Source organism: Aquarana catesbeiana, linkage group LG06 (genome assembly GCF_042186555.1).
Source record: "Aquarana catesbeiana isolate 2022-GZ linkage group LG06, ASM4218655v1, whole genome shotgun sequence".
Classification (NCBI taxonomy): domain Eukaryota; kingdom Metazoa; phylum Chordata; class Amphibia; order Anura; family Ranidae; genus Aquarana; species Aquarana catesbeiana.
The window spans coordinates 34,598,142-34,742,320 of NC_133329.1; the positions used below are offsets into that span (position 1 = coordinate 34,598,142).

General features: G+C 43.7%; 3 protein-coding genes across 3 annotated transcripts; 2 read left to right on the plus strand and 1 right to left on the minus strand.

Moving 5' to 3' along the window:
* Positions 1–18,778: 18,778 nt before the first annotated feature.
* On the minus strand, positions 18,779–35,615 carry LOC141147546 (up-regulator of cell proliferation-like). Its single transcript, XM_073634776.1, has 2 exons — positions 35,562–35,615; positions 18,779–23,488 (listed from the first exon to the last, which is right to left on the minus strand). The coding sequence occupies exons 1-2, from the start codon at positions 35,575–35,577 to the stop codon at positions 18,804–18,806; spliced, it is 4,701 nt and encodes a 1,566-aa protein (XP_073490877.1). The 5' UTR covers positions 35,578–35,615; the 3' UTR covers positions 18,779–18,803.
* A 17,392-nt stretch (positions 35,616–53,007) lies between these two features.
* LOC141148294 (NTPase KAP family P-loop domain-containing protein 1-like) lies at positions 53,008–67,268 on the plus strand. Its single transcript, XM_073635587.1, has 6 exons — positions 53,008–53,494; positions 53,930–53,953; positions 57,767–57,822; positions 57,921–58,052; positions 62,412–64,195; positions 64,461–67,268. The coding sequence occupies exons 3-6, from the start codon at positions 57,810–57,812 to the stop codon at positions 64,764–64,766; spliced, it is 2,235 nt and encodes a 744-aa protein (XP_073491688.1). The 5' UTR covers positions 53,008–53,494; positions 53,930–53,953; positions 57,767–57,809; the 3' UTR covers positions 64,767–67,268.
* A 13,696-nt stretch (positions 67,269–80,964) lies between these two features.
* Positions 80,965–115,053, plus strand: LOC141148295 (up-regulator of cell proliferation-like). Its single transcript, XM_073635588.1, has 3 exons — positions 80,965–81,277; positions 97,493–97,766; positions 107,343–115,053. Exons 2-3 carry the CDS (start codon positions 97,715–97,717, stop codon positions 111,566–111,568), a joined length of 4,278 nt encoding a protein of 1,425 aa, XP_073491689.1. The 5' UTR covers positions 80,965–81,277; positions 97,493–97,714; the 3' UTR covers positions 111,569–115,053.
* The last annotated feature ends 29,126 nt before the right edge of the window (positions 115,054–144,179 follow it).

Sequence of the window (144,179 nt, forward strand, 5' to 3'; positions counted from 1 at the left end):
AGCCTCCTCCAGGATGATGGTGAATCCGGCCTCCTCCAGGCTGTCCATGGGCCCGGTCTCCTCCTGCCTGCCACTTTCCCCACATTCCTCCTGGATGGACTCATCCTGTGTATAAAAAAAGGACAATAGTTTGAGTATATTTTTTTGGGTTCATCAATGACACACAGTTTGCTTCTCATGAATAGCAAATTCAATGTGAATACATCTCTTTAATAAAAGAGTCTAATCAGACACCCTAATTATTTCAAGCAGGTGCCAAACATATTTAGCCACTACTGTCAATTGATATGTATACACAATTTTGAGTGCAAAATTATTTTAGACAATTATAACATCCAATTAACATCATTAATATTAGTACAGTAAATATTTGTTAAAATAATTTACCTGACTCCAGATGGTCATATCCGGTTCATCCAGGATGGAAGACCCAGCTTGCTCCTCATCAGCCTCTGCTGGGGTGGAGGGAAGGGTGGAGGGAAGGGTGGAGGGAAGGGTTGAAAGTGATGGCCTGGCTTCATTCTGGTCATCCAGAAAACGGAGTTGATTGTAGTACCACAGCCTGGGTACATAAACATCATCTGCTGATGCTCCTGATCTCCTTGATTCCTGGATCTTCTTATGCTCCCTCTTATACATGTTCCTCAAGACCCCAATTTTCTTGAGCAATGTCTCCATTGTTGCTTCCGGGATGGTCGCCTGGACAAAGGACAGAAGTCTCTCCAGCGTTGACTTCCTCACATGCTTTGCATAATACTGAGGGTGTTTCACCTCCCACAAATTCCTCATCTCTCGATATTTCGAAATAAAAGCTGTAAGGAACTCTGGATCCTTAAATAGGGGATTCATTATATCTGGAAAAGATAAAGTCACAAGACAAAAAACACTTATTATAGGTTTCTGCTAACCCCTCATCATCTTCTCCCTATGTAGGCCTCATCAATCTATCAAGCCATATAGGCCGCTTGCTACAAAGTCATGACCATAAAACCCCAAAAAAATATATTTAAAATTACCTTCGTTTTGTAACGTCCTGGTCCACTATCACCTACGCACAGAACGTACGTACGACACGTGCGCAAGGGCCCTCTTTATACACTACGCATGTGTGAAACTCCGCCTGCGTCGCCCGCCCCTGACGTTCGAAATTAACTCATGTTCTCCGCCCCCTAATTCGACGCACAGAACGTACGTACGACACGTGCGCAAGGGCCCTCTTTATACACTACGCATGTGTGAAACTCCGCCTGCGTCGCCCGCCCCTGACGTTCGAAATTAACTCATGTTCTCCGCCCATTTTTTGTTACGGCGCGTAGTGGGGTAAGTAATGGCGGAGACACCCGATATGATGACGACCTCAGGTAGTGGAGACAGCCCGGAGGCCGGAACGTCTAGATCTGTGAGGCCTAGATTTAAGGCCTCTAATATGAGTTTTAAAGAGATGGTGGAGATGGTGGCCATTCTTCACAAAGACGACTATGATGGGAAGTATGGGCCGTACGCACGGCCAAATTTGCGCAAGGCCAAAATAATGGCGAAGGTCGTGGACACTTTGCAGGCATCTTTTGGGGTCCAGCGCTCCAGAGATCAACTTAGAAAAAGATGGTCTGACCTGAAACTCAGGGAGCCGGATCAATACAGACGTATCCGGAAAGTTCTTAAAAAAAGTAAGTACTTGTCGTGTTTTTCTCTTGTGTTTATTACCTTGTATACTGCTCCATGTGCTTTTCCTTCCTATACGATTTTTTTGTTCATCGTTTTGATAGAGAGATAGAGAGATAGAGATATATATATATATATATATATATATATATATATATATATATATATATATATATATATAGAGAGAGAGAGAGAGAGAGAGAGAGAGAGAGAGAGAGAGAGAGAGAGAGAGAGAGAGAGAGAGAGAGAAAAATATATAGAGAGAGAGAAATATAGAGATAGGTAGATAGATAGATAGATATAGAAATGTAAAACATTCTTTTGGAATATTTTAAGTTATCTTTTTTTTTTTTCTTTACATTTAGTTAGATATTTAGAGATTTTGTTCCAGATATAGAGAGAGAGAGAGAGAGAGAGATATAAAGATTATTAACTATATTTTGAGATATTGATATCTAGATATCTATCTATACGATATGTCTTTATAATTTTAAATATTGAGGTAAAATAGGAACTCTACACAAACCACTTCACTACAAATGTTGGAAAATTACTATGTACTAAAATATCTGTGTGCTAAGTAGATTAATAATTTTTTGTTTCACATAGGGGAAAAATCACTCAGCCAACAAGAAGACAGTCCACCCCAAGCCAAACATGATTGGGAAATCAGCCCAAGTCCCACTGAGGATGTGGAGGAAGGAGAGGTGGGCGACATGGGCACCCCACCAGGTGAGTGTCTGACACACCAGCTTACGGTAATCTATGCATGGCTGCCTTTTGTTTAATGTAATTTGTCTACTCTATTTTAGGGGATCTGGTTGTGCTTGATTCAAGCAACAGCACCACCCCCGAGGATGTGGAGGAATTATGCTACATGGGCACCCCACCAGGTCAGTGTCTGAGACAACAGCTTTATTATGGTAAGGTAAACTATGTATGTGTGCATATTTCTAAATACATTTTTTGGTTTCATTCCACTTTAGGTACAAGAAGTGACTATTTCACCTCAGAAAGTGCCCAACGGCTAATTGGTCAAATAATGGCCTGGAATAAGGACATCGATGAAATGCGTCATTGGCTGGATCGTATGCAGCAGGAAATGAAGGACATGATTGATGTTTTGGGTCGAATCTAAATGCCCTTTTTGAAACCCCAAAACATCAACCATGTCCTTCATTTCCTGTTTTGCTGACCCCATTCTGGGCCTTCTCTTTATTTTTTTGGCTGAACAGAAATGGCTGTTTAACCTAATTTAAAAAAGGAGGGCTGTTTCTCGTAAATACCTAAAAAATCCACAAAAAAATAAAACTTGATTTTCTCAAAAACCAAAAAAAAAAAAAAAAAAAAACTTGATTTTAAAAAAAACAAAAAAATTAAAAAACTTGATTTTAAAAAACCCAAAAAAAAAAAAAAATTGATTTTAAAAAACCAAAAAAAATACTAAACTTGATTTTAAAAAAACAAAAAAAATAAAAAACTTGATTTTAAAAATCCCAAAAAAAAAAAAAAAAAATTGATTTTAAAAAAACCAAAAAAAATAAAAAACTTGATTTTTAAAAACAAAAAAAACAAAAAAAAAAAAAAAAAAGCCTGTTTGCGAAAATCAAAAAGCCAAAAATATTTTTTTGTGGATTAGGGAGAAATATTTAAATATAATTATATTTTGCAAAATTATTAAGAGATCATTATATTTTTGTCTATGAACATTTTATACTAAATGCAGAACTGAATGCATAACAACCATTAATAAAAACATCTCCTTATAGGAATTAAATAAATGTGTGGTTTGTTATTTCAATGCTCAGTATCAGTTTGGTTATAATTGTAAAAAAGTTGTTTACAGTGGCAATGGAGCTTATTTAGACATTTAAAATGAAAATACAGTTGGCACTACAACTGCTCGACCATAACCTAGGAGACAGCCCAAAAGAAAGGCAAGCAATAAATATAATTCAAGATTTCATCAATATTTTTTTTATTGTAAAAAATTAAAGATCCTGGCCCATTGCAATGGCCCCCCTACCCATAAAATAATTAACATATTGCTGTCTAACTTGACGGGCACTTTGGGGGGCCAAGCCAGTACGGACAGTATCCAGGCCCGTAAGGTTGGCATCTATTTGTCCGGCCTCAGGCCCAACTGTGCCTATATAATTCGGAGAATGTTTGTTTAAAAAGTTGTGCAGAATGCAGCACGATAAAATTATAAAATTAAGTTTGTATTCCGCCAAATTAATGGCTGTTTGAAACAGGCGGAACCGGCTGGCCAGAATTCCAAACGCATTCTCAACCACTCTTCGAGCTCTGGCCAGCCGGAAATTAAAAACCCTCCTCTCCGGGGTGAGGGTTCTTTGGGGGAATGGCCTCATGAGGTGCTTGCTGAGAGCGAAGGCTTCATCGGCAATGAAGACAAAGGGGAGTCCTTCCACATTATCCGCATCAGGTGGCAATCCCAGGCCACCACTCTGGAGACGCTGGCAGAACTCCGTCTGGGCAAATACTCCTCCATCCGACATCCGGCCATTCTTCCCCACGTCCACATATAAAAATTCATACTGTGCCGACACCACCGCCATTAAAACAATACTGTGGAACCCTTTATAATTGAAATAGTATGACCCCGAATGGGGTGGTGGCACGATGTGGACATGTTTCCCATCTATAGCCCCTCCACAATTGGGAAAGTCCCAACGGCTGGCAAAATGGGATGCCACAGTCTGCCATTCCTGTGGCGTTGAAGGAAACTGGGGAATCAAACAAGAAAACCAAAATCAATTAATTTGTAAGCTAACATTGCAAGAAAATTAGACAATTAAAAACATTAGTCCCCAGCATCAGTATAACATTAAATAATTTAATTCTTCTGGAATAACTAATATGGAAAGGCACACTTATCAGATTGCTCACCCCCTCTGATGGAACATTGATTACATTTTAGGACACGCAGGAATTTAGGGACTAAAAAGGCTACAAGACTGCAGTTGTCGCACTCTGCAGGTGCAGTTGCTAACCAGCTTACAGTAAATGAGGTAATGTAAAAAGGCATTCATGTTGCAAGGAGTACACAATCACATGCAAGGGCAATTAATGAAAACACTTTGAGGCTTGCATATGATTTGATGATGGAAATCAGCAGAGCTTCTGCTCATTTACTAAAGCACTGGAACAAATGCACTTGTAGAGTGCACATGCATTTAGCAAAGTGCAACATATATTTGCTTTAGACAAATCAACACCACAGAACATTCAAGCAAATTTTTACGAGGGTGGGGGGGGGGGGGTTGTGAAATCTAGCTAATTGCTAATTATAAGCACACTAAATACACTCAAACAAAATACATTCAAAATGAGTAGACTAGGTGGATATGTTCACATCACTGCATGCTGGGGAGGTTATTGAAGGAAAATATACATGCATGACAAAAAATAACAGGAAACAAATCCAGCATGTGTGAGGATAAAAAGGGGACATTCACACTATATTGCAATGATGGTAAGTAGTGTTTGAAGCAAGAAATACATTACATTATCAAAGATTACATAAAAGAACATGTGATGCTAATAAAAGAAAAATATCTTACCTTAATATAGTCCTTCTGCAGGACCTGGATGATGGCAGAACAGGTCTCTGGGATAATGATACCCAGAGCCTGGGGGGGAGATGCCTGTCGAGAACTTAAGGTCCTGCAGGCTTCTCCCTGTCGCCAAGTACCGCAACGTGGCAACTAGCCTCTGCTCCGGAGTGATGGCTTGCCTCATGCAGGTATCCTGCCTGCTGATATAGGGGGTCAGCAAAGCCAACAAACGGTCAAAAACGGGGTCCGTCATCCGGAGAAAGTTCCTGAAATCCTCAGGATTATTCTCACGGATCTCACGGAGCAAAGGCATGTGACAGAACTGGTCACGCTGAAGCAACCAATTCTTGGTCCATGAACTCCTCCTCGCCCTGTTCATGGACTGGTCTTGGGCTGAAGAATAAACTACAGCACCAAACACATACAATGCACGAGCTCTACGACGAGTACGTACAGGTAACATGGTTTCAAAACGGTCGGCTGGTCAGAACGCACTTAACAGAACGCACTGAAGAACAGCAAGGCCTGTGAAGAACGACCTGAAAATCAGGAACGAGCGGCCAATAAAACAAAGATTTCTCAATGCCAACTGACCAAACGCACTGAAAAGCAGATACAAACCTCACAAGCACAGACTGAACAACAGTTAAAACAAACTGAAAAATACGAGTCTCACAAGCGCGAATCGTCTCTCACCAAACTTCTACTAACACGAGATAAACACGAGATTAGCAGAAGGAGCCCAAAGGGTGTCGTACGGGCTATTGAACTTCCGTTTTATAGTCTCGTCGGACTTGGTGTACGTCACCGCGTACTAGGCTGTCGTACTTTTGTGTGGTCGTGTGTAGGCAAGTCCGTTCGTAAGAAAGTCTGCCGCAAGTCCGCCGAAGGTACGCCGGAAGTATGTCGGACAGGCTGCCCAACTAGGTAAAACAAAATCTAGTGTAATTAAAAGGTGTATAATAACAATAAATAGGAGCAGCACGTTGTAATGAAGGTGAATGTAAAACAATTAATTTAATTAAATCATTGAAACCGCGCTCTCTGTAAAAGTGCAAGTGCAAAAAAGTTCTAATATTGCTAATATTACATAAACCACAAAAACACAACAATTTATAAATGATATATCATGTGTTAACTTCTTAGTTTTGGAGCTAATATTGCATGAACCACAAACACAACAATTTATGAATAATATATCATGTGTAAGCTTCTCAACTTTAGAGTCCAAGTGTGGAATCAACAAACACAAAAAAAAGCAAAACAATCAAAAAATCAAGAATCCCACTGTTAAATGAAATAAAGTGTTCAAATAGACAATATCTGGATAGAATCTTCCTATATTTGGCAATCAAAGAGGTATGTCTTCCACCACCATGACCAGCCACACATCCTACTCACCAGAATCTAATGACCACCATTACAGGTAGTCAAAAACACTTTAATGGAAGGTGCCAATGGAGAATCTCACAACCGCGGCTCAATCCAAATGCAGTGTGGTTAGGGTTTCTGTGGACCTATGCATGTACTTGATGGACTTATTGTGGAGACCTCGATGGGGGATTGGTCATAACAGACCATCAATGCCATAGGTTAAAAGAGATAAAAAGGCTCCCATGGTGAAATATATCAAACATTTATTCAAAAAAACAATATAAATCCAAGTAAAAAACTTCATAGCAGCTAAGCAAACACAACCATGTGTAAGGAGACGCCGTTGGCATTCCAGCTGTGTTGCAAACTGCGGAAGTGACGTACCACGCTCAAGTCACCCTACCGGTTTCATCAGTATGCTCTGACATCATCAGGGGTCATGTGAACGGATACATTGCCCAAATATATACAGGTACACCATTTAAGGATATCCAATCTGGTTCAATCCTTACTAAATAAAAATGTAAATATGACTAGCTAGATTGATGAAGGACATCATAAATTACTATATTTTATTTATATTAATTAAATTTAAATTTAAATGTTGAAATAAAATTAAAATTAGATTAAATTAAAATTGGATACTACCATCTTGCGGCCAAAAAGCCAAATTGAAATGACAAAGGGGAAAAAATAACAGGGAAAAAATATTAAGTTGTGGAGCCATCTTGTGGTAAGAAAGTAGATAGGATTTGGATCAATAGTTCACCTTTTGTAAACATATCCAAATACTGACATCTTGTGGCCAGCAATGCCAAACAGTCTCAATAATTTTTTACTTGTCTAATTATTGAGAATGTTTGGCATTGTAAAAGGTTAATCCACTCTAGTTGCATCCTTTCTACTTCTACTTTTTTGCCACAAGATGCTTATCTCCTCCTTTGTTGCCCCGTATTGTTGCTTTTTCGTATTTTTGTATTGTTGGCCACAAGATGGCAGTATTTGGATATGTTTACAAAAGGTGAAATATTGATCCAAATTCTATCTACTCTCTTACCACAAGATGGCTCTACAACTTAATATGTTTTCTCTTTGTCATTTCAATTTGGCTTTTTGGCCACAAGATGGTAGTATCCAGTTTTAATTTAATCTAATTTTAATTCAACATTTTCTACATAATTTAAATTCAATTAATATAAATAAAATAGTCATTTATGATGTCCTTCATCAATTTAGCTAGTCATATTTACACTTTATTTTTTATTTAGTAAGGGTTGAACCAGATTGGATATCCTTAATTGGCATAACTGTATATATTTGGAGGCAACGTATCCGTTCACATAACCCCTGATGACGTCAGAGCATACTGACGAAACCAGTAGGGCAGCTTGAGCGTGGTACGTTACTTCTGCCGTTTGCAACGCAGCTGGAACGCAAATGGCGTCTCCTTACACATGGTTATGTTTGCTTAGCTGCTATGAAGTTTTTTACTTGGTTTTATTTCATTTTTTGAATAAATTGTTGATATACTTCACCATGGGAGCTTTTTTTCCTCTTTCAACCTATGGCATTGATGGTCTGTTATGACCAATTCCACATCGAGGTCTCCACAATACGTCCATCGAGTACATGCATAGGTCCACAGAAACCCTGACCACACAGCATTTGGATTGAGCCACGGTTGTGAGATTCTCCATTGGCACCTTCCATTAAAGCATTTTTGACTAACTGTAATGGGGGTCATTGGATTCTGGTGAGTAGGATGTGTGGCTGGTGATGGTGGAAGACATACCTCTTTGATGATTGCCGAATATAGGAAGATTCTATCCAGATATGTTCTCTATTTGGACACTTTATTTCACTTAACAGTGGGAATCTTGATTTTTTGATTGTTTTGCTTTATGGTTTTTTGTGTTTGTTGATTCCACACTTGGACTCTAAAGTTAGGAAGCTTAAACATGATATATTATTCATAAATTGTTGTGTTTGTGGTTCATGCAATATTAGCACTTTGTTAGCTCCAAAGCTAAGAAGTTTACACATGATATATCATTTATAAAATTGTTGTGTTTGTGGTTTATGTAATATTAGAACTTTTTTGCACTTGCACTTTTACAGAGAGTGCGGTTTCAATTAATTTGTTTAATTAATTATTTCACATCCTCTGTTCTAACATTAAAATTCATTGAAGAAGCCTGACGGTCGCCCATCCGTTTCTGAGGGAGAGGCGAATGAATAACAGGATCCACTCCACTCACCAAATGTTTTGTATTGTGTGAAAACAATACAAGGACTTTTGTAAATAGGAGGAGAAGACAGGAAGGGGTGTTGGTCACTGGGATGCCTTCAATGTATTTCAGTGTTAAAGCAATTACTAGCACATTATGATAGACTTTCCTGAGAATGAAGCCCTCCAGCGCGGCAATGACACAGCTGAGACGGCTGACATCTTCCCCCAGTCTTCCTTCCAGGTTTGCAGCCTCTGGCTACATGAGTGGCCAGGGGCGCAATGACGTCACTTCCCCACATGCACGCAGGAGCCGCCATTTCTGGCACAGACTCTGAAGATCCGACACTGTAAGCCAGACCTTCAGAGCGTATGCGCCAGTGATGTAATCGGCTGCATGCAATCTGAATAACTCCTAAACAGGGCAAGTTTAGGAGATATTCACTGTACCTACAGGTAAGCCTTATTATATGCAGTAGTACAGAGTTTACTACCACTTTAAACTTCTATGCAATTAACCCATTCAGTGCTGTGAAGACTATCTAGGGTTATGTGTGGGGAATACACTTCAATAAAGGTAAGTTGTGTGACTGAATCTGTATCACAGGAAAAATATTTTTAAAGTAAACTTCAACTTTAACCACTTCTCGCCCGGCCTATAGCAGAATGACGGCTGGGCGGTGGTTGCAGTATCTTGACTGGGTGTCATATGATGTCCATCAGGATAATCCCTAGCGGGAGCCCGGCTATCAGGGACTGCGTGTGTCCCTCGTAGTAATTGGCTGTTTACCATGTGATCGGCTGTGTCAAAATCACAGCTGATCACATGTGACAGGAGACTCGGAAGCACGCAGCGCGGGGATCGGGGAAGGCGCATGTCCCTTGGACACAGCGCTTCCCCGATCAGGGTAAACAGCCAATAAAATTGACCGTTTACCACGTGACCAGCTTTGTCCAATCACAGCTGGTCACAAGTATAAACAAAGAGAGCAGTTACTATCTGATCCCTGCTCTCTCCTCACACACCGATCGTGTGAGGAGAGAGCAGGGATCAGTAAGTGAGATCAGTTTATTGACTGTACTATACTACTGTGCACAACACGCCCCCCCAGTAAAGGAGGACCTGTCACAACTTCATCTGGATCTGTCAGTCACACTGCCCATCTGTTAAACAGCCCATCGCCATCGGTACTGCCATCAGGCCCGCCATCGGTACCGCCACACAGGCCCGCTACCAGTACCGCCATCAGGCCCGCCACCTGTACCGCCATCGTTACCGGCATCAGTACTGCCACCCGTACCGCCACACAGGCCCGCCACTAATACCGCCATCAGTACCACCACGGCTCTTACATAGGCCAGCCAATAAGCACTGCCATAATGTCTCAAAGGGTTTACACACCTGAGGAGGCAAAAGCCATTCTCACCATGTTGGATGATGAGAGCAGCGGGGAGCTCCCATCATCCGATTCTGGTTCGGAATACAAGCCAGTGGTGGATAGTGAATCAGAGTCTGAGTCAGTGGAGGAAACCGTCCCTCCCAAAAGAATAAGGAGATCAGGACCAAGATCGGAAGACCTGCCCATCACCAGCAGCGCCAGACCCCAGGAAGAGGAGCCCAGTACAAGTACTGGAATTACACGCCCAACCCGAAGAATCCAGCCCATCCTACCTTCCCGATGCCTTGGCAAACCTCTTATGGTTGCCTGCCAACTCAGGATCTGCTATATTCCCCCCCTTTCACCGCACAGCCAGGTGTGCAGCCCAACACCATGAATTTTTCCCAAATAGATTATTTTTCCCACAAGATTTGCTGTAGAATATCGTGGACCAAACCAATTTTTATGCATCCCAATTTATTGCTGACAACACCAATTCATCCTACGCCCACATGTTCCAGTGGCGACGTCTAACACTGCATGAATTGAAATAGTTTTTGGGCCTTACGTTCAATATGGGGCTTATAAAAAAAGAACAAAATCCATGCATTTTGGTCCACCAACCCCATCCACCAAATGCCGATATATTCTGGTGTCATGTCCAAGACACGATACGACATGATTATGTGTTTTCTACACTACAATGATAATTCGCAGTGCCCTCCCCGAGATTATCTCAACCACGACAAATTGTACAAGATACGCCCCCTAATCAATTCCTTTTCCCAGCGATTTACAGAAGTTTTTATCCCAGACCAAAAAAATTTTGTGGAGGAGTCCCTTCTACATTTTACTGGCCGACTGCACTTCAAGCAGTATATACCAAGTAAGAGAGCCAGGTATGGGTTGAAATTAAATAAATTGTGTAATTGAGCCACTGGATATGTCTTCACATTCCGTATTTATGAAGGAAAAGACTCCCAGCTCCAGCCCGTGATTGCCCCACATATATTGGAACCAGTGGGAAAATTGTCTGGGAGCTGGCATACCCCCTGTTTGAAAAAGGATACCACATATGTGTCAACAACTATTATACCAGCCTGCCCCTTTTTCGTCACCTTTACAGCAAACAAACCCTGGCCTGCGGTACCTTAAAAAAAATAAACGGAAGGAAGTCCCACAAAATCTGTTAACAAAAATAATTGCAAAACAGAGAATCTGCATTCATGAGAAATGAGGAGGTGTTGGCCATGAAGTGGAGGGACAAGAAAGATGTCCACATCCTCTTTACCATCCACACTGACACCTTGGTGGAGATTTGGAGAAGACACGGCCCTGTTGTAAAGCCTGAATGTGTCCACCACTACAATATGTACATGGGGGGGGGTTAAACGATCCCTATTTGTCAACCAGAAAGTCCCGCTATTGGTATAAGAAAGTTGCATTTCACCTGTTTTGGCCCTGTTTAATTTGTTTGTCTGCTACCAAAAAGCAATTCAAAACCAACAAATCACCTACCTCGCGTATATTGAAGAAATCATCACTGCCCTGATTTACCAACAAGAATGAAGAGAAAAAGCAGTCTGAGAGCGGTTTCTTTGTTAGGACACACCTCCATCCCCAATTGACATATAATAAAACAAAGATTTGCCCATGTCACTTTAAATGAGGTGATCATAATGGTCAAAACCAGTAATGGGAGTAAAAGAAATTATTTGTGTAAATATTAAAACATAGACAGAAATAATAGCCCATTGAAACAGCATAGTGCAAATTGTAAACAGCCATACACATGGTAATATGAAATGGTAGTAATGCAAAAAATGCATAGACATCTGTATACTCAACGCATTTCATGAGCTCGGCTTGCTTCTTCAGGAATTGATGTCTGCTTGTGCACAATGTCTAGTAGGTAAATATAAATGAGATAAGGCATACAGAATGGCCCGACTAAACAGAGGGGCGTTTTGATTGCCATACACAAGTCGGTCCCCTTCAGTTGCGGTAGAGAGATTGCAGACCCAGATGGTAGGCACCTTTTACTGCAAGGCACTATTCAGGACACGGAGGTCACTATCCTGACTTATTATGCTCCAAATAACAATCAGGACTTTTCCTCTCCCATATCTGCTCCTCGTTGCAGTCTCACCAGAGAGGCACTCTCCTCTAAGCGGGAGACTCTAATGTTGCGTTAAACCCTGCTTTAGCTAAGTACCCCTCGGAACACAAAGCTCCATCGCCTGATGCAACAAAAATGTATGCATTCTCTACGAAGTCATGATCTGGTAGATATCTGGAGGGAGCTACATCCCATTGGCAGGGACTATACCCATTATTCCCATCCCCATCATTCCCATTCCAGAATTGACCATATGTTTGTTCTGAGGAAACATCTCCCCCTGGTTGTGTCTGCTTCCATTTTAGCAGCCCCTTGGACAGACCTTGACCCTGTTTTGGTCATATGCCACTCGCTACTCAGCAAACCGCAATATTCCCCTTGGACTATGAATGACTCGCTCTTATCTTTTAAGGAAGTCCTCACCGATATTACTCAAGCCTCAGTGGAATATTTCAGGCTTAACGCTGGGTCAGTTTCCTCAGAGGTGACTCTCTGGGAAGCATACAAAGCGGTACTCAGGGGGCATATAATTCAACTGATATCAAAACGCAAACAAGAACGAGTAGCAATGCGGCACTCCTTAGAAGCGTGCCTAGACTCCCTATCCACTATTTTTAAACAGTCTCCTACTCTGGCTAATCGTAAATTGTTAGATGGGGCGCGTATAGAACTCGATCTATGCCTCACTGAAGAGGCAGAACGTACATTACGCTGGGCCCGCCAGAAATGGTATGCCAAAGCAAACAGACCCAACTCAATGCTGGCCAACAGGCTGCGCACCTTTACCCCAAAACACAATCCTATCACTCTTCACACTAAACATAATGTCCTCAGAGGTAACCCATTGAAAGTGTTGGAAGAATTTAGGCACCGCCTCACCAACCTCTACAAGGCCCCTACTCAGCCTTCTACCCAAGACCTGACATCCTTCCTGACAGGACTGACATTGCCTTAACTGACCGATACACACACTTCATTTTTGGTCCGAGACATTCAGTTAACGGAAGTATTACAGGGCATAAAAGAACTGAAAGTAGGCAAACGTCCAGGCCTGGATGGCTTTACGGCCCTTTATTATAGGAAGTTAGCAGACGTCTTAGCCACCCATTTAACGACTATGTTCAATGCAGTTAAAGATGGCCATGCACTCACCCCTAACCTCTTAACCGCCAATATTGTTATGATTCCAAAACCCGACCGTGACCATTCGTCTTGGGCCAATTTCAGGCACATCTCACTTATTAATGTAGACATTAAAATATTGACCAAGATCTTGGCCAATCGCTTAAACTCCTTCTTACCACGCCTGGTCAAAAAGGACCAGGTGGGGTTCGTTCTGGGGCGACAAGCAGGAGACACTATTAGACGTAAAATACAACTTCAGCACATAGTTGCTATAGACCTGCTATGGGCTATGTTACTGTCTCTTGACATGAACAAGGCCTTCGACACTATGTCCTGGCCTTACCTGATGACGGTACACCGCCACTATGGCTTTGGATCGTCATTCTTGCAATGGGTAATGGCACTATAGGACTCCCCCCAGGCTAAGGTCAAATACTATGGTTTCAAATCAGACCCCTTTTCAATCAGGAGTGGAACCCGGCAAGGCTGCCCACTCTCCCCGCTCCTATTTATTTTGGCCATGGAACCGTTGGCAGAGGCGATCCGATCTCACTCAGACATAACTAGTGTTGAAATAGCAGGCACACCCCATAAGATATCACTGTTCGCAGACGATATTCTTTTAACCCTGACAAACCCCAGAATCACCCTACCTAACCTGTTCTCTCTGCTAGACTCCTTTGCATCCCTCTCTGGCTTGTCCGTTAACACCACCAAATCAAAAGCCATGTCAATCAATCTTCGACTCTCGGACTTGATAACCTTACAAAACACCTTCCCGTTCCAATGGCTGACCTCATTACACTACCTGGGGATCCGGCTCACCCCAACCTACGCGGGACTCTATAAGGCGAACTTTCCTCCTATACTTAAGAAGCTGACGGACATGTTGTCCTCCTGGGCTCATCTCCCATTATCCTGGTTTGGTAGGATTGTGGCAATGACAAACCTGCCGAAACTACTTTACTTCTTTAGAGTCCTACCGGTCCCGATTCCGCCGCATATCCTATGAATACTTCAGCGTAAAATCCTGAAATTTGTGTGGGGTTCTACCCGTCCCAGGATCAATAAGCAAATATATGCCCGCAGAATCAATGGAGGACTCTCAGTCCCTAACCTACAAACCTACTATATAGCTGCCAACTTTGCCCCGTTATCCTAACTCCATGCACAACACCAAATGCCGCTATGGGCCACCGTAGACCTAGTAGACTTGCACCCAACACCCATCTCCTCGTTGCCCTGGCTCCCCCCCCACACATCGCCCTCTTGTGATGGGGCAGTGTCTTTCCCATTCCCTTCGCATATGGGATTCGGTCAAGTATTTGGCCGGCCTGGTTTCTCCTCATCTACCCTTACTTCAACTTTTTCAGTGCCCATTGTTCCCACCAGGCTGTGAAATACCCCAGCAGTTCTCCTGGTGAAAGACAAATGGTTTCACAGACATCCACTCTTTTTTTACCCACACTAGGATAATATCATTTGAGGCTCTACGCTCCTCTCATGATATCCCGTTACGCGAACACTACAGCTACCTACAGATACTCCATTTTCTCCAGGGGCTTATAAAATTTCGACCGACCCCTTATACTTTGACCCCTTTTGAGAACTTCTGCAGAGCAAGACCCCAAACCTTGGGTTTAATATCAAATATCACTGATCTATTCCTCTATTATTACCTCTAAAAAACCACCGACACGGCCCTATCACCTTCAATGGGAAAGGGAACTAGGAAAACAGCTAGATCCGGCGGACTGGCAGGTCATGACTTTAACAATATCCAAATGCTCCAAGAACATTCTCTTTTTAGAAAATGCCTATAAGGTACTTTACAGGTGGTACTACACACCGGCTAGACTGGCCCGTTTCATTCCAGCCTACTCCCCTGTGTTTCTGAGGGTGCTCCCAGGAGGGCACAATGACGCACATCTGGTGGACCTGTCCGAGGGTACGCAGGTTATGGATCAGAGTTTACTCCCTCCTCCGAAACATACTCCATGCTGACCTCAAAAAAGATCCATACGAAGCACTTCTCTGCAACCCAATAGCAGAGCTGCTTTGCCCGGAGCGCCAGCTGGCTCTGCATCTCTTTACTGCAACAAAACTAACTATAGCTAGGGCATGGAAGACACAGACACCAAGTTTTGAGGCGGTTAAGAATCGCATGGACGATCTAATGGTTAATGAAAAGCTGACTGCTTTCCTTTCGGACACTCATGATAAGTTCCTGAAGGTATGGAGACCATGGGTTAAATATACTAAACCCACTAGATTTGATATCACCCTTCTTGAGATTTAATGCACTCTTGCTCCCCACCACGAGGACCCACCCCCCCCTTTTTTTTTTTTTTTCCTTTTTCTTCTCCTCTTCTCTTCTTTCCCCTATTCTTTACTCCTCCTTTCTTGGCTAATCTCAACCCCTAGTTCTTCTTTAACCTCCCTCTCAATGCTTTTATTTCTCAGTTGCACTTAAAAATCCATCTGGCCACCGGGCATAGCCTCGGTTGAGATGGTTACATGGATAGATATTCAGGACTATTTACATTTAGGCCCCTGTTGAGACAAACTTTTCAAGTATTTGTTAAAAATCGGACGCAGTCCTACGAACATTCCTGAAACCTTAGTATGTCCAACCACTTTCATGTTTCCAATGTACAACTTTTTTCAGCCTCTGTTATATTTGTATTGTTTTGTTTTTCTTTGATTTACTAGCACACTTATTTTACTTATAAAATGCTAAATTTTATGTTATGTTTATTCTTGATGCATTCTCTACACTGTTAGACTGTGAAATTGCTATGACTATCAATAAAACCTTTTGTAAAAGAGATAAGACATACAGTATTGGTTGTGGTCAGAAAAAAAGACAGGGGGCCTACCATACTTACATTGGGAGATTGAATCCGAGGGCTAATCCCCACATAGTAGCAGCGAAGGGCATTCCAACCGGGAGCTGAAGGAGTGTGACCCAGCACACCCAGACAGAGACCAGGCAGAGGGCAAACATGGAGAGAAAGTGAGTGGAAAGAGAGTGTCCCTGGGAGGTCCCCCATTGGCCATATGCTGCATAACAACTGTAACAAAAATATGTATGAGTATACTGAGTCCATTAAACACTACTTAAAGGTTAACTAGGAGTCAAATTGTATGAAAGTATCCATGTGCTGTACCAAGTCTGCCACAGTATGGACAGGGATGCGCAGGGGAAAGAAAAGTAGGAGAGGAAGTAGTGTAGAACAGAGTATGAGAGAATGATCAAAAGATAAGTAATAATTAAAAGGGTCATCATAGAGAAAACGATATATGGCTAAGTGATGCAGGGAATGTAGGTGTCTGACCCACAGAACATGTCTGCGTCAGTGGAAAGTGTAGGAATCTTGCCATCAGTGACCAATGTAATAAGTGAAGTAGTGCTTACCGAAGTGGTATGACCTCACGAAGGAGAACGCCATGTCAACCATCCAGCCTAAATCCCCGGGCGGGTGCAATAGGCTCCGCCCCTAACGCCATGCATCAGGTGGCCATAATGCGAGCGCGCAGTGCGCTCATCCACGTGTGGGAACACGCATGCGCTAACTCCCTCAGCCAGCTGGATGGAATACTACTTCCCAAACGTGGAGACGCCATGAACGGAAGTGCCACGATGGGTGTAGAAGGATGGTGCCAATGTACGGTTCTGGAACAGTTCCCCCCTCCGCAAAAAAAAAAAAAAAAAAGACAAAATCACCAAAAATTTTTTTTTTTTTTTGCTTCAGGGAAATTAAAGTTCTCAATTTCCCTCATTAAGCTGCATAGGTGACTTTTTTTTCCAGACAGCCTGGTTTCTTCATTTAAAGGTTGATTTCACCCAAGAGATTGCTTTCACACAGAGTTCACACAATTTTCCCATCTGAAGAGGAGTAATCATGGATAAAATTATTTAGAATAGACATTGTTTTTTTCTGTGTGTATTTGATTGGGATACAAAAACTGTCCCCTCAAAAAAAATGACCAAAATCATCCTTAATTCTACCTTTTTTTTTTCTAACCTGCAAGGTAATGTCATAATGCGCTAGTATGCATCGCTGCAGGTGCTCACATCTTCACCCGGTCTTCCTACAGGGTTCGCTGACTCCGGCTGTGTGACTGGCCAGAGCCGCCACTCCCTTGCATGCATGCGGGAGCCGCCATTTACGGCACAGGACTCTGTGGGTGGCCGTCCCTTCAGAGCGCATTCATCTGTGATGTCACCAGCTGCATGTACAGTAAATATCTCCTAAAAGGTGCATGTTTAGGAGAGATTTACAGTACCTATAGGTAAGCCTTACTATAGGCTTACCTATAGGTAAAAGTCAAAGAGATGGGAGTTTACACCCATTTTAAGGTGATTGTAGCTGCATTAGTGCATTTACAGCAAAAACGATTGAGTACCACCCTACTTCAAGGTCCAGTATGTTAGTGCAAGAAAAAAAAAAAAAAAAAAAAAAATCAAGGACAGTACTCAATTGTTCTTGTCAAACATCCTCAACTTGTTGATCTTTACACAAAGCTAAAACTCTGAGTGGCCCAGAGGTAGAGCATTGTCACCAGCAATTATTGGGCATTTGACTACTGATTTAAAATCATTACAGAAAATCTAACCCCCCAAACCAGATGATATCACACTCAGGGGTATATTTATGAATGTTTTTACCCAAGATTCACTTTTTTTCTTTGTTGAATCCCATTAGCAAAATATGCAAATTTTAGGTAAAAGTTGTTTGAATCTTAGATGAAAACCCATTTAGAAAAATAGAACCCTATCTTTTAATTGTAGACAATATTAAAACACATCAAACTTTTGTACATATGCATTATTCTTTTTATTCCAACCAAAAAGTAAAATTCTAAATCAAAAGGCCACTTCAGTTACAGGGATTACATTGCTAGTTGTCCAATAGACCAAAAGTCCAATACAAGCGAAAAACATTAGGCCCTACATAAATCCACAGTGCCTGGTACAGTAGTAGATAGATGCAATTCTTCCTATAATATTTAGGTAAAGTGCAGCAAGAAGACAATACCATTGATATTATTGTAAATTGTTAGAGATGCATGTAACCTTCATCTTCATAAATACTTCTTGCACATCAGCCCAAAGCCAAAGTGGTTGGTATACTGTTAAAGTAGCAGACCTTAATTGGTGCAAAACCCGCCAACTGCACAAGTTTCAAAATATCTATCCACTGATATTGTTGTGTATTTATTAGCTTAATTCATGATGGACTTTGTATAAATACTATGAATCATCATTGCTCTCAGAACAAAAAGAATTTGTAATGATCTCTTTACTATGGATATGCATGCTATGGATAGGGTGGTCAATTCACATTAAAGGCTTTTTTCAAGCTGTGAAGTGCTTGCTCTCTGGTGATTTCCATCCAAATATCTGGCAGCTCAGCTGGTAATGCTACATACTCTTTGGAAAACTGTCCATTAAACTTTACAAAGATGTACTTCCAGTAATCTGAGCACACAATGCTGGAGTCAGGCTGAATGGCCCATTCTGGATAATATGTACGATACTCTTTATAGGGGTGCCATTTCATTTCAGTATCTGCATTTCTAAAACTTGAGCTAGATACAACAAGAGTAGAACAGATATCAACGACCAGCTTCTCATCTTCCTCAAAACGGTATTGTCCCAATCCTTGTGGTCTGTGAATGGAAGCTGCATGATTCGTATGATCACCCCCTCCAGCCTCACAGGGGACACCACAGAAAGGACACTGCTTGCCACATCCAACCACCTTCCTGAACAATTCATTCTGAGGCTTCACTATCACCCTGGAAAGTATAGAATGTATATCCAAAGATCTTAGTCTTGATTGGATTTGTTGTTGTGTTCCTGTGAGGAAGTGATCGATTTCTGCTGAGAACTGCAAAACATTTCCCAGGTTGTGAAATGTGATAACTTGCATCTCTTTCTGTGAAATCACCAATTCTGTTTTTAACACTTCACAGAACTGTTTCAAAAAACTTGACACTGAGTTTTCCTTCAGGCATCTTTCGTTTTTAAGAGCATTTTTTATTTTCTTCTCAATGGATGAGAGAATATGCCCCTGCAAGGTTTCTAAGGTTGGTCCCCTGCCATATTTGTTTGTAATGTAAGTTAAAATCCATTGCTTTGTAAAGCCCTCATAGGAACTGATGTATTCAACATACCTTTGGAATGACATGTCTTCTAGAAGCTCCTCTAAAATTGTACACTGGAAAAAACTTCGGCTGCTAAATGTGATATTTTCATAATCGCTTAAAATCGCGTCCACTATTTTTTGTCCAAGTTGTTTAAAAATATAATCCATTATTGCTGGTTTCAAGCACAGCTCACAAAACTGTCTAGCTCTGCTTCGGCATTCATCTTTCTTGTGGAAAATACTGAGAAATGTAGACCAGTATTGAGGCTTTAGCTTTTCTAGACATAGTTTAGGATCATTTTCATGGAGAAACTTGTCATGTAAATTCTGAAAGGCTTGAGAGGCTTTTCCAAAAATGAAAAGTTTGATATCCAGCTCAAACTGTGCCGTGAAGTTAAGTTTTTTCACATCTTTGCGATTTAGTATTTTATTGATCTTGTGTAGAAGTTCCTTAGCATATATTTCATTGTAATCATCACTGGAAGACATCTTCTCTTTTATATACTCATCACCTGTCTGAATTATTGAAGCAGCAAGATCTCTAACCTTTTTATTGCGTTCTTGCCTAAATATTAATTTGCTTAAAAAAGATTTAAAGGTGTGTTCAAAATATCTTTCATCCTCTGTAAAAAACGTTAAACCTGGTCTTGCATATTGATGTAAAACATTGATCTTAATTAATGCTTCATTTATATGAGGTCCTTTACTGCTCATGTCATTTTTGAGAAGGTGGAGAAGAGAATGATCCACATCACATCTCCTAAGTTCTTCCAACTGCAAATCTGATAACGTCTTCATCCACATCAACTCAAATTCTTGTTGAATCTCTTGTTCACTTACTTCACAATTATTCGGTCTGTATCTTTGCAGAAGATGTGTTATTCTATCTTCAATCAATGCTTGGGATTTCCTCTGAATGTTCTGGATTTGTATTTTCCCTTTCTGGATAGAAACAGCCTCATAACACTTGCTAAGAGCATTTCTTTCAAGTTCTTTTCTCAGACTCTTTATACCCAATTTGAATTCCTCTCTGTGTCGTTCTATGAGATTAGCATTTTCTGAGTTTTCAAAATATTTTTCTAGTGATGCAGTCATTTTATTTTCTTCCTCCAAAAGAATATTCTGCAGCTCATGTGAATTGCCTTCAGATATTTTTCCAGATTGATTTCTAATGTCATTTTCTGTGCTGATCACCCAGTTGTAAATTGATTTACAGAAATCCCATTCCCATAAGGAATACTGTACAGACAATTTATTGTAGGCTTTGGCCACCAGGCTGTTTCTAAAATTGAAGATGAATTTCTCGTGTTTCACAGATCGCCATAAACTTTCTATCCAAGTAATAAAGTCAGAGATGCTGGATGGCCTGTTAATAGATTTCTCACGTTCCATAAATTCAAATAAATACATTTTTAACTCAAGTACATTTGAGCTGTAACCAAGATTTACTGGAGCCATTGGTGGGTCTCCCTGCCAAAGGCCAGGAATGTACCAGTTGTCTTTATTTAGATCGTACTTCATCACATCAGTGAAAGCTGAAATCTCATTTTTTTTCTCCATTTTGGCAGCTACCTTTGTCATTTCATTCAGCTGTTCCAGAAGTTTCCTCCTGTCTCTCATGTTCTTATCAGGAGCCGATATATCACTCACATTCTGGTGTACAAACTGGCAGTTGGGCTTCTTCCCAATTTCTTTCATTCTAAGAAAAGCATGGACTACGATCTGTAAAATATCCTTCATTTCTGTTGCATTTTCCATGGCCATATTGATTATGGTGATATCACTCAGCCCAACTACTAGCGTGGCCAGTTCATTGTCATGTTCATAACTGTCCTCCAGGGAGGCCAACTCTGGAGCTTTTAGCCCCTCAGTGTCAATCACCAGGATGAAGTGACAGCCCAGCTTTTCTTGAAAGTCCTCTTTCACATTTAGGAGAGTCATGAAGGCTCCTCGTGTGCATCGTCCACTGGCCACCGGGAACTGCAGACCAAACATGGTGTTGAGGAGGGTGGATTTCCCCGTACTCTGCACTCCCAGCACAGTTATCACTCTAATTTTGCATTTTCTTTCTGTTTTGATGTCCAATTCAGTTAGAACATCTGTTATCCATTGCAGAGGTATGTTGGAAGCATCTCCATCAATAAGCTCCAATGGAAACCCATCTAACAGAAGTTCAGCTGCTATTCCTGGAAGTTTAGAGAACTTTTTTTGATGTCTCTCAATTTGTTTTAGTTTTGTCATAGAACTTTCAGCTTCATAGAACTGACCCAGTTCACGTAGAAAGTGTTCTATCCCTAAAGAGCTATCTGAAAGTTTCTGATCTAAGTCCTGAAGTTCTTTTCTATGTGCAGTGTTGGTACATTTCTCCTTATAGGTGCTTTGAAGTTCAGTCAGATTGTCTCTTGCAATTGCATCAAGCTTAAATTTCATCCATTTTAGAAAATGCTGTCTTTCTTTTCGAGACAAATCAGTAAGAGCATTTGTAAACATCTGTATACCTTTTGGAGTTTGATGTTTATATTGTTCTGAGTGCAGGTTATTGCATTTCTTTAGGAGAGCAGACTGATATTTTTCTGCATTCTCCTCTCCTTGATTTTTCATTCTGCAAAGTTCTTTTCCTATTTTAGACAACTGTTTCCAGAGATCTCCTTGTAATTTCAAGGTTTGCTTTTTATACAGTGCTACATCTTGGATTTTTATTTTATTGGCAAGATCTCTTGCTTTCTGGCATTCATTTGTGTATTCATCCACCACAAAATTATGCTTTCCAAAGTATTTTGGAACATCTCCTAGTATTACATTTTTGTAGCATTTTTGAAAAACATTTTGAAGTTTTGGTTGGATTTTTTTAATGAAAGTTGCATCATTCTCCGATTTGCTTTTCAAGATAACATGTTCCTTATCACTTCTTAATACTGGTAATAGACGCAAAAGAATACTTTTTGTTTTTTCCTCTATAGCTTTGCCTGGTGTAACAACAAAGTGAAACATGGTGTCACTTTGACTACATTTTGATAACAGTTGGAGTTCTCGCTCATTGATTGTCTCCATAAATATAAACACAGCTGATGAAATTTCACTCAAAAATTCGAACTGGTCCCAGTTGGTCTCCAGGTCTCCACGTAGGTTGGTCACTGCAAAGGGTACTGGGAAAACATCAGATTTACTGGAGGGGAAATACCAGGACATTTCCACAAGTCCATCAGATATTTTCCTCTCAAAGTTTCCTCCTTCCATATCATCATGGATGAAGAAGTTGTGATGCTGCTGGATAGGATTGAGAACTTGATTCAGGGTTTTAGATTTGGATAGCTTGGTTTTCCCCAATCTTACAAAGGAAATGAGTGGCATAGAAATATTTACCACATTTTCCTCTGTAAACCCTTTACTGTCAACTAGTGACTGAGGTCTCCACTTCTTCACAATGTCCCTCATTGACCACAGCATGAAGGTACATTGCGACCCATAACCAGCAGGGAGCAGTAGAGGGACAGCGAACTGGCACATGGCCATTTTGCTCACAATCTCCTGTTGCAGAATATGGTCTGAACAATGGAGGAGAACACAGAGGACATCAAGGGGATGGACTGAACTTGCATTTTGTGGATCATCAAATATAAATTCAAATGGATCTTTTTCCACTGCAGTATACAGGTCAATCTGATCTGTGTCAAATAGAGTGTTCCTTGCAGTACCATCCAGAGCCATGATCTTCCTCAGAGTACACCAGGGTACATCTTCTATCTTCTGGGGTTTATTGTCTTTATGGTTCTTGGCAGAGATTTCTAGAATATCCCCCAAAGTCAGCTTATTGGAAATATACTTCTCCATCTTCAACAGTACAAGAAGATTAGTAAAATCCTCCATCCCTGTAAATAGAAATAAGCAACAAAAACATCAATAAGTCATATTTTAAGAAAATTTGAGTTACCTTAACTGTTTATGGTTAGGACTAGGGATACGGTTCAGATTCTCCCCCCCCCCCCCATAGATTCACATAAAATCCATGGTCCAGGTGAATTTTGACCAAACCTGCAATGGCTTTTTTTTGTAAACCATAATGTTCTTTAAACTGTGGTCAGTAAGCTTAGAAGGGGGGATTTTGGTAAACCAGCCCCCTCATTCTAAAGGGAGGACTCACAAGAATCATAGAATCATTGTATTGAAGTTTCTGTAGGATAGGGAGAGAGTATGGTAATATCATTTTCCATAAATAAACCATGGTCAGTAGACTTGGAACAGCCAATAATTGGGGGGAATTTGATAAGAAAACCCTCTAACTAGGAAGACCCCGTTCACACTCCCTGGGCTCCCCAGTCGGGGGGTGACCCTGGGTCGGGGCTCGGGTGCATTCAGGAGGAGTGTTGAGATCCTGGAAGGAGAGGCACATGAGAGAGAAAGTAAAGGACAGTGGGAGAGAACACTTCTAAGAGTCTCCAGGGAGGACTACTGGTCGCAGCCGGGAGGGCTGGTGAGTGAGCACAGTCAGGAGGACTGGGGAGGCATGCCTGAGAGAACTGGGAGATTGCAGTTTGAGATGGGTGCAGAACCAGAAGAGAGGACTGTGGAGAAGGGCAGTGGAAGGAGATCATTGCAGCCAGGCTGGCTGGCAGGGCCTGAAGAGAGCTATCTGGGAGATGTAGCTGAATAGAGGACAACTAGCACCTGAACTATTTCTACACCACAGGGGCCCGAGGTCCCTGCCCGCAAAAGGTAGTTCGCTGAGGCCCGGCTGAAGCAGTGTCAGGCCTACCTATGCAGTGCTAGCTAGTCTTGAGGAGTGACAGTCTGCAGCAAGGGAAGTGCTGGAGGAGGAGGAACGGTGAGCAGCAAGTGTTTGTGCTGGAGAGAAGGTTGAGATGTATATACTGGAGTGTATATAGAGGTCCCAAGCAAGTTTGCACTGAATATTGCTGGGCATCCCAAAATTCCCAAATTCCCATCCAAGTTTAATTCCCTAAATAAAAAACAAAAACAAAAAAACAAAGCTATGGACTCGTCTATGTCTAGGAATGTTTAAGAGTTGGAGTTCTGGCTGGGCAGGGTGGCAGGTGAACCACTATTTTTAGAAAATTGGACAAAAACAAAAATGCATATGGAGCGATCATCTGATAATCTGATCATTATTACACAGATTTCACAAGCTGATTACAACAGTTCATGTGAAAATATCACAAAATAAGCCCAAAATAAATTCTTGTAAGATAACTGAACAAACTTTTTTCATGTAATTAGTATGGTATTTGCACAGAAAAAAAAAAAAAAAATCAAATGACCAAGAGTGCACATGCTCGGAAATGAAAGGATACAAATTACAATACATTATTTCTGAAGTTGTATTCTGTCTAATAAGAATTTTTGTACCTTTAGTAACCAATTTGCTTTCCATCTGAGACTAGCATGGACAAAAAAAAAATTCCGATATACTCATTGTGTGTATGGGCCTTTTATTCTAGGAGCAGAGGATTAAAGATTTTTTTTTTACCAAAAATATGTAGCAGAGTACATATTGACCTAAATTGAGGAAGAAATTCGATATTTTACATTTTTTTTATTGGATTTGTTTTATAGCAGAAAGTAAAAAATATTGTTTTTTTCAAAAATGTCGTTAAGGTCATCTGTTCTTGAAGCTACCTTTTGTTTGCAGCACCCAACTGCAAAAAAAAAAAAACTAAGCGTGAAGAAAAGTGTGCACCTAAGTCACCTCACATGGCACTTTAATTCACCACCACTCCCTTCCCATAAATAAAATGAAGTAAAAAAAAAGTTAAGCCTATAATCCACAAATAAAATTCTCATGACAATTTTATCCTGCTGTTTCCTCTACAGCAATGATTTTCAACCCTGTCCTCAAGTACCCCCAACAGGCCATGTTTGCAGGTTTTCCTTTATCTTGCACAGGTGCTTTAAATCAGAGTCAATGGCTTGGTATTTTGGACAGCTATTTTATCAAAGAGAAATTCCCAAAACATGACCTGTTGGGGGTAATTGAGGATAGGGTTGAAAACCACTGCTCTACAGCACATATGTCAAACACAAGGCCCGTGGGCCGAATCCGGCCCTCCAGGCCTCGTCATTTGACCATTGCACCCAGTTGTAAAGCTGGAACGTGGCAGAACTCCATTCCACTACCTCTGGCATTCACCCTCTGCTCCCCTCTGTCACTTGTAAACTCAGAAGCCTTCTATGTTTACAAGGGATAGCTTTGCTCAGCAGCTCCTGGATGTAACTGATCCATCCCTGCAAGCGCTAACAGCGGGGGCAGACCTCCAGAGAGAAAGAACCATCTCTCTGCAAGGTGTGACACCTACACAAGGAGGTACTAGAGCTGGGCCAGGTGGGAGAGAGAGATGCAAGGAAGATTTGGTGGGGGGGAGGGGGAATTGGGATTCTGTACATAGCGCACACCTGAGCTCTGCACTCTGTATGTAACGCACCCTTAAACCCTGGACCCTGTACACAGCGCAACCCTGGACCCTGTACACAGCGCAACCCTGGACTCTGCACCCTGTATATAGCTCACCCCTGATCACTCGGTTCTCACAGCTCCCTGAGCAGAGAGCTGTAGATTGTCAGTCCCCAGTAGGGATGAGCCGAACACCCCCCGGTTCGGTTCGCACCAGAACCCGCGAACGGACCGAAAGTTCGCACGAACGTTAGAACCCCATTGACGTCTATGGGACTCGAACGTTCGAAATCAAAAGTGCTCATTTTAAAGGCTAATTTGCATGGTATTGTCCTAAAAAGGGTTTGGGGACCCGGGTCCTACCTCAGGGGACATGTATCAATGCAAAAAAAAACTTTTAAAAACGGCCGTTTTTTCGGGAGCAGTGATTTTAATGATGCTTAAAGTAAAAAAAAAAAAAGTGAAATATTCCTTTAAATATCGTACCTGGGGGGTGTCTATAGTATGCCTGTAAAGTGACGCGTGTTTCCCATGTTTAGAACAGTCCCTGCACCAAATGTCATTTTTAAAGGAAAAAATCTCATTTAAAACTGCTTGCGGGTTTAATGTCATGTCGGGTCATGGCAATATGGATGAAAATCAGTGAGACAAACGGCATGGGTACCCCCCCAGTCCATTACCAGGCCCTTTGGGTCTTGTATGGATATTAAGGGGAACCCCGCACCCAAATTAAAATAAGGAAAGGTGTGGGGCCACCAGGCCCTATATACTCTGAACAGCAGTATACAGGCGGTGCAAACAAGACAGGGACTGTAGGTTTGTTGTTAAGTAGAATCTGTTTGTAATTTTGAACATTTTTAACGTGTTTAGCTCCAGCCAAAAAATCTTTTCTAAGCTTTTTGGAAAACATAGGGAAGGGTTATCACCCCTGTGACATTTGTTTTGCTGTCTTTCCTCCTCTTCAGAAGATTTCACCTCACTTTTTTGTCCCAATGAAAAATGTTTTTTGAAAATTTGGGTTTTTTTGTGGAACAAGGATTGGAAAGCATCAGTGGAAAGGAGAAATTGTTTTCCCATATTAACTCTTACAGGAGAGAATTTCCCTTCCTAGGGGTAGATTTCATCTCACTTCCTGTTGTCTCCTTCCGTTTGCAAGTAGGAGTCGTTTGTAAGTTAGATGTTTGAAAGTAGGGTCCTGCCCTATATACTCAGCAGAAATTTGGGCCTTAGGTGTTGCTGTGGCCACAACACTGTAAGCCCTCACAGGGCCCTGCTGTGAAATATTAGATCAAGAATTGTAATTACATGCCCCTGTTGAACAGGAGCTGAAAAATTAGGCCTTAGGCACTGGTGCTGGTGCCACAACACTGCAACCCCTCACAGACACTCTAGTTGGAACGCAGGAACGAGCCCTGCTGCAAATTATTGCTTCAAAAATTGTAATTACACGCCCCTGTTAGACAGGAGCAGAAAAATTGGGCCTTAGGCACTGGTGCTGGTGCCACAACACTGCAACCCCTCACAGACACTCTAGTTGGAACGCAGGAACGAGCCCTGCTGCAAAGTATTGCATCAAAAATTGTAATTACACGCCCCTGTTAGACAGGGGCAGAAAAATTGGGCCTTAGGCACTGGTGCTGGTGCCACAACACTGCAACCCCTCACAGACACTCTAGTTGGAACGCAGGAACGAGCCCTGCTGCAAAGTATTGCTTCAAAAATTGTAATTACACGCCCCTGTTAGACAGGGGCAGAAAAATTGGGCCTTAGGCACTGGTGCTGGTGCCACAACACTGCAACCCCTCACAGACACTCTAGTTGGAACGCAGGAACGAGCCCTGCTGCAAAGTATTGCATCAAAAATTGTAATTACACGCCCCTGTTAGACAGGGGCAGAAAAATTGGGCCCTAGGCACTGGTGCTGGTGCCACAACACTGCAACCCCTCACAGACACTCTAGTTGGAATGCAGGAACGAGCCCTGCTGCAAATTATTGCTTCAAAAATTGTAATTACACGCCCCTGTTAAACAGGGGCTGAAAAATTGTGCCTTAGGCACTGGTGGTGGCGCCCAGAACCAAAAATGTTCTTACAAGCTATCAGCGTGATGATTGAGCAGGAAGAGGATAATTACTCAGGGATAGTCACTCAGCATCAGCATAGGCAGTCTTTGAAGGGATCTGAGATTTCAAAAAAAATTATTCGGTTACATCAGCATCAGGTGCTTGGTAGCTGGTGGTGATCCAAGACTCATTCATTTTTATGAAGGTCAGCCGATCGACCGAGTCGGTGGACAGACGCACCCTGTGATCGGTTACCACGCCTCCAGCAGCACTGAATGTGCGTTCCGAAAGAATGCTGGATGCAGGACAGGCCAGTAGCTCAATTGCATACTGTGCAAGCTCTGGCCAGTGATCCATCCTCAAGACCCAGTAACCCAGAGGATTTTCGGTGGGAAAGGTGTCCAAGTCTGATCTTGCCCCTAGGTATTCCTGCACCATGTAAAACAGACGCTGGCGATGGTTGCTGGAACCGATCATACCTTGGGGCTGCGGACCAAAAAATTGTCTGAACGCATCGGTCAGACGGCCACCTTCTCCACCGCTCCTTCTTTGACTGACCGAAGCCTCAGCAACACGTTGTCCAGAAACAGGAGTTTGTAACCTCCCAGTCTCTGGGAACGCGTTGCACAGACCTTTCTGCAAGGCCTCCCGAAGATGTTTCATCCTCTGCTCCCTCTGCGATGGCAAGATAAGGTCCGCAACCTTACCCTTGTAACGTGGATCAAGGAGGGTTGCCAGCCAGTATTGGTCCTTCTCCTTGATACCACGAATACGAGGATCCTTACGCAGGCTTTGCAGGATCAGGGAGGCCATGCAGCGTAGGTTTGCTGAGGCATTTGGTCCGGAGTCCTCTGGGTCACTAAGAACGACATGGTCCGCAGCCACCTCCTCCCAGCCACGTACAAGTCCATGTGTTTCTTGGGACTGATCCCTTAAAGACTGCTGTTGATGCTGAGTGCCAGGCTCCACCTCCATACTGACACAATCTTCCTCCTCCTCCTCTTCCTCCTCGTCCTCTTCCTGTGTGATCGGCGGGCACGCAGGAACACTGTCTGGATAAAGGGGGCCTTGAAAGCTAAGGAAGTCCTTCTCTTCCTGCCTCTGTTCTGCCTCAAGTGCCCTGTCCATTATTCCACGCAGCGTGTGCTCCAACAGGTGGACAAGGGGGACAGTGTCACTGATGCATGCACTGTCACTGCTCACCATCCTCGTGGCCTCCTCGAATGGTGACAGGACAGTGCATGCATCCCTGATCATGGCCCACTGGCGTGGGGAAAAAAAACCAAGCTCCCCTGACCCTGTCCTGGTGCCATAGTCGCACAGGTACTCATTGATGGCCCTCTGCTGCGTGTGCAGCCGCTGCAGCATGGCCAACGTTGAGTTCCACCTGGTGGGCATGTCACAGATTAGGCGGTTCTTGGGCAGGTTAAACTCCTTTTGGAGGTCCGTCAGCCGAGCACTGGCATTATATGACCGGCGGAAATGCACACAGACTTTCCTGGCCTGCCTCAGGACATCCTGTAAGCCCGGGTACCTGCCCAAGAACCGCTGCACCACCAAGTTAAGGACGTGAGCCAAACAGGGCACATGGGTCATTTGTCCCTGTCGGAGGGCAGAGAGGAGGTTGGTGCCATTGTCGCAAACCACCATTCCTGCCTTAAGTTGGCGTGGCGTCAACCACCTCTGAACCTGCCCCTGCAGAGCCGACAGAACCTCTGCCCCAGTGTGGCTCCTGTCCCCCAAGCACACCAGCTCAAGCACCGCATGGCATCTTTTGGCCTGCGTACTTGCGTAGCCCCTTGAACGCCTACGGAGCAACGCTGGTTCCGAGGAAGAGGCCATGGAGGAAGAAGAAGAGGAGGGGGTGGAGGAGAGAGATGTGTCACAATCAGCATTTTGGAGGCGTGGTGGCGGAACAACCTCCAACACTACTGCACCTTGTCCTGCATCCTTCCCAGCTGCCAGCAGAGTCACCCAATGCGCCGTGAAACTTAGGTAACGTCCCTGTCCATGCCTGCTGGACCATGAGTCAGCGGTAATATGCACCTTACCGCTGACCGCCCTGTCCAGCGAGGCATGGACATTGCCTTCCACATGCCGGTAGAGAGCCGGAATCGCCTTCCGTGAGAAAAAGTGGCGTTTGGGTACCTGCCACTGAGGAACCGCACATTCCACAAACTCACGGAAGGGGGCAGAGTCTACCAACTGAAAAGGCAGCAGTTGAAGTGCTAGCAATTTTGCCAAGCTAGCATTCAACCGCTGGGCATGTGGATGGCTGGGAGCAAACTTCTTTCGGCGGTGCAGCAGCTGGGGCAGGGAAATTTGCCTGGTACAATCTGACGTCGGTGTACCAAAAGCAGATTGCCCACAAGTACTTGGCTGTGACACACCTAATTCTACACCTTCATTCCTCTCACTGCAGGTCTCAGAGAGGACTGAAGGTCTAGTGGGGTTGGAAATCTCAGCTGATGAGGAGCAAGGAGAGATCCTCTTTGTTCTTTGGTGTGGGTCTTTTAGATACGCTTGCCAACGAACTGCATGGCAGGTCAACATATGTCTGGTCAAGCATGTGGTACCCAAGCGGGAGATGTTTTGGCCACGCGAGATACGCTTGAGACATATGTTGCAAATAGCAGCGGTGCGATCTGATGCACTCGTCTCAAAAAAGGCCCACACCAAAGAACTTTTTGAATAACGCGCAGAGACTGCAGCGCCCTGCACATGTGGAGCTTTGGGGTGTGATGCAGTCAATGTGCTGCCCTTAGGCTGGCCCCTGGAGGGCATCCTGCCTCGTTGGTGATGTGCTGCCGCCTCCTCCTCCTCCTCCTCCTCCTCCTCTCTCCTATCAGGCACCCACGTTGAGTCAGTGACCTCATCATCCCCTCCCTCCTCATCACTGGAGCAAACCTGGCAGTATGCTGCAGCAGGGGGAGCATGACTGCCAGATTGCTGTCCTTCTTGGGCACCCCCTCTGTCCGCGCTCATGTTACTGCCTTCATCGAGCTCAGTATCGTCATCAGAGCCTTCCAAACGCTGGGCATCCTCCTGGAGCATGTACCCAACACTGTGGTCAAACAGTTCGAGGGAATCCTCATGAGGACATGGTGGAGCTAGGGAAGGAGTCACTGATGACATTGAGCTGAGGGAAGAGGCCGCTGCTTTGCCAGACAAAGCACCCTGGGCATGGGTGAGAGAGGATGAGGAGGATGAGGACGGCTTGGTCATCCACTCGACCAAGTCTTCCGCATGTTGCGGCTCAACACGGCCAGCTGCCGAAAAAAAGGCCAAGCGTGTCCCATGGCCACGTGCTGATGAGGATGCACCGTCTCCACGACCAGCACTAGACACAGAGCCTGCTTGCCCTCTCTTATTGGCTTGTGACTGTCTGCCTCTCCTTCTTGGCCTTCCAGACATACTAATGGCCTGTAGCTGCACTAAGCTGGGATAGAACACCTGTAATTTTCTTCAAGTAGCTTTATATACTGTAACCAGACAAGCCTGCCTGTCAGTAGGAAGATAACAGGAACGGATCTAGCTGAACACTGTGAGCAGGACGCACTGTACTAAATGTAAATAGTCTAGCTGCCTGACCGTGGTACTAATAGGATCAAATAGAACACCTGTAATTTTCTTCAGGTAGCTTTATATACTGTAACCAGACAAGCCTGCCTGTCAGTAGGAAGATAACAGGAACGGATCTAGCTGTACACTGTGAGCAGGACGCACTGTACTAAATGTAAATAGTCTAGCTGCCTGACCGTGGTACTAATAGGATCAAATAGAACACCTGTAATTTTCTTCAGGTAGCTTTATATACTGTAACCAGACAAGCCTGCCTGTCAGTAGGAAGATAACAGGAACGGATCTAGCTGAACACTGTGAGCAGGACGCACTGTACTAAATGTAAATAGTCTAGCTGCCTGACCGTGGTACTAATAGGATCAAATAGAACACCTGTAATTTTCTTCAGGTAGCTTTATATACTGTAACCAGACAAGCCTGCCTGTCAGTAGGAAGATAACAGGAACGGATCTAGCTGTACACTGTGAGCAGGACGCACTGTACTAAATGTAAATAGTCTAGCTGCCTGACCGTGGTACTAATAGGATCAAATAGAACACCTGTAATTTTCTTCAGGTAGCTTTATATACTGTAACCAGACAAGCCTGCCTGTCAGTAGGAAGATAACAGGAACGGATCTAGCTGAACACTGTGAGCAGGACGCACTGTACTAAATGTAAATAGTCTAGCTGCCTGACCGTGGTACTAATAGGATCAAATAGAACACCTGTAATTTTCTTCAGGTAGCTTTATATACTGTAACCAGACAAGCCTGCCTGTCAGTAGGAATTTAACAGGAACGGATCTAGCTGAACACTGTGAGCAGGACGCACTGCACTAAATGTAAATAGTCTAGAAGATAACAGGAACGGATCTAGCTGAACACTGTGAGCAGGACGCACTGCACTAAATGTAAATAGCAGGAACGGATCTAGCTGAACACTGTGAGCAGGACGCACTGCACTAAATGTAAATAGTCTAGAAGATAACAGGAACGGATCTAGCTGAACACTGTGAGCAGGACGCACTGCACTAAATGTAAATAGCAGGAACGGATCTAGCTGAACACTGTGAGCAGGACGCACTGCACTAAATGTAAATAGTCTAGAAGATAACAGGAACGGATCTAGCTGAACACTGTGAGCAGGACGCACTGCACTAAATGTAAATAGTCTAGAAGATAACAGGAACGGATCTAGCTGAACACTGTGAGCAGGACGCACTGCACTAAATGTAAATAGCAGGAACGGATCTAGCTGAACACTGTGAGCAGGACGCACTGCACTAAATGTAAATAGTCTAGAAGATAACAGGAACGGATCTAGCTGAACACTGTGAGCAGGACGCACTGCACTAAATGTAAATAGCAGGAACGGCTCTAGCTGAACACTGTGAGCAGGACGCACTGCACTAAATGTAAATAGCAGGAACGGATCTAGCTGAACACTGTGAGCAGGACGCACTGCACTAAATGTAAATAGCAGGAACGGATCTAGCTGAACACTGTGAGCAGGACGTACTGCACTAAATGTAAATAGCAGGAACGGATCTAGCTGAACACTGTGAGCAGGACGCACTGCACTAAATGTAAATAGCAGGAACGGATCTAGCTGAACACTGTGAGCAGGACGCACTGCACTAAATGTAAATAGCAGGAACGGATCTAGCTGAACACTGTGAGCAGGACGCACTGCACTAAATGTAAATAGCAGGAACGGATCTAGCTGAACACTGTGAGCAGGACGCACTGCACTAAATGTAAATAGCAGGAACGGATCTAGCTGAACACTGTGAGCAGGACGCACTGCACTAAATGTAAATTGCAGGAACGGATCTAGCTGAACACTGTGAGCAGGACGCACTGCACTAAATGTAAATAGTCTAGAAGATAACAGGAACGGATCTAGCTGAACACTGTGAGCAGGACGCACTGCACTAAATGTAAATAGCAGGAACGGATCTAGCTGAACACTGTGAGCAGGACGCACTGCATTAAATGTAAATAGTCTAGATAGAAGATAACAGGAACGGATCTAGCTAAACTGAATACAGTGTATATATATATATGCAACACCTGGGATGCATATATATACACAATACACTGTAAGTGCAGCTAACTGACTGACTGTTCTGCCTAATCTATCTAACTCAAATCAAATGACACTGTCTCTCTCTCTCTCTATCTCTCAGCACACCGGAACACACACTACACAGGGCCGCCGTGCAGGCGGCCTTATATAGTGTGGGGTGTGTACTAAATCCCCTGAGCCATAATTGGCCAAAGCCACCCTGGCTTTGGCCAATTACAGCTCTCTCTACTGACGGCGCTGTGATTGGCCAAGCATGCGGGTCATAGTGCATGCTTGGCCAATCATCAGCCAGCAATGCACTGCGATGCCGCAGTGAATTATGGGCCGTGACACGCCACACGAATTTAGCGCGAACGGCCCATAACGTTCGCAATTCGGCGAACGATCGAACAGCCGATGTTCGAGTCGAACATGGGTTCGACTCGAACACGAAGCTCATCCCTAGTCCCCAGCTCTCTGCTCTTCTCCATCCTCGCTCACAGGAGCGCTAGGATCAGTTTAGGCACCCAGACTCCCATTGTCGGGATGACGCTGTGCCTGGACTAAAATTGGTGACGTCAGCAGAGAGCTGACTTCAGCCTGCTCTCTTTTGAAAATGGGTCACATGAGTGCAAAATGAATTGCACTCCTGTGATCCATTGGAGAAGTACAGCCAAACAAGCTTTGGCTATACTTCTCCTTTAAAGCTCCTTCTCTTCTCTGTGTGCCCCCATAGAAAGCTGCTTTATATATGGGCACTCATGTGGGCTCGCTCCCGAGCCACCCTGTCTGCATCTATTGACACAGACAGGATCTCAGTCCTGCCCCCCGCATCCCTTGTCACAGGATTTGATTGACAGCAGTGGGAGCCAATGGCTCCTATTGCTATCAATCTGCCCAGAGAGGAGGGACAGAGCTTGGAGTGCCGCTGCTCTCATGCACATCGCTGGATCGGACATGAGCTCAAGTATGGGGGGGGGGGGGTTCAGGGAGGATAATGTTTCACAGAAAGTGTTTACCTAAATGTATAGAATGCATTAAGGTAAAAAAAAAAAAAAAAAAAAAAAAAAAACTTTTAGGCTTTAGAACCACTTTAAGTTTAGGTTTGCAACATTTCAAACCGGGTTCCCCAAACCCTTGGTGAAACAAACTTGGGCAGATTTGTCCATCACTATTGTACAGTATTTTGAAAAATATTTTTGCATTGTTAAATGTGTCCCCCCCCCCATAACAGAGCTTTGCTCCATACGCTATTTTTTTTAAAATCAAACCCACCCAGGATTTGTGTTGTGATTTTCTATTCCATTTGTGTATAATGCCCTGTACATACAAGCAGATTTTCCATCAGAAAAATCTTGGATGGTTTTTCCGACAGAATTCCGCTCAAGCTTGGCTTGCATAAAAACAGTCACACAAAAGTTCGCTGAACTTTCGACCGTCAAGAACGCGGCGTGACGTACAACACTACGACGAGCCGAGAAAATGAAGTTCAATGCTTCCGAGCATGTGTAGGAATTTTGCGCGTCGGAATTGCTACAGACGATTGGAATTTCCAATCGTAACTTTTTCCGACCGAAAAATTGAGAACCCGCTCTCAATCTTTTGCTGGTTGGAATTCGGCCAGCAAAAGTCTGATGGAGCGTACACACGGTCGCATTTTCTGACCAAAAGCTCTCATCAGTCTTTTGCTGGCCGAATTTCGGATCATGTGTACGCGGCATTAGATCTATAAAAGGCATTATTCTAGTAAAGAAAAAAAAAAAAAAAAAAGTACAAACAAAAATTAATTAGGTATTGTGTATGGAAAAAAAAAAACAAAACAAAAAAATAAAAAAAACACATACCTGTTCTTCCAGCCATCCTGAATGATGTGAAGCCGAGCTCCGATGGTCTATTTGCGGTTACTGAAAAAGTTTATTTTAGTTTAGTTACTTTATTGGACTAAAAAAAAAATAAAAATAAAAAAAAAGAAGTATATCTACATATTAGAATTATATATAACACACTATATTACCAAAAGTATTGGGACGCCTGTCTTTACATGAACGTTAGTGGCAACCCAGTCTTAGTCTGTAGGGTTCAATATTGATTTGGCCCACCTTTTGCAACTATAACAGCTTCACCTCTTCTGGGAAGGCTGTCCACAAGGTTTAGGAGTGTGTCTTTGGGAATGTTTGACCATTCTTCCAGAAGCGCATTTTTGAGGTCAGGCACTGATGTTGGATAAGAAAGCCTGGGTCGCAGTCTCCGCTGCGTTCATCCCAAAGGTGTTCTATCGGGTTGAGGTCAGGACTCTGTGCAGGTCAGTCAAGTTCCTCCACCCCAAACTCGCCCATCCATGTCTTCATGGACCTTGTTTTGTGCACTGGTGTAAAGTCATGTTGGAACAGGAAGGGGCCATCCCCAAACTGTTCCCACAAAGTTGGGAGCATGAAATTGTCCAAATTGTCTTGGTATGCTTTCACTAAGGAGTCAAGCCCAACCGCTGAAAAACAACCAACATCATAATCCCCCCTCCAACAAATGATTTGGACCAGTGCACAAAGCAAGGTCCATAAAGACATGGATGAGCGAGTTTGGGGTGAAGGAACTTGACCAGCCTGCACAGAGTCCTTACCGCAACCCAATAGAACACCTTTGGGATGAATTAGAGCACAGACTGCAAGCCAGGCTTCTCGTCCAATATCAGTGCCCGACCTCAAAAATGTGCTTCTGATAGAATAGTCAAACATTCCCATAGACACACTCGTAAACCTTGTGGACAGCCTTCCCAGAAGAGTTGAAGTTGTTATAGTTGCAAAGGGTGGGCCAACTCAATATTGAACCCTACGGACTAAGACTGGGATGTCATTAAAGTTCATGTGTGTGTAGAGGCAGGCGTCCTAATACTTTTGGTAATATAGTGAAGATTAAGTTTCAAATAGTGATCTTTAAAGTGGATCTTCAGGAATTACACAAACCCCCCCTCAGCCCCTTCTCACAGACAATCTAGACAGTGGTTGAATGTTGATGTCATTAAGTATTATGAAGGACCAATAGCCCTGCACTGTAAGTGAGGACAGAGAAGACTCCCCCACAGCCCAGGGAGAAGAGAGTACAGGAGAAAGGAATATGCAGTAGTAGAAGCTCCCTCCAGAGTTGCTAATGGTATGTGCTACACATCCGTTTTATTTGGGTCATTGCTGCATCCACTGACAGCGATAATAGGGGCCCTTATTGCATCCACCTCCATACAAAGATATCCCAGTACTCACATAAACTTGTCAATGTCCACCAAAAAAACCCTCATAAGATCAGAGGGAAGCACATTCAAGTGCAAAAGCTATCCACCCCTCTTGTACGGGGACTTCAGGGATCTTTATGGAGAAATAACAAGTCAATCCCTTCATTTTTGATGCTACAACCTCCTGCACTCTGTGTTTCTATCACATATATTTCCTCTAGCCCCCCCCCCCCCCACCCAATTTCAGCTAACTGCCTTGATATGTTGCCCCTTTGCACAAGGTTTATTAAGATCTTTGTGTGATCCATTAGGCCCTTTGGTCAAAGGTTTACCTTCCAGTCCCTTTTGGGGATCCCCCATGGGGTTAGGTACCATTTGCAGCTTCGGGTTGTACATAGTTGAGTCCAGACACACTACTGATGCCGCGTACACATGATCGGAGTTTTGGTCGGAAAAAGCTCTGATGGTTTTCCCGATGGAATTCCGATGGGATTTCGCTCAAGCATACACACGGTCACGCCAAATTCCGACCGAAAATGCAGAGCTACGTGATAATAACCTTGATTATGCAAGGATAATATAAATGATATCAAAGATGGTAGAAAGAAGGAAAAATATATCAAACAAAACAAAAACTTGTGTATCAAGCAAGTTCGTGTCCAAAAAACTTTTTTCTCAATTGTCTTCAAGTCCACATACATTGAAGTGTATATACACAATGATGTCCCATAAAGTGAGTCTTGTGATGAAAATCCTGGTTACAAAGAGGGTGACTTCACACCTTCACACACGTGCCCCCCACCCCCTGTGTGACTGCGCTCACCTCAAGCTGTGTGACCGCACAATTTAAGTTTGGTCCACATAAGCTGTTGAACACTCCTGGGCTCGAAGACTCCTTTGACACTGAGCCACCCCAGGCGTCGGCGGTAAAGCAGCGGTATTTTTAGCGTTGCTTAACCGTCATTTTAGTGGCGCTATTCAGCCACTAGCGGGGGTTTGGCAGGTGGTTTCAACCCTTTTTTCGCCCACTAGTGGGGCGCTTTTAACCGAAAAGGAGCGGTAAAGCGCAGCTAAAAATAGCGGTGCTTTACCGCCGATGCCTGTCTCCTGCTGGCAGTGGAAAGTGCCCTAAGAGAAAGGCTGGATAGTGCATTACCATTTTGATTATAAATTTATTTAGAAAAAAGAACATCAGGGTAACATTTAGACCCCTCTCACACTGAGGCGTTTTCATGCCTGAAAAAAAAAAAAAAAAAGCTATGAGTAAGCACTCGTTGTGAGTGCGAAACGCGTCAGCTGTTCCCTGTACACTTCTGCTGTAGTGTTTTGTGTTCTTCTATGATCCAGCTTTTTATCAATAAAAGCACTTATCATCAGACCAGTGTGCGGCTTCCAGTTTTCCTCGGTTTCTCTGGAAAAAAAAAAAAGCCTGAAAAGCTCACGAAAAACTAATTTTCATTAAAATCGATGAATGCTTTCACACTGGGGCAGTGCGCTGGCAGGGTGCTGAAAAAAAACGCTCCTCTCCATTGAAATGAATGGAAAACTCTTCAAAAGCGCCTGAAAAGCTCTTCAAAAGCTCTCAGTGTTTTACTGGTACTTTACAAGCGCCTCAGTATGAAAGGGGCCAAAGGGGTCTTACTTTAAGGCCCCTTTCACACTGAGGGGCTTATAAACTGCCAGTAAGGCCCCTTTCACACTGGGGCGGTGGGGGCGTCGGCGATAAAGCGGCGCTATATTTAGCGGCCCTTTACTGTCATTACAGCGGCGCTATTTGTCCGCTAGCGGCCAAAAACGGGTTAAAACCGCCCACAAAGCACCGCTGCAGCAGCACTATGCCGGCGGTGTAGCCGCGCTGCCCCATTGATTTCAATGGGCAGGAGCGGTATACACATCGCTCCAAAGATGCTGCTAGCAGGACTTTTTTTTAGCGTCCTGCCAGCGCACCGCTCCAGTGTGAAAGTGCTCGGGGGTTTCACACTGAAGAAACAGGAGCGGCTGTTTCAGGGCGCTTTGCAGGTGCTATTTTTAGCTCTCTAGTGCCTACAAATCTCCCCAGTGTGAAAGGGGCCTAAAACACACAGCTTTTCAGGCGCTTTTGAAGAGTTTTTCAGGTGCTTATGAAAAGCTTTCCGTTCATTTCAATGAAGAGGGGCGTTTTTTCACTTCACTGCCCCAGTGTGAAAGCATTCATTGATTTTAATGGAAATAGGTTTTCGTGAGCTTTTCAGGCGCTTTTTTTAGCGTGAAAGCACCTGAATAGCGCCTCAGTGTGAAAGGGGTCTAATGCCGCGTACACACAATCGGACTTTACGGCATAGTTGGTCCGGCGTACCGGACGTCGTCGGACAATTCGATTGTGTGTGGGCTCCAGCGGACTTTGTTTTATCAAAAGTTTGACGGACTTAGATTTGAAACATGTTTCAAATCTATCCGATGGACTCGAGTCCGGTCGAAAAGTCCGCTCGTCTGTATGCTAGTCTGATGGACAAAAACCGACGCTAGGGCAGCTATTGGCTACTGGCTATAAACTTCCTTGTTTTAGTCCGGTGTACGTCATCACGTACAAATCCGTCGGACTTTGGTTGATCGTGTGTAGGCAAGTCCGTTCATTCAGAAAGACTGTCGTAAAGTCCATCGTAAGGTCCGTCGTAAGGTCCGTCGTAAAGTCCGTCGTAAAGTCCGTCGTAAAGTCCGTCGTAAAGTCCGTCGGGCATAGTATGCCGTAAAGTCCGGTCATGTGTACGCGGCATAAAGCTACTTTCACACTGAAGTGTTGCGGGCGCTGGCGGTAAAGCAGCGCTATATTTAGCGCCGCTTCTCGGGGGTTAAAACCACCCTGCTAGCGCCCGATAAAGGGTTAAAACCCCCTGCAGAGCGCCGCTGCAGCGGCGCTTTGCAGGCGGGTTTGAAGCGCTGCCCCATTGTTTTCAATGGGAAGGGGTGCTTTAGGAACGGTAAGTACACTGCTCCTACAGCACTCCAAAGATGCGGCTGGCAGGACTTTTTTGACCATCCTGCAGGCGCACCACTCCAGTGTGAAAACTTTCCGGGATTTCACATTGGAGTGCATTTGAGCGGCTCTTTCAGGGCGCTGTGCAGGCGCTATTTTTAGCACTTTAGCGCCTCAGTGTGAAAGGGGCCTTACATTGAGGATATCTTCTCTGGATTTTCCCGTGGGATCCTGCTGAGCCTCTTCTTGCTTAGAGCCCAGAATTGGTTCAACAGCTTATCAATGCGGTCACACTATTTGAGGTGAGCGCAGTCATGGGGGGGGGTCATGTGTGTGAAGTCACTCTGTTTTAACCAGGATTTTCATCACAAGAGTCACTTTATGGGACATCATTGTAAATATATATATATATATATATATATATATATATATATATATATATATATATATATGTATGTATATACACACACACACACACACACACACACTTTTCAATTTATGTGGACTTGAAGACAAATTGAGTAAAAAGTTTTTTTGGACACTTGATACTAATAAAAAGATTTTTTTTTCACTGTGAGCTTGATACACAAGTTTTGTTATATATTTTTTTTCTTCTTTCTAGAATCTTTGATGATATGGTTTATGATATTATCCTTGCATAATGAGGGTCATTATCACATAGCGCTGCATTTTCTTTATTTTTTTTTATATATATTTTCCTCACAAACTTTTTTCTATAATTAATATATTATATATATATATATATATATATATATATATATATATATATATATATATATATATATATATATATATATATATATATATATATATATATATATATTTTTTTTTTTTTTTCCTCACATTTTTTATATATATATATTTTCCTCACAAAATATGGGATTGCGATTAATGCTTAGCAGCTGTGAATTGGCACTAAAGCTGGCCATACACCATACAATTTTCTTATTCAATTTTTTTTTTTAGATTTACCTTCAACTATGTAGTACAAGGGCCTGCCTGATTGCATACAAATTAAAAGTGTTTAGGTTTGACCTCCTATTATATGGTTTTGGTAAATCTAAAAGGAAAGTTGTACAAGAAAATTGTATAATGTATGGCCAGCCTTATTCACTTTTTATACAAATTGTTTTTTTAACACACCTGAAGCTAGTTGTAGCCTTGGGTTATCTTAGGGGAAGCTAGCAAGGTTTTTATATACTTATATTGACTAACTAATTTTAGGCCCGCTACAAGCTCTCTGCAACGTTATTCTCAGTCTCTTTAAGGTGTCCATTCTAATCACTTTCAGATGTTGGCAACTATGTTTTTCTTTATTTCATAAATTGAAACCCTTCCCAGGATACAAAAAAAATAAAAATAATAATGTATCTACAACCCTGTGATTAGGACATTTAGGAATGGATAGGTTACATGTTGATTATTACAGCCAAGTAGAGGAATGCGTGCGATGCAAACTGTAATGCTGTCTCTACATTGAACTGTTCAGAATATAGATCTGGATCTGCTAATGCTATAGAACAGCTGACATGCCTGACATTCCCAGTAACCTCCCTTCCTCTCCTAGCATACTTACTATGGAATAACAGATTAGAATATGCTTCTGCACCCCCCCATGCATGCGGGAAAGGGGGCTGGTGTGGATCAAATGTAGAGAGTAAAGCCCCATACACACTATCAGATTTTCTGCAGATTTTTGTCTTCAGATTTACCAAAAACCATATAATATGAGGTCAGACCTTAACCACTTAAGGACCAGCCTCGTTTTGGAGTTTAGGTGTTTACATGTTTAAAACAGTTTGTTTTTTTTTTGCTAGAAAATTTCTTAGAACCCCCAAACATTATATATTGTTTTTTTTTTCTAACACCCTAGAGAATAAAATGGCGCTCATTGCAATACTTTTTTTCACAACGTATTTGCACAGCGGTCTTACAAGCGCCCTTTTATTGGAAATTTTTTTTTTTATATATTGTGAAAGATAATGTTACGCTGAATAAATTGATACCTAACATGTCACGCTTCAAAACTGGGCCCGCTCGTGGAATGGCGTCAAACTTTTACCCTCAAAAATCTCCATAGGCGACGTTTAAAAAATTTTACAGGTTGCATGTTTTACGTTACAGAGGAGGTCTAGGGCTAGAATTATTGCTCTCGCTGTAACGATCGTGGCGATACCTCACATGTGTGGTTTGACCACCGTTTTCATATGCGGGCGCTACTCACGTATGCGTGCGAGCTCGTCAGGACAGGGCGTTTAAAAAAAAAAATTTTTTTTAGCTTTCTTATTTATTTTACATGATTTTATTTATTTTTACACTGTTTTAAAAAAAATAAATAAAAATGTGTCACTTTTATTCCTATTACAAGGAATGTAAACATCCCTTGTAATAGAAAAAAGCAGGACAGGTCCTCTTAAATATGAGATCTGGGGTCAAAAAGACCTCAGATCTCATATTTACACTAAAATGCAATAAAAAAAAAAAGTCATTTAAAAAATGCCATTGAAAAAAAATGTGCCTATAAATCATTTAAATACCTACAAAAGTAACTAAGGAAATGATATATATCTTTAATTTAGGTTTACGTGAACCCAATGTTTAATATTTGAAATTTCATGATATTTACCTATATAAACCCTACTGTAAAACAATGAGCTTACTTTATAGATCCTTGTAAACTTACTTTATGTATCTTTATAACATTGTATACTCAATAAACTTCTTTTGACAAGGAAAAAAAATGTGCCTTTAAGACGTATGGGCGGAAGTGACATTTTGACCATCTTCCCCTCACTCGTCTCCATGTACAGCATGGGGACATACGCGATCCCCTCCGCCACTGCCGATGGCTCCGGTAAGTGGCGGAGGGCACCGGATCGCGGCGGGAGGGAGGGCCCCTCTTCCACCACCGATAAAAGTGATCTCGCGGCGAATCTGCCGCAGAGACCACTTTTATCCTATAGCAAAGGCCACACGAAAATGGGGATACCGGGGTTATGGCAGCTAGCTGGTGCCATAACAATGATATCCGCCGCCAAACTTAGGATGTATATGCACATGCGGCGGTCGACAAGTGAGTTTTAATGTGTATGCAATCAGGCAGGCCCTTGCACTACACATGGTTTTGGTAAATCTGAAGACAAAAATCTGCAGAAAATCTAATAGTGTGTATGGGGACTTTAGACATGTTCTCATGTAAACTTACTAAACAAGCTGTTTTTATATACTTGCCTTTAGTGGTACACAGAAAACCATTTGCTGTAATGGAACTAAACTTAGCAATGAAGCCGACCTTCAGCTCAGCTTTCCATTCCTGTTCTCTGAAATGCTCACAAGGTCCATGCAGATCTCCAAACCATTTGGCTGCTGCCTTCCCTGTCTGCCAACCACTTACTTCTGACTCCTCCTGCTGGAGATGAGACTCCCTGGAACAGACGCAACTCCTACTGTGGGAGGAGATTAACCACTTCAGCCCCGGAAGATTTGGCTGCTCAATGACCGGGCCATTTATTGCGATTTGGCACTGCGTCGCTTTAACTGACAATTGCGCGGTCGTGCGACGTTGCACCCAAACAAAATTGACATCTTTTTTTCCCCCACAAACAGAGATTTCTTTTATTGTTATTTGATCACCTCTGCATTTTTTATTTTTTGCGCTATAAACAAAAAAAGAGCGACAATTTTGAAAAAAAAAAAACACAATATTTTGTACTTTTTGCTGTAATAAATATCCCCATTTTTTTTTTTTTTAAAAAGCTAATTTTCCCTCAGTTTAGACCGATACGTATTCTTCTACATATTTTTGGTAATAAAAATCACAATAAATGTATATTGATTGGTTTGCGCAAAAGTTATAGCGTCTACAAAATAGGGGATAAGGATGAGCTCCGGCGTGTTCGCATGCTGCACGTGCCGAGCCCGCCAGGAAGTCGGCATGGCGCTGCGCTAATCACAGGCAGTGAGACATTTCCCGGTCTCTGCAGCCGCACATCGGGGAATGTCTCACTGCTTGTGATTAGTGCTGTGCAATGCCGACTTCCTGGCGGGCTCGGCACGTGCAGCATGCGAACACGCCGGAGCTCATCCTTAATAGGGGATAGATTTATAGCATTTTTATTATTATTATTTTTAATTAGTAATGGCAGCATTCTTCAATTTTTATAGGGACTGCGACATTATGGCAGACACGTCGGACACGTTTAATACATTTTTGGGACCATTCACATTTATACAGCGATCAGTGCTATAAAAGTGCACTGATTACTGTGTAAAATGTCACTGGCAGGGAAGGCGTTAACACTAGGGGGCGATCAAGGAGTTAACTGTGTTCCCTCACTGTGTTCTAACTGAAGGGGGGAGGGGACTGACTAGGGGAGATGACAGATCGCTGTTCATACTTTGTATGAACACACGATCTGTCACTTCTCCCCTCAGAGAACTGGGATCTGTGTGTTTAGACACACAGATCCCGGTTTTCGTGTGTCACGAGCGATCGCGGGAGCCTGGCGGTCATCATGCCCACTGGGCACTAACACCAGGGGGCGAGCAGCGGGCACGCCCCTAGTGGCCACAGGGTGAAGCGACGTAATATAACGTCGTTTCGCCCAGCCGTGCCATTCTGCCGCAGTAAAACTGCGGCGGCTGGTCAGCACATGGTTAAGAGTCCTGCAGCCAGTGATTATAGCAGCTGGGCAGCACAGTGGCTTAGTGGTTAGTACTTCTGCTGTGTAGCACTGGTGGTGTCCTCTGGATCCCGGCCAGCACACTATCTGCGTGGAGTTTGCACGTTCTCCCTTGTGCTTTTTTTGCCTCCCACACTTCAAAGACATGCTGACAGGCTAGATGGCTCTTGTGTAAATTGGACCTAGTATGTGGATCTGTATACATACCTCCCAGCTGTCCCTCTTTTGGAATTAAAGGCCTCTGCTCGCCCCTTTACTTCTCAGTTGTCCCTCATGTTGGACAGATAGTGTAGGCTTCTATAATAAATGCACTACTTAAAGTGATTGTAAAGCTTTTTTTTTTTAATAAAAAACATGTCATACTTACCTCCACTGTGTAGCTCACTTTGCACAGAGTGGCCCCGATCCTCCTCTTCTGGTGTCCCCCCAGCGGCTCTCACGGCTCCTCCTCACATCGTATAACCCCCTAGGAGAAGCACTCTCCTGGGGGATTACCTTGCGGGAGAGCTCCCGAGTCCAGCATTTGCGTCCAAAGACACGAATATGGACTCGGCCCCGCCCCCCCTGACGCTCACATCATTGGATTGGGAGCCAATGGCTGCGCTGCTATCAATCTATCCAATCAAGTGCCGAGAAACCCCGGGCAGAGGGACAGCGCGTCCTCGCTGTTGGAAATTCCAGGTAAGTAATACGGGGGGGCTGGTGACTGACAGACGTTTTTTTACCTTAACTCATAGGATGCATTAAGTTGAAAAAACACGAGGTTTTACAACCACTTCCTTCAGATCGCCCACCGCCGCTATACGGCAGTACTTTGAAGTGGAATATCGTTGTTATGGCAGCAGCTAGCTACCATAACACTGGTATCCTCTTCTTCAGTGGGCGGTCCGCTTCAAGATAAAAGAGGTCTCTGCAGCGGATTTGCCGCAAGATCACTTTTATCGGTGGCGGGACAGGGCCACCCCCCCTCCAGCCGCGTTTCGGTGCCCTCGGCCGCCTACCGGAGCCGTCTGCAGCGGTGGAGGCGATCGGATGTTGCCCTTTGTGTGACATGGAGATGAGTGAGGGGAAGATGGCCAACACCCGTCTCCATATCATTGCATGGCGGAAGCGACGTCAAAACGTCACTTCCGCCCATAGCTATTAAGGGGACATTTTTTTTTTTTGTATTTTTTTAAATCACAACATATTTTTTTTGCATTTCAGTGTAAATATGAGATCTGATTCTGATTCTTTTTGACCCCAGATCTCATATTTAAGAGGTCCTGTCATGCTTTTTTCTATTAAGGGATGTTTACATTCCTTGTAATAGGAAAAAAAGTGACACAATTTTTTTTTTAAAGAACAGTGTAAAAATAAAAAATAAACGGTAAAATAAATAAGAAAAAAAAAAACAAAAAGTGTTCTTCTCAAGTAAAAAATGTAAATAAATCCAATATTAATGTGCAACAAACACATGTGCTAAAAAAAATTAAAAGCCCAATATCAAATATATATGATAGTTAATTGGAACACAAAATCTTCTTATATAGAGTGTGCTTCAAATCCCACTGTGAGAAAAGAGTGCTTCTCAGATAAACCAACAATCTGTGACTAGTGCTCCCTTCACCAGGTGAAATGACTGCTCACCTCCTTCTTAAAGCCTCGTACACATGATCTGGTTTCCGTCAGGGAATTGTCTGATGACAGACTGTTTGCCTAAAATCCGACCAGTAGTACACTCAATCAGACAATTGTTGTCCAACTTTCTGCCAACAAATGTTGGATGACAGGCTAGTAAATTTTCGGCGGACAACAGTCTGTTATCCGATTTTTATATCGTGAACACAAGTCCGTCACACAAAAGTCCAGAGTACGAACACGCATGCTCGGAATCAATGCTCACCAAACACGACATTAGCGGAAGGAGCCCAAAGGGTGGCGCTCAAGAGCTGAAATTCCACTTAGTACGTCACTACGTCTGTGTTTGTTGGCCGACAATTGTGTGCCGTTGCTATGCAAGACAATTTCCTGGCACACGCCCTTTGGACAGAAGTCTGACGCTTTGTTGGGCAACAATCCGATCGTGTGTGCGAGGCTTAACCAATGGCTGACTGCCTCATGCAGATATACTGCGGCAGAATGGCACGTAAAGGCAAACTAACGTACCTGTACGTTGCCCTTTAAGAGGCGGCCTGAGGGTGGTGCGCGCGAGCCTGCGGCAAGCTCCGTGAGTCAGGTCGTGGGTCCCGCGGACTCGATGTCCGCGGGGATACCTGCGATCGTCTCACGGAGAGGAAGAACGGGGAGATGCTGATGTAAACAAGCATCTCCCCATTTTGCCTAGTGACACTGTCACTGATCTCTGCTCCCTGTGATCGGGAGCGATGATCAGTGATGTGTCACACACAGCCCCTCCCCCCCACAGTTAGAATCACTCCCTAGGACACACTTAACCCCTACACTGCCACCTAGTGGTTAAACCCTTCACTGCCAGTGTCATTTACGCAGGAATCAAGGCATTTGTATATAAATGTGTCAAAAATGTCCGATGTGTCTGCCATAATGTCACAGTCACGATAAAAATTGCTGATTGCCACCATTGCTAGTAAAAAAAAAAAAAATTAATAAAAATGCCATAAATCTATCCCCTATTTTGTAGACGCTATACCTTTTGCGCAAACCAATCAATAAACCAATTTTTACCAAAAATATGTAGAAGAATACTGTACATATCGGCCAAAACTGAGGAAAAAAAATGTTTTTTTATATATTTTTGGGGGATATTTATTATAGTAAAATGTAAAAAATAATGCGTTTTTTTTTCAAAATTGTCACTCTTTTTTTATTTATAGCGCCAAAAAATAAAAACCGCAGAGGTGATCAAATACCACCAAAAGAAAGCTCTATTTGTGGGAAAAAAAGGGCGTCAACTTTGTTTGGGAGCCACGTCGCACGACCGCGCAATTGTCAGTTAAAGCGACGCAGTGCCGAATCGCAAAAAGTGCTCTGGTCAGGAAGGGGGTAAAATCTTCCGGGGCTGAAGCGGTTAAGACCCTGAAAGGCTCAAACTCACTCACAACTAATGATAATTCCCATCAGGAAGAAAGGCTCCACACGGATCTTTAATGGTTCCCACCAACGTCCTGCAGGGATCAAACACGCATTGCACCTTGTATACTTCTCCATTAAAGGTTGCCTCCGTGATGATCACCAGCAACTCCAGACCGACATGCAAAAATATAAAGTCACATATCCTAGACATGTAGGATAGGTTACATACAGGTTATTACATGTGAGAGTGTGTGAGCAGTGGAAAGTGTATAATGAAAACTGTAAATCTGTCTCTTGGTTGAACTGTCCAGAATGTAAAGCTGGATCAGCTAATTGATGAAGCACAGCTGACATAAATTCCCAGCAACCTTCCCTCCTGCCTCCTCTCCTAGTATACACATCCTACAGGATGAACCCCCGCCCCTGCCCCTGCACTTGCACTCTGACACTGGAAAGAGAAGGGGGGGCTGGTGTGGATCAAGGATATGTTCTCAGGCAAACTTACTGAATGAGCTTGGAGCGTAACCTCTTATCTACTGAGATACATTTATACATGTCCTTGTAGAGGTGGGGGACTCGAGTTACATGACTTGACTTAAGTCAGACTTGAGTCACCTGTTTGAGGACTTGCGACTTGCTTGACAAAATTAAATAAATGACTCGACTTGACTTTGACTTGTCACTAATGACTTACGACTTGACTTTGACTTGGGCTATTTGACTTGCAATGACTTGGCACCACCAGTTCTGTGTCTTGGCCTAGGCAAAAGCCGCCCCCCCCCCCACAAAAGAAAGCTCCCCCCAAGTCCCGACTTCGGGGTAGATCAGTATTTTGACTTAATTTGTGACTTGACCAAAATAAATGACTTGACTTGACTTGCTTGACTTCTAGCAGGGACTCGACTTGACTTGCTTGCTTTTTGCCACAGTAACTTGGGACTTGCTTGTGACTTGAAGGTTAAGACTTGAGACTTGCTTGTGACTTGCACATGTGTGACTTACTCCCATCACTGTGTCCTGGTATTCAAGAGGTTAAAGCAAGCTCACAGCTGGTATTGAGGTTGAGGTTGGTATGGATGTTCAGATCCCTGAGAGCGAGAGGACTTAAGAACATGGAAGTGACGTGATACAAAGTTGCCATTCCCAGTGTAAACACGCAAATAGCTGCAGTGGAAAAAAATGTAGGTCTAATATACCACAATGTCTCCATAAAGAGGACCTGCTACCTGCCCATGCTATCACATAGGGGGGCAATTAGTCCTCTTGTGAAAGCCATAAAGTTAGATTAAGAAAAGGGTTAAAAAATGTTTCTGTTAAAAAAACTCTTTGTGTATTGGGATTTTATGTGATAGACCAACACAAAGCGGCACGTAATTGTGAAGTGGAAGGAAAATGATAAATGGTTTTTACTTTTTACAAATAAATCTGTGAAAAGAGTGGGGGGCATTTGTATGGCGCCCCCCTGAGTCAATACTTTGTAGAACCGCCTTTCTCTGCAATTACAGCTGCAAGTCTTTTTGGGGATGTCTCTACCAGCTTTGCACATCTAGAGAGGGACATTTTTGCCCATTCTTCTTTGTACAATATCTCAAGCTCTGTCAGATTGGATGGAGAGCGTCTGTGAACAGCAATTTTAAAGCCTTGCCACAGATTCTCAATTGGATTTAGGTTTGGACTGTGACTGGGCCATTCTAACACATGAATATGCTTTGATCTAAACCATTCCATTGTAGCTCTGGCTGTATGTTTAGGGTCGTTGTCCTGCTGGAAGGTGAACCTCCGCCCCAGTCTCAAGTCCTTTGCAGACTCTAACAGGTTTTCTTCTAAGATTGTCCTGTATTTGGCTCCATCCATCTTCCCATCAACTCTGACCAGCTTCCCTGTCCCTGCTGAAGAAAATAATCCCCACAACATAAGGCTGCCACCACCATGTTTCACGGTGGGGATGGTGTGTTCAGGGTGATGTGCAGTGTTAGTTTTCTGCTACACATAGCATTTTGCTTTTAGGCCAAAGAGTTCAATTTTGGTCTCATCTGACCAGAGCATCTTCTTCCACATGTTTTCAGTGTCCCCCACATGGCTTCTCACAAACTGCAAACAGGACTTCTTTTGGCTTTCTTTCAACAATGTCTTTCTTCTTGCCACTCTTCCATAAAGGGCAGATTTGTGGAGAGCACAACTAATAGTTGTCCTGTGGACAGATTCTCCCACCTGAGCTGTGGATCTCTGCAGCTCCTCCAGCAGAGCCATCTATCAGTGACACCCATAAGTACCCATCAGTGCAGCTTTTCAGTGCCCACCAGTGCCACCTATGAGTGCCCATCAGTGCCGCCTATCAATGCCCATCAGCGCCACATATCAGTGCCCATCAGTGCTGCCTATAAGTGCCCATCGTCAGTGCCACCTCATCGGTGCCGCCTTATCAGTGCCCATCAGTGCAGCTTATCAGTGCTCACCAGTGAAGGAGAAAACATACGTATTTACAAAATTTTATAATAAAAACAAAGAAGAACTTTTTTTTTTCCAAATTTTCGGTCTTTTTTTATTTGTTTAGCAAAAAATAAAAACCCCAGTGGTGATCAAATACCGCAAAAAGAAAGCTCTATTTGTGGGAACAAAATGGTAAAAATATAGTGCTAGGCGAGAGTGCTAACCATTACACCACTGTGCTGCCCAGGTTATCAGTTTAGAATTAACCATAAGTTATGTTTATGTACACGTGCGTTTCCTTCGATATGCATTGGGGTATACAAGGGTTATAAAGGTTCTTTTAATGTTTTTTTTTTCTTTTCATTAAACTTTTTTTATTTCTTTTTCTACATATATAAAAGATAAATACAGTTTTTATTCCATAATATTTTATAGAGAGTTACAATAAATGACAAAAAGTCAAATACAATAAGCTTAGTGAAAAGTCAACATTAATAACTTAATTGTTGTTTAGAAGACATATACAGTGCCCTGAAAAAGTATTCCTACCCCTTGATATTTACCACATTTTGTCATGTTAAAACCAAAAACGTAAATGTATTTTATTGGGATTGTGAAGTGGAAGGAAAATGATAAATGGTTTTCAACATTTTTTACAAATAAATATCTGAAAAGTGTGGTGTACATTTGTATTCAGTCCCCTTTTTACTTGATACCCCTAACCAAAATCTAGTGGAACCAATTGCATTCAGAAGTTACCTAATTAATAAATAGAGTCCACCTGTGTGTAATTTAATCTCAGTATAAATACAGCTGTTCTGTGAAGCCCTCAGAGGTTTGTTAGAGAACCTTAGTGAACAAACAGCATCATGAAGGCCAAGGAACACATCAGACAGGTCAGGGATAAAGTTGTGGAGAAGTTTAAACCAGGGTTAGGTTATAAAAAAATATCCCAAGCTTTGAACATCTCACGGAGCACTGTTCAATCCATCATCAGAAAATGGAAAAAAGTATGGCACAACTGCAAGCCTACCAAGACATGGCCGTCCATCTAAACTGACAGGCCGGGCAAGGAGAGCATTAATCAGAGAAGCAGCCAAGAGGCCCATGGTAACTCTGGAGGAGCTGCAGAGATCCACAGCTCAGGTGGGAGAATCTGTCCACAGGACAACTATTAGTCGTGTTCTCCACAAATCTGGTCTTTATGGAAGAATGGCAAGAAGAAAGCCATAGTTGAAAGAAATCCATAAGACGTCCCATTTACAGTTTGCAAGAAGCCATGTGGGGGACACAGCAAACATGTGGAAGAAGGTGCTCTGGTCAGATGAGACCAAAATTGAACATTTTTTTCTAAAAGCAAAACACTATGTGTGACAGAAAACTAGCACTGCACATCACCCTGAACACACCATCCCCACCGTGAAACATGGTGGTGGCAGCATCATGTTGTGGGAATGCTTTTCTTCAGCAGGGATAGGGAAGCTGGTCAGAGTTGATGGGAAGATGGATGGAGCCAAAATACAGGACAATCTTAGGCCGCGTACACACGACTGGTTTTGCAGTCGGAATAAACTTCAAAGGTTTCTCCGACAGAACTCTGACGGAATTCCATTCAAGCGGTCTTGCCTACACACGGTCAGACCAAAGTCCGACCGTCCAGAATGCGGTGACGTACAACACTTACGACGGGAAGGAAAAGGAAGTTCAATAGCCAGTAGCCAATAGCTTCCGTCTCATACTTGCTTCAGAGCATGCGTCATTTTTGGTCCATCTGAGCAGCATACAGACAATCAGTTTTCCCGATAGGAATTGGTTCCGTCGGAAATATTTAGAACATGTTCCATTTCTAGGTCCGTCAGAATTTTCGAAAAAGAAAGTCCAATGAGGCCTACACACGATCGGAATAGACGATGAAAATCTTCCGTCAGACTTTTTCTGTCTGACATTCAGCTAGTGTGTGCGTGGCTTAAGAAGAAAGCCTGTTAGAGTCTGCAAAAGACTTGAGACTGGGGTGGAGGTTTACCTCCCAGCAGGACAACGACCCTAAACATACATCCAGAGCTACAATGGAATGGTTTAGATCAAAGCATATTCCTGTATTAGAATGGCCCAGTCACAGTCCAGACCTAAATCCAATTGAGAATCTGGGGCAAGACTTGAAAATTGCTGTTCACAGACGCTCTCCATCCAATCTGACAGAGCTTGAGATATTTTGCAAAAGAAGAAGAATGGGCAAGAATGTCCCTCTCTAGATCTGGTAGAGACATCCCCAAAAAGACTTGCAGCTGTAATTGCAGTGAAAGGAGGTTCTACAAAGTATTGACTCCGGGGGGCGCCCTACAAATGTACCCCCCACACTTTTCACATATTTATTTGTAAAAAATGTTGAAAACCCTTTATCATTTTCCTTCCACTTCACAATTATGTGCCACTTTGTGTTGGTCTATCACATAAAATCCCAATAAAATACATTTACGTTTTTGGTTGTAACATGACAAAATGTGTAAAATTTCAAGGGGTATGAATACTTTTTCAAGGCACTGTATCTATGTTATACTAGTGGCAAGTGGTTAATAAAATACAATGCATTCTGTGAATGGCAGCGGCATCAAGTCAGTGATCCCCTATGATCAGTGTGCAGAAGGGAAGCCGCTCAGAACAGGAATGATTGTGATGTCACCACCCCTCCTCTCTACCAATCAGAGAACACCCTGTATTCATTAATAAAAAAAAAAAAAAATGCGATCGGTGAATGGCAGTGGTGCCAAATGAGAGGCCTATGTAACTATACAATACAGATCATACCTGGAAATCTATTTTAACTCTTTCATCTTGGGAGGGCCCCACTGTATGGGTAGTGTTTGTGTAATTCCTGGAGTTTAGCTTTAACAGATTTTACAAGTTTATATTGTACATCGTATAACCTGTTCATCATTTACTTACACAGGAGCGTGAATGACGTGTGAATATGTAGGTGTGTACTGCCTCCTAAATCTTTTTTATAAGGGTAAAGTCCGAGTCAAAGTCATGTTAACTTTAGAGTAAGTTGTACTGAAGCCTATATACTGTATACCTAATTATACCATAATCAACTGACAAACAGGCGTGGAATGAGCTCCTCTCATATGGAAAAAGCCTAAAAGGTCTAAGATCACACCAGTGCCACCAGCTGAAAAGGGAAAACAGGACCATAAATAGGATGTTTATGAGAATCCAGGACTGGCGATTTTCACCACACACTGAACTCATCTAATTTAACCTGGTCCTCTATGACCGCCTGTTGGAGGTTCCCGGCTTAGGAGAGCCTGCTGAATACCCTCAGTATCTGGTGGAGTGCTGAACCCCCCTGAGATACCTGCCTTGTCTATAGGACACCAGCCCGGGATTAGAGTTACCTGATTACCTTGGGATAAAGGCCCATTTGCTTGCTACTTGGTAAGCTTGCATTTCTTATGGTGGTCACTTTTTTGATGCGGTGGTGGATTTGTCACGAAATTACCATTTTATTCAATTTTTGTGAACATTTTAACCTTTTCTGAACACTTATTTTTATTTTTGTATTGATATCACCAAGGAGGGATCAATGTACTTCCTCCCATCAAGGGACTCTTTTATTTACATGTTTTATTTTCATGATTATTCACTTTTATGATTGTCAATCTATGTTTTTAATTTTTCCTTTTTTAGCACTTGGTTTGATATATTGGATTCTTCACCAGGTTTCATTATTGGTATATAATTATTCATTTTTATGTCAGTACACTTTCTAATTACTTTTTTCATCACATACCACTAGTGATATTCATTTATCACTCATCCTTATCCTTAGCGCTGCTACATTTCGTTTTCTTTTTCTTTTTCCCCTAATAGGTCTACCCAGGAAATATGTATCTGGTGAGTAGAAAAATGTGACCTGTTCACCTAATACATGAGTGATTAATAGAGAAAAAATGATTCAATGGTGAGAGTTCTGAAGCTGTGTTATGCCCCGTACACACGATCGGACATTGATCGGACATTCCGACAACAAAATCCATGGATTTATTCAGACGGATGTTGGCTCAAACTTGTCTTGCTTACACACGGTCACACAAAGTTATCGGAAAATGCGATCGTTCTGAACGCGGTGTCGTAAAACACGTACGTCGGGACTATAAACGGGGCAATAGCCAATAGCTTTCGTCTCTTAATTTATTCTTAGCATGCGTGGCACTTTGTGCGTTGGATTTGTGTACAGACGGTCAGAATTTCCGACAACAAGGTCCTATCACACATTTTCCGTCTGAAAATCCGACCATGTGTACAGGGCATTAGGCTCCATTCATATGGCGGTGCGATTCGTTTGCTGCTTTTAGAAGCGGCTGAACATGGCCTCTGGACGCAGCAGCATTCTGTGCCATGGCTGCATAGAAACTGGTGATTGGCTGCATCCAGAACTCTTCAGAAATGCCAAATCTGGCCGTGTCTGCACCCAGGGTCGGTCAAAGGTTCTATTTGCATGTGACTGCTCAGATGGGAGATTACACTTGAACAGCAGTGAGGTCCGCCCCAGCTGCCAGCTGCAGTGTTTGCAGACATTGTTTAATACTGCCAGCAAGAATCTACTGATTCTCATTGGTGGGTTCCCCTGGTCACTCCTATGTGCCCGTGTACATGTAGCCTCATGCAGAATGATTCACTCATTAGCACAAGAAAACCTTTTATATCTTTTTGAATGGGTCAAGTTCATTGTGTTATATATATATATAATATATATATATATATATATATATATATATATACATATACAGGAAGGACTTTAGTGGCATTTTAGCTGTGCCATTGACATGGAAATTTATAGATAGACAACTTCTATCCTCATATTGATTAGTGGTTCCAAATTAATAATAACTACTACAGTAGGGAACAGACACAAAAGATACACTCCACATCTTTCCAAATAACTGTTCTGCTTTATTATGACGCAATTAAAGGTTTTTATACACATGATTACTTAGGTATCACATTAATATTACAATTGTAACAAGGGGCGTAACATAGGCAGGCTAATTCTAATCAGGACTCGAAAGAATGGAAACATGTAATGAAAACATTATTAGTGCCGTGTGCACAGTGAGGGCAGTGTGCAATACATACAAAATAGAATACAATTACATACAGAACTTACAAATTTCCTTTACACCATAAGCAAGATAGTACCAAAAAAGTTTTTATAACAAAAATAACACGTTTTCGAATACATCATTAAAAATGAGTTTGGCATAAAAATAAGAGTTAGCAGATTGTCATGTTATCAGTCACAGAAGGTATTTTCAGGGTGGGGGGCGATGTGGTGTTTATATCCCAACATGTTTCGCCACTAAGGGCTTCCTCAGGGGATTTATTAAAAGGTCACTGTTCAAAAAAGACAAAATATGCTATACTAATATAAAGCAATACAAACTTAATCATGCAAGAAAAAAAACAGTAACAAAAATCAAATAATATTATTTATTATTATACAGGATTTATATAGCGCCGACAGTTTGCGCAGCGCTTTACAACATTAGGGCAGACAGTACAATTACAATACGGTTCGATACAGGAGGAATCGGAGGGCCCTGCTCATTAGAGCTTACAGTCTAGGAGGGAGGTTTATATTTATATTCGCCATGTCCAACCATTCAAAAGCTGACACAGACACAGTCTCCCAGTGTTGCCAACTCAGAGCCACCGAGACGATGCAGGGGACACAAAGGGTGCCGTGCGACCACAGAGGGCACACCAAGACCAAGTTACAATATATGATTAATGGTATGTTGGTTAATTAGCTCCAAAGGGTGGACACCAACAAGTATTATTAGTGGAACACCAAAACATGTAGCTTAGAGTATACTCACAAAATTGGGTGGTATTGTCTGCTGCACACAGCAGGGGGCATACATGCGAGATCCAAAGCATTGCGGCTGCAGCATTTTAACAGCCACAGGGTGGTGGTCGGGGGTGATAAATATGCAGCTCAACCATGTATTTTTATCGCTTCCCTCAATCACAAGTGTAAGAATAACCTTCAAATGGTGCTTTTTCACATCTTGTTTATAAGCTGGGCTTTCAGGCCCTTTTGAATTTTTAAAGAGCATGTCTCCATGTATGGTGCTTTGTTTATATCTATTTATAGAAAGTACGACAAATAGGAGGAAGCATTTTAATAACAGATATTGTGGCAGGCTGTATTTTGGCACAGTTGTCCCACTAGATGGCGTGCTGTGAAACTAAGCAGATTGCATTTGTTTTGTGTATTCCTTTTTTTTTTTTTTTTTGCTACTTTTATTTGATTTTTTTGTGGTGTAGCACCAAATACCTTACAAATTGTCTATTTTCCATATCGAAGGAATGTTTTTTTTAATGGGTAGTAGAAAAATACCATATTATGGCCACTAGATGAAGGTGAGGAGCATCACACACATGTAGTTGTAACATGAGAAAATGTAACAATTTTAGAGAATGCTGGAATGTTTTTTATATATATATATATATATATATATATATATATATATATATATATATGTTTAATATAATATATTTAGGGAGTCATCAGGAAATTAGAATGGTTGAGGGGACCTTAGCAGAATCTAAATAAGACATAATAATCTTTCAAAATATGATGTTTATGTGTTGCCATGTTTTTTTAGTTGTCCCCCCCCCCCCCCCTTTTTTTATTTTTTTTTTTTATTTTTGTTGTTTTTGTTGTCTTTGTTACGTAAACTTGTATAATGTATTTGTAAAATGCCATTAATGTATGCATATTTATACACTTGTATAATAATTTTCTAATAAAATGAAGATTGAGATGTATAAAGTGATATATTAAGTGGCAAAAAAAGGGGAAAAAAAAGGAAAAAAATATAATATATTTAATTGAATATAATAAATGTAATATAAACAAAGTATTTCTTTTGTAAAAAACAAAAACAAACCCAGGTGTGCAAAGAAGCGGGACCATGGAGGAAGACCATTGACTTGTGGTTTTACTGGTCCCTGACTGCCTACCTAATACCTACCATATAGATGGGGCGGCTGTTCGCACGCTGAAGCTATGATGCTTTGTGTCACAAATTTATTGCAGGATGTCAAGTTCAGAGGTTGATTCAGTACAACAGAAAAACATTCAGTAAAACAAAGCAAAGAAATTTCAAATAGAAGTGGGTCATTATTATTATTATACAGGAATTATATAACATAACCCAGTTTATGCTCCTTTTTTAATTTGCATTGAAAAGTTGTGTGTGTGTGCAGATGCAGTTCTTTAGATTTTTTGATACACACAACTCCCAGTGTATACACATACAAACAATCCCTGTTGTCCAATATGTATTTCCTATGAACGTCAGCTCCAACTAGTGGTCATAGTGCAGTATTTTCCTGAAATAGCCCGTTCAAGAAATTAAAGCATGATGGCCACTAGATGGAGCTGATGATCATAAGACATTAAATATGGGGATTATTTATGAGGACTGTGCAAATGTTCGAGACAATCAAACAACATTTTTTTATACCTTGACCCCTTAGTGTAAATAAATAAATAATATTTTTCTTTTGACAGAAAATGGGATTGGGAGAATGTTAGAGGATGGAGGAGACAGAAGAGTACTATGCTACTTGCCATGAACTTTGGTCTTGATATAATTGTCTGGTCATAATAACAGAAAGGTTTGCTGGTTTTCACAGGTATAAGGATCTCCGGTGAAGCTGGACATTACTAGGTGATGATATGGTGTGTCCTAGTAAGTAATGTATAATGTTCTTATTGGGATATGTTTACCGTTCTGTCTCCCTGACTGCCACCTTCCATTCCTTATACTTATTTACTGTGTTTTTATAGGATTCAAAACCAAGGACGATGTCTACTGCTTTTCTCTGGCCAAGGCACTATATTATGTGGTTTCTCCGGTGACAGTGGGATTTTATGCTCCATGGGGTAGACGCAAGGACCTTCTACTCAACAAGATTGAAAGTAAGTATCAGAACAATTTAGGAACATATTGTATTCAACCTATTTTATTCAGAAAGGCCCCATGTACATCTCTCAGTTGTCCCGTTATGGAGGACTACAAAGGGCCTGTTAAAATGAGCATGAATAAAATGTGTGTGGTTCTGTGTGAATTGAAAGCATGGCTGAATGGGCAACTCCAGGCAGTATGTAAAAGTTAATTAAATCATATCCCAGAAACACTACATTGGCATAACATGTGGCCATATGGCTGCTATGGGACCTGAGGGTGGGAAGGGGCCCCATTATAGAGTTTGATGAGGCAACATGGTATTTCAGTGTGCATATATTATAAATAACATAGATCCAGTGTTGTGTCATTATCCCGATCCACTGAAGTCAGATAGATCATCAGATTGTATTTCATACTGTCCCTAGTCTCACATATCCCTTGCTCCCCCCCCCCCTCAGTTGTGAGTAGATTTATTGTTATCAGGAATTCGGGCCACCTTGGTCAGCACTGATATTATCTTGTATGCCTAACACAGTCTTCCTGAGTGTCAGGAGTGTGTAACGCTCATGCTCCTCATTCCAGCATCCTGGTTTTGGCTGTGGCATTCTCCTTGTCTGTGTGTCCACCTGCAAGGTGATTGATGTGGCCAGTCTCTGGGTGGAGACCAAACCTGATTTAGGCCAGCCAAGCCTGCAGTCTCATGCTTGCGATATTGCATTTGTAACACATGCTCTCTGTTTCTCTGCCTGCCTTTTGACTACAGATTGACCCTGACTATTCTGAACCTTGCCTGCCTCGTACCTGGACTTTCATTGAACCACTCTACCTGTCTGCCAGTGACAAGTACCCATTTTCTTTGCTCAGTTCACACCTGCCCCAGTGTGGTGGCCAGGCACTATAGCATTGTACATAAGTCCTGGGGGCAGGACTTATACACAAGTACTAGTAGGCTTCCCTTATGGGAAAGTGGGCTGCTATAGGTGAAGAACACAGAAGCTAACTATAGTGTGTCAGGTCACCTGAGACCAGGTGACAGATGCACTCCGTAGGAGCCGGAAGTGCACCACTAAGATAGTGGACCCTGGGACTGACTGCTGCGGATAGTACCCAGGGAGGTTCAGGAAGCAGGTCTACTAGATCACCAACACAGATCCCTGTGGGAGCTAGAGCATAGATTCCCCAGGGCACGGAGTCTAAGAGCCAGCAGGTGTTCACCAGAGCCTTTAGTGGTGAGGATGGACTGCGCTGCAGTCTGGCTCCAGGTTGCGGCCCCCAGGGTCTCACAGCTCACGCTCACAGTAGACTACAGGAGATAGAGGAAGAAGCAGGCTGGAACAACAAGGATAGTAAAGGGATAAGGCAAAGGTCAGGGCGACTAGCAGACAGGGACAACAGAATACACGCCAAAGGTTCAGGGTCACAGGCAAACAGGGATAGTCGGGACACGCCAAAAGGTCAGGATCACGAGCAAACATGAATAGTCGAGAACATGCCAGGGTCGATAACAGAGACAAACGTAGAGCACACGGCAAGCAGTAAACCAAATACAAATGAATACACAATGGTTGATCAACACCTCTAGCTTGCAGTGCACAGGTTAATATAGGATTCCCTGATAGGGCCTGGGGTGGAGCCATGCTTAGAGGAGAGGTTATAAAAATAGCCAGGTGAGAGTGACTGGCCTCTTAGTCTGAACACATGAGATGAGGTAAGCTGACAGAGAAAGATTACTGCATAACCATGACATAGTGTCTGACCCCCTGCATTAGGGGTAAGCATGACACTGATCCCAAAAAGTCCCAGTGTGTCTCCTCAGCTAAAAACTGATAAGATGTTGGAGGTTTGTACTTTGCAAAAAAAAGAAGTTTGTATCAGGGAGGGTTATAAAGAAATTGTGCAAAGGAGAACTAACAACTGTGTAATAATATAAAATTTAAATAATAATAATAATAATAATAATATATACTTTATGTACTTTTTCATTTCTTTTTGCTGATCTTTAAACCTCAGAGTTCAGCGCTTGAAGGTTAAAATGATATTAAATTCTCAGGTTTTTTTAAGCAATTTCAGCAGCTGATTTCTTTAATCCTTGACTATATTCCAGGTTAAGCTGGTGCCATCACCACAGCCCAGGTTCCCTGTTTTAGTCCCCTTTCTTCTGCAGTATCCTATGGAGATACCCTTGCACAGGGCTGCTGATAGGGGGGGACCACCAGCCCTCCTGTAGGGGGCCCGGGAACACACGGGGCCCGAACAGCAGGAGGATCGGTGGAGCAGAGAATGAAGAATGACAGCGTCTCTCATCCAGCAACTCAAAGCCAGTTTCTCCCCCTCTCCCTCCCGCCGGCTTTCAGCTGCTAGGTGAGAGACACAGAGGGCCCGAATTTAGGGGGTGCTGGGGTGGGTTTTTGTGCCAACCCATGTTTCAGTTCTGCCCCTATGGCTGTTTACCACTGAGCTCCTTCTCCCCGTCCCCACCGCTGCCAGCACTCACAGCCAGGATGAGGAGACGGCAGACTGGAGGCTGGAGCGGTGAGAGATGAAGAGCCAGGAGGAGGTGTGCTGTGTTGTGCTCTCACCTCCTGTCAGAAGAGTGCTGGCCTATACAGTGCAGGAGACTGGATCACTGTTATGCCTTGTACACATGATTGGACATTCCGACAACAAAATCCATCGCATTTTTTCTGACAGATGTTGGCTCAGACTTGTCTTGCATACACACAGTTGCACAAAGTTGGTAGGAAATTCCCAACGACAAGAACGCGGTGACGTACAACACGTACGGCGAGCCGAGAAAAAATGAAGTTCAAAAGCCAGTGCTGCTCTTCTGCTTGATTTCGAGCATGCATGGCACTTTGTGTGTCGGAATTGTCTACACACAATCGGAATTTACGCGATTGGATTTTGTTGTCGGAAAATTTTATAGCCAGCTCTCAAACTTTGTGTGTTGGAAATTCCAATGGAAAAAGTCACACACAGTCGGAATTTCCGACAACAAGCTCCGATCGCACATTTTCTGTCGGAAAGTCCGATCGTGTTTACAGGGCATTACTGTAGATCGCATTGCACTGTACACACACACCACCCCCTATCTCCTCCACGGGCTCCTCACCTCCCGACAGCAGCAAATGAGAATAGGGGGCGGTGTGTGTTTGTGTACAGTACAATGCAATCTACAGTAAGAGTGAGAGTGAGTAGGGAGGAAGAACGTGTGCTGGGAAGGGCAATTTATAGGGGGTTGTGCTAGGAGGAGGGGTTTGTGGAAATTTGTCCTAGGAGGGGGATTGAAGAAAAAAGATTTGTGCTGGGAGGGGAGATGGGGGATTTTGAGCCAGGAGGTGGTGGGGCAATTTGGGCTAATAGGAAGGATTAGGGGGGATTTGTGCTGAGAGGGGGAATCTGGGGGAGAAGATTTGTGCTAGGATAGAAAGTTTGAGAAGAAAGAGGATGTGCTAGGTGGGTGATTTTTTGGGGGGTGAGGGAGATTTGTGTGCTAGGAAGGGAATTTTCATTTTGAAATTTTTGCACGGAGGGGGGGGGCATGATTTCTAAAAGCGGCCCTGCCCTTGCATGCAGGGACTAGAGTTGTATCTCCCTACACATCCCATAGCCTAGGATGGAAAGCCCCCTTATGATCCTGCTCCCGTCGCTGGATCGTAGGGGGGCTCAGGTAAATATTAGGGGGGCTAGAGGAGGGTTGCTGCACACAGAAGGTTTTCACCTTCATGCATAGAATGCATGAAGGTAAAGAACCTTGTGTCTTTACGACCACTTTAAAGGAAAATATGCAATATGTAGACTGCCATTACCTTCCTATTTGTAAAATGCTAGTGGCCTGGCTATCATGACAGTCTTATAGCTTCAACTTTTATAGTCACCAGCCCAGAGCAATTATGCAAATCTGGGGCTGAGTTGCTTCCCCACCCTCTGTGTACTCATATTTCTCACAAACCTCACCTCGGCACGGATCCTACCTGGCAATAAAGGCAGCTTCTCTTTCCCATCTTTCCCATCTCTGGTCAAGTGATTAAGTGATATCTCCCATGACAGGGGTAAGCAGAAAATGGGACAGCTGGACCTCATTCCCCAAGAGCTGTTCGCAGTAGTTGCTCTCCTCTCCATGCTGGCCACATTAGGCTGCAGCTACTGGAGGAAAGAGAGTGTAGAATCCCCATCCAGCAGTTATCATGGCCTTTGCTCTGCCTGATAGGAGTGATGCTGCCATCACAGAGTGTCAGATAGTTCCTAGCAATGCCCCACACATAAAAAACACTGAACCTGGGCCAGTCCCACCTGCCACACCTTGTCCCAACCTAAATACATATTCAGCTCTATTTACTTATACTTCATTCTCATGGTTTGGTTTGCAGCATATCTATGTTTGGAATCATCAAAGAAAGAACAGGATGAAGTTGCAAGGACCAGGCAGAGAATAAGAAAATGCATAGGAAAAGATCTCATCAAACTCATCTTCCTTATGATATTTTACCATCCCGTCTTAACAGAAAAGCACAAAGAACGAGAGAACATACATTTTATCTTCATTCGTTTCAGTGCATGGGAATATGCAGGCAGTGACCATCTCTGGGCTGGTCTTGTTACCACCCTCTGTGATGGTATTGAGAACCACTTTGGACTGATTCCCATAAGTGTCTATCGAGCTGTAAGCGGGAAAACTCAAATTATTGATGCACCACTCAAACAAGAATGGGTTAGTAAGAGGTTCTTATGTCTCCCACTCTGGACTGTTACCATTTTAGTCATCTTGATTGATATTGGCGTTGGTGCTTTGTTTATTATATATGGCTTTCCATTAGGTGACCCAATTGGAAATATGTTGGCTATTGCTGAAAGCGTTGGGGCAGCTGTGATTGGCATATCTGCAGTAGGGATATTAAGAGAGGTTATTGTGACCATTACGAACACAATTATCACCCAAAAGGGTGTGGTGCAGAAAAAGATGAACCGGACAGACATGAGTTCCCAGCTGGGCTTCATGAGTGATGTAAAACATGAGGTTCAGATCATCACCCAGTACCTCCAACTCATGGAAATCTTCCAACGGCAGAAAATTAAAGTAGTTTTAGAGATCACAAACCTGGACAGTTGCATGCCAGGAAAAGTAGTAGGAGTCTTAAATGCCATGAATATTCTACTCTCCGATCCCAGTGCCCCATTTATCTCTATTCTAGCGGTAGACCCTAGGATCATTGTGGAATGTGTAGAAAGCTCACGATTGATGAAAGGCATGGCAAACAATGGTTATCAGTTCTTAAACCGTATTATAACTCTGCCTTTTTGCATTCCCAAAATGGACCGTGATACTAAGTGTTTCTTGATGAAAAAGATAATTAAAGGACCAGGTAAGCTGAAAAGAGAAACAGAAGAAGCAAATGTTACAGAAAGTTTATTAGAGGTATCAGATGAGAAAGAACAACTCCTTCAACCACAAAGTACCTATAAAAATGGTTTTGGAGTCCAGGACTTTCCCTTGAACATCAGATGCTCTAGAGAACTAGGACAACCTAGCAACTTTAGTGCAGATAAAGGACCAAAGACCAAAACCTTAATAAATGACACCTTCAAATACCTCTTTGATGAAAACATGAAAGACTATACCACAGACAACGTTGTCCACATCAACAGGATAGTAAACACTCTCGCTATAACAATTAGACTTATGGTCAGAGAAGTGCCAAGGACTAAGATTAGGCCTCACAAAGTAACAGAATGGGTACTTCTGGCAACTCAATGGCCCTGTCGGCTCAGCTGGATATTACAGTGCATTGAAGACGAACAACAGAAGAGGTGCCTTGATCAAACCGATGCGACAGGAGAATCTTCTATCTACGCTCAAACATTCCTTTGGGATGTTTTTGAGAAGTCTTTGGAAGAGTTAGATGCCATAAAAACAAATCTCAAACAACTTCTGGAGTTGGATGGAAACCCAGAGATTTTCCACAAACTATTGTATGGAAATTTTACTGTAGCAGATGCCAACTTTTTTTTGCCATTCACTGTCAATTTGGACCAGTCCATCAAAAGACAGATGGAACTTTTACGAGGCAGTAACAACATGTGGGAAGCCAAGAAGAGTCAGAGACTGACCATGTTGACTTTACTGAACATGAGTGTAGATGACGTTTGTAAAGAGGTAAGTGTATTCTGTTTCATACTATCCTTGCATACCAATTACTGTTTATGTGCTGATTTTTAAAAATGACTCTTTCTACAAATTGCCTTATTGAACAGATCCAGTGGTGTCAGATGGAGTTAGAAAAGTTATTTTTCAAATAAGAAATACCTGTATTATTATCATACTACATGTCAAAGTCATTTTATGCATTTCCCATGCACATCCATCCTCACTCTTCAATTTATATTTATGAACCACAACCTCTTTTTTTTTTTATTTCCAGATGAGTAAACTAGGTTTCCAGGAGGAGAACCTCCAACTGTATCGACAGAAGATAAGAGACAACAACCTGAATGGCAGAGCCCTGGTCTATAGTGATAATAATGAAATAAAAGATGTTTTATGTATGGGTTTAGGAGACTGGACACTCTTCAGTGTATACTTCTTAGGAGTACTTCCACCACCTCCTGCTGCCCCTATAACAGTCCCTGCTTTTGGCAAGCAAGAATTACAAACATTTGGTATTGGATCAAATGAGAATATCTTAAAAAAAAGAAAAATTTCTTTGTCAAATGAAGATCTTTCCTAAAACACCTGCACATACTGTATACTATATGGCCAAACATTTGTCAGAACCTGACCATTACACCTTTTTAAGCTTGTTGGACATATCATTCCCAAACCGTGGGCATTAATATATAGGGCTCGCTGTCCCCTTTGCAGCTATAATCCACTCTTCTAGGAAAGCTTCCTCAAGATTTTGGAGTATGTCTGTAGAATCTGTGTTCTTTTAGCCGGAAAAGCATTTGTGAGGTTGGGCACTGATGGTGAGCAAGAAGACCAAGCTTGTATTCAGTGGTCTAATTTATCCAAAAGCATTTTAGTAGGGTTGAGGTCAGGGCTCTATGTAGGCTACCCAAGTTGCTCCATACCAAAGTCATCAAACCATGTCTTTATGGAGATGACCTTGTGTAAAAGGGCAAGCTAATGCTGGAACAGAAAAGAGACTTCCTTAAACTGTTGCCACAGGTTTGGAAACCTCATTATATGCTGCATCATTAACAGTATACTTCACTGAAGACTCCTGAACCCAATTATTTCAAGGGGTGCCTACATGCTTTTGGCCATGTAGTGTAGCGGATCCTACAATTCATTGCCACTGTTCTCATCCCTCATGTTTTCTTCATGAGCATCCAGTAACACTGACAATAATGGAATGAATCTCATCAGGCATTGTGAGTGCAGTTGTATAGCTAAGACCAAGGCGCAGATGCAAATTATGAACTTCATGACACATTCACACTTTCAAGAACACCTTCAATATTCATAATGTCCTCACACTGCATTAATTGTCCAAGGAGCTTTTCAAACTCGTAAATGCATCAAGTTGATGACCTGTGTGAGAAAACACTAATGATTTCTGAATCAAGGATAGTGATGGCTCCCAAGCTATTAAGAGCTTTGAATTGAATGCTACTTTATTATCCCTTTAGTTTCAACATTCCAAGACAGGGTTGTTCGCTCTCCCTATTGTTATTTGCACTAGCAATTGAATCCTTAGCTGTGGCTATCCGACCCCATCCTAATACTCATGGTATATGTTGTGGACAACAAGAGCATAAATGTGCCTTGTTTGCTGACGATGTTCTTATGTACATCGCTAACCCTCATATTACTTTACCTAACCTGCTGACCTTGTTACACCAATTCTTTCAGCTCTCTGGGCTTTCCTTGAATACAAAAAAAGGCCATATTTCTTTGCCCCCCTCAGCGGTAATGACTTTACAGAGTATTTATAATTTTCAATGGGCATAAACTTCCCTTCCATATTTAGGTTTCCTATTGACCTTCGATCTACACTCTTTACCAGGATAATTATCCTCCACTCTTTCGCCGACTTCAGGAAGATCTTCATTGTTGGGCAGATTATTCTACACCTTGGTTTGGCAGAATCAACTCTCTTAAAATTACATTTTTACCCAGGATACTTTTTTATTTTAGGACCTTACCGATTGCAGTCCCAAGGGGAGATTTACAGTGGTTACAGTCAGAAATTCTCCGCTTTATCTGGGGTAGCAAAAAACCCTGAATGAATAAATTAACGTTGTATGTCTCAAAACTGCGTGGTGGGCTTGGCCTCCCTAATTTACAGACTTATTATCAAGCCACTCAAACAGCTCAGCTCTCCTATACAACTGCTAAGGGGTCTACACCCCTCTGGTTCTCAATTGAGGCTCTTTCTTGCCATCCTTTTGCCATTGGTTCCCTAATGTGGCTTCCTAGCAGTCTTCGACCCCCTATATGGTGTACCCTTCTCATTCACTAGCTGTCTGGGATGGACTATGACATTGTAAATCCCTGTCATCTCCACATACCCTGCTAGCCCCCATGTTCTGAAATCCCGAGTTTTACTAAAGACTGACTCCAACATCATTTCAATGGTGGCTTAACAAGGGACGTTTCTAGGATAGGAGACTATCTTAGCGGAGATCAATCGTACACCTTGCAATATTTTAAGGAGACATTACAGATGCCCTCTTGTGAGATATTCAGGTATAGCCAGCTTATTTCTTTTGTACTATCTAAATTTAATTTGTTAAGTGGACCCCTTCCACTTACAACTTTTGAATTATCTTGTCAAATGAAAGGCCTCTTCCAGGGACAGGTATCTATGATGTGTGCTACTCTTACGGATCCAACCACTAAGCTTCCTTACATGAATCAATGGGAATGGGACTTGAATACCACTTTGGAAATATCTGACTGGCAAGACATTGCCTATATTTTATCCAAGGTATCTTTTAACACAACTCTAATTGAAGCAAACTACAAAACACTCCTACATTGGTATTTGGTCCCAATCAGAGTTGCGAAGATGCACTCATCGGCATCCCCCACTTGCTTTAGATACTGTGGCCAGATGGGTACGATGTATCCTGTTTGGTGGCAGTGTCCTGTAGTCATTAGATTTTGGATTAAAATATTTAATCTGGTGTATTCAGTGATAGGGGTTAACATCTGTAGATCCTCAGAACCGGCGCTCTTTCAAAAATGTCCTGAGGAAGTTCCTAAAAAAAACAGTGAAACTAATTACATATACAGTATGTTTTTGGCAGCAAGAATAACTATAGCTAAATATTGGAAGCAGTCAATAGTTCCCCTTGATTATGAGAAAAAAAAAAACGTAATTGGATCATGGTTAATGACAGACTCACCTGTGTCCTCTGCAATTCTACTAGGAAATTTGATGCGGCATGGGATCCATGGATACAATACCTATCTGTACCTTAATGAGTCTCTGGTTGGCCCTCTTTCTCCTTTTCTTTCTTCCTTTTCCTTTCTTCTTTTCTTGATTCATTCTTTTTCTCTTTTTCCCCCAGTTATATACTTTTCTAGGTTCTCTTTATTTGATGTAAATATGGTTTATACTTGTCGCCCTTTTGAAGGAAACACATTTTGTATTTGCGATAACTTGAATACTTATTTGCACTATTGTTCTAAAAATGTGCCTTGTACAACACTATCTTGTTACTTTAATAAAAATAATTGAAATAAATAACGGCATATACAGTATGAATTTTAAAAAATTAAAATAAATAAAGTATAAGCAAATTTCATTTATAGAGTGCTATAATGCAAATCTTATGCAAGGTGATTTTTTTTTTTTTTTTTTTTACACAATTGTGCCAGGACCTGGGGAAGAAGAGAATTTTCTTGTACTTTTCTACTGTAGTGGGCATGGCAGTCAGGGATAGGTTTAAAGTGGTTTTAGACCCTTTCATACACCCAGTGAAGTGACCAGCCTCAGGGTGATACAAATCCTCCTACATAAGTTGCACTGGTTTATCTGCAGTCTTCTCTTCTTTACATCCATTCAAAAAGGCAGGGGGTGGGGATCTGATCGCACACTGCACTGCATAATTTACTGTAGGAGTAGAGACAGGTCCCCATTGTTATGGCACCACATCCATATCAAACTTTGAAGAGAAAAAAGGGAGCAAGGAAGACCTTTAAAGGTTGCCATAAATAACCCCAAAAACAAGAAAATACAAAAAGTTTAAAAATATCATAAAATCATAAAAAGTGAGAGATCATAAAAATATGTACATATTGCAAGGAATTGTCTTGCCTACATTTCTCAACTGACTAGATATAGCACTCTATGTGTAGAATGACCTGTACCAAAGAGCCCCATCAACCTAATGCATGCATAAGTAGAGGTCTTCACTGAAAGGGCCAGGTTCAGGAATCTGTATATCATCACAAATATGTATCTCTATGCATTTCATCATATGGTTTCTTCAGGGGATTCTATTAATTTGTATATAGAGTTGCGGAATTAAATCGCCCCCTCGATATACTGTTTACTGCCCCCACTACATACCGCTCACTGCCCCACTACATACCGCTCATTGCCCCCACTACATACCGCTCACTGCCCCCACTACATACCGCTCACTGCCCCCACTACATACCGCTCACTGCCCCCACTAAATACAGATCACTGCCCCCACTACATACCGCTCACTGTCTCCCACATACCGCTCACTGCCCCAATACATACCGCTCAATGTCCCCCACTACATACCGCTCACTGCCCCAATACATATCCCTCACTGCTCCCACTACTTACTGCTCACTGCCCCCACTACATACCGCTCACTGCCTCCACTACATACCGCTCACTGTCCCCACTACATACCGCTCACTGCCCCCACTACATACCGCTCACTGTCCCCACTACATACCGCTCACTGTCCCCACTACATACCGCTCACTGCCCCACCACATACCGCTCACTGCCCCCACTACATACCGCTCACTGCCCCACTACATACCGCTCACTGCCTCCACTACAGACTGCCCCCACTACATACTGCTCACTGCCCCCACTACATATTGCCCCCACTACATACTGCTCACTGCCTCCACTACATACCGCTCACTGCCCCAATACATATCGCTCACTGCCCTCACTATATACTGCTCACTACCCCCACTACATACCACTCACTGCCCCCACTACATACCGCTCACTGCCTCCACTACATACTGCCCCCACTACATACCGCTCACTGCCCCCAATACATACTGCTCACTGTCCCCCACTACATACCGCTCACTGCCTTCACTACATACCGCTTACTGCCCCCACTACATACTGCTCACTGTCCCCCCACTACATACCGCTCACTGTCCCCAATACATATCGCTCACTGCCCCCACTACATATCGCTGACTGCCTTCACTACATACTGCTCACTGCCCCCACTACATACCGCTCACTGTCGTCCCACTACATATCGCTCACTGCCCCAATACATATCGCTCACTGCCCCCACTACATACCGCTCACTGTCCCCCACTACGTACCGCTCACTGTCCCCCACTACATACCGCTCACTGCCCCAATACATATCACTCACTGCCCCCAATGCATACCGCTCATTGCCCCCACTACATACCGGTCACTGTCCCCCACTACATACTGCTCACTGCCCCCAATACATACCGCTCACTGCCTCCACAACACTACATACCACTCACTGCCCTACTACATGCCGCTCACTGCCCCCACTACATACCGCTCACTGTCCCCTCACTACATACCGCTCACTGTCCCCAATACATATCGCTCACTGCCTTCACTACATACCGCTCACTGCCCCCACTACATACCGCTCACTGTCCCCCCACTACATACCGCTCACTGTCCCCCCACTACATACCGCTCACTGTCCCCAATACATATCGCTCACTGCCCCCACTACATACCGCTGACTGCCTTCACTACATACTGCTCACTGCCCCCACTACATACCGCTCACTGTCCCCCCACTACATATCGCTCACTGCCCCAATACATATCGCTCACTGCCCCCACTACATACCGCTCACTGTCCCCCACTACGTACCGCTCACTGTCCCCCACTACATACCGCTCACTGCCCCAATACATATCACTCACTGCCCCCAATGCATACCGCTCATTGCCCCCACTACATACCGGTCACTGTCCCCCACTACATACTGCTCACTGCCCCCAATACATACCGCTCACTGTCTCCACAACACTACATACCACTCACTGCCCTACTACATGCCGCTCACTGCCCCCACTACATACCGCTCACTGCCTCCACTACATACTGCCTCCACTACATACCGCTCACTACCCCCACTACATACCGCTCACTGCCCCCAATACATACCGCTCACTGCCCCCACTACATACCGCTCACTGTCCTCCACTACATACCGCTCACTGCCCCAATACATACCGTTCACTGCCCCGATACATACCGTTCACTGCCCCCACTATATACCGCTCACTGTCCCTCACTACATACCGCTCACTGCCCCAATACATATTGCTCACTGCCCCCACTACATACCATTCACTGTCCACACTACATACTGCTCACTGTCCCCAATACATACAGCTCACTGCCCCCACTACATACCGCTCACTGCCTCCACTACACTACATACTGCTCACTGCCCCCACAACATATCACTCAATGCCCCCACTACATAGGGCTCACTGCCCTACTACGTACCGCTCACTGCCCCCACTACATACTGTCCCTACTACATACCGCTCACTGCCTCCACTACATACCGCTCACTGCCCCCACTACATACCGCTCACTGCCCCCACTACATACCACTCACTGCCCCCACTACATACCGCTCACTGCCTCCACTACACTACATACTGCTCACTGCCCCCACAACATATCGCTCACTGCCCCACTACATACCGCTCACTGCCCCACTACATACCGCTCACTGCCCCCTCTACATACTGTCCCCACTACATACCGCTCACTGCCCCCACTACATACCGCTCACTGCCTCCACTACATACCGCTCACTGCCTCCACTACATACCGCTCACTGCCTCCACTACAGACTGCCCCCACTACATACTGCTCACTGCCCCCACTACATATTGTCCCCACTACATACTGCTCACTGCCTCCACTACATACCGCTCACTGCCCCAATACATATCGCTCACTGCCCTCACTATATACTGCTCACTACCCCCACTACATACCACTCACTGCCCCCACTACATACCGCTCACTGCCTCCACTACATACTGCCCCCACTACATACCGCTCACTGCCCCCAATACATACTGCTCACTGTCCCCCACTACATACCGCTCACTGCCTTCACTACATACCGCTCACTGCCCCCACTACATACCGCTCACTGTCCCCCCACTACATACCGCTCACTGTCCCCAATACATATCGCTCACTGCCCCCACTACATATCGCTGACTGCCTTCACTACATACTGCTCACTGCCCCCACTACATACCGCTCACTGTCCCCCACTACGTACCGCTCACTGTCCCCCACTACATACCGCTCACTGCCCCAATACATATCACTCACTGCCCCCAATGCATACCGCTCATTGCCCCCACTACATACCGGTCACTGTCCCCCACTACATACTGCTCACTGCCCCCAATACATACCGCTCACTGCCTCCACAACACTACATACCACTCACTGCCCTACTACATGCCGCTCACTGCCCCCACTACATACCGCTCACTGTCCCCTCACTACATACCGCTCACTGTCCCCAATACATATCGCTCACTGCCTTCACTACATACCGCTCACTGCCCCCACTACATACCGCTCACTGTCCCCCCACTACATACCGCTCACTGTCCCCAATACATATCGCTCACTGCCCCCACTACATACCGCTGACTGCCTTCACTACATACTGCTCACTGCCCCCACTACATACCGCTCACTGTCCCCCCACTACATATCGCTCACTGCCCCAATACATATCGCTCACTGCCCCCACTACATACCGCTCACTGTCCCCCACTACGTACCGCTCACTGTCCCCCACTACATACCGCTCACTGCCCCAATACATATCACTCACTGCCCCCAATGCATACCGCTCATTGCCCCCACTACATACCGGTCACTGTCCCCCACTACATACTGCTCACTGCCCCCAATACATACCGCTCACTGTCTCCACAACACTACATACCACTCACTGCCCTACTACATGCCGCTCACTGCCCCCACTACATACCGCTCACTGCCTCCACTATATACTGCCTCCACTACATACCGCTCACTACCCCCACTACATACCGCTCACTGCCGCCAATACATACCGCTCACTGCCCCCACTACATACCGCTCACTGTCCTCCACTACATACCGCTCACTGCCCCAATACATACCGTTCACTGCCCCCACTATATACCGCTCACTGTCCCTCACTACATACCGCTCACTGCCCCAATACATATTGCTCACTGCCCCCACTACATACCATTCACTGTCCACACTACATACTGCTCACTGTCCCCAATACATACAGCTCACTGCCCCCACTACATACCGCTCACTGCCTCCACTACACTACATACTGCTCACTGCCCCCACAACATATCGCTCAATGTCACCACTACATAGGGCTCACTGCCCTACTACGTACCGCTCACTGCCCCCACTACATACTGTCCCTACTACATACCGCTCACTGCCTCCACTACATACCGCTCACTGCCCCCACTACATACCACTCACTGCCCCCACTACATACCGCTCACTGCCTCCACTACACTACATACTGCTCACTGCCCCCACAACATATCGCTCACTGCCCCACTACATACCGCTCACTGCCCCACTACATACCGCTCACTGCCCCCTCTACATACTGTCCCCACTACATACCGCTCACTGCCCCCACTACATACCGCTCACTGCCTCCACTACATACCGCTCACTGCCTCCACTACATACCGCTCACTGCCCCCACTACATACCACTCACTGCCCCCACTACATACTGCCTCCACTACATACCGCTCACTGCCCCCAATACATACCGCTCACTGCCCCCAATACATACCGCTCACTGCCCCCAATACATACCACTCACTGCCCTCACTGCATACTGTCCCAACTACATACCGCTCACTGCCCCCACTACATAACGCTCACTGCATCCACTACATACCACTCACTGCCTCCACTACATACCGCTCACTGCCTCCACTACATATCGCTCACTGCCTCCACTACATATCGCTCACTGCCTCCACTACATATCGCTCACTGCCTCCACTACATACCGCTCACTGCCCCCACTACATACCACTCACTGCCCCCACTACATACTGCCTCCACTACATACCGCTCACTACCCCCACTACATACCGCTCACTGCCCCCAATACATACCGCTCACTGCCACCAATACATACCGCTCACTGTCCCCCACTACATTCCGCTCACTGTCCCCCACTATATTCCGCTCACTGCCCCCACTACATACCGCTCACTGCCCCACTACATACCGCTCACTGTCCCCCACTACATACCGCTCACTGTCCCCCACTACATACCGCTCACTGCCTTCACTACATATGGCTTACTGCCCCCACTACATACCGCTTACTGCCCCCACTACATAACCCTCACTCTCCCCCACTACATATCGCTCACTGCCCCCACCACATACCGCTTACTGCCCCCACTACATATCGCTCACTGCCCCCACTACATATCGCTCACTGCCCCCACTACATATCACTCACTGCCCCCACTACATACTGCTCACTGCCTCCACTACATACTGCTCACTGCTCCCACTACATACCGCTCACTGACTCCACTACATACTGCCCCCACTACATACCGCTCACTGCCCCCACTACATACTGCCCCCACTACATACGCTCACTGCCCCCACTACATACTGCCTCCACTACATACCGCTCACTACCCCCACTACATACCGCTCACTGTCCCCAATACATACCGCTCACTGCCCCCCAATACATACCGCTCACTGCCCCCACTACATACCGCTCACTGCCCCCCACTACATACCGCTCACTGCCTCCACTACATACCGCTCACTGCCCCACTACATACCGCTCACTGCCCCACTACATACCGCTCACTGCCCCCACTACATACCGCTCACTGCCCCACTACGTACCGCTCACTGCCCCCACTACATACTGCCCCCACTACATACCGCTCACTGCCCCCACTACATATCACTCACTGCCCCTACTACATACCACTCGCTGTCCCCCACTACATACCGCTCACTGCCTCCACTACATATCACTCACTGCCCCTAGTACATACAGCTCACTGCCCCCACTACATACAGCTCACTGCCCCCACTACATACCGCTCACTGCCCCTACTACATACCACTCGCTGTCCCCCACTACATACCGCTCACTGCCTCCACTACATATCACTCACTGGCCCTAGTACATACCACTTACTGTCCCCCTCTACATACCGCTCACTGCCCCCACTACATACCGCTCACTGTCCCCACTACATACCGCTCACTGCCCCCACTACATACTGCCCCCACTACATACGCTCACTGCCCCTACTACATAATGCTCACTGCCTCCACTACATACTGCCCCCACTACATACCGCTCACTGTCCCCACTACATACCGCTCACTGCCCCCACTACATACTGCCCCCACTACATACGCTCACTGCCCCCACTACATACTGTCCTGACTACATACCGCTCACTGCCCCCACTACATACCGCTCACTGTCTCCACTACATACCACTCACTGCCTCCACTACATACCACTCACTGCCTCCACTACATACCGCTCACTGCCCCCACTACATACCACTCACTGCCCCCACTACATACTGCATCCACTACATACCGCTCACTACCCCCACTAAATACCGCTCACTGCCCCAATACATACCCTTCACTGCCCCCCAATACATACCGCTCACTTCCCCCACTACATACCGCTTACTGTCCCCCACTATATTCCGCTCTCTGCCCCCACTACATACCGCTCACTGCCCCACTACATAAGGCTCACTGTCCCCCACTACATTCCACTCACTGTCCCCCACTACATATCACTCACTGCCCCCACTACATACTGCTCACTGCCTCCACTACATACTGCTCACTGCTCCCACTACATACCGCTCACTGACTCCACTACATACTGCCCCCACTACATACCGCTCACTGCCCCCACTACATATCACTCACTGCCCCCACTACATACCACTCACTGTCCCCCACTACATACCGCTCACTGTCCCCACTACATACCGCTCACTGTCCCCACTACATACGCTCACTGCCCCACTACATACTGCCCCCACTACATACGCTCACTGCCCCCACTACATACTGCTCACTGCCCCCACTACATACTGTCCCGACTACATACCGCTCTGTGCCCCCACTACATACTGCTCACTGCCTCCACTACATACCGCTCACTGCCTCCACTAAATACCGCTCACTGCCTCCACTACATACCGCTCACTGCCTCCACTACATACCGCTCACTGCCCCCACTACATACCACTCACTGCCCCCACTACATACTGCCTCCACTACATACCGCTCACTACCCCCACTACATACCACTCACTGTCCCCAATACATACCGCTCACTGCCCCCCAATACATACCGCTCACTGCCCCCACTACATACCGCTCACTGCCCCCCACTACATACCGCTCACTGCCTCCACTACATACCGCTCACTGCCCCACTACATACCGCTCACTGCCCCACTACATACCGCTCACTGCCCCCACTACATACCACTCACTGCCCCACTACGTACCGCTCACTGCCCCCACTACATACCGCTTACTACCTCCACTACATACTGCCCCCACTACATACCGCTCACTGCCCCCACTACATATCACTCACTGCCCCTACTACATACCACTCGCTGTCCCCCACTACATACCGCTCACTGCCTCCACTACATATCACTCACTGCCCCTAGTACATACAGCTCACTGCCCCCACTACATACAGCTCACTGCCCCCACTACATACCGCTCACTGCCCCTACTACATACCACTCGCTGTCCCCCACTACATACCGCTCACTGCCTCCACTACATATCACTCACTGGCCCTAGTACATACCACTTACTGTCCCCCTCTACATACCGCTCACTGCCCCCACTACATACCGCTCACTGTCCCCACTACATACCGCTCACTGCCCCCACTACATACTGCCCCCACTACATACGCTCACTGCCCCTACTACATAATGCTCACTGCCTCCACTACGTACTGCCCCCACTACATACCGCTCACTGTCCCCACTACATACCGCTCACTGCCCCCACTACATACTGCCCCCACTACATACGCTCACTGCCCCCACTACATACTGTCCTGACTACATACCGCTCACTGCCCCCACTACATACCGCTCACTGTCTCCACTACATACCACTCACTGCCTCCACTACATACCACTCACTGCCTCCACTACATACCGCTCACTGCCCCCACTACATACCACTCACTGCCCCCACTACATACTGCATCCACTACATACCGCTCACTACCCCCACTAAATACCGCTCACTGCCCCCAATACATACCCTTCACTGCCCCCCAATACATACCGCTCACTTCCCCCACTACATACCGCTTACTGTCCCCCACTATATTCCGCTCTCTGCCCCCACTACATACCGCTCACTGCCCCACTACATAAGGCTCACTGTCCCCCACTACATTCCACTCACTGTCCCCCACTACTTACCGCTCACTGTCCCCACTACATAACCCTCACTCTCCCCAACTTCATATCGCTCACTGCCCCCACTACATACCGCTCACTGTCCCCCACTACATACCGCTCACTGCCCCCACTACATAACCCTCACTCTCCCCCACTACATATCGCTCACTGTCCCCCACTACATACCGCTCACTGTCCCCCACTACATACCACTCACTGCCCCCACTACATAACCCTCACTCTCCCCCACTACATAACGCTCACTGCCCCCACTACATACCGCTCACTGCCCCCACTACATATCGCTCACGGCCCCCACTACATACCGCTCACTGCCCCCACTACATACCGCTCACTGCCTCCACTACATACGCTCACTGCCCCCACTACATACCACTCACTGCCCCCACTACATACCACTCACTGCCCCCACTACATACCACTCACTGCCTCCACTACATACCGCTCACTGCCCCACTACATACTGCTCACTGCCCCCACTACATACCGCTCACTGCCCCACTACATACTGCTCACTGCCCCCACTACATACCGCTCACTACCTCCACTACATACTGCCCCCACAACATAACGCTCACTGCCCCCACTACATATCACTCACTGCCCCTACTACATACCACTCGCTGTCCCCCACTACATACCACTCACTGCCCCTAGTACATACAGCTCACTGCCCCCACTACATACCGCTCACTGCCCCTACTACATACCACTCGCTGTCCCCCACTACATACCGCTCACTGCCTCCACTACATATCACTCACTGCCCCTAGTACATACCACTTACTGTCCCCCTCTACATACCGCTCACTGCCCCCACTACATACCGCTCACTGTCCCCACTACATACCGCTCACTGCCCCCACTACATACGCTCACTGCCCCTACTACATAATGCTCACTGCCTCTACTACATAATGCTCACTGCCCCCACTACATACTGCTCACTGCCCCCACTACAAACTGATACCTGTGTGTTTATGAAACCAAGTCAAAAGGGTTAATCCCTTTGGGACAGAGCATCTGTTTTGATCTTCCCTTGCTTAAAGATATCATATTGATACCAAATAAAGGAATATTGGCATTCTCAGAAAAGGAATTGCTCAGGTGGCATTTTTTGAAGTTTGCTGCTAGCATATGAAGTGTGCGTCTTGGGGAGGATATTGGTGTCAGTCCATTAATTTGCCAATCTTCCCAATATAACAGGGTGTGAATACAGGGTTATTTTCGGTACACAGACACCCCATTAGAGCTCTTGACGGGCTTTTAGGATCCCTTGGAACTGTGATCTTCTTAAAGAGTGGTAATGTAATAAGGTCCTACAAAGGCTCCAGAAGAAGCCACGATTGTGATGAAACATGTAGGGGAAACCATTCTTTTATATAGTGACCACTGAGCTTTATTGTGCTCTTTTTTATATCAATCATCTTTCTTTTTTATACTTATCTAATAAAATTCTATATTTTTGTAATATCAATTTTCATTGATTGCTTCCACCTATAAACTCCAATTTTGTCCCTGATAATATTTTTGAATCTTAAGGAGGTGGTGTATATGGTGAAATCTCCAACCTCAAATGCCAAATTTATTCTCACATTCTTTTCTAGTTTACTGCAATATATAGCTGTGTCTTTCATTAACAACTCTTTCCATGCACAAAGAATAACGGCTCAGGTGTGTGACATCCTTGGGAGCTCGAGCTACAAATCTACAAGTCGGGGTCATGTGTGCCTGAATACCAGATCATCAGACATGATAGTCACAGTCTCCGAGTGGTGATCATTTCAATCCCTCTAAAGCTGGATACACAAAATACATTTTTTTTTAGATTTTTTTTCTTTTAGATTTACCAAAACCATATAATATGAGGTCAATCCTAAACACTTCCAATGTGTATGTAACCAGGCAGGCCCTTCTACTACATAGTTGAAGGTAAATATAAAGGAAATCGAACAACAATAGTTGTATAGTGTGTATGCAGCTTTAGCGGCATCGCCCGTCACTGTTCAACTCTGTACACTGTAAAGCAGATTGTACAAGCTGAGCCCATCAGATAGTTTGTTACTTGGCCATGTCTAGAGAGCTGCACTGCTTAGTACATAGCCTGGGGATATAATCAGCAGGGAAATGGACGCTGTCAGGAGGGGTGGGAGAAGCAAAGCAGGACAAAAGCAGAAGCAAAGGCAAGTGCGTGGCAGCATACGGCTGGGATTTGTCAATGCTGACAGTGTACCGTAATTAAATCAGTCCAGCATAGAGTAAGTCTAAGGCTGACCATACATTATACAATTTTCTCGTATGATTTTCCTTTAGATTTACCAAAACCAAATAATATGAAGTCAAACCTAAACACTTTTAAATTGTATGCAATCAGGAAGGCCCTTGCACTGCATAGTTGAAGGTAAATCTAAATAATACAATTGTATAAGACATGGCCAGTAGTGTTGGTCAAACGGTTGGGGCCGAGCAAAAGTTCAGCCCGACTTTTGCCTGTTTGGGTCACGTCACAAGGGGGCGGAGCCACCAGGTGACTCCGCCCCTTACATATACAAAGAACCGTCAAAAGGCAGAACCTGCATTAGGCAGTTAGCTTTCATTGATAGCAGATGGTTTTCTTTTTTGTTTTTGTTTTTTGGGTCCGGCGGCGGTCATATATATATATATATATATATATATATATATATATATATATATATATATATACGTATATCCGATGACCACCACCGGACCCAAAAAACAAAAACTAAAAAGAAAACCATCTGCTATCAATGAAAGCTAACTGCCTAATGCAGGTTCTGCCTTTTGACAGTTCTTTGAAAAAAGACTGAAAATTTTGAAAAAAAAAAATTATATATATATATATATATATATATATATATATATATATTTTTTTTTTTTTTTTTTTTTTTTTCAAAATTTTCAGTCTTTTTTCATTTATACAATAAAAAATAAAAAACCCAGTGGTATTCAAGTACCACCGAAAGAAAACTCTATTTGTGTGAAAAAAATTATATGAATTTAATTTGGGTACAGTGTTGCATAACCGCACGATTACCAGGTAAAGCAGCGCAGTGCTGAATAGCAAAAAATAGCCTGGTCATGAAGGGGGGGGGGTAAAACCTTCCAGAGCTCAGGTGGTTAAAGCGGGATTCCGGACAGCTAAAAAAATTTTTTAAAGTCAGCAGCTACAAACACTGCAGCTGCTGACTTTAAATGGGTACTTACCTGTCCTGAGTGCCCGCGATGTCGGCCGCCCTAGGCCGACCCGTCCCTCGGCTCTCGGGTCCCGTCACCGCCATCCTAAGTAAGGGAAACAGGCAGTGGAGCCTTGCGGCTTCACTGCCAGTTTCCTACTACACGCGCGCGAGCGGCACAGCGATCTGTGAATGGCCCCATGGTTTTCTGGGAACACACACAGTTCCCAGAAGGCGACGGGGCCGCTCAGCTAGGAGCAGAACACGCCGCAGAATAGGAACAGGCAGATTAGGAAGACTGCCTAGCAACAAGGGTTCAGGTAAGTTTATTTATTTTTTTTTAAATGTTTTTTTTTTTATTTTTTTTAGGATTTTTGGTGTAATTTTTTTTCAGGGTGGCCCTCCACTTTAAGGATGCGTGAGCTACTTTTTTGACATTATTAACACTTTAACATACCTCCCAACATTTTGAGATGGGAATGAGGGACACCTACCAGCAAATGTATGTAGGCATAGGACACGCCCCCTGCCACACCCCCTTAAAGGAGAATTAACCCCAAAAAAATTGAATCCACAAGTGCTTTTTTTAATCACTACTATTCCTTTAGATTGTCTTTTAAAATGTACAATTGCAGCAATTTAGAAATTGGATGAAAGGTTTAGCACTGGGAAACACTTTTTAGTGAAATTTAAAAAGTGCATTTTATATGCAACTATATAGATCAGATCAAAATGAGGGACAAATGAGGTGGAAAGAGAGACAGAGGGACATTGCTCCAAATCAGGGACAGTCCCTTAAAATAAGGGACAGTTGGGAGCTATGCTTTAAGGCGTGGTAGATGGAAGCTGTAGGAAGACTTTAGCAGTCAGACGTGGGACCCGGTTGAACCAGAAAACCATTGTCGTTAATCTAGCCTTGGCCAAGTTTTTGTTTGTATTGACTGGGAGCCAACTGAGTCTGATGTTATGAGCGAGAAATGAAACTCTTGATTCTAGTTTCACTTTCAAGGCATAAACAGCTCCAGACTTCCAGAATACGAGCAGCCTGACTTCCCGGTCTGTGACCACCCCTCTGGCTCTACACCATCCTAATAAAAGGAGGTGTCAGGGGAGCCCCGAGTTCCTTTAAGGTGACCATGGATGGGGAGACGTGGAGGACTGGAGAACGTTTACAGGGCCAGGTAGACAAGGAGCAAAGTCTGGGAGATAGTGAGGGCAGGATTTTCTAATCCACTGCACAGCAAGCGTCCACACTGGTCTTCAACATTCCCGTCTTCCAGACTTCCAGGTAATGGCACAGCTGGGTAATTGAATGCCCTTTAACCCCTTAGCTACTGGAAGTTGTCCGGTTTTTAACCCTTTCACTTCCAGAGCCATTCTTGCTATCACTTTTTTTTTTTGCACACGTTTAAAAAATAATTTTTGGTTTGAAGACTACTTCAAATCCCCCCCCCCCAAAAAAAAATTATATATTATCTGAAAACAGAGACCCTGGAAAATAAAATGGTGATAGTTCCAATTTATTTTTATTTTTTTTTATCACATATTAGCGCAATCGTTTATACAGTGCGAAATTTTAGTGACAATCACAATTTAATTTTAGGGTCAGGTTTATGTAACATACTGCACAGCACACAGAGTTTAGCTGTGAGGACTATACAATGTATAACATAGGGGTGTATTGAAAAAAAAAATTTGCATAGGTGTTCGTCAATTAAAACACCATGTTAATTTGTTCTCTGAAAATGGGGAAAAATCCAATGTTCTCAGGCTATATCCTCTGTTGATTGGGAATCTGTGAACGTGGAAAATACCACATTATGACCACTATATGGAGTGCAGGAGCACACTTATTTCCTATGACAGTCAGCTCCATCTAGTGGCCATAATGTGGTATTTCCTGCATCTGCACATTCGATCTTCAAAGAATATAGCCTGTGAACGTTCGACTTTGTCCATTTGCACAGAACAAATTTACATACAGTTTCGATGGACAAGCAGCTATGTGAATGTTTTATAAATATACTGCTACTGGATGCAGCAGTCAGCAGTAAATATAGTATACTAGGACCCCTTATCTTGCTGTATTATAAATCTATAATGCATAAAGCAGCTGAATAAACTGGTGTCATTGTCTGTAAGTCCACTATCCCTGTGAGTTCCCAGGTCTGCATACCTGCTTTGGCCCTAATGAGGGGTTCCCACCATCCCTGTTCCTGGGTCTGTACTAGAGTTGCCACCTCATCCCTTTAAACCCGAACACATATGAATTCCACAGGTTCTGAGGCTAATTAAATGCAGATAAGAACCAAGTGAGTTTAATTACCAACTTACTCAGCCACAGAACCTGTGTAATTAATATGTGTTCGGGTTTAAAGGGATGAGGTGACAACTCTAGTCTGTACACCTTTTGCGCCTATTATGAGGGGTTCCCACCATCTTTGCGGTGAGTTCCTAGGCTATGTACACCTGCTGTGCCCATTATGAGAGGTTCCCACCATCCCTGTGCTGAGTTCCTCGGGTCTGTACACCTGCTGTGCCCATTATGAGGGGTTCCCACCATTCCTTTGCTGAGTTCCTGGGTCTGTACACCTGCTGTGCCCATTATGAGGGGTTCCCACCATCCCTGTGCTGAGTTCCTGGGTCTGTACACCTACTGTGCCCATTATGAGGGGTTCCCACCATCCCTGTGCTGAGTTCCCAGGTCTGTACACCTGCTGTGCCCATTATGAGGGGTTCCCACCATCCCTGTGCTGAGTTCCCAGCTCTGTACACCTTTTGAGCCCATTATGAGGGGTTCCCACCATGCCTGTGCTGAGTTCCCGGGTCTGTACACCTACTGTGCTCATTATGAAGGGTTCCCACCATCCCTGTGTTGGGTTCCCGGGTCTGTACACCTGCTGTGCTCATTATGATGTGTTCCCACCATCCCTGTGCTGAGTTTCTGGGTCTGTACACGTTTTGCGCCCATTATGAGGGGTTCCCACCATCCCTGTGCTGGGTTCCCCCTTCTGCACACCTGCTGTGCCCATTATGAGGGGTTCCCACCATCCCTGTGCTGAGTTCCCGAGTCTGTACATCTGCTGTGCCCATTATGAGGGGTTCCCACCATCCCTGTGGTGGGTTCCCACTTATGTACACCTGCTGTGCCCATTATGAGGGGTTCCAGCCATCCTGTAAGTGCAGACAATGGCAGCATTGAGGTCGGACAAACTCATTTCTCTTGGCTGATCGCACTTTCACAAACTTTTGTTATATGAAAAATAAAGGTTACAATTTACATGAAGATTCCCCTTTAAGATCTCTGAATTGCCTTCAATAATAGGAGGTTACAGTAAACCAGTAATTATGTGTACCAGATAAATGGCGCTCTGTGAACGTGGCTCGTGTTTGTGTTCCGTCATCTCCCAAGAGTCGATTCCCTGTAGATAAGAGAATTTTATATTATTTACCCTCTGGGGGGGGTGTTTATTATCTCTCTATGTGTATTTGGTTTGTGTTCTTTTATCCAATGCCTGGCCTGTGACGCTTGCACTCCTCAGCCCTGGATCAGGTTGGACAGGTGAACTGACAGATAGTGACTGCAGAGAAGGTAATTTGATATCTCGTTATTCATTTCACACACTTGCTTAGAATTCTTAAAGGTCAAATCCACCCAGTAGTATTTTTTTTTTTAGTTATCGGAGGAATCAGGGGTTGGGTCAGCTGTGGCTTATTTTTCTTGGATTTTCAACAGTAAGATCTCCATTCCAAAATGCCTTCTTCCTGTCCACCTGTGGTTTTAGAAACACCCCCTCCCCCCCAAAAAAAATGTGTGTTCCAGGACCTCTCCTGTTACAGTCTCTACAATCATGGGCCATAGCCACCAGGCTCCTCAGCAGGTGTGCAGAACAGGGAACTCAGTGCAAAGGTGGTGGAAACCCCTCATAATGGGTCTCTCAGCAAGTATGCCTAGTTAGAAACTCAGCACAGGGATGGTGGGAACCCCTCATAATGGGCACAGCAGATGTACAAACATGAGATCTCAGCTCAGGGATGGTGGGAACCCTTCATAATGGGCACAACAGGTGTAAAGACCCCAAAACTCAGCACAGGGATGGTGGGAACCCCTCATAATGGGCACAGCAGGTGTATAGGCTAAATAATTCATTGCAAGAATGGTGGAAACCCCTCATAATGGTCACAGTAGATTTACAAACTTGGGAACCCCTCATAATGGGCACAGAAGGTGTACAGACCTAGGAACACAGTGCAGGGATGGTGGGAACTCCTCATAATGGACACAGCAGGTGTAGAGACCCGAGAACTCAGTACAGGGATGGTGGGAAACTGCCATTCCGCTCCTTGACAGCGAGGTGTAAGGTTGCTAGTTCCTTTGCTTCCAGAGACCAGGGGCTAGAGTTGCTCCTCTGCCCCAGGAGTGATGCAGGATCCTGGGGAGGACCCTGGTGGAGGCCCCCTGGATAGGCTTCAGCCTGTGGACGACACTGGGCCTGGCCCAAGGAAAGATGAGTCCCTGTCTGCCTTTAGAAGGAGGGTTATTGAAACGTTGAAGCGGATTGAGAAGGAAGAGGAGAAGTTGGTAGCTTTGAAAAATGAATTTAAAAAGAAAAAGCAGATTTGTGCCAAAGTGTTCAGCAAGAAAAGAGCGACTCTGAGGCCTGAGCTGAAAGACCTGGAACAAGCTCTGCGGAAGCAGAAAGAACTGGTGAGTTCTCTGAAGGAGAATAGTGGAGCATTTAAAGAAAAATATAAGAATGAAGAAAGATTCAGCCATATGAGAAGAGGAGCCGCTTCCTGCATGGAGGGTGAGGAGATGCAGGTACAGACAGCAGAGAGTGAGAAAGTGGGCCCGGAGGATGAGCCCAGCTCTTCAACACCTCAGACATCTGCTGAGCCCTCAATGGTGGAGGCCTCTGTCCCCTTCACTCCCCAGCAATGTGGAACATCTGAGCAGGAGGTTGAAGGTTCTGGCATGCTGGATTTCATCAATAAACTTGAATCCACTCCAGGTGTGGTTTCCCAGGATGGTGAGGAAAAGATGGACGCCATTCCTAGCCCTGTGGAAGAAAGATCTGTGGAGAGACAAGGTGCAGGTACAGTGTGTGTGCAGGATCATGGTGTGAACTTTAATGACAATGGACTTGCTGAGGGTTGTAGTGCTGCAGGCAGTCAGCCCAGACCCATAGACAATACACAGCATGCAATAACATCTGCCAATAACTGTCCGCTTCAGTCTGCAGAGAGGTCCATGGACAATACAGAGACTTTGCTGGACCAGGCACAGCGGCTGTTCCTGTGAATGGTGGAGGAGATGCTGGGTGCAGTAGTGCTACAACTTTCCAGGAGTCTGCAGCAGCCATGACTGAAAAAAACTGTGTGTTCGGGGGAGGGGGAGGGTCCTGCCTCTGCTAATCAGAAGACTGCTATCCCAGCTGATTCAGACTCTCTGCCAGCAGGTTTGATTGTGTCTAAGGACAAGACTGCAAATGCTGCTGGTGTAAGAAAAACTTATGCTGCTTTTGCTGCTACAGGATCTGGGAAGGGACAGCAAGCAGGGAAGGAGCATGAAAGTGTTTTATCTTCCTCCCTGTTTAAAAGGAGGAATGTTGTGCAGTTAAGATGGGAAGGCGGTGGAATCCCCCCACATAGGAGGACAGTGGTGGATAAGATTCTGCAGATGGGGTTTACACCCACAGATATCTTCACCCTGATCAGTCCGGCAGGTTCCTATGAATATGATTTGTCCTTTATCCGTCCGGAGTCTTTGGACATATTTTGGGAGAAGTATGAGCACGTGTGTAGGGGCCTGCCGGACTGGAAAGGGCTCATCCCAAAGCTTGTTTCACGCCAGCCCCTCATTAAAATGGTCACAATTTTGGTCCGCAATGAGTCCATACCGCAAGGGGATTTATCTGTATGGTTGAGGAGGTATGGAGATGCCCTGAGCCCCCTAAAAAAGATTGTGGACAATCGGGGAATATGGACGGGGGGATGGTCTGTGCAGCTCAAATTAAAGGTTGTTGATAATGTTGTCCAGCATCTGCCATCCTCAGCTTTCCTGAGGAGGGACAGGCTGATCATCTTCTATCCAGGCCAGCCAAAGCTCTGCAATAAGTGTGGTGATAAAGGGCATCTTGCGTCCTCCTGTCCAGTGATGAAGTGCTCTCTGTGTCAGGGTATAAGACATTTGGCGAAGGATTGTAATATCATCAGGTGCAATCTGTGCAATGCGGTGGGACATCCTTACAGTCAGTGTCCTGAGGCAATGCACAACAATCCTGAGCTTATGAGAGAGTTCTTCCACATGGACATGGAGGATGCTCGGAGCTCAGCAGCTGGGGTGCCTGTGAGTCCATCTGAGTCTGTGCCAATACCTAATGTGTCTCCCCAATCTGTGGTGCCCCAGTCTGTGCCAATACCTAATGTGTCTGTGTCTCCCCAGTCTGTGCGTTTACCCAGTGTGCCCATGTCTTCTGTAGGTAAGGTATCGGTTGCCAAAAATGTGTCCAATCCTTCTGTGTCTGTGTCTTCTAAAATTGCAGAGGCAGCAAGAGGTGCTGAGGCAGGTGCGTCAGGTGTGGTGCCAACCCCCCCTCCCCCGACGCTGCAGGGTTTCTATTGAGGATCGTGGGGTGCAGAGGAGTGGGGAGGATAGTGGAGAGGCTGGCCTGGTGGTAGCTTAGCCTGGTGGTAGCTAAGGGAAGGGGGGGAGGGGGGTAAAGAGGAGGATAGGGGTGGGGAGGCTGTTGAGTCTGGTTTGTCTAAGGATGATATGGAGTGGTTGGAGGATAGGAGGAGGAGGGGCAAAAGAAGGAAAAAAGGGGGTTCAGTTAACTTAAATCCTAAAATTTTGCCTTTAGAAAATAAGTTTAAGGTCCTGTCAGATGATGAGAATGAATGGCACTCATTGAGTTCTGCATCCTCTATGGATGATGAGTGCCAGGGTGCAATGAAGCGCAATGAAGCGCGCTGGTTCTCCAGGAAGAGGGAGTAGTCAGGCTAAGAAACGGCTGCCTCAACTACCCTAATGGCAGTTCCCACTCCGTTAAAAGTGGCAACCATTAATGTTGCCAGCTTAAGATCAGTAAGTGCTCCGCATATGGCCTTATTTTTGCTCAGCGAGTTTGATGCTGACATTTTGTTTTTGCAAGAAACCCATCTGAGTAGTCTGGCCAATATACATCTGGCAAAGAAGGAGTGGAGACATGGTCCCTCATTTTGGTCTCTTGCGGCCGAGCCTTACAGCGGAGTTGCAGTCCTTTTTTCTGGTATGGTAACGTGTCGGCGGGTATTTGAGGTAGAGATAGGGAGATGCATGGTCTTAGATGTCTCTGTGAAGGGGCAGGACTTGCGCCTGATTAACATCTATGATCCCCAGACGAAGTGGGACAGGAAATGTCTCTCTACAAAGATTAAGCCTTTTCTTTTTTCGGCCCAGCAGGTTATCTTTGGAGGTGATTTCAACACCATTACTAGGTCTAAAGACAGGAGAGGTTTCAGAGATAAGCTGGGCTATGACACCCTTTTTCTTAATGCGATAGTTAGGGAAGCAGGTCTGGTAGATGCGCACATTAAACGCTGCCCAGACAGCACGGGGTTCACTTTTCAGCGAGGTAGTAGTCAGAGTAGGATAGATAGGTTTTTTTTTTTAAAGGGAGACTCTGCTTTTTCGGCACCTGTGTGTTGCGCAGTGGAGTTTTCTGATCCTTGTATTCTATCTGTGACTCTGAATGCCCCAGACATGCCATCTAGGGGGAGGGGTATCTGGAGATTGAATTTGGCCCTCCTGGAAGATGAGAGAGTAAGACAATCCTTTGAGGATTTTTTTCAAGCACAGGTAACGATCCTAGACTTTTGCAACAGCAAGTCAGAATGGTGGGAGCTTGTTAAACAGTGGACTGTTGGGCTTTTCAAGGCCATAGGAAGAAAGAAGCAGCAAGATAAGTATATCACCTACCAGCATTTGCGGAGGAAACTTGACCGCCTTGTTTCGAATGGAGGAGATTCTGGGGCGATCTCTGAGGTGAAGCTCCTCCTTAGGAGACATCAATATGACCGCCACGCCTCTTTGGTTCAGGAGAGGGATTACGGGAAATACCATTCGTCTGACCCTTACCAGAACTGTAAACAGAGCATAGCAGTTAAGACGGTCAATGGCCTGAGGGACAGTACGGGCTCTGTGACGAAGTCTAGATCAGGGATCCTGGAGGTTGTCAGGTCATACTATGCCGATCTCCTGGGAGGAAGGAACCTTGATCGGACAAGGATGTTGGGTTTTTTGGACTCTACACCAGGACTGGAAAGTAATGTTCCTTTGATGAATTTGACAGATGACATCACTGCAGATGAGGTAATCCAGGCTATTGATAAACTAGCTATCAAGAAAATTCCAGGGCCAGATGGTTTGACAGCCGAGTTCTATAAATGTTTTAAGACGATCCTGGCTCCCTACCTTGCGGAGGTTTTTAATGGCTGTTTGAATGAGGGCTCCCTCCCTCCATGAGGCAATCTGCAGTGATCAAAGGGTAAAGATCCTTCGATGAATGGGAATTGGCGCCCCATTAGCCTTCTTAATGTCGATAGAAAGATACTGGCAAAGATTTTCTTCTAGCGATTATCACCAGTTGCAGGCAGTTTGGTATCCCGCCACCAGCACTGTTCGGTCCAAGGTAGAAGCACTTTCTCAGCGATGTTAGCTGTCCGGGAGGCCTTTCAGCGTTGTAGGACTGCTGGTTGGGGTAAATTTTTGCTGACATTGCATCAGGCTAAGGCCTTTGATTGGGTTAATCATGAGTACTTGTGGCTCCTTCTTGACAAATATGGCCTGGGGGGGGGTTTCATTGATTGGCTCAAGATTTTGTACAAAGGGGCTGAAAACTTTCCTCCTGGTTAATGGTTGGGTCGGGCAGCCCTTTGCGGTTGGCTCGGGTGTGCATCAGGGGTGTCCATTGAGTCCTCTGCTATATGTGTTTGCAATCGACCCCTTCATTTGAAGGCTAGAGAGTGGACCTTTGTGTGGGGTACCTTTGGGCATCGCTGGTGAGTCTCCTTTGAAGGTTGTGGCCTATGCTGATGATGTTTCTGTTTTTATCTCTGGGACTGCGGAGGCGCAGGAGGTGGTCTCAGTGATAGGGCAGTATGCAGAGGCATCAGGTTCAAAGGTCAACCAGGACAAGTGTGAAGCTTTCTAGATGGGTGTGGAAGGTGAGAGCTTTGTTCTCCCGGATGACTTCCCGGAGCCCCAACAAAAAGTTCAAGTTCTAGGCATTGAATTCGGCCCAGGTGACTGTGGTCATGCAAATTGGGTGAACAGGCTGAAGAATGCCGATGCCAAGGTGGCAAGCTGGAAAGGTTGGCAGCTTTCCTTGAGGGAAAAGGTTGATCTGATCAAGATTACCTGATTCCGATTTTTCTGTATGTCAGTTTTGTTTGCATTTTGCCAGTTTCTCTCTATACCAGGATCTATAGTTGTTTCTTCCAGCTGTTATGGGGGAACAGAATAAACCTTGTCAAAAGGAATGTGACTTACCTTCCTAGGCGGGAGGGTGGTCTAGGGATGGTCAACCCTGTAGTCTTTTTCTCTCTAATGTTTGTGAAGTACAATCTTGGTAACATGTTGGCAGAGAGACCGCCTGGGTGTGTTGGTATTTTCCAGTCCTGGTTTAGGCCCTTTCTGCGAGACTGGGAGAATGGTGGGCCAGTGAAAAGCCTGAGGGTCAAGCATGAACAGCTCCCAGCTTATGTTGCCCCGTGTTTGAAAATGCTTCGGCAGTGGCAAGTAACAGCAGGAGAAGTCAGATCTCTTCCAAGGAAACTTCTTGAGAAGCGGATCATGAGCTCTGCTTTTTGCGAGCCACTGGCCTTGAGGGATTGCCCAAGCCTGGTTTTTGGGCTGGGTTTGCGATTGATTAATTTGGAGAGAATACCAATGAAGTTTAGGGATCAGGCTTGGCTTGCCTTTCATGGAAAACTATATGTGAAGGGCAACTTGAAGTTTCTTTCCATGAGTGATCGGGGTTGCCCGAGAGTGGAGTGTGGAGGAGTGTTGGAGTCTATGGATCACTTTCTACTTCAATGCCCTTTTAATATAGAGGTGTACAAGAGGGTTGGGAGGGCTCTGAGTATACCCTTCCTCCCCCATATGAGTTATGCAGAGTGGGTGTATGGGGCATTCCAGACTCGTCGGGATTATGATTTGGAAACACTTTTTTTTTAGTTAGTCTAGTAGTCCGTTATTTCACGTGGAGTGCACAGTGTCAGGTATCCTTACAGAGTAAAATCCTCCCTGTCGAAGTGGTGGTGCAGGACATTCTGGGGGAGGTTGGGAAGATTCAGGGTCTTGAGAAAGGCAGGTGACAGCAGGAGGCCTGGATAAGGGCGTGGAGGAGTATCAGGACTCTGTAGCTGCTGCCTGTTGATCTCGGGGTGTGCGGCTTTTCTTTGTATTCTTGATTCACTCCCCTAGATTTTCAAGATCAAGTATATTTTTGATAAAAGGCTACATGCATGGTGATGGTGATGTTCCTTAGTCTGGCTCTCCCGTAGGGATTGTGTTGTGCGCAATTTGGTTTGTACCATTTATTATGTTCTTGTTTTGTATTATCATATTCAATTATTTTGTAAATATGTTTTATTTATTTATTATGGTTTTATTGTATATAAGTTATTGATTGTAAGATTTTTCAATAAACAAAATTAACCCCTCATAATGAGCACAGCAAGTATACAGACCTGGGAACTCAGCACGTGGATGGTGGGAACCCCTCATAATGGACACAGCAGGTGTACAGACCTGGGAACTCAGCACGGGGGTGGTGGGAACCCCTCATAATGGACACAGGTGGTGTACAGACCCGGCAACTCGCTAAAAGAAGAGTGCAAAATCTGGTGCAGCTCTGCATAGAAACCAATCAGCTTCCACATTAAATTATCAACATTTGAGGCCGGGTTCACATACGCTGCAGCTGTGGTTCAAAGCATCGGGTGCATCCCTGTTCTACGAATCAGGTCCGAACCCCTTTTTAAATATGGATCACGCCCACCCTGAAGCTGTGTGAACTGGTCACACTCTCCTGTCATGCGTATTGGATGCAGGGAAACCTGCACCCCATTCGCATATGTGTGAACTATGGATGAGCTCAGGCGTGTTCGCAACCGCACGTGCAGAGCCCGCCAGGTAGTCAGGCGGTGCACTTACAGGACAGGAAAAGCAGCATCTTTGGAGTGGTGAAGGAGCGGTGTATACATACGCTCCTTCACCGCTTCTGCCCATTGAAATCAATGGGGCAGCGCGGCTATACTGCCAGCAAAGCGCTGCTGCAGCGGTGCTTTGCGGGCAGTTTTAACCCTTTTTCGGCCACTAGCGGGGGTTAAAACTGCCCCGCTAGCAGCCGCTAAAACGACGGTAAAGCAACGCTAAAAACGACGGTAAAGCGGCCGTTTTACCACCGACGCCGCTCCCGTCCCAGTGTGAAAGGGGCCTAAGTGTGAACCGAGCCTTTTTTAACAAGCTGAAGTTAGAAGCTGATTGGCTACCATACACAGCTGCACCAGATTCTGCACTCTGCAGTTTTAGTAAATTAACCCCAATGTATCTTTTCCTGCTTGCTGGAGGAGAACAATGTCAACAAAGTCTCTGCAAGAAAATAAAATAAAGATAAAATATCTAGATCAAGGATGACATAGGTCAGTGTCAGGATTGGGGTGAAGGCCAGTGTCAGGATTGGGGTGAAGGTCAGTGTCAGGATTGGGATGAAGGTCAGTGTCAGGATTGGGATGAAGGTCAGTATCAGTCTGGTTCAGGTAGGATTTAAAAAAAAAAGTTTTTTGTTAAGCTCCAGTGTCAGTCAGTGTCAGCTAGAGACAGCATCAGTGTCAGTTTGTGTCAGCATCAATAAGTGTCAGCTAGTATCAGTGTCAGTCAGTGTCAGTTAGTGTTAGTGTCAGTCAGTATCAATTAGTGTCAGTTAGTATCAGTGTCAATTTACGCAGCGCTTTTACATATACATTGTACATTCACATTCACAGTGTCAGTCAGTGTCAGTTAGTGAAAATGTGATTCTGAGTGGTAGGGTTAGGGGCAGTGTGTTTTAAGTAGAATAAAAAGGCACTGTAGTTTCTGGGCACTACAATGGGTACAAATAAGAAATAACATAGATATACTGTATGTGGTATCACTGCAATCATCAGAAGGAGAATTAATTTGGGGTTGTCTCTTTGGTGATGAGTTATGGTAACCACAAGAAATATACAGTTAAAATTAAAAAAAAATTTTTTTTTACTATTTTGGGTCAGTTTTCTGCTAATAATCGGAAAAAATAACAAAAAAAAAAAAAAACAGGCTACAGTATATCTATTACTATTCACCACAAAATGAAGGCCTGTTTTGTCCTAAAAAAAAATAAATAAAAGTGGTATAATCCACCTGGATCCATGAAGTGGTTGCAATGATATGTACGGTTATAGTAACACATGTCAAAGTTGCAAAACTGGTTTCAGCCAATAAGGGTAAATACAGACAAATGCGTTTAAATCTCGCAGAGCATTGCAGGGAGTCTGCTGCCCATCCCTATTCAGTAGACTATGTAACGTTCAGCAGTCTTGCTGCCCACCGATCACTCAGGCTCAGTTCACATATGAGCCGCATGCGGCTCACAGCGGGGGTCCGGTGCGTCCTGGTTCACTGTTTCAGGTCCGATTTCAGCTTTTTGGGCTGAATTCACACCTGAAATGGGCCAAAAGATGCACAGCGTTTTCTGCGTTTTCCCAACCTGCAAAAACTCATTTCAGGGAGGTGGGCGTGGCTTAAACCATGCTACATATTGGGTTTGGCTTAAATGGGGTGTGGTTTAATAGAGTCTGAGATGACTTACATAGTGCAGAATGTAGTAATGTTAAATAGGGAATATACAGTGCGGAGTGTATGGCGGTGGGTAGTATGTGCAGGAGAGGAGTGTGGTGTGTACAGAGGTGAGTAGTATGTGCAAGATGGTGTCAGTAGGGCAGTGGATGCTGTCAGTAGTTCGAAAGAAAGACAGAGGGATGGAGGAAGAAAGAAAGAGAGCGGGATGGAGGAAAGGGAAGGAAGGGCATCCCTGCATGTGTACAGTCAGGACCGTCTTTAATATTGATTGGACCCTGGGCAAAAATTTTCTTGGGCACCCTCGATGCAGTTTCGCTCTCCACCTGCTCTGAGACATACAATAAATAACAGCCAGACACAAAATCCGTATACCGAATCAGGTCAGGCAGCAATTGGTTGCCAGAGGTTACAGTGTAATATTACCTCTCACTGACTGGTTGCTAGAGGTTGCAGCACACATTATGGCTCGCTGATTAGTTGCTAGAGGTTACAGCACATGATTTCTGCTTGTTGATTGGTTCCTAGAGGTTACTGCACATCATTATTGCTTATTGATTGGTTGCTAGAGGTTACAGCACATCATCTCCTCACTGCCTGCACACCATGGACTGGGGAGGTGAGGGGATTAATAGACAGAAAACTCCTAGGGATCCTAGGACTCCTGGGATCAGTGGCAGTGCTTGGGGGGGAGGGTGTGATCAATGGCTATGCTGATTTTTTTTTTTTTTACCGACTACCAATATAAAGAGGAGTTTCAATACTGGCCACCAATGTAATAGGGGTTTACACTGACCACTAATGTAATAGGGGTTTACACTGACCACTAATGTAATAGAAGCATTCACAGTAACCACCAATTTAAGGAGGGGTTTACACTGACCACCAATGTAAGGTGGACATTCACACTGGCCACTAGTGTGAATGAAAGGATTCTACACCAAGCCCCAATGTAATGAGAAGATTTACACTGACCACCAATGTAACAGACATTTAGCCTGCGTTCACATTTGTGTGTATTGGGAATGCATGCAAAATCATTTTCCTGACACCACGGACATGTGCTGCCCTTTAGCAGATACACAGCAGTGCCATTAATTGTTAATGACACCCTCACGCATCTTCTGACATGTGCCTTGGCACTGCGTGATTTTGAAAAAGGGTTTGGGACTTTCTTTCGCATTTGTAGCGCATAGAGCAGCCCATTGAAATTAATTGGCTGCCCTACACGTGACCTACATTTTTTTATCCATCCTGTCAGTACACCTTTGCATCCTAAAACCCCTTCTGACCTCTGCACCCCAAACCTCCCCCATCCTCTCCACTCCAATCCCCCTCCCCTTTAACTCCACCTGCCTCCTCTGCTCATCTTTGCACCTACCTTCCTTTCTGTGACGGACCCCGTGCTCAAGATGTCCACCATAAATGCTTCCTCTGTTCGGTACCACACAATCCAAGACCCCTTAGCTTTCCAATTCACTAGTCGTAGCTCAGTGTAGGGTAAAACATCAGACCACACCAGTCTTGGAGTACAACAGGAATATATTTTTATTTGAGATTTCACGCAAATATATACAGCAGGATGATAAAAATGTAACCAGAGACCTAATTAACATGAGCAAATTATCTAATCCTTTAAACAGCCTAAGTGACTAAGAGATATGACCTTTAGGACAGACTTGCCGTCTCTTTTAGCTCAGAAGACACAATCAACATTATCAACACAAAACTCCTTCATACAATAGCAAGGTTAATTAGAACAAACAACAATGGGTGAAATACTCTTAGAAGCTGTGGCAAGCCAGACTAGACTCATTTACATTATAGAAGACAACAGACAGGTGGCTGGAGTTGATGACATTAGCATCTAACAGTATGTGTCCCAACATTATGAATCAGTCACTATTTGTAATATAGAAAATACAGGATTCCCAGAGTCTGTGTCTCTTGGCGGGATATGGACCTGAATCCAAAGCAACACCACCTCAAGGCTCCCCAGGCATACAGCTCACAAAGAGCACCATTCCCCCAAATGCCAGGGCCCATGATCAGTCGGCAAGAGGCTAGAATTCAGTCCCCTCCAAAAGGCTCTGTCCTGGCTAGGTCTGGCACACTTACCTCTATACATCCCCTCCTTGCTCACCTGTGCACCCCAAACTGTAATTCCTTCTCTGCCTACCTCTGCACACCCCACACTACCCCCCCCCCTCCATTAATTTGCTTACCTTTGCAGAACAGGCTAATGTTAGACTTAATGACCACAGTTGTAGGCAGAACTTTCAAGCATGCCCCTTTACCTCCCCAGTGGGCAGGATTCAGTATAGATGATGGTGGATATGACCTCAGGGGGTCATGATATACATATGAATACTGCCCCTATTTACATATGAATGCTACCGGTCTGCCACAAATTGCATATCAATGCCGTCACTAGTTACATATCAATGCTGGTGTTTACATGTAAACACAGGGTCTGCAAGTGAGTCATCTGTACACAACAATAGGGCAGAGCTGGGCAGCATTAGTAACAGAGCTTCACACTGAGATATCAAGACACAGCATGGGACTAAAACTTCAAGGGACAAGGGAATTTAAACTCGGATAGTTGGCAAGTATGAGGCAGCTGCTTTGGGCCCCACAACAATGACAGGGTCAGGAAAGTAGAAAATATTGGAGGGGGGTTTCAAAATTTTTGTTTTTTTGTTTTGTTTATATAATAAAAAAAAACATTGGTGATCAAATACCACCAAAAAGAAAGCCTTATTTGTTTTTAAAAAAAATGATAAAAATGTAATTTGCATACAGTGTTGCAAGACGGCACCATTGCCAGTAGCAATTGCAAGTAGCGAAGTGGAGAATAGCAAAAAATGCCCTGGTCATGAAGGGGTAACATCTTCCAGAGCTCAAGTGGTTAAGACCAACATAGGGTTTATATTACTACATTATGTGATGATGCAGAGGGACAGTCCACAGGGACAGTCGGACCATGGAGGAGCGCCATCTGCTGGGGGAGTGGAGGATCAGGTAAGTTAAGTAAAGACAGAAGGTTTTTAATCTTAATGCATTCTATGCATTAAAATAAAAAGCATTCTGTGTGCAGCAGCCCCCCCACCCAATACTTACCTGAGCCCCCTCTCTTTCCAGCCGTGTCCACGAGTGTCTAAGCCATCTGAAACTCTCCCTCCTGATTAGCTAAGACACAGCAGCGGTGCCATTGGTTCCCACTGCTGTCAAAGTCAGTTAGCCAATCAGGTGAGAGGGCGGTGGGGCCGGGTCGCGGCTCTGTGTCTGAATGGACACACGGACCTGTGACTCGGCTCGGGTGCCCCCATAGCAAGCTGCTGATGTTAGGGGCACTCAACAGGAGGGAGGGGCCAGGAGCGCCAGCGAGGGACCCGAGAAGAGCAGGATCGGGGCTGCTCTGTGCAAATCCACTGCAACAGAGCAGGTAAGTATAACATGTTTGTTATTTTTATAGAAAAAAAATAAAAAACGAGACTTTACAAACCCTTTGAGCTGGCCATACATTATACAATTTTTTTATTCAATTTCCTTTAGATTTACCTTCAACTATGTAGTGCATATGTTTGACCTCATTTTATATGGTTTTGGTCAATCTAAAGGAAAATTGTACAAGAAAATTGTAAAATGTATGGCCAGACTTAAAGTGGACCTTTAGTAATTTTTTTCATTTTTCCATCTATTAAATCTTCTGCCTTGTTGTTGTTTTAACTTTGGATAGTAAAACATTTTTTTTTCTGCCAGTAAATACCTTATACAGTCCACTTCCTGTTTCTTGTCTGGTCATTAGCCTAGGCTTATGACATCATGCACAGGTCTCTCTCTCTCTCTGGAGTTTGCCAGAAAGGGAGGGGGTGAGTCATAAGAGGGCCAGTGAGAGCTGCAGAGCTGGAGGTGTGTCTGTGTAAATCCAGGAAGTGAACAGGCAGCAGCTTCAGCTGCCCACAGTTAAAATGGCTGCAGCCAGACTCAGTGGAGGGAGATTTCTGCAGCATATTTGGCAAGCACAGAATCACAGTATATATAAAATATTATGCAGAGTGGTGGGGGGGGAGCTTCAGAATGTTTTTATTACAAATTATGTGAGCAGACTGCAGTTCTTCTTTGAAGTACAGAAAACTCTAGACTAAACACCCGCATTGCAAGGGATACCCTTCCCAGAGTTAGGCTTTAGGATTTGTTTGGACCTTCATCCTTGAAGGTTTTATTAACTAGATATAGAACATGAAATTCTTCAGTGATCCAGTAAACAGGAACTATCTAATCACTCCATTGAGGCCAGGTTCACATACATTCAAATTGAATGTGTGTTTCCCCTCATCCAATTTGCATGACCGGCGGGTGTGACTGGCTTTCAATGGAGCCGGTTCACATAGGTCCGGGGCGGCTGCGGAGCACATTGGAAAAGGGTCCGGTGCATCTTTGGGTCTCGTTCAGGTGCAAATTCAGTCAAAAATTCAGACCTGAATCGCACCTGAACTGATAAACTGACACGCACCGGACCCCAGTCACCAACCCACGGCCGCACATATGTGAGCCCAGCCTTACAGCTGAATATTACTTTGGTGTATATTGACCCTTTATAATTATTTATTTTTTGACGTATGTTTACTCACATAGGGTCTACACCTGGGACGAGATCAATGATCACGGACAGAGCACATCAAGTGAGCCAACATCTGCTGGACAAACTTCTTTTAGAGCCCAGTGATGGGAACCTTCAGAAGGAGCTCCATTTAATTCTCCTGAACACAGATGAGAATGGCACTCTACGGTGTGGTGATCCAATCAGTAGAACTCAACTGCTGAATATCCTGAGAAAGAGTATTCCCATCTTGGAATATGGAGAGACATCCGGATTTACATCTACAACCTCTAAATAAAGAATGCAATGGTGAGCCCACAATGCAAATAATGCCATGATGAGGATGAGAGCATTTCCATGTTTTCCAAGTTATATCATCCACATGCAACAAATGGGGGAATTTGGTAAATCCCTTTAAAATTAACTAGTAGCACTACCCCCATAGGGGCCGCTGGTAAATTCTGGTTCTCCTCTAAAAGTATAGAGGTTTCCAGGCCCTGACTGGCCATATGGCACATCTGGCATTTGCCCGATGGGCCGGGGGCAGCTGGGCCACATGTCCCAGGTCCAGGATAAGGGGTGGGCAGAGAGATCACGTGCCCTGGGCGCAGCTGGTGTAATGTGGAGAGAGGGGTGCCAGTAGCGTTGCTAGCGCCAGGCATGCAGCTGCTGCCCTGCTTCAATCGCCCGCACCCATATCATTCCTTACCACCTGTCATGCTAGTAAAACTGAGCCGTGGAAGCTTCCCCTAAGGTCCTTCTTGACTCTGATGTGCCTTATAAAAAGATGAGGAGGAGCCTGGAAGGACGAACATCTCCCGCCCCAAGATTGGGCCACAATGTATACACAGTCTGAGAGCTGTGTATGGAGGGAATGGCAGTGAACTTTGATCGATGACAGAAGAGTAAAGGAGAGAATGTATGGAGGGATGTGGAGGAGAACAATCATAGAGAGGTGGAATAGGCATTGATAGAAAAGAATGATATTGACCAGAAAGGAAAATGGTGGTGGATAGGAGGGAAGGAGAATGATTCAGAGAGGAGCATGGCAAGGATGAAGGTAAAGAAGAATGTTCATGGTTCAGAGCATGTATTTATAGAGCAGAATGATCTATATCTATAACTAAAAGACCTTGAGAAACTGGCTGCTCAGTCTAAAATGCCTGGATTTTTTTTGTGCCAGTCCAGGGCTTCCCACCACCCCAAGCACCAATCCATTCACACCGGCTCTAGTAACACAGTCCAGGGTAATTTTTTAGATTTATTGCTTGCAGAGACATTAACAGGAGAGGGGCTATGGAATGGGATACATTAAAATGGTCAGTATCATCTACGAGTGGACAATTTTCTCCTTAGGTAACGTGAATATTGGACAGTCTGAACCCTCATAACTGAGGACCATGAGGTAACTTTCTGAAAGTCTAAGGCCTCACAGCTGGGGGCCATGGGGAAAGTCTCTGAACAGTACAAAGGCTCACAGCTGGGGACCATGAGGCAAGTTTATTTGGCATTTACTTTATGCAAATGCACAACTACTAGTATCCAATGCGATCTCCAGAACACTGCACAGTCACAGGAATCAATTTAGGGTCTTTACTCACAAGTCCCAAAGGACAGCTATCACCTTCCATCTTTCTCTGGACACGGTCCAGTGAGTAAGACAGTCCTTCTCCAGACCAGAACCCTTATGGTGAGGTCCTGAAACAAGCTTCCAAGATCCATACAGGTCTTCAGCCCTGACTCTGCTGAGGCCTCAGAAACAGCTACACAGTCCATGGGCTGCCTAACTGCAGAAGCCCCTCAGGCTTTGAAACCTTCCTGGGGAGAGAGAACCCAGATCTCCAGTGCTTCAGACTCTTTATCACTTTTCCAGCCACCTTCTGGACACTCATCCCCAGGAATTGGCTGGAGAATTATAAATATTCAGGCTGGTAATTTCAGACTCCCTTCTTCCAGAGGCAGGGGGAAGCATTAAAACTCGCAGCCTGTGAAACCCTGACCAGACAAAAACAATTACTTCTCCCTTGTCTACAGAAAGAGGCAAAAACAAAATTTACCTGGCATCCTACATTAGGAGGGTGCTATATCCACCAGATTAAAAAATCCATGCTGCTCATTTGGTAGCTTGACGGATATGTGCAGCAGATTCTGGTAGTCCTTAATAGGGACACTTTTACAAAATGGCGCTATTGATGTACCAAATTCTAAAATGATTACCTCCACTTCGTAAATAATAAAACTGGAGGTAATTAAAAACAACTGTAAGTTGGTGTACATAGATAGGCAGAATGTCTCTATGCACTGCTGTGTAGCTGAAAGGCATATTTTCCTATGCTATTTCCTCTCCTCCCTACCTGTCAGTAATTGTTAAGGACGCTGTCAGCTTCACAGCTGATAGTTTCACTGACAACCAAGGACACTATTGTGGGTGGAGCCTGAGACATTAGTTTCCTATTATGTCTGCTCTCTCCTTGTGATTGACAGCAGACAGTGGGTGTATTCTATAGCCAATAGCCCTAACTACTTCCAAATTCCCTCAAGGCATTTTGATATTTGCATAACTCCTCCCATTAGCCAGCCCACTGCTTGCATCAGGGCTGAGGGCTCTTGAGTGGAGCACTGAGGCAGGGTGTTGTGATCTATTCATGAAATCATTTACATCACCCTGCTGGCGCCTCCCACCAACCAATATCAGCATCCGATGATGTCACTGAATGTAAAATTTGGTTTGTAATGAGAATGGAAAGGTTTTTTTTAACACCTTCCTGTCCGGCCTGTAATACAATGGCTCTCCCATTCTCCCTGGGGGCGTGCAGAGCAGAGATCAGTAATGAGGCGTATCCCTCCAACACACCACATCTCTGATCATGGTAAAGAGCCCATGAAGTAGGCTCTTTACTATGTGATCAGCTGTGTCCAATCAGAGCTGATCACAGTGTTACTAGGAAGTGCCGGTTATCGCTATTCCTCTATTCACGCTGATAGGACATGAGTAGAGGAGAGCCATTAAGTGGCCCTCCTGACGGGGGGGGGGGGGGTCTGCACTGATAATCAGTGCAGTGATCATCAGTGCAACCTCCTCAGTGATGCCCATAAGTGCCTACCAGTGATGCCAATCAGTGCCCATCAGCAGTGCAAATCAGTGCCTCCTCATCAGTCCTGCCTACCAGTGCCCATCAGTGCCACATATCAGTGCCCGTCAGTGCAGCCTTATCAGTGCCCGTCAGTGAAGGAGAAAATGTACTTATTTACAAAATGTTATAACAGAAACAAATATTTTTTTTCTACACTTTCAGTCATTTTTTCATTTGTTTAGCAAAAAAAAAACCCAGTGGTGATTAGGTCTAGGTTCACATCTATGCGGGCTGCGCTTGATGTGTTTTTCAGGCAAGTTTTGCTGTGCGTTTTGCGTTTTTAAATCCTCATCTTTTATGTGTTTTTGCATGCAGTTTTCATGCATTTCACATTTTACTTTTTTCTCTCTTTAAACACATTGTAAACACACTGTTTATAGCTGGTTGCTAAGGAGCGAGGCGGTAAGCCGGCTGCTGCGTCCTTAACAACCGATGAGTCATCAGCTGTCAGCCACGTTCCCCCGTGACAGTTGAACGTAAAAAGAAAAATTGTGAACTAAATTGTGTCGGGTCCCCTTTGAGCCTGATATGGATTATGAGGGGACCCCCCACACAAAAAAATAAAAAATGGTACGGGGTCCTTCCAAAATCCATACTAGACCCTTATCCAAGCATGCAGCCTGGCAGGTCAGGAAAGGGAGAGGACAAGGGCCTCTTCCCGACAACCCTGAGTGGTGGTTGTGGGGGTCCGCAGGCAGGGGGCTTATTGGAATCTGGAAGCCCCCCTTTAAGAAATGGGGCCCCCAGATCCTGCCCCCCATGTGAATGAGTACCCCTACCTATTCACCGAAAAAAAAAAAAAAAAAGAAGCAGTGTAATGTTATAAAAAAAAAAAATATGGTATTTGACAAGTCCTTTATGAAAAATGAAAAATGTCCCCCGTCTTAGCTTCAAGGTGTCTTCTTCTTCCAGTCTTCTCCCTCCAGTGGTTTCTTCTCCCTCTGCTGTCTTCTAATGCCGTGTACACACGGGCGGACTTTCCGACTTACTTTTGAATGAACGGACTTGCCTACACACGATCAACCAAAGTCCGATGGATTCGTACGTGATGATGTACGACCGGACTAAAATAAGGAAGTTTATGCCAGCAGAGTTGCCAACCCTCCGAAGCGAAATTTACTGGCAGAATGAGAAAAAATTACAAACGGCACCAATTTTTTACTGTCACTGCAAAAAATCACCTAAAATTACAGTTTTCAGTGCTAAACAGTGCAAATATCAATATTTAAACTATAGACATATATCTAGTGCTATTAGCAATGTGTTTAAGTTAAACAAAAGTAAAAAAACATATTTCTGCATTGACATGAAGGTCAGGTTACTAGAACCCAGCCAGCACAGAGTTCCCTCCTTACATCAGAGTGTGCAGGATTCCCCCTTACAGTGAAGCAAAACTCCTATGTAAAGGGGAATGCTGCAAATCATAATCTAAGGTGGAACTCTGATGTAAGGGGAGGCTTTGGTGACCAGAGACCACCTTATATCAGAGTCCACTGTGTTCCCTTTACATCAGAGTTCCCAATGACATCAGGGTCCACAGATTGAGTTCCCCCTTGCACTGTAAGTGGGAATCCTGCAGACTCTGTTGTAAAGTAGAACACCAGGAACTCTGATGTGGGGGGGGACTCTGGTGACCAGAGATCACCTTTCGTAGAGTGAATACACTAAGGTAAGTGGGGGTTACTAATATAAGGGGGAAACCTTTATAACAGTGCCCCGTTACATCAGTGACCCCCCCCTCAGACTGGCGGGGCAGCCCTGTCACTGACCTCCTTTCAGGTACACCGTGCAGGGCTCAGTCGAATGCTCCAGTTTGGTGGCTCTGGTTTTATCCTACAGGAGATGGTCATAGGCTGCGGATATAATACAGGAGACAGTCATAGGCTGCGGACATGCTACAGGAGACAGTCATAGGCTGCGGACATGCTACAGGAGACAGTCATAGGCTGCGGACATGCTACAGGAGACAGTCATAGGCTGCGGACATGCTACAGGAGACAGTCATAGGCTGCAGACATGCTACAGGAGACAGTCATAGGCTGCGGACATGCTACAGGAGACAGTCATAGGCTGCGGACATGCTACAGGAGACAGTCATAGGCTGCGGACATGCTACAGGAGACAGTCATAGGCTGCGGACATGCTACAGGAGACAGTCATAGGCTGCGGACATGCTACAGGAGACAGTCATAGGCTGCGGACATGCTACAGGAGACGGTCATAGGCTGCGGACATGCTACAGGAGACGGTCATAGGCTGCGGACATGCTACAGGAGACGGTCATAGGCTGTGGACATGCTACAGGAGATGGTCAGAGGTAGTGGACATACTACAGGAGATGGTCAGAGGTAGCGGACATACTACAGGAGATGGTCAGAGGTAGCGGACATACTACAGGAGATGGTCAGAGGTAGCGGACATACTACAGGAGATGGTCAGAGGTAGCGGACATACTACAGGAGATGGTCAGAGGTAGCGGACATAGTACAGGAGACCAAATGTGCTCACTACTTACTCAGATAAAAATATATGAATAAACACCTCAAGAGCATCAAGCACAATACATAATCAATGATATTATGACCATACAGTATACGCACACTATACAGACACACTGTACAAACACAATATACAGCAGCACTTTTCATCTGAAAATCAGCCAAATCATATTGCTGCCTCCCCTCTCCTGGCATGCTTAGATTTGTAGTGCCCCAGACACATGAGGTGGTAACTCTGGAGAGGACTGGGGAGGGTTTGCCTGTACTGGACTGGTGAGCACTAGTCTGCAGGCAATAGGTAGAGATTGGGGGAGATCTCAGGAAACGTCCTCCCTTTGGAAGCAAAGCAGATCTCATCTGACACACAAAAAAAAAATCTACTACTGTACACAAGCCCATCCTCTACACTCCCTCCCTCCCTCCTGCCCACTAAGAAAAGGCAATGACTGGCACAACTGTATTTTGCTCAGCTTTGCTAATTGCTAACTGCAGGCTGACTCCACTCCTCCCCCTTCCAGCATCTCCTGTGCGGAAATCAAATAAGGCGCGCTGTAGAAGGAAGGGCGAGGGTACAAGACAAGTAGCTATGAGCAGAAGTGTCAGATAGATGATCGGAGACTCTCGGCATGCTTCGGAACTGCACATGCGCAGTTCCGAGCCGGGACCATCATTTTTACTGGCAAGATTAATAATTCACAGATTTTCACGGACATAAAAAAAATAGCCCCGTTTTTACGGGCTGCCCGTAAAAACACGGGCGGTTGGCAAAATTGATAGCCAGTAGCCAATAGCTACCCTGCGTCGGTTTTTGTCCGTTGGACTAGTATACAGACAAGCGGACTTTTCGACCGGACTCGAGTCTGTCGGAAAGATTTGAAACCTGTTTTATTTCTAGGTCCGTCTGACTTTTGGAAAAAAAAAGTCCGCTGGAGCCCACACATAGTCGAATTGTCCAACAGAGTCCGGTCTGCTGGACCTAGTCCATCGAAAAGTCCGCTCGTGTGTACGTGGCATTACTCCGGTTTTCTCCCTCCGGTGGTTTCTTCTCCCTCTGGTGATGTGTTCTACCTCCACCACCGCTGACCCACTAATTAAAAAAGCTCTATCTGTCTCAAAATTTTTTAAAAATGTTGTTTGGATACAGCGTTGCATGACCGCGCAATTGTCATTCAAAGCATTTACAGCGCTGAAATCTGAAAATTGGCATGGGCAAGAAGGGGGTGAAAGTGTCTGGTATTGAAATGGTTAAAGGCTTCATTAGTATGTCAATGGGGGGTGGAACCAGGATGGAAAAATATAAGCAGATTAACCACATGTCCACTGGGGCAATTTTTTTATTTTTCACCAGGGTAAAATCTGAATTTTTTGCTGGGAATTGCCTTACCCCCAAAAAATGATATATTTTCTGAAAGTTGATACCCTTTAGAATAAAATGATGGTAGTTGCGATTATTTATGTTGCATGCTTTTTTTGCACAACTGTTTATTAAACGCATATTCTCCAGCAAAGTAAAATAGATGGGGTGGTGTCAAATAAAGAGATACCAAACATGTCAAGTCTAATGCCGCGTACACACGGTCAGACTTTTCGGCTACAAAAGTCCGACAGCCTGTCCGACAGACTTTCGACGGACTTTTGGCGGACTTGCGGCAGACTTTCTAACGAACGGACTTGCCTACATACGATCACACAAAAGTCTGATGGATTCGTACGTGATGATGTACACCGGACTAAAATAAGGAAGTTGATAGCCAGTAGCCAATAGCTGCCCTAGCGTGGGTTTTTGTCCGTCGGACTAGCACACAGACGAGCGGATTTCTGGGTCCGGCGTAGTTACGACGTAAAGATTTGAAGCATGTTTCAAATCTAAAGTCCGTCAGATTTGCGGCTGGAAAAGTCTGCTGAAAGAACGGGGAAGCCCACACACGATCGGATTGTCAGCCGTATTTTGTCCATCGGCGTCCGTCGGACTTTTGTAGACGAAAAGTCCGACCGTGTGTACGCGGCATAAAAATTGTGTGCACCTGTAAAATTGTGAAAATTCTCCATAGGCGACACTTTATAAGCCTCTACAGGTTTAAACTTTAGAGACACTGCACACAATTGTGTTCCTATGCAATTCCTGGCGTGAAGGTCCTAAAGGTTTATAACCTGTGTGGTTATCTTTATGAACTGACTTTTATACTGTTTTATATATAGAAATAATAAAATAACTGAGTGATATAATAGCACTAGTCGTGATAAACTTCTTACAGAGCTGACCAATTAAAGCTTGGTATGCATGTTAGTGAGCTGAAATGAAAGAGTTATGAGGTAATCGGGTTTAGCATCAAGGAAATAAACCCTGAGCTTCCCTCTGTTGGTCACTTTTGGTATCCAAACTTTGGCCTGTGAGCCGAATGTGGCCCTCCACTTGCCTTTATCTGATCCTTGGGGCACTATTCCTCTCACTGATCCTAGTCACTATTCCTTCCACTCACACCAGTGATGGGACACTGGTCCTTCCACTGACACCAATGATGGGACACTTCACTGACACCAATGATGGGACACTGTTTCCCCTACTAATAAAAATGATGGTGCACTATTCCTCCCACTAATATCGATGATGGGAACTATTCCTTCCACTAACAATGATGGGACACTATTCATTCCACTGACACCAATGATGGAGCATTATTCCCCCCACTAATAAAAATGATTGGGTACTATTCCTCTCTCTAATACCAACGATAGGACTCTATTCCGTCCACTGACTCCAATGATGGGGCGCTTTTCCTTCCACTGATACTAACGATGGAACTATTCCTCCCACTGACACCAATGATGGGGCACTATTTCTTCCAGTGATCCCAATAATAGGGTGCTATTTCTTCCACTGACAGCAGTGATGTGGCACTATTCCTCCCACTGACACCAACTATAAGGCATTATTACTTTTACTGACACCAACAGTGGGGCTTAATTCCTCCCACTGAAACCAATAATGAGGCACTATTTTATCTCCTGACACCAATGATAGGGCACTATGCCTTTGCATAATACCAATGATGAGGCACTATTCCTCCCACTAATACCAATGATGAGGCACTAATCCTCTTCCTACTTATCACCGTCGCTATGTAATTTGTTGGCTCCCACTGACCACCGAGTCTATGGTATTGTTTACTCCCATTGACATTGGAGCAATTTCTACTTTTAGGCTTTGTTCACACTGTTGTGTGAACCCAGCCTAAGGGATTAAGCAGGGGTCCAGTGCGTCCCTGTGCTCAGTTTCAGGGATGAATCAGGCATGCATTTTTGCCTGAATTCGTACCTGAAACAGAGCCAATGATGCACAGGACCCTTGTGCAATGCACTCCATTCAGAGCTAGTCACAATCTCCTGTCATGCGAATTGGATGTGGAGAAACCCACATCCAATTTGCATCAGTGTGAACCTGGCCTCGCTAGCCACAGTTACACTGTCTTCAGTTGGTCCAATGCAACAACAACGTTGCACTTTTTTTTAACAGCTTTAAGAAGAAATTTGAGTTGGACCCTAAATTATAGTTAAAGCAAACATGTTCTACTCACCAACATTACTAGTAAAGTGAAGTACCTTGCAGTGTTTCTGGACGGGTCATCAGATTGATTCCTGAGTGTCTTGGTGAACTCTGGACTCTAGGCTTAGGTTGCATACAAGGCCTTAGAGTTGAGGTTAAATTGCACCTATGGTCAGACAGAAATTGCTTAGTCTTCATATAGTGCATCAGGTATCCACAGTTTTCTTTACACCTGGTCAGATTTCACCCCTCTGCCTCTAGAATCCCAAGGTGCCTTAGCATGCAAACATTGACCAGAGTTCCTGGTCAAGTCATCCATCACAATGGTGGTCAAAGAGTCAAGTGCTCATCCTTCTTTATTTAGCTTGGAAACTGTAAAACCAATGGCATGGCCAGGTAGAGGCTCTACCAATTATCAGCTGAATGGCAGAAGGGGTGGCTTAGTCCTGAGCTGGGTGGGTCTTAATCTCAAGGGGTTAGGTTTAAAGTTGCAGACCTGTATAAAGCCTAAGCCTAGGAATAAGGCTCCTCCCAGACAAACTAAAATTGATCTGATGATAAGAACAGGTGCTTTCAGGGACATAAGATTCTTCAATATACTGGTTAGTTACACATCAATGTACTTGGCCTTAAAGCATAACTTTTGGAATTTGTTGAATATTTACAAGGTATTATTACATATTTATTTCTGTTATTATTATATTTACAGAAAATAAAAAAGTGTTCAACCAATTCATTGAAGAACTGGGACTGAATGGGTATACACAGCACAAGCTGACACCTTCAGATGTTCTGAGCATCAATCAGGGGGTTCTATCAGATGCTCCTTGCCGCTCTAAAAAGGACATTTCTTGGCACTTCTTAACACGGCTTATATCACTGAATACCAATGCCAATAATTCAGCTTTCTGCTGCTCCGAAATGGATCGACGCTCAAAACCTATCTCTGGACAAGGCACATCAGTTACAAGGGCAAGGTCTGAGAGCCCCATTGATATTAGCATGTATTTATCAAAACCAAATGAGAGCTACAATCTGTCTGATTCTCTTTATTTAAGAGATGGTGAAAATGAATTGCCAACTGTCCACCCCCTGGATGTTCTATGTGCCCTCCTGAACTGTTCGAACAATTTTCTACAACAAGAGATTTTAACCAGACTGTCCATGTCTCAGTTTGCTGTCCCTCTACTGCTGCCTGCTGGTGATGGTACAGAAGTCATGTTTATGTTGTGGGCAATGAGAAATATTATGAAGTACTTTCCAACAGAAACTGGGGAGTTTGTAGAAGACAATTTGGTGAATATTCCTATGCCCTTATTCTCTTTTGTAAGACTTGGGGAATGTAAGATCATGTCCAAATCTAAGATTCTTAACCAAGTTCTTAGCCTTATCTCACACAGCTACCGTAAAGATTTTGTACATCGGGAAATGAATTGTGGTAAAAGCCCTAGAATCATATCCAATGGCCTGGTAGAGCTTGCCTGGTATTTCCCTACTAAAAATACTGGTCCCTCTTGTGCCCAACAACCTTTTGCCATTGCCAATCTACACGGGGACCTACAGGCAAACCAGAGACAGTTTAGGTTCCTAGCAAATGTTTCATCTGCCGTGTTCATACTTCTTGAAAGAGGGTCTGTCTGGGGTGAGATATATAATGAGGAATGTGATCATTTTTATTTCATAGTTGGACACCCATCCCATAGTTTCAGGAATGATGAGACAGAACAACTATTTAAAGCTTTATCTGCATCATTTTCAAATCTTAATTTTTTCTTGGGAAATGAGAAGAACCTAGAGGAGAAAATTCAGGTAATTATTCAAACCATTAAAGTAAACCCTAACCAAATGACATTGACTGATATGGCAGCATTGGGATCAGATTTTGGCTTCTGCATTGATGAAAACCAAAGAGATTGCAGGTATGCTAAACTGCACACCTTGGAGCTGACCCATGATATTTTAACTACAGCAAAATATAATGAAAATTATCTAAAGTCCATGAAAGAAATAAGAATACTGCTCACCAAAGTTCAAAATGAAAAGAATCAAACAATACAACAAGGCAAGTCCAACAAAGAACACTTCAAGTCAGAGTTAGCTGACCAAATGCTGAAGAGCCTCCTTAGGTGCTTATGGAATGATGACATCACCAATTTAGTGTATGCTTTTACTTTTATGAGCCGGGCACAGAAATTTTTTTTCTTAAAATGGATGCAGGTCCACCATCACAAAGCCTCTACAAACACTTTGCTTGAGGAAGCAATACAGAGGAACATTTTTTATGATTTAGTACACATTTATCAAGCAGAAGCCATAGTTTCAAAAGCAACAGAACACGTTCCTAGATGTTCTGAGCTGCCTAAAACTGCTGCAGATCTTCTGTTGGATGGGTTTCCACTGGTTTTCATCGGTGAAGATGCCTTTAGCGTACACCTTCCATGGATAACCAATGTCCTAACTGACCTGGTCAACAAGATAAAAGGACCATGCAGAGTAAGAGTGATATCTACATTGGGAGTTTACTGCACGGGGAAATCCAGTCTACTATATACCATGTTTGGGTTGCAGTTTCAGGTCACCAGACCTCAACCCACAAAAGGAGCCTTAATGAGTCTTATCAAAGTGGAAGACAGCTTTAAACAGAAGCTGGATTGTGACTTCTTCTTGGTGATTGACACTGAAGGATTAAGATCCTCCAAGTTGGCATCTGAAAAGGAGATATTTGAACATGACAATGCATTGGCAGCATTCATGATTGGGATAAGTGACATAGTCATCTTCAGCCTGTCCAGTGAAAATCCATTGGACACAATCAACACTTTACAAATGGCAACATGTGCCCTTCTAAGGATGAGAGACTCTGGAAGAAGACCTGCTTTGTATTTTGTACAAACTGATGCAACAAATGGTTCTTCTGATGGAGAAAACAGTAACAAAGACAAAATACAACAATGTCTTCATGAAACAATTGATCTAGCTGCTAAAGTAGTAAAAAGGGCTAGCTGTCTATCATTAAATAATGTTTTTAAATGTGACTTTTTAAGCAGGGACTGGTACAGCTTTATCCCCAGTCTATGGCAAGGAGATCCTTTCAATAGATGCATCAATTCTGAATATGCTGAGAAAGTAATCGAGCTAAAAAAGCATTTAATTCACACTCTAACCCAAAAACCAAATTATGGCAGTTTGCGGACTATACTAGACTTTATCAATGATATCAAAAGTCTGTGGAACGCTGTGAACCTTGAGCCCATTTTTAAATATGAGCACGTTAAAGAGGTTATAATCTATACTGAACTGTCTGATCGGTACAGGGAGTTAGAACGAGGTATCCACAAAGATTTGTATGAGTGGAGTTCCAAAGAGGAAGCACAAATGTCAGTATCTCATTGTGCAGACATCTTAAAAAAAGATATGTTGGAACACCTGCAAAAAAAGAAACAGGAAAAAATTGAAAATTTCAGACTCTATTTGGATTCTGACAAAAAACAATTCGAAGAAGGTTTTATTGAGAGATTCCATCTCCTTAGTAAAGAACTTGAAACCTTCTATAAAGAGAAGTGCACTGAAATCCAGATCTTAAGGCATGGCCTGCAAATGGCAGTTATTGAAGATCTTCGTGATCAGGAGTGGGACCCTGATGAGCTGGAGCCTAATTTTGATTTTGACTCGTTCTGGAAAGACAAGGTCATCCAGCTGAAGTTAACATATTTGAAAAAACTTGATATTCAGAATGAATTTCTTCAGATACTCAAAAAGGAGATGAGGGACAGAGGGGGTTTGGTTACTGAAGTTCTTAACAGCGTTAACAATTTGTCAGACTATATGGAAGAAAGCTTTACTATTGAGGAAAAACATATTGATGCAACTTGGTTCACAAGGAAAGGGGCAAAGAACAATAACAGTACCAAACCTTGGAGTCGACTGGAGAGCCTTGTTCAATCTCTGACTAAAAGGTGCAGTAAATACGCCTTGACCATGGCTAAATTAAATAAGGATTATGAGCCCATACATTGTCTAGAGATGTTACGAATGATTAACAAAGTGATCAGAAAGGAAACATTCCCCTTCACAGATTTTTTTGAGGTTGACCTGAAGCTTCACATCTTGAGAAGGGCAGCCGAGGTCTTCCAAAAAACACATGAAGCCCTTGTCAAAGCGAAAGAAGAGAAATTATTTCTGGAGAAACAGAAGTTGCCACCCTTAAATTCTTTGAAAAATATAATACAAGACAAATGCAGCGTTAAACGGTTTTGCCACCTCTGTCTCAAACCTGCTATGGAACTACACATGACGTCAACTCTACAACCTTATATTATTCGGGACCATGTAGGCGCAGTAAGAAAGAGCAGGAGGACATCACCAATTTTAGATGTGATTAGAGGCTTCCCTCTCTTTAATAGTAACAACCAAGTTTATATTGACTGTAATTTGTTGGCCAATGCTATCTCTTCCACCATGGCAATTTTTAAAAGGGTGTTACAACGTCACACAGAGATGGAATACGACAACGTTAATGCATTGATGAGAGATATCTGCGTTGTGCTGGCTTCTGAACTGTCTCTAAAACAAAGAGATATTGCAGAATACCCTTTGGAAGTCACATCCTTAACCCCACATCAATTTTCCAGCCATGTTGGCTTTTTTATAAGCCAGTTAAAAAATGAACTCCAGCCAAACAAAGACACATTCAGGATTATGGTACTTAGAGTATGCACGAAGCTCTTTGAATGTAGGAAGCAGAACCAATACTGTAAAGCCCCTTATAATTCTTGGTTTAGAAGCCACCAAAAGAACTTAAGGACATTTTGCAAAAGAAGCAAACCCAGCAAAATAAAAACTGTTGGACCTCATTCCTGGCCCAAAAATTCTTCAGCTCAAAGGATTCATAACAACATTAATGTCAAGGAATTCAAACCCCCAGCAATTTGCTAACTGGAGCGAGAACCATGTTTGGTGGAGGAGCAATGAGACGAGAGCTTACTTTGGGAGTATAAAACCAGCTATGACAAAGTTATCACAGCCTGAAATACCACTTTTTGCAACTGGAGGCTGGATGGACTCGCATAGTCAGATACCAAATTATGCATACAATCTAGTGCAACCTAAGGGCTGGCACACACCAATGCTACCCACACACTTCTGAGATTCCCCCAAGCTATCCTGCATTATTACTTTTTCCACTGCCCAACCACACACACCAGACACACAGCTTAGGGTACCTGTAGTTTGTAATCTATCTGGTCTGCTAGGCATCCATACACACAGATCTCTGCCTGGCAGATGTGCTACTTTACACTCACTAAAACTAATCTGCATGCAATCAACAGCCATGCATTGCAATTTCATACAGATTAACAACAAACTTACATCAAGCATACAGACACTGGTAACACAATGAACCAATCACACTAGAACAGGGTTCTCCAACTTTCTAAACAAAAGACCAGTTTACAGTCCTTCGGACATTAGGGGCCGAACTGTGGCCACCGGGAATATACATTGTTTCTGGCATCAGTGGAAGTAAACAATGCCCTTTGGTATTAGGGAGAGTAATAGTGCACCATTTTTGATGTCAGTGGCAAGAATTATGCCCCATTTTTGGAGTTAGGGGGCAGAATAGTGTCTCATGTCAGTGAGATGAATAGTGGCCCAAGTGCTAGATAGAGGCAACCAAAATGCCAAATCTGGCCCCCAGGCCGCAGTTTGGAGTCCAACTATACCATACCTATACTACCTAAACTATACCATTTTGGGCATTAGGCTTCTGTCACACCTGCACATTGTGGTGTATTTGTTTCTTGCTTTGTTTACATGTTTGTCACTCAACATCATAGGACAGCCCATTTACTTGAATACCCTACACGTGAAAAATGCTCCAAAGTAGCTCCTGCACCTTTTTTCTTGGCACTAAGCTTTGCATATTTTTGTGCATTTTTCACATGTCTTTAAATTGATTGCAAACAGTTTTTTAAAATAACAAACATGTTATACTTATCTGCTCCATGTAATGGCTTTGCACAGAGCAGCCCTAGTCCTCCTCTTCTGGGGTCCTGGGCTGGCATTCCTGGCTCCTCCACCCTGCCGAGTGCCCCAATAGCAAGCTGTTTGCTATGGGAAAACTTGTGTGGGTCAGATCCCGAGCTGCGCTCTGTGTGTCCATTAACACACACAGCGTGGCACTGCCCCAGCCAAGTTCACAGGCTTTTATTGACAGCAGCAGAAACCAATGGCTCCCACTGCTGCCTCCATGTTCAGTGAGGAGAGAGAGAGAATGAGAAGAGAGAGCTGCTGCACCCTGGCATGTCGCCGGATCAAGATTGCGCTCAGGTAAGTATAAGGGGGGCTGGGTGGGGAGAGCTGGGTGGGCAGAGAATATATTAAGGTAAAAAAAACTTTTAACTTTACAACTAGTATAACTGCTTCTCGCATTTGGGGTGCCATTGAAAAATAGCAATACAAGCATGATGTGCATTTTGTGAACATCTCTAGGAACGCATGCAGAAATGTGCATTTCTGTGCATGTTCCTGGAATGTGCAGGTGTGAATGGAGCCTTATGGTTTATCTTGCTTATGGAAGTACATCAAAAGTTCTAATATTCCCATTTGTTTAGAAAAGGCTCTGTACAAATTAAACTGCTGAGTCTTCACGCTGCTCTATTTATTGAGTTATAGTAGTGGGATAGACTCTAACCCTTACTCAAACACTGTGTCTTAGGGTGGCTCCTGAAGTGGCTATAGGTTATATGGACCAGTTGATTTTGATAGCTAGGTCAGGTTAAGGATTTCACAACAAGTCCAAAGACTGCTATGGGCAGGATCCATATAAGAGTTTTGTCTCTTTCCAGAAGGTTCTGTGCATTCCGAACCTACCAGTTCATATTTATGTTTATCCTATAAAACCCAATCACTAAATCTCCTATACATTTTAACATGTTAATGTCAGTTCAATAGTTTCCAATCTTTTCTAAATCTGCAAGTTTCATTAAAATGTTTAGGGCTGCCATGTTTGAAAAATCTTACTCCAGTGGTGGCTGGTGGTAATTTTTTTTTTTTTTTGGGGGGGGGCGACAAACTGTTTAGACACAGGCACTCTCCCCCCCATTTGGTTGGGTCACCCACAAAGCAACCCCCACGGTCCGGTCCGTCAGGTGAGCCTGGCAGTTACCCCATCTATGGAGCGGGCAGAGCTTTCCTCCAGGCGACGGGCGGCAGCTTTCACTGCTTTTTTGTTGTCCTCTGCTGACCCCTATTGGTCAAATATTAAGAAAGTTTAATTACTGTATGTCTAAAAGTCTTTTTTTTTTTCATTTTTTATAAAGTAGAGAAGAGTTAAAACTGTTGTCCGTTTTTTTTTTTTTTTTTTTTTTTTTTTTTTATTTACCATCTTTATCTCAGGATATTTTCCTTAGCTTTACATCCTTAAGGCTCCATAGAGAGTTGGTCAAAATCTCCTGATATGCGAATTGGATGCGGGGAAACCCACATCCAATCCGCAATAGTGCAAACCCAGCCTCAGACTTAACAAAAAAATTAGAAGATTATTTCCAATATGAGGGAAATCCTTTCTTAGACAGTTGTGATGGGAACAAGTGTGCTGATTGGAAGATTTTCTCTCTATTCCAGTTCTGGTGGCAACTCTGAGGCTGCATTCATACTTTAGCATTTTGAATTGCGGGCAGATTTGCGCATTTGAGATGTTATTCATTTGAATGACACCTCAAATCGCGGTGCGGGTCTGCCACGATTGTCACGTGATAAATCACACTGCAATTGTGGCAACCCGCATTGTGGGAAGCTTGTCGCCCAAAGAAAGTTCAGGAGCTACTTTTGGGCGACATGCTTCCCGTGATGCAGGTTGCCGCAATTGCAACGCAATTTATTGTGCAACAATTGCCGCAGACCCTTACCATGATTTGAGGTGTCATTCAAATGAATGGCATATCAGATGTGAGTCCCGTGATTTGTCATTCACACATCGGCGCTTCCAAATCGTGGACAGAATCACAACAAATCTGCCCGCGATTCAAAATGCTGAAGTGTGAATGCAGCCTAAATGTTGGATTTACCTTCACTCACACTGACATTGGTGATCGGGATGATTAGAGACTAAATCTCCCTAAGGGGGACATAGATAACAATAAAATCCTGACAGGGATTCTAACTGATCATCCTTCGATCCAAATCTGAGAAAAAAAAAGAAGTGCCTATTTTTATACTTTATTTAAGATGCTATTAGCAGCAAATGTGCAAATAAGTCAACAATACTCACATTGCGAGTAGGGAAAAACAAAATAGTAATGGCATTGAAATGCAATAGCTTAGGTTGGCAATGCACGGGATGGAAATTTCACTCATTACCAAAATATAAATGTTTATTATTCAATCTTAATATAAATAAAGCAATTGTTATTTTTGTATATTGTGTTACCGTTTTTTTTTTTTATTATTACATAATAAAAGCAAAGAGACAGCATGCCCCCTCCTTTCTCATTACTTTTAGGAATGCCTGGTGGTACCTCCATAGAAAGAGCAGAGCATGTGTACTACCTCCTGCCTCACAGATACCAGCTGTATGCTCTTCATCATTGTGAGGTTCTTTGTAAGGGAACCACAAAAAAATCAATACTGGCATAGAGGGTTTATGTGCAGTTAATTTGGTCCCTAGTTGGATCGCTAGTAATCTAGTATAGGGGTCCAATGAACCCTTTCACTAATGTGTATAGGTAAGGAAAGGGTAAAAAGAATTAACTAGTTGGGAAGGTGTTTGTGACAGACCAATATTAATGTGACACCATTAGGGGTAGGGTAATTGGCTCATGTCTAATTTGTCCCTAGTATATGTCTGAATGTAAGTTAGGAACCTTACATTATAAGCTCCTTGGCGGCAGGGACTGATGTGTGTAGCGCTACCTCCTTAGGAGAGAATTTACCAGATTTTCTCCAAAGTCAGTGCAAAGGCAGCCAGGCACACAGGGACAATGCATTCATTCTGGCTCAAAAATCAGTCTAGGGGGTGTGTTTTATTGTTGAAGAATGTGGATGGGGTGTAGAGTAGTTTGGGATACTCCAGATTTATAAATATTTACAGGAGGACACTTCACTTTCCCCAATCTCTTTAAGCAGTCTTTATACATCACTCGGTTACAAGAACCTTGAAAGGTAATGTCATAATGTGCTAGTATGCATAATATGGGGTGGAAGAACTGGTCTGCACAAAGTCCTGACCTCAACCCAATAAAACACCTTTGGGATGAATTAAAGTGGAGACTGCAAGCCAGGTCTTCTCATCCAACATCAGTGTCTGACCTCACAAATGCGCTTCTGAAAGAGTGGTTAAGCATTCCCATAGACAGACTCCTAAACCTTGTGGACAGCCTTCCCAGAAGAGTTGAAGGTGTTATAGATGCAAAGGGTGGGCCAACTCAGTATTTAACTCTATGGACTAAGACTGGGATGCCATGTGCGTGTAAAGGCAGGTGTCTCAATACTTTTGGCAATATAGTGTATGTAGTAATCTCCCCCAAAGAAGCTGCTGGAAAAAGACAGGTTCTGCAAAGGTAGGACAGAGGCTGTCTGTCACAGACACAGTTCCATGCACACCGACAATACAGGGTCAGTCTATGGAAAATCTTTTTGTGGATTTTATTGTAGAAACTTGAACAGGAAGGGGATAAGGGTGCAAGATACTCCAAAACAATATCAAAAACCAGAGGACAAACTTTTATCCTTATAGTTGTAGATACATATGAAAGTCTCAACACCTAATCCTACTCACGGTGTCCCAGGTGCTGACTGCCACCAGCTTCCGCATGACATCCTTTAGTGAGGGAGACAAAAAGATCCTTCTCCAAATCAGAACTCCATGATGAAATCCTTCATCAAATCTTCTCTCTCACTAGCTGTGTCCCAGGAGCAGCAGCCCCAAGAGAACTGGAACTCTCCTAGAAGAGAAAGAACACTCTGAACAGGCCTCCCCAAATATTTATCATACCTCTCAGCCACCTTCTGTGTGCTCCCTCCCAGGGATTGGTCAAGGTCTGATAAATATTCCTAATTGAGTGATTGACCCTCCTGCTCTGCCTTCTGGAAGCCTCTTCTAGAAACAGACAGAAACAATTAATCGCCCAGCCTGGGAAACCCTCACCAGACCAAAAAACTGATTCTTGCTCCACTAAATACAGTGGATCCAAAAACAAAAATTTAGCCTAACAGGGTGCTACACATATCATTTAACAGTTATTCCAAAGTTCCTTGCAAATTGGTTACCAATAGACATGGGCTAAACACCCTTCTATTCGGTTCGCAGCAGAACTCTAGCACCAGGGGAAACTTCTAACCCGAAAGGGAAATCCCATTGAAGTCTATGGGAGCCGAACAGGAAAAAGTGCCCATTTTGAATGCTTATATGCAAGTATGCAAGCACTGCTGGAGCTGAGGGACTCTCCTAGCTGCCAAGGGAAGAACTCCTCTAGTGTAAGTGGGGGGGAAGCTAAAGGAAAGGAAAGACAGATTCTGGTGGTAGGGGACTCAATTCTTAGAAGGACAGAGAGGGCAATCTGTAACAAAGACCTGAAGCGCCGAACAATATATTGTCTACCGGGCGCTCGGGTTCGGCACATCACGGATCTGGTGGACAGATTACTGGGAGGGGCTGGGGAAGACCCAGCTGTCATGGTGCACGTTGGCACCAATGACAAAGTCAGAGGCAGATGGAGTGTCCTGAAAAACGATTTTAGGGACTTAGGAGCTAAATTGAGGAAAAGGACCTCCAAGGTAGTATTCTCAGGAATACTACCAGTACATCGAGCCACACCAGAAAGGCAGAGGTAGATTAGGGAAGTAAAGAAGTGGCTGAAGAGCTGGTGTAGCAAGAAGGGGTTTGGGTTCCTGGAGGACTGGGCCGACTTCTCAGTCGATAACCAGTACTATAGAAGGGACGGACTGCACCTAAATGAGGATGGTGCAGATCAGCTGGGAATGAAGATGGCCAAAAAGTTTGAGGGGTTTTTAAACTAGGTGATGGGGGGGTGGGTCCAGAGGTAGAGAAAGTCAGTGCGGAACATATTTCAGAGGGCAGTATTGGGGGCATTAGTGGTAGGTTGACCAAAGCAAAAAAACCCAAGGTAAGTATAGTAGTAAGTCCTAGTTGCAATCTTGGAACACCCAATACCAGGATAATATGCGACCAGTCTAAACTACGTGGCATGTTCACCAATTCCAGGAGCCTGGCAGACAAGATGGGTGAACTAGAGATACTGTTGTACGAGGAGGATTTGGATTTTGTGGGAATTTCAGAGACCTGGTTCAACAGCTCTCATGATTGGCTGGGAAACATTCAAGGGTATACCCTTTATCGCAAGGATAGACAGGGTAAAAAAGGGGGAGGGGTATGCCTATATATCAAGAATAATGTACAAGTGAATGTGAGAGATGACATCACTAAGGGAGCTGGGGGGGAGGTGGAATCCTTATGGGTAAAGCTCCAACGGGATGAAGCTAAGGGGAAAATAATACCCGGAGTATGCTATAGGCCCCCTAACCTGAGGGAGGAAGTGGAGACAGATCTCCTATCACAATTTGGATTAGAAGCAAGGATGGGAAGTGTTATCATAATGGGGGATTTTAATTATCCAGACATAGACTGGGTGGAGGGAACCGCGCATTCATCTAAGGCTCGCCAATTTTATGGGTCAGATGGTAGACGCACCAAAAAGAAATAAAGCATTACTGGATCTACTGATTACCAACAATACAGACCTGATCACGGATGTGGAAATACAGGGAAATTTAGGTAACAGCGATTAAAGGTCAATTAGTTTCAGTATAAATCACACAAATTAGAAATATAAAGGGACAAAGACACTGAATTTCAAAAGAACCAACTTCCCTAAACTATGAATCTTGCTAGAAGGCATAAATTAGGATAAAATCTTAGGAAAAAAGAACAAGGAGGAGAGATGGGTTTGCTTTAAGAGCATATTAAATAAGGGCATTAGCCAATGCATCCCATTGGGTAATAGATTTAAAAGAGCGAACAAAAGTCCTGGATGGCTTAACTCCAATGTAAAAATGCATATGAAAGCAAAGGAGAAGGCCTTTAAAAATACAAGGTTGAGGGATGATCATCAGCATTCAGACTTCATAAAGAATGCAACAAGAAATGTAAGGGTGCAATAAGGACAGCTAAGATAAAACATGAAAGATACATAGCGGAGAAGAGCAAAAAAAAATCCCAAGAAATTCTTTAAGTATGTAAACAGTAAAAAAAGGAGGACAGACCATTGTGGCCCCATAAAGAATGAGGAAGGACATCTGGTTACAAAGGATGGGGAGATGGCGAAGGCATTGAATTTATTCTTCTCCTCAGTCTTCATGAGGGAATCGGGGGGCTTCAGTAACCAAAACTGCAGTGTCTATCCTCATGACACATCACAGGAAGCACCTCTATGGTTAACAGAGAACAGAATTAAAATTAAACTTGGGAAACATTAATAAATCACTGGGACCAGATGGCTTGCACCCAAGGGTACTTAGGGAACTCAGTCAAGTAATTGCCATACCATTGTTCCTAATTTTTACTGACAGTCTACTGACTGGAATGGTACCAGCTGATTGGAGAAAAGCCAATGTAGCACCAATATTTAAAAAGGGCCCAAAATACATCCCTGGGAATTACAGACCAGTTAGCCTAACATCAATAGTATGTAAACTCTTGGAGGGGATGATAAGGGACTATATACAAGATTTTAGTAATGAGAACGGTATCATTAGCAGTAATCAGCATGGATTCATGAAGAATTATTCTTGCCAAACCAATCTTCTAACCTTCTATGAGGAGGTGAGTTGCCATCTAGATAAAGGAAGGCCCGTAGACGTGGTGTATCTGGATTTTGCAAAAGCGTTTGACATAGTTCCCCATAAACGTTTACTGTACAAAATAAGGTCCGTTGGCATGGACCATAGGGTGAGTACATGCATTGAAAACTGGCTACAAGGGCGAGTTCAGAGGATGGTGATAAATGGGGAGTACTTGGAATGGTCAGGGGTGGGTGGTGGCAGTGGCGTAGCGTGGGTTGTCCGCACCCGGGGCAAGGAAAGTAATTTGCGCCCCCCCCCAACCTGCGAATTTTAGCTATCCCTGAGTCCCTTCAAATACAATAGTACTGACCTACCTGATTCCTATACTGACCACTACACTGAGAACTACACTGTCCACTACACTACATTGTCCACTACACTGACCACTATACTATACTGACCACTATACTATACTGACCACTATATTACACTGACCACTACACTACACTACACTTGACCACCATACTACACTGTCCACTCTACTGACCACCATACTACACTGACCACTATACTACACTGTCCACTATACTACATTATACTGACCACCATACTACACTGACCACCATACTACACTGACCACCACACTATACTGTCCACTATACTGACCACTATACTACACTACACTGTCCATTATACTACACTGTCCATTATACTACATTACACTGTCCACTATACTACACTACACTTGACCACCATACTACACTGTCCACTATACTGACCACTATACTACACTACACTGTCCACTATACTACACTGTCCACTATACTACATTACACTGTCCACTATACTACACTACACTTGACCACCATACTACACTGTCCACTATACTGACCACCATACTACACTGACCACTATACTACACTGTCCACTATACTACATTATACTGACCACTATACTACACTGTCCACTATACTACATTATACTGACCATTATACTACACTGACCACTATACTACACTGACCACCATACTACACTATACTGACCACCATACTACACTGACCACCATACTACACTGACCACCATACTACACTATACTGACCACCATACTACACTGACCACCATACTACACTACACTGACCACCATACTACACTGACCACTATACTACACTGTCCTCCATACTACACTACACTGACCACTACACTACACTGACCACTATACTACACTGTCCACTATACTACACTATACTGACCACCATACTACACTGACCACCTTACTACACTGACCACTATACTACACTGACCACTATACTACACTGTCCACTATACTACACTGACCACCATACTACACTGACCATCATACTACACTGACCACTATACTACACTGACCACTATACTACACTGACCACTATACTACACTGACCACCATACTACACTGTCCACTACACTAACCACTACACTGTCCACTATACTACACTATACTGACCACCATACTACACTGTCCACTATACTACACTATACTGACCACCATACTACACTGACCACTACACTAACCACTACACTAACCACTATACTACACTACACTGACCACCATACTACACTGTCCACTATACTACACTGACCACCATACTACACTGTCCACTACACTACACTGTCCACTACACTACACTACACTGTCCAACATACTACACTGTCCACCATACTACACTGTCCACCATACTACACTGTCCAACATACTACACTGTCCAACATACTACACTGTCCACCATACTACACTGACCACCATACTACACTGACCACCATACTACACTGACCACTACACTACACTGACCGCCATACTACACTGACCACCACACTACACTATACTGACCACCATACTACACTGTCCACTATACTACACTGACCACTACACTGACCACTATACTACACTGACCACCATACTACACTGACCACCATACTACACTGTCCACTATACTACACTGACCACCATACTACACTGTCCACTATACTACACTGACCACCATACTACACTGACCACTACACTACACTGACCACCATACTACACTGTCCACTATACTGACCACCATACTACACTGTCCACCATACTACACTAACCACTACACTAACCACTATACTGACCACCATACTACACTGTCCACTATACTACACTGACCACCATACTACACTGACCACCATACCACACTGTCCACTACGCTATACTGACCACCATACTACACTGTCCACTATACTACACTGTACTGACCACCATACTACACTACACTGACCTCCATACTAAACTACACTATACTGACCACTATACTATACTACACTAACCACTATACTGACCACTATACTACACTATACTCAGAGAGAGAGAGAGAGAGGTGAGAAAAAGGGGAATAGAGAGAGGGTGAAAGAGAGAAGGTGGTAGGGGGTGAAGGGGGTGAGAGAGAGAACAGGGTGAAAGAGAGGGGATGAGAGAGAGAGAGAGGGGGGTGGGAGTGAGGGGGTGAGTCTGTGGGGGGCACAGCATAGTACATTACACGGGAGGTGGGGTATAGCACAGTACATCACATGGTTGGCACAGCACATTACATGGTGGATACATGGATACAGCACATTTATTGGCGGGCACAGCACATTACGCGGTTGGCACTGCCCAATACAGCACATTACAAGGTAGGCACAGTACATTATATGGTGGGCACAGCACATGACATGGTTGGTACTGCACAACACAACACATTTCATGGTGGGCACAGCTCATGCACACAGTGGGCACAGGACCTTATATGGTGGGCACAGCACATGACATGGCAGGCACAGCTGAGCACATTACATGGTGGGCACTGGACATTACAAGTGGGCACTGCACAGAACATTATATGGTGGGCACAACACATTATATAGTGGGTACTGCACATAGCATGGTGGGCACTGCACAGCACATGACAAGGTGGGCACTGCATGACACAGCACAGCACATTACATTGTGAGCACAGCACATTAAATGGTGGACACCACACATGACATGATGAGCCCTGCACACCACATTCCATTGTGGGTACTGCACGGCACATGCCATGGTGGACAATGTACAGCACATTACATGGTGAGTACAGCATATTACATGGTAGGCACTGCATGGTGCAGCACATGACATGGTGGGCACAACACAGCACATGACATGGTGGGCACTGCACAGCAATTTACATGATGGGCACTGCACATGACATGGTGGGCACTGCATGACACAGCACATTACATGGTGGGTACAGCGCATTACATGGTGGGCACTGCATGGCACAGCACATGACGTGGTGGGCACAGCGCATTACATGGTGGGCACTGAATGGCACATAACATTACATGGTGGGCACAACACATTACATGGTGGGCACTGCATGGCATAGCACGTTTCATGGTGGGAAATGCAACTGCACATTACATGTTAGGAACTGCACATGACATGGTGGGCACTGTTGAACAGCACAGCACATTACACAGTGGGCACAACACACTACATGCTGGGCACAGCACATGGCAGGGTGGGCACAGCATAGCACATGACATGGTGGGAAGTGCACATGACATGGTGGGCGCTGCACATTACACGGTGGGCACTGCACATTACATGGTGGGATCACTGTATGGCACAGCACATGACATGGTGGACACTGCAAATTACATAGCGGGCATTGCAAGGCACAGCCATGACATGGTGGGCATTGCACATGACATGGTTGGCACTGGATGGCACATCACATGACATGGTGGGCACTGCACATTACATGGTGGGCAATGCAAGGCACAGCACATGACATGGTGGGCACTGCACATTACATGGTGGGCACTGCAAGGCAGAGCATGACATAGTGGGCACTGCACATCACATGAAGGGCAATGCAATGCACAGCACATGACATGGTCAGCACAGCGCATTACATGGTGGGCACTGCAATGTACATGACATACTGGACACAGCACATTACATGGTGGGCACTGCAATGTACAGCAAATGACATACTGGACACAGCACATTACATGGGGGGCACTGCAAGGCACATGACATGACATAGTGGGCACAGCACATTACATGGGGGACACTGCAAGGCACATGACATGACATGGTGGGCACAGCACTTTACATGGGGGGCACTGCAAGGCACATGACATGACATGGTGGGCACAGCGCATTACATGGTGGGCACTGAATTTCACATAACATTACATGGTGGGCACAACACATTACATGGTGGGCACTGCATGGCATAGCACGTTTCATGGTGGGAAATGCAACTGCACATTACATGTTAGGAACTGCACATGACATTGTGGGCACTGCAAGGCACAGCATGACATAGTGGGCACTGCACATCACATGAAGGGCAATGCAATGCACAGCACATGACATGACATTGTTCAGCACAGCGCATTACATGGTGGGCACTGCAACGTACAGCAAATGACATACTGGACACAGCACATTACATGGGGGGCACTGCAAGGCACATGACATGGTGGGCACAGCACATTACATGGGGGCACTGCAAGGCACATGACATGACATGGTGGGCACAGAACATTACATGGGGACACTGCAAGGCACATGACATGGTGGGCACAGCACATTACATGGGGGGCACTGCAATGCACATGACATGGTGGGCACAGAACTTTACATAGTGGGCACTGCAATGCACATGACAGGACATGGTGGGCACAGAACATTACATGGGGGGCACTGCAATGCACATGACATGGTGGGCACAGAACTTTACATAGTGGGCACTGCAATGCACATGACAGGACATGGTGGGCACAGAACATTACATGGGGGGCACTGCAAGGCACATGACATGACATAGTGGGCACAGCACATTACATGGGAGGCACTGCAAGGCACATGACATGGGGGGCACTGCAAGGCACATGACATGACATGCGGGGCACTGCAATGCACATGACATGGTGGGCACAGCACTTTACATAGTGGGCACTGCAATGCACATGACATGGTGGGCACAGCACTTTACATAGTGGGCACTGCAATGCACATGACATGGTGGGCACAGCACTTTACATAGAGGGCACTGCAATGCACAGGACATGGTGGGCACAGCACATTACATGGGGGGCACTGCAAGGCACATGACATGGTGGGCACTGGGCACAAGAGAGCACATTACATGGGGGAAGCAGCAGTCTGTCCCCTAGCACAATAATTACACATCTCCCTAACAAATGTACTGACCTTATCATAACAGCATGGGAGATGTCCTTCCTCCCTCCCGGGCTCCTGCTGGTTAGGACATCAGCGCCCCTCCCCCAGACACTGAGGATCTGTGTGAGTGTAACAGATCCTGTGATAGGGGTCAGGCATCGGCAGAGACAGGACTCGGCTGCACTGACTTGTCTCCTCCATGTGTGTACAGAGGGCTCCTCTTCCTTCAGGAAGGCACACAGGAATTGACAAGCCACTGCCATGGGCCTATATTGAGGGAGGGGCCTGGAGCTGCAGCTTCACCAGCCCCTATGTTAATCCGGCCCTGACTATACTGTCCACTACACTGCCCCCCATAGTGACACTACACTGCCCCCCATAGTGACACTACACTGCCCCCCATAGTGACACTACACTGCCCCCCATAGTGACACTACACTGACCTCCATACTATACTACACTACATTGTCCTGCCTACAGTCTCTCTCTCTCGCCCCCCTCCCTCCCCCTCCCAGTAACAAGACTCTCACTTACCTTCTTATCCTGGCTGCATCGATCCGGATGAGGAGGAGAGGACAGCGGCGGCTCACTTTCTTCTCTCCCCTGCGCTCTGCTTGCTGCCATGTTCAGTATCCAGCGCCCTGTGATTGGGTGTATGGGGGTCATGTGCAGAGGCGGGGCGCCTCACATGACCCCCATACACCCAATCACAGGGCGCCGGACACTTAATATGGTGGCCGGAGCCCGGGGACACAAAATTAGAAATTAGGAGGAGGCAGCCAGTGACACATACTGGCGCCCCCCTAAATATCGCGCCCGGGGCCACGGCACCCCCTGCACCCCCCACGCTACGCCACTGGGTGGTGGGGTCCCCCAGGGTTCTGTGCTGGGACCAATCCTATTTAATTTGTTCATAAACGACCTGGAGGATGGGGTAAACAGTTCAATCTCTGTATTTGCAGATGATACTAAGCTAAGCAGGGCAATAACTTCTCCGCAGGATGTGGAAACCTTGCAAAAAGATCTGAACGAATTAATGGGGTTGGCAACTACATGGCAAATGAGGTTCAATGTAGAAAAATGTAAATATGAATGCAATCTATACACTGGGAGGAGAACCTCTGGGGGAATCTAGGATGGAAAAGGACCTAGGGGTCCTAGTAGATGATAGGCTCAGCAATGGCATGCAAGCTGCTGTTAACAAAGCAAACAGAATATTGGCATACATTAAAAAGGGGATCAACTCCAGAGACAAAACAATAATTCTCCCGCTCTACAAGACTCTGGTCCGGCCGCACCTAGAGTATACTATCCAGTTCTTGGCACCAGTCCTTAGGAAGGATGTACTGGAAATAGAGCGAATACAAAGAAGGGCAACAAAGCTAATAAAGGGTCTGGAGGATATTAATTATGAGGAAAGGTTGCGAGCACTGAACTTATTCTCTCTAGAGAAGAGACGCTTGAGAGGGGATATGATTTCAATATACAAATACCGTATTGGTGACCCCACAATAGGTTTAAAACTTTTTTGCAGAAGAGAGTTGACCTTCCTGAGGAGCTTTGCCAGCTATGAAGATTAGTCGTCACCGCTACTCAACAATGAGGAAGTACTAGATCTCGACCTGGGCTGCAAGATGCTAATAAAGGGTCCAGTTAGTTTAGAATAAAGTCTGAGTTTTTGGACACATGAATAAAGACTTTTCAAATGCCCCCCCCCCCCCCCTTTTTGTCTCCATGCCATTATGATTTGCCTTGAGATTAATATGGTTATTGGATATTTATTTATTTTTAGGGGGAGGAGAAAATTGAGAGGGGGGGGAGGGGGAAGGGGGGAAATTTAAAAAATGTATCCCTTTTAAATTTGGAGGTATGTGCATTCCTCGTATATTCTATTAATTTTTTTCATACGTTAAGCCCCATACACACTATTTTTGTCTTCAGATTTACCAAAACCATGTAGTGCAAGGGCCTGCCTGATTGCATACCATTGAAACTCTTAAGGTTTGACCTCATATTATATGGTTTTGGTAAATCTGAAGACAAAAATCTGCAGAAAATCTAATAGTGTGTATGGGGTCTTACAGCGGCAAATACATATCTGCCAAACACCAACCAAAGTCAAACAGCTATGGGATATCTGGAAACATTGTTTGGTTTCATGGAAGGGAGACTCATTATGGGTGCTGATTTTAATCTTCCAATGGACCCACAGTTGGATACCTCTTCATCAAGAACTGCAGTTCCATTATCTAGGTTGAAGATGTTTAAGCGTATTTTATACAACCACCATTTAATAGACGTCTGGAGGATATTGCATCCTAAATCAAGAGATTACACTTATTTATCTCCGGTCCATCAATCCTATAGTCGAATTGACTATTTTTTTGTGGACCATAACTGTCTTGACTGGTCACCAATATGTGATATTGGTACTATGGTTTGGTCAGACCATGCACCTCTTTTTTTGACATTTAAAATCCCTTCGGTTCCACCTAGAGCATGGACGGGGCATCTAAATGATGCATTACTGATAAACCCAGAATGTTCTACTTATATCACGGAAACTATTTCAAACTTCCTGGCTGACCATGCCTTAGACTCTACCGCACTTTCCATTCAATGGGAGACCTTAAAAGCAGTTTTGAGAGGGACTTTTATTCAATTAGGTGCCGATTGAAAAAGAAGTGATTAGCAGCTATTACAATGGCGATCCAAAAGCTTAGAACCTTAGAAATTGAATCTGACATGTTTCGCCTAAACAGGCATCACCCCAGATGATGCCTGTTTAGGCGAAATGCGTCGGTTTCTTTGCTGGTCCACAGTTACTGTCCCACTCTGAAGCGCTTGTTTTACTATTGCAAAATGTAAGTGTAATTCCTATGTTCTTTTTTTACAATAAATATCCCTTACGGAATTACGCTATGTGCCCCCTCTCTTCCTTCTTATTCTCATGGTTTGATCAGCCTCTGGATTTAATCTGCATCCATCTTGCTGAACCCATCACCTTGGAATGCCTACCCGGAGATTGCATTCTATGGAATGATCAGGTGCCTTTCTGGTTACCCCTAAAGCTTGATTGGCTTGTCAGGTGTACACCTGTACAAGTCCAATCGTTCCGGTAAGAGACTGGTAGTTCTGGGGGTGGATTCTCTATGTCACTCACTACTCACTCTGATGTTTGCTCAAGACTTCAGTGACTGTCACTTATTTACTTTGGATTATACACCTTTGGGACATATGATCTTTTGTGGTCCCTCAATATTTTAAACATACTCAAGATATTGCTCTTTGCTTGATGCAAAAAAGCCGATCGACTGAGTTAGTTGGGAGTTTTTACGATCCTCTCATCAGATTGGCATAGGTCCCTATATAATAGCGTAGATTATGCCCTTATATCTATCACCATCAGCTAGAATCAGGGTGAATGGATCTTTGCCTCCTGCTTTCCCTTTTTTCAATGGAACAGGTCAGGGTTGTCCCTTGTCGCCCCTCTTGTATGTTATTACGATGGAACATCTGGCAAACGCATATTGCGACAAAACCAAAATATCACAGGAATTCAGGTAGGCCCTCTTCATGCAAAATTGGCTCTTTTTGCAGATAATTTGTTTTTATTTGTAACAAAACCCCATACTTCTTTTCCTTCTAGACTTTTAGAATTTCAGAGATTTAGTGAAGTTAGTAATTTTAAAGTCAACTATAGTAAATCAGAACTTCTCAATATATCTTTATCACAAACAAATATGAATCGAATATCGAATAACTTTTCTTTTAAGACCTGCCCAGTGTCGGTTCGATATCTAGGGATTAGTATACCAGCTTCAACATCACAATTATACTCCTTAAATTTTCTCCCGATGCTTCATAAAATTCAAATGGCTTTGACATCTTATGCATTTAAGGGACTTTCATGGTTCGGTACAATTAATACCCTTAAGATGGATATACTCCCTCGCCTTTTATATTTGTTTCAAATGATTCCAATCCATCTCCCAGCCTTGTACTTACGTAAAATCCACCGGCTATTTTCCAAGTTTATATGGAACTCAGCCCGGTCTAGAATTAGCTTTGAGACATTATCCCTTCCAAAAAATTGAGGTGGGATAGGGGTACCAGATGTCTCTATCTATCATAAAGCTCAAAAAAATGGAAAATTTCCCCAGGGGTTTTTTAAGCAGCAAAACATTAAGCCATTTGTATAGAAATATTGGATAAATCATGAATTAAAGATAGGTTCAAATATATGGTAGATTTATTATAAAATACAAACTCTGGTGCACGTTACAAACAACAACATAGAACATCACTCATGGCAAAGAGACCCTCAGGAGAACATAGTTTGCCAATTGCATTATCAACATTAATATTCTCATGAATATCCCAATGCATTTCGACCCGTTCTGAACTTCTTCAGGGTGATTTAGATTCTAGGGAAATATATCAAAAAATAGAATTTTGTTTTATTCAGTCCAACCTACACATGGACCTTCACCAGCACAGGCACTAAATGTACACTTCTAGGCTTTTCTTATTTTCACTATTATTCAACATTTATTATTAGCACTATATTGCTTTTTCCCACACCACTTTTTACAGTGCTTTGCATAATGTTTGTATCACATCTTCACACTCCTTTTTTATCATCACTTACACCATTGCACACTCAGCACACTCACTTTTACACCCTGATCAATTTCTTTTCATTCCATTTTATTTAATTTTTTCTACTCATATTCATCCTAACGAACTAAATTATAAATTAATCTAATGAATCATGCAATAAAACCAATATGGTCAAATAATATGAATTAAATATTCAATATAGTACAGGCCAGTCTGTAGTCGCAAAGCTGTAGTAGATACTCACAGAATACCTGAATAATAAGATTTCTCAATGCCCAATTGCAGGTGAATTGCCCCCCGTCCTCCCTTCCAGGTCCAAGCACGGGGCCCCTTGCAAGTCTGTTGGAAGGTGGATCTGCCTGGAAGGCGCGGAGGGGACGTGTGGAGTTGGAGTGGTTGCTGCATGCGAATGTTTTTCAAACAATCTGGGTTGTGCGATACATCCTCACTTTTTCATCTACCTAATGGTAAATACACCTCCATATATATGGAGATACATTTTTTCGCACAATTTGAAATATTGTAATGATGTTTTGTATACTATCAAATGTCTCAAATCAAATTCTATTTTTTGATATATTTCCCTAGAATCTAAATTCCCCTGAAGAAGACCAGGATGGGTTGAAATGCATTGGGGTATTCATGTGGATATAAATGTTGATAATGCAATTGGCAAACTATGTTCTCCTGAGGGTCTCTTTGCCATGAGTGATGTTCTGTGTTGTTGTTTGTAATGTGAACCAGAGTTTGTATTTTATAATAAATCTACCATATATTTGAACCAATCTTTATTTAATGATTTATCCAATATATCCATACAAATGTCTTAATGTTTTGCTGCTTTAAAAACCCCTGGGGAAATTTTCCATTTTTTGAAGCTTCGTTTTTTGGATTGTGCAGCCCTAGGTACTCTCACTTATGTAAAAAGAAAAAAATTGCGCTTGAAAAATAGTGAAATGACATTAGTTGTTTAAAAAGAAACAAAGTCCAAAGCTTATTGCGAGATACACAAAAGAAAATATGGAGAAGAGAAGCTGCCCTGTTTTAAAGGTTCGTCCAAATATTAACTTGTAGATGTCAGGATATATATACTCGAGTATAAGTCGAGGCCCTAATTTACCACAAAAAAAAGGGAAAAACTTATTGACCCGAGTATAAGACGAGGGTGAGAAATGCACAGCTACTGTAAGTGGAAAAGAGGGTCAACAATGCCCATTTGCAGCCTCACTGTGCCCATTTTGGATGCCTCACTGTGCCCATTTGCAGCCATAGGTCCCCCGAACTTCAAACTCGGTAGTTAAGGGTTCCTAGATGCCCCCTAGCTGCAGCCAAAATTTGGGGTCTCTGAACCCAAAGGGTCCCGAAATGACATTGCTGCAGATGGACACAGTTGACCAACTTCGGGGCCCCGTATCACAGGGCCACACAGTGTTAGGAACCCCAAGTTTGGTGTGCAAACTCAGTAGAACTAGCACCATAAAATATACATAGCTGAGGTTTCTAGCACCAAGTGTCCCCGAGATACAGGGCCCCAAAAATCGGTTCAGAAAATGTCAAGTACTTTTCTGCAGCAGAGAATGACATTTTCCAAACCGGCTTTGGGGCCCCGTCTCTCGGGGCCACTTGGTCCTAGGAACCCCAGCTTTGGATATGTTATGGTACCAGTACCACTGGGTTTGCACACCAAATTTGGGGTTACTAGCATAAAGTGGCCTTGAGATACGGGGCCCCAAAATTGGTTTGGAAAATGAAATTTTTTGCTGCAGAAAAGTGCTTGACTCGAGTATAAGTCGAGGTGGGCACTTTCAGCACAAAAAAATGTGCTGAAAAAATCGACTTATACTCGAGTATATACGGTAAGTGACATAGCCCAGCCAAGGCCTTTGCTTGTGTGGAAAGATCGTCTGGGCATATGTAGGTTAATTGGTTACCTGTATTCTCTGATGCCGTAGGACTCCATTGGAACTCAGTATCTCAGTGGGTCATAGGAGAGAAGACCAACCATAGCGTAATATTGCTTCAACAGGTTTATTAAAAAACAACAGTATTGCACTTACATTTAAAACGTGTAAAATCAAGCATTTTTAACAGAGCCGGCTGGCTACAAAGCAAATCCCATCCTCCTAGTGAGACAGCGTGGTGACGTCAGCACGTATCCTCCTCCACTCTCACGTATGTGTTTTTTCTATTTTTATCTATCATAAAGCAACCATATTAACACGTGTTATTGATTGGTTTCACCACTCCTCATCTAAACTATGGGTACAATTGGAAGGTCACAAAAATCCTATAGATCTCTGTGCCCTTCCATGGACTTTAGCTATTCTACGAGAGGGACTCTCAATTCCAGCAGACCTTGCTAGGCAAACACTACACATATGGGATATGTGGGATAATTGTGTTTGGCCCTTGGTATAAACAGGAACACAGAAGAATTGCTCAGGTCCTTCAGTCAGACCCATTATTAACGGTAGCCTCTTCATCTACGATGCTCTCTTATAATCGCACGCAGTGGCTACAGAGGCATCAAGCTTTGTGTTATATTCGATCTATTCCATCAAAACAAGATATTTATGCTAAACCAACTGCCTTTGAATCCTTATTGTTGCAAGAGGAGCCACTATCACACTCGGTCTCTGCACTATACTCTATTGTTTTGGTATCAATCCATCCAGATCTTCCCCCATATACACGGAAATGGCAAAAAGACCTCCAACAGACTTTACCTTCATCGGATTGGCAAAAAAGTTTTATTTTGACTCTTAAAATGTCAATAGCTACAAAATCTCAGGAGAAGGGATTTAAATTGGTGAGTAGATGGTATAGGTGCCCCTCTACCCTCCATAAATTTAACCAGGATATATCTGATATCTGTTGGCGTTGTCATGATTTAAAGGGAAATATGATCCACATCTGGTGGGACTGTCCCCCGGTGAGAAGGTTTTGGAAACATATCTTTGATTTATATGGTAAACTAGTGGATACAACTATCCACGCACCACCCAGAGTGGCTCTCTTAACTATGATTCCAGGATCTTTAATGAAAGCGAAGGAGGATTTGCTTAGACACTTTCTCGCTGCAGCTAGGGCAGTCATTCCGCGACATTGAAAATCAACGACAGTACCCTCCCTGTTGGTGCGGGAAATGGGAAGAGAAGAGCAGTTCTCTCATACTTGGTCCATTTGGTCCAAGTTTCGACATTCATCTGAGTTTCTAAATTGGGTTAATGGAAATTCTACCACTGTTTAGCTATGTTGGAGTGAGTATAATTATTTTTGTTTTCATAACTTTGCCCCCCCCCCCTTTTTTTCTTTCTTGGAATGTTGGATTGTTTATACTATAATCACAACGATCTGTTTTGTAAGCTAATATGGAGCACCTTTTTTTACTTTAGATAGGGAAGATATGGGATTAAAGGAATGTATATACTGTATATATATATATATATATATATATATATATATATATATACACCCGTTTTGTATAGTGCAAATCCTTGTAATACTTAGATATAAACTAATAAAATAGTATTGAACCCCCCCCCCAAAAAAAATACTTGTTTTTGTAAAAAAAAATATTATTTTATTTAAATTGATAAAAATAATTTTTTGTATCATATTACATCAAAAACAATATAAAAAAGCCAGAGAAGGGGAGATACATAAACAAAAAAGGACAACAACAAGAGCTCTGGTGTACATCGATGTCCAATATGACAATAACAGTATGCAATAGACAACAGTGGATTGCCGTTAGAGGTAACCCCAATGCGTTTCAATATTAATGTTGTATTCGATCTTCTTTAAGGGGATATAAACATCTATAATGTATCGATACACAATATTAGTGGTCATTATAATAATCGTTTAGAGAAAACCTGTATATACAGAGATCCAGGATACCAATAGGTCCTGCCTTAGGTGGAAACAGAATGTTTATGGCCAGAGCAAAAATACAGAAAACATCACGCCAGGGTGTTCTCACAGAGGTCAATCATCCAAGGGACAGACAGGGAAATCAGTTCTATCTGCAAGAGGTCACACGTAATTAGGCATGCGGGGGTAACATAGGGAGGCAACGGTGCGCACATTATGCACATGATATCTGAAAAAAGTATATATGTTTGCCTACAATCAATTACAAACAATTAACTGTTGCTATTTATCCGATTATGTTGGTTCAAAACAAAGGTTATACTAGAGGAATGACTCTATATTGGATACATAATCTGAAGGGTATAAATTCCAGACAGATATCGATCTATGTCTATATTCTTACTTGTAAAGATTAATAATGTATGTCTATAAAGGAAAGATTGTATATAATGAGTGTAATTACCCTGTTTAACCATATGTGGGTCTCAAGTATAGTAAATCAATCTGTCCAATGGATCAAAGTGGTGGTCAAATTGTATATTTTCACAGAGCTGGTAGTATTCACAGTGTCTCACCGTGATATTATTCACATACTGCATTCGGAGTATATATATATATGTATAAGTGCGTAAATGGATTGGCCAGGGGGGCTGGGACAACTGTCTCAAGCCCAATGGTCAACAAGCCCTTTTACAAAAGAAATGTATAATGTTCTACTTACTGGGAGCTGTTTTTGCCACAAGGTTCTATCCTGCAGTTGTCCAATGTATTGTCCACTTGGGAATGATAGTGTGCACTGAATGTGTGGTTTAAATAGAGATTGCTAATTGACCTAACCTGCCTCACCTGTGTGTGGATTCTGTGCACAGATGAGTTCACCAATGTCTCCTCTCCACACTCCATCACACACCCCCCAGACATGACGTAGTCAGAGGCCAGACGTATGGCCTCCTTGGCGTTTCGGGAGAGTCCCATCAAGCGGCGCCAACCACCATGGAAACACGTCCAACGTCATGATGTTGCACGCATGCACGCTGCCACCTCACGGTGACCGTGCTTCTTAACTATTTGGGGATTTATATCAATTTTCAAAGACTAATTTGTCTTCCCTAAGGAGAGACCTTTTAGAAAAGGACAGTATGAAATAGATTCATTTAGACCAGGAGGAGAGGTTGCCCATAAGCAAAAAATCTATTTCTGTTCCAGTTGTAACACTGTTTTGTTCCAGTCACCTCCTCGGATGGGAATATGTACCCGATCGAGGGCGGTGAGTTTGATTTTGGGAACTCTATAGTCGCGTTTGTCCATCACATGTCTTCCTACAGGGAGATAAAAATTTCCAATTTGCATACTGTACATATGTTTTTGAATTCTTTGCCATAATGCTTGTTTGGTCTTGCCTACATAGAATGAGCCGCATTCGCACAAAAGCAAATAAGCAACCCCTCTTGTCTGGCAGTTGGTAAAGTGTTTTGGACTGAATTTTTCCCCATTCAGTAAAATTAATCTTTTGTCTTTATTAATTAGGGGGCAGCAGGAGCAATGACCACATACAAAGGTGCCCGTAGTTGAACAATGTAAACATTTAGACTTGTCTGCATATTCACTCTTAACAAATTTATCCTTCAGTGAGCTAGCTCTTTTGAAGGTAATTGAAGGGATCGGACTGACAAATTGTGTAACAATGGGATCGTCTAAGTATCGACCAGTGTTTACACAAAATGTTTTTAATTTAGGTATGTTGGTTAGAGTACTTCAAGAAGATCCTAAAAAGGTTCATGGTCTACTTTGTGCGTTATAGCACCTAATTTGTTTTTGAATAGAATATCAGAGCGTGATTTCTGTTGTGCCTTATTAAATGCTTTACGTAGGCATGTTCTACTGTATCCTCTATTTAAGTCACAAATGCAATTTTCTTGCCTCTTCTTGGAAGAGGGTATCATTAGAGCAATTGCATCTCAGCCTAAGATACTGACTGTAGGGTATCAAATTTTTCAAGGATGAGGGATGGAAGCTAGAGGCATGTAATACTGTATTGCCTGCAGTCTCCTTGCGATAGAGGGTGCTTTCAAATTTGCCCTGTGGATTAGGGTCGCACATCATTGTGAATTTAAGATTAAAATTGTTGTCATTAATCATGTCCATGAAACCCAAAAGGCTGTCCCTTGACCCCTCCCAGACCAGGAACACGTCATCAATATATCTATGCCACGTAAGAACATGATCAGAACATTGTGCGTACCTCTCGTCTGAGAGGAGAGCCTGCTTCCACTCCCTCTATGGGTCGACCTGTGGGACATATTGTGTTTTTGTGTATTTTGGGAAGGCTATAAAATTTAGGTATTTTGGGATGTTTACTACGTATATAGCCATGAAAGTCCCTGGAAAATATTCCCTTTATGTGGAAAGTGTCCACAAAGTCATAAAAGACTTTATTGAAATTTTAAATTACATTGCCTGAAATGGGTTTATACCAGTTTTTGTTATTTAAGATTTTCTCACACATTTTAATATAGTTTGAGTTGTCCATCAGGACAACATTGTCCCCCTTGTCCGACGGTTTGATTGTAGAAGTTTGTAGGAGTGAGTCCAACGTTGAGCTGTTGGTATCTTCCTTTCGGCATCCGCTGCACGGGGCCAGCATTGCCATGCTGTCTGTGACAGCTGCCTGCCTCCTCCTCTTTGCTGAATGGGACTGCACATCATGCATCCCAGGAGGCATCGGGGGCACCGTGTTACTCGCCAAAGCAAATTCCGGAAGTTGGGGGGGGGGGGTCAGGCAAAGATTTTGCAGCAAAAAAAAGCTGTAAGTAAAAAAAAAAAACTATATCGGCACTGTGGAGGGGGAGAGGAGAAGTGTGCAGCAGAAGGGCGAAGGTCTGCTTTAAAAAAAAAAAAAAGGGTTGATGGCATAGTTAACTTAAACCATGGAGTTATTTTGATGATTACCATAATTATTGGGGGATAGTATGTTTCCCTTAGAGGATGTTGCTTCTTTCAATCTGTATCCATAGTTTAGAAACACTGTACACAGTACAGAGAAAATACGTATATTATTTCCTCTTCTGGCTTAATGTTTTTATCGTTTTTTTTCTTAGGATCGAATGTTAGGGAATGTTACATTCACCTCGTGAAAGGCAATTCAAACTGACATTTCACACATATTACAAACATTACGGGTATTATTTGTGAATTTCATGCAAATACTGAAAGATTCGCATTGCAATTTTGTATATGTAAACCCCTTCGTTTAGAATGCACATTCAGACTCCCAACTTGATAAAATAAAAAATTAAGTTTTCATGAAAACCCAAACTATTGTACTTGGCAAAAATACCAGAGATTGCTTAGTAAGATTCCATTTGACATGGACCAATGGTAAGGGCTCGTGCAAACTGCAGCTCAAAAAAGCTGCTTCTACAGGTGTTTGAGCTTTTTTTCTCTGTATACTCCACACAGACATTGTTGTAGGTATCAATATCTCGCCACATAGTGCAGATGCAGCTGAAGGGAAAAGGAAGCAGTAAGCAGCATCATGACCGACACCGGAGCTGACCGAGTGTGACAAGCAGCTGCAGGGGCCGGATGAGTGAGGGACTATCACGGAGAGGCGACAACTACATTCCTCAGGCAGCATGGATGAGCGTAAAGCCAGTGGGCAGGGAGAGTCCTGATTCTGAATGAGTGTGTGTACTTAATTGAGCTGATGTTTTCCACCGTTTTAGCTGCTAAAGTTTAAACTTTTATCGCCCTTCTCTGCTTACTATTAACACTATCAGTGCTGCCTGTGCATACTGGTTGGCATGGATGAGCAGACAGCTGGAGTGTTGAACAACCTGAATTAGCTAATTTGCCCTGCTGAGTAGAACTTTTACTGCTTTAGCCACTGAACTATGACTTATCTCTGCCTCTCTACTTGCTGTGATCATGGACAGTACTGTTTTGAATCTAATCCTGGTCGGCTTCATTAACCCCATCTTTTCTTTCTCATGTTTAATTCTGCTGCAGTGCAAGACAACACTTATACTCTGGCAAGGGGACTGCTGTGTGAGTTTGTAGCATGTTCTATCTAGCAACCAATCAGTTAGCAGTAATGATTTGCTGTAACCTCTAGCAACCAGCCAGCAAGTAGAAATGATGTGTGGTAACCTCTAGCAACCAGTCAGCAAGCAGAAATTATATGCTGTAACCTCTAGCAACTAGTCAATGAGCCTTATGTGTGCTGTAAACTATAGCAACCAGTCAGCAAGCCGTAATGATATTCTGTAACCTCTAGCAGCCATCAGTTAGCAGTAATAATGTGCTGTAACCCCTAGCAATTAATCAGTGAGCGTAATGTGTGTTGTAACCTCTAGCAGCCAACCAGCAAGCAGAAATGATGTGCTATGACCAGCCAGTCAGGGCGTGGTACTGATACGCTGTGACAGTAATGATGTGCTGTAACCTCTAGCAACCAATCAGTGAGTGGTAATGATTTTCTGTAACCTTCAGCAACCAATCAGTTAGCAGTAATGTTGTACAGTAACCTCTAGCAACCAATCAGCAAGCATAAATTATGTGTGGTAACCTCTAGCAACTAATCAGTGAGCCTTAATGTGTGCTGTAAACTCTAGCAACCAGTCAGTGAGCAGTAATGATATACTGTAACAACCATCAGTTATCAGTAATGATGTGCTGTAATCGCTAGCAACTAATCAGCTGTAATATGTGCTGTAACCTCTACAATCCAACCAGCAAACAGAAATGATGATGTGCTGTAACCTCTAGGAACCAGTTAGTGTATCATAATAATAAGCTGTAACTTCTAGCAACCAATCTGTTAGCAGTAATGATATTCGGTAACCTCTAGCAATGAATTAGTGAGCTGTAATGCGTGCTATAACCTCTAGAAACCATTTAGCTAACAGAAATTATGTGCTGTAAACTCTAGCAACCGGTCACAAGTGCTAATGATGTGCTGTTACCACTAGAAACCAATCAGTGATCATTAATGATGTGCTATAACTTCTTGCAACCAATCAGTTAGCAGTAATGATGTGCTGTAACCTCTAGCAACTAATCAGTGAGCCATAATGTGTGCTGCACTCTATAGCAACTAATCGGCAAGCAGAAATGATGTACTGTAACCTCTAGAAACCAGTCTGTGAGTGGTAATGATATGCTCTAACCTCTGGCAACCAATTGCAGTCGCTACCCGATCTGCTGCAGAAAAAAATTTAATTTGAGTCTATCTGCCATGATTTATTGTATGTGTTAGAGGTGGAGAGCGAAATTGCATTGTGGGGGGCGGGGGGCCAAAGAAAATGTTTGCCCAGGGTCCAATAAATATTAAAGATGGCCCTGGCTCTGCTGCTGTCTCACACACACTTCTGCTTTGTCACATGCTCTCTCAAAGGAAACTACAAGTTTATGCACATTACACTAGAATCCCAACAGTAGTATCAGTCCTGCCCAGCTTTCTTTGAGGACAACAGAACAACTCCCCTCTCCTCATGTTATACAGTGATGAGAGGAGGAGGTGTTCTGTAGTGCAGTTGGGGAGAGCTGGGCAGAGGTGACAACAGTCCATTTGAATCACTGGATTTTTGACAGAACACTAGCAGTATTTTGTAAGAAACAATGGATCATGTTTTTTTTAATTTTGTCAAAACATACACCTAATGATGTCCATCAATGGATAAATCAAACCAATCAAGGACATAACTTTCCTAGAACACCTAAGTAGTCTTTGTTTTATTGTTAGCCATGGTCCAATATTAACCAAAGACCTGGAAACGGAGTCTGGTCTATATCTCATCCAAAGCAATTTAAAATACACCATATACTGATCTTTTTTTCTATTATTTTGTGGCAGATGGTTTGTTTGTGGCAGCTGCCACTGCCCAAAACTGTTTTAAGTTTACTCTGATTTTCAGAGGTTTATAAAAATAGTTTTTTTCAATAGGTACTGAGCTTTCAGTTTCTGGATGCATAGGATGTAGCCGATGTGTTTACTTTTCTAATTAAATGTTGATTTAAATGAAATTGCAGCTTTTTAAATTTCTCGATTTTGGATAGGGTGGAGAAAGTTTCGAACCTGTGTCATGAGTTTAACGGTGTTTGTGTCCCCAGATCTCCTTTTACCTTTCCTTCTACACTCACCGGCTACTTTATTAGGTACACCTGTTCAATTGCTTGGCAACATAAAATGCTAATCAGCCAATCACATGGCAGCAACTCAATGCATTTAGGCATCTAGACATGGTGAAGATGACTTGCTGAAGTTCAAACCGGGCATCAGAAAGGGGATTTAAGTGAATGTGGCATAGTTGTTGGTGCCAGATGGGCCGGTCTGAGTATTTCAAAAACTGATGATCTACTGGGATTTTCATGCACAACCATCTCTCGGGTTTACAGAGAATGGTTTGAAAAAGAGAAAATATTCAGTGAGTGGCAGTTGTGTGGCGGAAAAGGCCTTGCTGATGTCAGAGGTCAGAGGAGTATGGGAAGACTGGTTCAAGATGATAGAAATAGTCGATTTCCAAAGTTGCACTGAAAGGGTCATGACTTTGGAGCCGGGCTAGTGTGAACCGAGCCTGAATGTGGAAATTTACCAGATTAATTTCTTTGTAACAATAATGCATTGCCTGGCCTTTGAACTAAGGTCAGTTGGCTTAGAAGGACCATTGATGGATGTGCAAACCCCTCGCAGGGTGAGATCCCAGCAGCCATATTGGCAGCTAGAACTGTAAAATGTGGAACCCACTATTTCTACGGCAACCTCATAGTAGCAGCGAACCCACACCTCATCCCTAATGCTGATTTTTTTAATTGCACTAAAAAAGTTTTTGAGATCTACCCTTCTTTCTCAGTCCAAACAATGCTGATATTCAGAGGTTAGGAAAAATGCTAAGGCAAATCTGTAATTAATTGGTTGATTGATTGCAATTTGTAAAAGTTAGGGAAGAATGAGGAAAGAAGGATAGTAAAATGAGTTAGATAAAGATTAGAGATGTGGGCAATAAAATGAAATGGGGGAAAGTAGATATACCTTTATTTGGCTTACTCACCTACACTTGTTTTCTCCTATAATATACTTTACATTCCTTTGTCCTCATCTTACTTTTCTTTTATTTAAAGTGGTTCTAAAGACTGAAGATCTTTTACCTTCATGCATACTATGCATAAAGTTAAAAAAAGTTAATTGTGCAGCAGTGACCCCAGCCCCCCCCAATACTTGCCTAAGCCCGAACTCGATCCAGCAATGTGCACGAGAGGAGCAGCTTCTCTCCTGGGTCTATCCCTCCTTATTGGCTGAGATTCAGCAGTGGGAGATATCGGGGAGGGGGGTGTGTGGCTGAACTGCTCTCTCTGTGTTCTATAAAACTCTTTCTGAGTCATATTCATCCTTTTTGACACAACTTTGCTGCAAAGGTTGAACGGATTGAAAAATTAAAGGCCCAATTAAAGATTTATATTGTATTTCTTGTATTTCAGGCCAGATTCCTGAAGACACCAAGGACGGTGAAACTTACGTCGAAGCAGGGGATTTGTTACTTCTGGGTCCCGTGTGACTTCCTATCTTGCCTGGTAGTGAGAGTAAGGCATGGATTGCATGTCAGTGCTGGAGCAACAGGCATTATCCACATATGCTGTATATATATATGCTGTATAAATATGCTGGTTTAGGCTGTTGCCTTATGAGGAGTTTATGAGTAATCTCCATTAGCAACTGGGAATATTTGTAGATATATATGTATATATAGTTTAGAATAAAAAAAAGGTTAGTGTGTGTGTAATATTATTGTTAGTAAGGGGTTAACTTAGCTAAATGTAAATATATGACAGGCTTTGCCTGAGAAGATCTAATTTATTTAACAGTTCCTTTTGATTTGCAAGAAGGTTAGGTGTGGATGTGTTTCGGGAGACGCTCTGCTATTTACCTGTCATAATATTCAAATACATGGAAGAGACTTGATGGGGCCAAATTCATTAGCTGGATAAAGTCCTCTTTGTTAACCAACCATTTATCCATTTCAAAGGGTGTTTGATATGCTGAGAATATTTCTTTGATCTGTTCAGTAAGGGACAATGTGCCCGGCTATGGCCATGCATAGTTAAGTGCCCCATTCAAGAGAATTTGATGACCTTCTCTTTAATTAATTTTGCTTCAAACTAATTATCACTAACTCATTAACCCAAGAGAGGAGGTGCTATTGAGGGGCTGAGCTATTCTAAATTAAGGGAAGAGAAATTGTCCAGTCTTGGAGATACGCCCGGAGGGAGGAGAGGGCTAACATAATTACCAATCAGGGTGGCCCTGTGCAAGTCAATGGGAGATGGGCCTATTTTAGTGGGAATCACACAAAGAGTAGAGGAGAGATGAATCTGACGTGGGCCTAAAGACAGCACTACCAGTAAATATCAGATCAGCTCCCAGCACTTAAAGGTATACCTGCTTGTCATATGTTTGTTTGTTTGATGTTTGTATTTTGATGAATATACTCTGCATTCTTTTATTTTAACTTAATATTTTCTTCCTTGGGGTAAACTATAGATAGATGGATGTGTATTAGATAGACTTTCACATACTCACCAATAAATGTTATTATTGTGTTTAAAGCTTTCACTCTTGGTCAAAGAACTTTCATTTAACCCACATCATATCTTTGAGATAGTAAATCTTAAATATATTAAACGGGTAAAATCTTTTATACCTAATATTTATCATTTACAAATAAACTTTACTCCATTATGGAACCTTTTAATGGTGTCTCCTGTGGAGTCATTTCTTTCATCTAAGCCAAACTTTGATGGAGTCCTGGAGTGGAGAGGTCGCAGCTGAAGAACCCTACTGGTTATCATAAGCGATATTTGACCTTCCTGTAAAAAGGGGTCAGACACCTCTGGTGAGTTGCCACCCATTACTTGAGCACCAGTGGTGGCAGCTTAGAAGATATCTCCATATTGAAGCACTTGGTGTAGGGAATTGTCACTTTGGACCTTTTACTATATTTCTTTACCAATTCATGACTCTACTGTCACATTTTTTATTTATCACCAGGTTATGATATTGTTTATTTTCCTGGCTACATGAAGATTTATGAGTATTTAAATATCACACATATACTGTATTTATTTAGTTTTGTGAGTGCCATTCTTTATTTTGTTTGTTTCACATAACTATCAATCAGCTATTGCACTTGCAGGGTTCTAATGAGGAAAGTGGCAGCGCCTGCATCTCTTTAAACATGATTTCCCTTTAAGAGTATAATAACCAACTGGTGCCGCGCTACACAATATTACTATCTAAAGTGATACAATGTGATATTACAACTTAATTGAATACTATGAACCAACTTGTAGACTTTAAAATATATAAAATATATACTATAAAAAAATAACACCAAAAAGCATAAAAATTGTCCCAAAAATCACTTCATTATGTGAAAAAGTGATGATACTTGAGAAACACAGTCATTGGTGCTATTAACACTTCGCACACTTTTTGTGTCAATCTACCTTTCAGTGCCAATAACACTTCAAATCATGTGTACACCCTCCACTAGATGTGCTCTCACCTGGGATATATGACCTTACAGTTAAGTATGGTCTCTATGCACTTGTGTCCAACCAACGTAGACTCAAAGCGAACCTTCTGGATCCCTGGATTAATGCCACCTTCATGCATAAAAATTTTGCTTCTCTCAATGCCTCTCTCAATGCCTCAACCAGCCATACACATAGAAAGAAGAGCCACCATCAGAGTGCTCTATCCTTTTAAAACCAATTTATTACTTCTAAAACTCCAGACATACACTCACGTTTGACAGGTGCAGCAGACAATTCTCCCAAAAGTATAGTTTCTGCTGTGTCCCATGCACAGAGTGTCATAACGTCACCAAGCCCATCCCCTTACTTTTATTTTAGTTCAATTTGGGTGTATCTCACCAAAAATGTCATTTTTGTTGCAGGGAATGCCTAAAAAATGACTTGTGTCTTTGTGAAGACTTTTGGGAAAATCAGAAAGGCAATCACGCAATCAGTAAATTACATTTTTGTGGGCGCTCTGTACACCATCTCTATCCAGAACAACTCCAGGTTGTCATATTGCATTTTACAAAAAATAACAGTTATGCATGTTGAAAAGGAAAGGTAATTTTTTTTTTAAATAGATTTTATTGAAAGATGTATCATACAGAATTTAACATCAATGGTATCAGTGTATTTTGTACAAAAATGACAGTTATGCTGAAATGTAGTAGAAATTCATAACAATGACAAAAGATTTGTAACCTAGGGGTGGTGTAGTATGGCCCCAGAAGTGGGGGGAAACAACAAGCATGTAATAAGAATTCAAGGGTATTAATCTTCTATTTGAAAAAGAAGAAGAAATAACTGGATGGATCTAAGTGTGGGGGGGGGGGGGTCCCTAGGATTACCATAATTACCATAATTACCAGAAGTGGGGGGAAACAACAAGCATGTAATAAGAATTCAAGGGTATTAATCTTCTATTTGAAAAAGAAGAAGAAATAACTGGATGGATCTAAGTGGGGGGGGGGGTCCCTAGGATTACCATAAGTATATTGATGGATGAATCCAAAATAGGGTGTGGGGTAGGGAGAAGTGAGGGGAGAAAACAGTCTTTTGCCCAGTTGGCTGCTGATGAGGACGCTAGAGAAGGAGTGGATTTCAGGAGAAGAGGCTGATATATGTCCGATATTTTGTATGAGCCCTCTGAGAGAAGGGTGTCCGAGAAAGACGGCTTGAATCTTTTGCGATCCTCTCTGCAAGCGTTTTTTAGAAAGCTGATGCATTGACTATAGTGAAAGACGTGTGACTGAGGAAGTGAGGACTTCTCAGCTAAAGTTTGGAAAGGGATGGGGCGACCAGACTCTAAGTAACAAAGCGAGGAAAGGTTGGTGAGGCCGTTCCGCTGCCAGGTGGCGTAAGGCTGGCGTTCCAGACCTGGGGAAGCATGGATTTCCTTGTATTGGAAGGTGGCTGGATATGAAGGGTGAGAGTTTAAGGCTTTTCCGGATT

Bases quoted from the DNA above. Each gene is read 5' to 3' on its own strand.
- LOC141148294 (XM_073635587.1), top strand. The intron at 58,053-62,411 runs GTAAGTATCAGA...TTTGGTTTGCAG, and splicing joins TCTACTCAACAAGATTGAAA to CATATCTATGTTTGGAATCA. The intron at 64,196-64,460 runs GTAAGTGTATTC...TTTTATTTCCAG, and splicing joins TAGATGACGTTTGTAAAGAG to ATGAGTAAACTAGGTTTCCA.
- LOC141148295 (XM_073635588.1), top strand. From the start codon at position 97,715: ATGGAGAGACATCCGGATTTACATCTACAACCTCTAAATAAAGAATGC. The intron at 97,767-107,342 runs GTGAGCCCACAA...TTATATTTACAG, and splicing joins TCTAAATAAAGAATGCAATG to AAAATAAAAAAGTGTTCAAC.